General features: G+C 35.3%; 6 protein-coding genes across 7 annotated transcripts; 1 reads left to right on the top strand and 5 right to left on the bottom strand.

Moving 5' to 3' along the window:
* Nucleotides 1-227: 227 nt before the first annotated feature.
* On the bottom strand, nt 228-11,160 carry LOC129744073 (uncharacterized). The gene is made up of 5 exons (XM_055736425.1): nt 10,500-11,160; nt 10,127-10,260; nt 1,105-1,536; nt 863-1,040; nt 228-784 (listed from the first exon to the last, which is right to left on the bottom strand). The coding sequence occupies exons 1-5, from the start codon at nt 10,683-10,685 to the stop codon at nt 647-649; spliced, it is 1,068 nt and encodes a 355-aa protein (XP_055592400.1). The 5' UTR covers nt 10,686-11,160; the 3' UTR covers nt 228-646.
* A 13,022-nt stretch (nt 11,161-24,182) lies between these two features.
* On the bottom strand, nt 24,183-70,610 carry LOC129744827 (SHC-transforming protein 1-like). Its single transcript, XM_055737550.1, has 8 exons — nt 70,455-70,610; nt 49,225-49,922; nt 37,552-37,622; nt 37,255-37,486; nt 36,898-37,185; nt 36,688-36,835; nt 36,404-36,618; nt 24,183-26,848 (listed from the first exon to the last, which is right to left on the bottom strand). The coding sequence occupies exons 2-8, from the start codon at nt 49,351-49,353 to the stop codon at nt 26,603-26,605; spliced, it is 1,329 nt and encodes a 442-aa protein (XP_055593525.1). The 5' UTR covers nt 49,354-49,922; nt 70,455-70,610; the 3' UTR covers nt 24,183-26,602.
* On the top strand, nt 50,263-56,321 carry LOC129744828 (ficolin-2-like). Of its 2 annotated transcripts, none has more exons than XM_055737552.1 (4): nt 50,263-50,341; nt 55,127-55,228; nt 55,307-55,855; nt 55,959-56,318. In XM_055737552.1, the coding sequence occupies exons 2-4, from the start codon at nt 55,203-55,205 to the stop codon at nt 56,083-56,085; spliced, it is 702 nt and encodes a 233-aa protein (XP_055593527.1). In that variant the 5' UTR covers nt 50,263-50,341; nt 55,127-55,202; the 3' UTR covers nt 56,086-56,318. The 2 variants fall into 2 exon arrangements, with proteins under 2 accessions (XP_055593527.1, XP_055593526.1); XM_055737551.1 differs by lacking the exon at nt 50,263-50,341 and adding an exon at nt 54,932-55,063 and having other exon boundaries at nt 55,959-56,321.
* A 25,563-nt stretch (nt 70,611-96,173) lies between the features above and the next one.
* On the bottom strand, nt 96,174-97,973 carry LOC129743185 (uncharacterized). The gene has a single exon (XM_055735158.1). It carries the CDS (start codon nt 97,971-97,973, stop codon nt 96,174-96,176), a length of 1,800 nt encoding a protein of 599 aa, XP_055591133.1.
* Nucleotides 97,974-102,677: 4,704 nt separating this feature from the next.
* On the bottom strand, nt 102,678-103,712 carry LOC129743184 (uncharacterized). The gene has a single exon (XM_055735157.1). The coding sequence runs from the start codon at nt 103,710-103,712 to the stop codon at nt 102,678-102,680; it is 1,035 nt and encodes a 344-aa protein (XP_055591132.1).
* Nucleotides 103,713-106,899: 3,187 nt separating this feature from the next.
* On the bottom strand, nt 106,900-108,147 carry LOC129748121 (outer dynein arm-docking complex subunit 4-like). Its single transcript, XM_055742616.1, has 2 exons — nt 107,457-108,147; nt 106,900-107,136 (listed from the first exon to the last, which is right to left on the bottom strand). The coding sequence occupies exons 1-2, from the start codon at nt 108,035-108,037 to the stop codon at nt 107,094-107,096; spliced, it is 624 nt and encodes a 207-aa protein (XP_055598591.1). The 5' UTR covers nt 108,038-108,147; the 3' UTR covers nt 106,900-107,093.
* Nucleotides 108,148-121,896: the final 13,749 nt, after the last annotated feature.

The raw sequence follows: 121,896 nt of genomic DNA, 5'->3' as shown, positions 1-121,896 counted from the left end.
AAATTACACTTTTTTAGTGAGTGCTATCCACTAAGTTGTATTCCAATCCTCACTATTTTGTTATATTCACTTCACACACTCGTCAACTTACAATCTTCTATGTAAATTACTCACGTTGAGCTCCATCATCCAGACAGACGGACTGCTAGCAAGTACCGAATTCGGTAATCACTTGAATTGCGCACTCAACAATACGAGCTGGCAGAGGGCGTTCGAATGGAAAGATTAGCGCGAATCAGATTTTCGTAAATGGTTGTTTTATTTTTAATTTTTTATTCTGTTGATATTCTAAAACTCAAACCTTATCTAGATAGAGCGTTTTTCATAATCACAATCATTAGATTATTCGTGTGGTAACAAAAACAAAACGGAGGCACACACCCGTGATAGATTCGGTATTTTTGGAAGGTTGATAGATTAGGATCTACACGTCACGCACTGTTGTGGTTCGATTTCTTCTGGACTAAGTATGGTATGGTATGACTGTCTGTTGTTGCTAACTGAAATCCGTCGCGAATAATTACGCGCAGGTCAATTCGGGGTATCACAGGTCATGGAGTGGTGGTAGTTTAGGATCTTTTTTCTTCACTCTTAAACTTCATAAAGGGGTTTCACTTCAACTAAAAAACCTTTGGAAGATAGGTAACTAAAGCTTAGCTTTACGCGCTTGAACACCGGTAAGCTGCAGAGAGCTCAAGTGGGCCTGCAACAGCTCGATGTACTCATCCCTGTACTTGTAAAAGTGGCCTACGTGCGGCGAACGATCCCACACCTTCATGGTTGTCTGTAGGATTAAAGTGTTAACATTAATGTAAAAGTATTTGATCCTAAATTAGATGACCATAATAAACGGAAAAAATACCTTCATTCCTAGAGCATCCCAAGTGGCCCGCAGTCGTTGATTGGCGCTTTCCGTTCCGATTGGATCGCTCTTTGATATCAGCATGAGGGCCGGACAACGGCTCGGCTCGTTGAAGAACGTTTTAGAGCTGAAATCATAATACTGGGTCGCCTCTTCGTGGAACAACTTCAAATGATAACTGGAAGTACGAGAAAGTACATTAGTGAAGGGTTCAATGGGTTTCCACTGATAACGGATCTTACTTCATGTAACCCCTCAGGGCGCTCTGGAGCGTTGGATTCTTTGGTAGGACGGCATGCGGCACACCGACCGGAATTTCGGTGATATCGGCCACGCTGTCCCAAACTTGACCCTTGATCTTATCCAGAATGACTTTATTCGCCTCATCCTGGTGGATTTTGACTAGACATTCGCCCCACAGATATCCACCGACTGAAAATCCATGAATTACCATTCCGTGTTCCAGGTCGTTGTTGCGCAAGAAAGCCAACACATCGTTGGCTATCGCTTGAGATCCGTGAACTGGCCATATCAGCTGCCAGGGACTGAGATGGGCCACCAGAACTTCGAAGCCCTGCTCCAGGTAGAATACGGAAAACTTTTTCAGGTGCTTTTCCGATGCGAGCAGCCAGGCGAAAATTATCACCAGAGGTTTGTCCAGCTGGGTTGTTAGTCTGAGGAAGCATAAATTTATGAACAATAGATAGGGTGACAAATAAAGAGCGATAGGTTGTAGTTTAAATAATTTTAGTTAGATATTGCTCATAGTTTGACTCCGTCAGTTGATCAAAAAACATTCCCAGCATGATTTCTAAAGGTGCATTTACAGTTCTTTCGAACGTGAAAATGAAAAAACTTATATTCTTCAAAAACTCGACTATGCTGCATTTCATGGCTGCGAAACTAGGTGGAATAGATGCGGAATGGTTGAACGATTATTTTTGAACTGATTTCCTTGTTCAAAGCCCTTTAATCTTAATTTTATTTCAATTCCCTCGATTTTCACTGCGGAATATTTTTTCCGCGTTCACTGACATTCCGCTCGAAGTGTAAACGCACTGAGCGAACGTGAAAACGGAAAACTAACAAGAGTGGTGAATAGGTATAAATTCCGCGTTCATTTTCACGTCCGAATGGCAATGTGCATTCTGAAAAAAAATTTTACCGATGACGGAAAAAATTTTGCTTCATAAAAAATTCGTTTTTTTTTAATTTGTAAGCACATTTGAAGGCAATTAAAGGCTTAAAATACTACGAGTTTGAAATGAAACGCATACGATATTTTTTTTTTTAACTTTAAAACCCGCTTGGGCATCATTTAATTGCACCTGTTGGAAGATTTTCTCGACGAATAAATGTACCTGTTGGAAGAGCTTCTCAACGAATAAATGTAAATGAAGATCATCGAATGGCCAGATTCCATTGAAATAAAAAAAAAAATAGATTCCGCTTTGTTCAAATGTGTGTTTCAGAAAAGGTATGGAAATAATTATGAAAATTTATGAAATCATTCAAAAATAATGTGTTTTAAGGAGAACTGAAAAGCAGATTAATTAACAAACAAAAGAGTACTGATGCATTTTTATTAAATAAAAACCTTTTCAATTGTTTCACTAATTAAAAGTAATTTTGAAATTTTTGTTTGTCAATTTTTAATCAAGAAAAAAAAAATGGCTATCTTGTAGAAGTTATATTCATAACGTCCTTTCAATAAGTTTTTCAAAAGAAACGAATCGCTAAAGCTCGTTACTCCTTGATCGATAAAAACTTTTTAGGAGTACTTTAAATTCATAAAATTTAATTTAAATTCATTGTATTCAAAGATAAGAACTTTGGGATTATTTGATTAAATCAATCGTTTTCAAAGCTGAATATGTTTTGAAGAAGAACAATATGTTTTTTTGAGAAATTCGAATTTAAATTTGAGCATTGGTTCGACAAGTATCGATCAAAACATTGGTTGAACGATCTGTCATTTTCCGATCGAAACCAATTTCTACCCGCAGTTGAACAAACCTCTTACTAATTTTGAAGATTTGACCGATTTGACATTTCACTGCGGAATATTTTTTCACTGAGGTGAGTTCACGTTCACGTTCGAGTTCGAGTTCACAAGAACTGTAAACCGGGCTTTAAAAGTAATTTTAAAATTTTTGTTTGTCAATTTTTAATCAAGAACCAAAAATGGCTATTTTGTAGAAGTTATATTCATGACGTCCTTTCAATAAGTTTTTCAAAAGAAACGAATCGCTAAAGCTCGTTACTCCTTGATCGATAAATACTTTTTGGGAGTACTTTAAATTCATGAAATTTAATTTAAATTCATTGTATTCAAAGATAAGAACTTTGGGATTATTTGATTAAATCAATCGTTTTCAAAGCTAAATATGTTTTGAAGAAGAACAATATGTTTTTTTGAGAAATTTGAATTTAAATTTGAGCATTGGTTCGACAAGTATCGATCAAAACATTGGTTGCATGATCTGTCATTTTCCGATCGAAACCAATTTCTACCCGCAGTTGAACAAACCTCTTACTAATTTTGAAGATTTGACCGATTTGACATTTCACTGCGGAATATTTTTTCACTGTGGTGAGTTCACGTTCACGTTCGAGTTCAAGTTCACAAGAACTGTAAACCGGGCTTAAGATCGGGAAAGATTGTTTGACCAAATTTGGTGAATATACCCCAACAATTCAATGTACAATTCATGGATTTTAGTCATCTATTCCAACTTCTATATTGGCTGAATAACGGATGCTCAAGAAAACTGCAATCTCAATCTCAAACAGTTTAGACCGAAATTGGAATGTTAATGTGGTTTTCTGATTAATAAGATCAACAACATTCTGGATCCCAAGTTCCAAATCTAGGTTATGTTCGGCTTTCGGTCAAGAATTACAACACTTTTTATGTGTTCTTCATCCAACGTTTCGAATTATTATTTATGCTTTTTCAAGGAACTAAAATAAAGCATAAAACATATTTCTTGTGAAACGAAAAAAATGTTCACTTTCACTTACTCGAAACAGATGCGCTCCTATAGTGTTTATCAATCTTCGGTTCCTGTGTGGCCAATACTATTATCTGGCCTTGGCGGCGGCTCCTAATCCGTATTCCGTAAAATGACGTTCATAGCAAAACTTTATCTACTAAATTGACAGTTGGTTATTATTGTTTGGGTTTCTTCATCATGGCCAGAAACCGGCTTCGATAAGTGCTTGTGAGCAGTCCGAGAGAGTGTGTTGAACACTTCGCCGTAGAAGATCGCTCTTTCATCTGTGTCACTCTGGATGTTGACGGTGTTCGGAGTGCTTTGTATGTAGTACATCTCGAGTACTTCTAGATGCTGTCGGTGCTCGTTGAAGCTATCGAGAACAGTTGCTTTATCGAAGTCGAACATGTGCCCCTGGTCGAAGCAATGTTATTGTAGTAGTAAGCTATGACTTATGTAAAATAAAATTTTCTTCATTCTGTTACTAACTGTCAACACTAGAAGACGTGTTTCAATAGGTTGGCCTATCGTTTCCAAACTTGAAACTCCGAAGTTATGGCAAGCAATGATTTTGCGATCAAAAGGCTCTGCGGACGGGAAAATTGGGCGACGTGGAAGTTTGCCGTGCAAACTTATCTATTTAGAGCTTAAGGACCTTTGGGAAGCAGTCAAGCCCGAGAAAAAGCTGACGGAACATTCAACGATGTTGATCCTGTGAGGAACCGAAAAGCAACGGCCAAGATCATCCTTTCACTTGATCCGACAAACTATATCCACGTGCAATCGGCGTCGACAGCGATGGAAGTTTGTGAAAACTTGGAGAAGGCATTTGAAGATTCGGGTCTTACCAGGCGAGTGTTCTTCAATGTCTGAGTACGTGAACCAAGTGGTTTCCACGGCACATCAACTCAACGGGATCGGATTTTCAATTTCGGACGAATGGATTGGTGCGTTGCTGCTGTGTGGTCTCCCGGAGGATTACAGGCCAATGATTATGGCCTTAGAGAACTCGGGCACCCCAATCACATGAGATGCCATCAAAACCAAGCTACTACAGGAGCTGCAGGTACCTTCGGCGGATGCGGCACTACTGATAAAAGGGAAGCGAGGAGTATTCAACAAGCAACACAAAATTCCAAAGCAGAATCGAGAGGTCCGAAGTGTAGGAAGTGCAAAAAATTCGGCCACATTGCGAAGGAGCGCTAAAATACATCAGAAGAAGCTTTTTGCACTGTCCTTTCTACGATCGAGTCACGCAACGCCACCGATTGGTTTTTCGATTACGGGGCAACAGTTCACATGACTCACAACAAGGCGCTGTTGAAGGATCTGAAGACGTCGAATGGTTCCGTCGTAGCTGCCAATAAGGGAGAGATGAACATCGAAGCAGTTGGAAAAACCATCCTGAAGCCACGTTTTCAGAAAAGCTGTTCTGAACTTCAAGTCAACGAGGTGCGGTACATTCTACAATTGTCCGTGAATCTACTTTCCGTCAACAGGATTGTCCGGAATGGATATAGCATGGTATTCAACAACGCGGGTTGTAGAGTGCTGAACCAGAATGGCAACATAGTGGCTCAAGGTACCCATACGAATGACCTGTTCAAACTGGAGCAATACGGTGTAGACGACAGGGCACTGACGTGCTCATCAAAAGTATCCCTGGACATCTGGCATCGCCGAATGGGCCATTTGAATTCGGCAAGTTTAAAGTAGCTGGTAGATGGTCTGGTTGCCGGCGTTGAACTGAGCGAGTAGACGGTTGCTGATTGTTGCATTTGTGCTATGGGTAAACATAGTCGGCACACGTGCTACCAATCTCTTACGAATAGTTCACTCGGACATTTGCTGACCCATGGAGGTGAGGTCGCTCGGAAGAAGCCGATATTATGTCACTTGTATAGATGACAAGTCTAGAAGTATTTTTGTCTATTTTCTTGAAACAAAATCCGAAGACGAAGTACTAGAAATCTTCAAGAGATTTCATGTGATGGCTGGTCAAACTCTACGAACTGACAACGGATTGGAGTATACAAACCGGAAGTTTGAAGATTATCTTGCAAAGTTTGAGATCCGCCATCAGACAACGACTACCCACACGCCACAGTAAAATGGGCTAGCTGAGCGAACAAATCGGACAATCGTCGAGCGTGCGAAATGCATGCTACTCGAAGCGAAGCTGGAAAAGATTTTCTGGGCTGAGGCTGTATCGACTGCGGTTTATCTCTTGAATCGTTCCCCTACGAGAGGTCATCATGTCACACCTGGACAGCTCTGGAGTGGAAAGAAACCGGACTTATCGCACGTGAGGATCTTCGGAACACAATCCATGGTGCATGTACCGAAGCCCACACTACGCAAGTGGGATGCCAAATCGGAATCTGGTATTTTGTTAGCTTTCGAAGAGGACATCAAGAGCTACCGTCTGTATGACTTGAAGACCAAGAAGATCATCAAGAGCCGGGACGTGATATCCATCGATGAAGGCGCAATCGATAATCGCAAACCGCAACCTGGAAATCCTAGAGAGCAGTTTTGAAAATGACGATTTTGATGAGGCGCTTAGCAATGTTAGTAGTAGCTCGGCAGATACCTTTACCAATGTGACTGTGCTCCCTCTGCGCCAAGTTTCATATCCGCCTGATTCACTGGCGTTGAGGCGAAGCGGTCGGGAGTACCATCTACCAGGCAAGTATGATCAGTTTGTTGCCGCGCGAGGTGCGCTACCGAGTCATGCTGAGCCGAGCCAATTCAATGGAGTGGCTACTCCGCAACATGCTGATTTCTAAAATGATCCAACCACCCCACAGGAAGCGATGTCCCGTCTCGATGCAGGCAAATGGAAGGTAGCCATGCAGGACGAGTACGATGTGTTAATGAGCAATCAAACCTGGTCCTTGGCGGAACTACCAAAAGGCGATCAAGTAAATGGGTGTTTAAAACCAAACACGACTCGAACGGATATGTGGACCGATACAAAGCGCGCCTGGTAATAAAAGGGGGTGGACTATGATGAAACGTACTCCCCCGTCGTGCGTCACAGTTCACTGCGGTACCTTTTTGCGCTGGCTTCATTATACGGTTGGCAGATTCAACAGATGGATGCTGTAACTATTCCGAGTGTACGCAGGTCCTCCTTGAGCAATATCCACGTCTCGTAGAGAACAACCGATCTAATGAGGCTAAGTCTTCTCGACCGTAGTTGTTTGTGGAGTCCATAGTAGGTGACTTTCACTGATCATTCGCCGTCGGATCTCACGGCTGGCGTCATTCTGTCTGCTGTCACCAGTGAGCCGAGATAGACAAAGTCTTCGACTATCTCCAGCTCGTCGCCGTCGATCGTGACCTTGTTATTACTGGACAAGCGGGTTCGGTCGGTCTCGGATCCGCAGGCCAGCATTTACTTCGTCTTGGACGTATTAATGATTAACTCAATCCTTCCTGCTTCGCGTTTCAGTTTGCAGTAAATCTTCTCCAACGCTCAAGATGATCTGCCGACTATATCAATGTAATCGACAAAGCAGATGAGTTGACTGGATCTGTTGAAAAACGTGCCCTGCATTTCTCCCAACGCTCTTCGAAAGACACTTTCTAGCGCGACGTTGAACATCATGCAGGATAGACCATCGCCTTGTCGAAGTACCCTGCGTGATTCGAATTAACTCGACAATTCATCCAAAATCCGTACATAGTACAGCTTCCCGGAAAAGCCGTTCTCGTCCATGATTTTCCATAGCTCGTTACGGTCGATCGTGTCGTATGCGGCTTTGAAGTCGATGGATAGATGGTTGCTAGGGACTTGGTGTTCACGGCATTTTTGGAGGATTCGCCATAATGTGAAGATCTGGTTCATCGTAGACCGTCCCTCTATAAAGCCTGATCACTTCCCACGAATCTGTTAGCCTGTGGCGTTAGGCGACAGAGAAGAATTCGGGTCAGCACTTTGTAGGCGGTATTTAGGACAGTGATCGCTCGCTAGTTTTCACAGTCTACTTTGTCACCCTTCTTGTTGATGGGGCATATTACCTCCTTCCTCCCACTACTGCAGTATTTGTTCTGTGTTCCAGATTCGGACAATCAATCGGTGTAGGCAATCGGCTAACTTTTCCGGGCCCATCTTTATGAGTTCAGCTGCGATGCCATCCTTCCCAGCCGACTTGTTGCTATTCAGCTGGCGAATGGCTTCCTCAACTTCACTCATCGTTGAGAGTGGCTCCTCTACGTCGTTGGCTACGCCCCGGCGATATACCTTCCCCCACCGTCTTGATCTCCTGCATGTGCGCCGTTCAGGTGTTCATCGAAGCGCTGCTTCCACCTTTTGATCACCTCACGATTGTCCGTCAGGATGCCACATTTCGGCTTGGCCGGCACGAAGCCTTTGCGGGATGCGTTGAGTTTCTGATAGAACTTTCGTGTTTCTTGGGAACAATGCAGCTGTTCCAGCTCCTACTCCTTCAGGAGGCGCTTTTCTCCTGTTAAATTCAGACTCGCGGACTCTTCCGCTGTCGGTAATTTTGCAAGTTTCCACGGGTGCTTCCCTGCAGTACTGCCGTCCATCCCCCTCGTACACTCCCCGTCGAGACAATCGTTCCGTCGAGTTCGTTCCACATGGCCGATGACATTCTCCGCAACGTTGTTAATGGTTGTCTTGATGATATCCCAACAGTCTTCAAATGGAGCTTCGTCATGCTCGCCTTCTGCCGGCAGCGCTGCTTCGAGCGATTGCGCGTAGTCTGCCGCATCCACAGGTTGCTCCAGTCGTGCGATATTTAACCAAAGCGGGCGTCGGTTTCGTATGTTGTTCACTACGGAGAGTTTTTGACGCATCGATGATGTCCGAGAAGTGCCAGCTGTCTATCAAAACGTGGTCGATCTGTGCTTGAGTTTGGTATGGTGATCTCCAGGTATATTTGTGTGGGAGGCAAAGCTGGGAAAAGTTACTACGTGTGAGGAGTTGATTTCTAAGAATGAATTAATATCAGTGTGTAAATCGACGAACATTCAAACACCCCTCGTTATTTGTCAAAATATATCGCATATTCCTCCCACTGGGCATCCGACTCACACGGGCTCTCGGACCACCTGTCACGTCAGTAAAAACCGTTGACCGTTCGCGTCAGTCGGCGTTCACGCGGTAACCAGCAAAGATGCTCGGTAGATTCTCGAGTGCGGTCGGTCGAGCAATCAGAGATTTCCTCTGGTAGCCTGATGTTAGCTTTTCACACTACGTACGGCCATTCGTTTGGAGAGGGCGAAATCTATTAGTCTGAGGCCGTTTTCGTTGGTCAGCTGGTGCGCGCTGAACATTCCAATTGTCAGTTTGAATTCCTCCTCCTGGCCGACCTGAGCGTTGAAATCCCCGATGATGATCTTGATATCATGATTTGAGCAGCAATCGTATTCACGTTCCAGCTGCGCTTAGAATTCGTCTTTGTCGTTACCGGTACTTCCGAGATGAGGGCTGTGCACGTTGATATTGAAAACCGGCCCTTGATTCTCAACCGGCACATTCGTAGGTCGATTGGCCACCACCCGATCATGCGATTTTTCAGCTTCCCCATCACTATAAAAGCTGTTCCAAGCTCGTGTGTGTTGCTGCAGCTCTGATAGTTCGCATGACCATCTTGGTGGAGCCCTTCCAGCATACCTCCTGCAGCTCTATCGCGAATTGGCCTATGAAATTTAGAGATCGGCAGCTCCATGTTCCAAGTTCCCAATCGCTGGTCCCTTTCCGTCGCGTGTCTGGGTCTTTGCCGATTTCCATCCAAAATTTGTTGTTCATTGTTCGTTGCTTGAATTTTATTACCCAAAGCATCCACCGGGGTTGGATACCCGACCTGAGAATCGAAGTTGTAAGACAAGAGGTGATATGACCTCTACCTTTGGGTGTATGAGGTCTCGAGTTGCACATGGTCTGCCGTTTGCCAGTCTGATACTTCCAATCCATGCCATTAGGGGCGATCCTGAACACACTATATTTTATGGACAGGTAAAATGTATAAAATATGCGTGATAGAAATTCTTTACCGCATTCGTTAACACATGAAGCCAGATGGAATGTGTATTACACATATGCTTTCTAAAAAATCTGCCAATAGACCTACAATTTCACCAACTATAAAAATTTATCCTAGAAAGCTCATCTGATGTTTGCCTATTATTCACTCATAAACAATTCTTCTAGTTTCAACTAGCCGTACGTGTCAATAACATGATTAAAGTATAAAAAATTTCGGTTTCAATTTGCCTTAATTGTACGAACCCTTACCTTAACGTCTTAGAATCTTTGGCCCAGTTATCTCGACTAGAGCTGTAGAAGTGCAAATTTTTGGTCAAACTGTAGACTCCGATATTTCCGGTTGTCGCCTTTGAACTTTTTCCCCTGGTGGTCATCGTGAGGGGCTGTAAAGTATAAATTAAAAAATGATAGAAAATTTAAAAAAATCAATTGTCAGCACTTGGTAACAAAAAAAAAAAAAATAGATCTAAAATAAGACTACTTTCTTTACATAAACGCCATAAAACTCGAATTTCGGTGAAAGTAATAGCTTATTGAGCCAACGTTCGAAAAGCGGAACACGTTTAGGTGAGCTTCCAGTTCAAATGCCAGATATGCCAGGCAATAAAAACACAAACGATACCTGTTTGCAGCGAGCCACTCCAATTATGCCGAATCCCCCACGATTATCAATTGTTGTTTCACGACCACCGGCCGCGGCAACAAATTGATTGGAAAAGACGCGTATCTGCAGCTGGGGGAATTGATTCGGCCGAACGACAATATTGTTGGAACTCTTGAGCCCTCGCGTGATGAACCGGTGCAGCATGGCCACAGGATTGGTGATTGGTGAAACCCCTCAAAATTTTCGCTCCTAATTTACACTGATGCCAAAGGTCACACACAGTTCGAATTTCAAGAGGACATTAGATCGTTGTTCGTCAATCGACTCGGTGGGACCGGAGTTTGTTTGCTTCTGCGATGCGGATGGCAATCTTCAAACGATTGATGATGGGTGGGATGCGAAATGTGGAGATTACTTTTCTGTGCCACGCGTATTGCAAGAGTATTAGTGTCAGCTGAGAAGCCGGCCACAAAAGCATGCGAGGCGAGAGAGAGACCTATATCATAATGAACAGCTGTGCAGCTGCGGGCGCGTCAAATCTCTATATTATCGATGTTAGCCGGATTTAGGAACAAAAAAAATCGCAAACGCGCTTATGCAGGGGACTTTTTTACAGGTGACAAATTGATTATCGAGATAAGAAGTGGCAAACTTTTATCAAAAGGTCGCTTTTCAGAATTAACAATCAAGTATGAAAATAAAAAATAAATCAAATGATTTACCTGTAGTGATTCGCCTCCTTGCAATAGAAATGAATTTTTATGGGGGTGTTGAGAGAGAAAAACTTTAACTCTCTCTTTAGGAATAGTGAATCTTTCGATGAACTACAAACTAATTGGTCTGTTCACTGACTGAGTTTCATTAAGGCCACCATACATTACTCAAATGCATGTGCAAATTCGATGATTCCACGAAGACTGTTTGATTCTTTGCTCGCCCATACACGATTGCTGATCGTAACAGAAACTAAAAAACACCACTCCGGCTGGGGCTGAGTAAATGGCCTGAAATTTGTATAGGCAGCACCATACGCAATGTCACAGAATGTTGTCTGCACAAAAATTTTGATCCCGACCGATTTTACTCAAACTGACAGCGTGCTGAGGAAACTGACCACTACTTCAGTGTCAGGGTTCCTCGATTGACACTTACCTTAATAGGGGCTTGTTCCATCAGACAAACCGTAGGGACCGAAGTGCAAACGTTGCCTCAAGTTTGGGCACCTATCCAAGGAGTGATTTGTTAACTGGCCACAAGGGAGAAGACCACGGTGTCGAATACGGTGTAATATACCGTGGGAGAAGACGAAGGTTGGAAAAACGAATGGTTGCTTAGTAACCCTCAAACAGCGAGCGGTGTCGTCATAGCTGCCGATAAAGGTGCAATGAATCGTAGCAAGCGGAACGGTTCAAAAAGGGATTTTTACTCTTCAGAAGGCATTTCTCCTAAATTGAAACGCAAGTATCAACCAGGTCATTCAATTCAAGTTAACGACGACGTGACGTATATTTTGAAGATGTCCAGCAATTTGCTCTCTGTGAGCCAAATTTCTCTGCGTGGATACGAAGTTCGATTCCAGCAAAGAGGCTGAAAGTCCGACCGGCAGCTGCGATATTCATCTACTTTCTGAAACAAAATCCGACATCAAGGTCACAAAGGCATCATCATTGTGCATCAGACGTCCACCGATTACACACTTACACACATGGTTTGGCCGAGCGGGTACGTTGACTGCTGTTCTTACGAAGAAATTTTGGGCTGAACGGGCATTCATTGACTCCAGAGGACGCCTGGGGTGGTACCAAACCGGATCTTTCGCATGTGCAGGTGTTTGGTGTCAAGACGATGGCACAAGCCGAAGCGATGTTGAACACCGCAACGTATAAGAAACTGCAAATGGACTCAATATATGTACATAGGATTCGTCAAGGTCTTCGATACAGTTCCACACAGAATCTTCATAGAAAAACTTACTCTCTACGGCTCTCCTATATGGGTAACCAAATGATTGTCGTCGTACTTGCTTAATCGTCATGGTTTTATCAACATCCATGGTACTCACTCTTCTGTGTTCAACATGCCGTCTGCTGTACCGCACGGCAGCCACTTAGGACCGCTTATCTTCGTGCTGTTTATATACGATTTAGCAACATTCCTTCAATCACCAAAACTACTGTTTGCTGATGATTTAAAAATTTACCGAATCGTAGATTCGATAGTGGATTGCGCTGCGCTTTAAGATGACATCGACAGATTACTGGTATGGTGCATTAGACTAAGTCGATTTGGGGTCATTTTTGAATTCCTCAAACCCTGGGGTCTAAAAAGCTTCGTCTTACTCTAAAACTCCTCCATGGTTTTTTGCAGAATTTTAAAGTAACGTTTACATGAGTAAATTTGAACTTAGGTTTGTATGGGAAAATTGGATATTTCGTACTGAAAAATCAACATCATTTTTGTTTCTTCTGTGGAGCCGAGCCAGATGATGGTTTTTGTGCCATAAATTTATTTTATTAGACAAAAAAGTTATTAGCTGTTTAACAGGGGTATGTCTTTTCGCATTGATAAACAATAAATTCAATTGACATCACTGCTGGAGCCTCGCGAAGTATTGCATGCATGAAAAGTAGTCATGCAATACCTCGCTAGGCACCCAGCAGTGATGTCAATTGAGTTTATTGTTTATCAATGCGAAAAGACATACCCCTGTTAAACAGCTAATAACTTTTTTGTCTAATAAAATACAAAGTTACGGTCTTCAAGAAAATTGTTCAGTGGAAAATTTTCTTGAGGAAATTTATAAATTGGCACAAAAACCATCATCTGGCTCGGCTCCACAGAAGAAACAAAAATGATGTTGATTTTTCAGTACAAAATATCCAATTTTCCCATACAAACCTAAAAGTTCAAATTTACTCATGTAAATCTACTTAAAAATTCTGCAAAAAATCATGGATGAGTTTTGGACCAAGACGAAGCTTTTAAGACCCCAGGGTTTGAGAAATTAAAAAATGACCCCAAATCGACTCAGTCTAATGGTGCATGGTGGAGTGGAATGGCAGAAAGTGTGAGTGCATAAGCTTCTTCAGGAGTAGATCCTCAATCATTTGCGACTACGTTTTAAATGGAAAACTCACTCGGATCAGTAACCTCCATAAAATATCTTAAGGTTACTTTTGAAGAAGTTTTCTCATCGAAGCAATCAGGTTTTCTCAAACAACATTGGTTACTATGAAGAATAATTAAAATTTTCATTATGTTACTTGCCCTTACGAAAACCACACGCGTTTCATTTTACTCTGCCCATTAGGTTATGGGCCCAGAGAAGTAACGATAATCAGGAAGCGTTTCTGCAAGAAGTTTCAGCAAGTAGTTAAAACAGTATGAGCACAACGACAAGAGTTGCTGCTAGCCAAGGCGGAAGCGGAGATGGTCCGCAAGCTCGGAACCAGAACTTTGCCACCCAGGGCCACCCAGCGATAGTGCGGTTGGTCAGTCGGGAGAACTGTAGGACCTGGAAGTTCGCAGTCAAGACCTATCTGGAAGTGGAAGAACTCTGGGACGTGGTGCAGCGAATTGCCAATCCGGACGGTTCTTTGCCTGCTGTGGATCCAAGGAAGGATCGAATAGCGCGAGGAAGAATCATTCTTTTTCTCGAACCCGTAAACTGAACACCACTGCTGCACTGCCGTGATATGACGAAGTGACGTTTATCCATTTTTTTCGGTTTTGACTTTTTGACGCTATTGTGTGCGTTTTCCTATGAGCTATCAAATGCTTTCAACAAATCTAGAAAATATCAAACAGTTTTTGAGAAAATCGATAAAAACGAATCGCCAAAAGTGCGATTTATACGCCGAAGTGACGTATATCCATGCGTTTTTGAAAGTGATACAGAACAATTTCAATAACCCGTATAATTTACAGGCGACATTCCTCAGATTTGAAAAAAATCATATTTTAACATGACAATCGGTTGAGAATAAAATAAAAAAGCCCCCCCCCCCTCCCCCTTTCCTTAGTATAAAGGGTTCTCAAACAAAGTAGTTGTCGAGCCTTTTTGATAAATAAAATTTGAATGCAAACGTTGACATCTACATTAATTAAAAAAATTCGAGAAATTATTTAACATTTGTAGAACAAAACTTATTCTTCATTAATTTTGCGTTGTTTTTGTTACAAAGAAATTTGTTTGTGTGGTCATTTGTTTGTGGTAAGTTTGTTTGTCAAGCAACAATGTTGTTTTTTTTTAAAGCTGTGCACTCTAATTTTATTAACGAGAAGAATTCTGGTTTCAAAAATGAGATAATGTTTAAAAAATTCAAATATTCATTTAGTAAGAAAATCATTAAAAAAACAAAAGTTATAAATTAGAATTCTTCCAGAAACTTTTTTTCTTCGAACTTTTCCCAAAAATCTTTCTTATTATCTGGCATTAGTGGACAAAGTTTCTTTAAAATCGTTTTTTTTCTTTCAACCTCTATTCCTCTATTTTCATTTCTGAAGTGAAGAGAAGATTGAAGGTCAAAGTCACCGCGATACTTCCTTGAGCTGTTTCACCGTAAATAATGAAAATCCCTTCCAATCTCCTTTAAAGCACGATTTATAATGAAACGAAAACGATCCTCTGACGAATTTCACCTCTTTGATTTCGGCCAATTTTGGTCGCTGAGCACCTTTCTTAAAAACGGATTGCTTAAATCTTTGTTTCCAGTCATTGTAAAAACTTCAAATTTCGTAGAGCGTTAATTAGATAGTTGAACTAAATTGTGTGAAAATTTCATGAAAAAATATCAACCGAGAGAGAAATGGCAGCTTGTCAAAGTTGGAAGTGGGTACGCCGCTTCGCGCAAATTCATTCTTTTTTGAACGCAACTGTATGTCAATTTTCATCTAAATCCAATGTAAAACATTATGAGTCTTCTACAAATCTGACATTTTCCTTCATTCCTGGTAATAATTAGCACCCACTTATACCGATTTTTTATTGTCTAGGTCTTATCTTAACGCTAAAACTAGGACTGAGAGGGCAATTGAGGTCAAATAAAAAAAACTAACAAACGAACAAACGGAAATTGTTTTTTATGTACAAAGAAATACATACCTTGAGAAGTTTCTCCGACAGCATCACTAAAATTTTCTTCCTCACTCGAATACAATTCAAGAAGATCCAACGCACTGGCCATTTTAACTAAAAACGAAATTTGTTCCAACTGCACGAAAAGACTACCCAGTAAGCGCATCCTCTCAGAAATCGACAGAGCATGCAAAAAATTGAGAGTTGAGTCACCGAACTTAGAATAAAACGGTTAACTTCGGCGACACTCCAAGAACGCAAATATTTTCATTCGGTTTGTCCTGCCGAGATACCTAGAGGCAACAAATACGAATGCGTACATGCGAAATCAGTTTGAATCGTACACTCGTACGGTGGGCAGCGTTACCACATATACAGATTTTTCTGTAAGTATACAGATTTTTTGGAAATTTTGTAACACAGAATCTGTATATACAGATTACAGATAATTGGAAATTTATACAGATTTCATACAGATTTTCAGAAAATCAGAGATTTTCCAAGATATTTTGATTATACTTCGAGTAAATCAATAATAATCTACTTTGATGATTCAATCATTCATCAATTATCACGCTTGCAAATAAGAAAAAAAAACTTCCAGATTAGAGTTCGGAACCGTTACAATGCAATACAACATGCAAAGGGTTGAAGAAAGTTTTAAAACCTGTGTTTAAGAATCATATACCAAAATTGGTCATTGCCTTATTTTTCTATCGTGAAATATAGACCAAAAAGGTTGGCCGTCCACCGGTGTGATAGAATATACGATGGTATAAAATTGAAAGCAACCACCCGCATAGCGAAAAACCATACTTTGAATCTTTCGAATTATTCGGTTCTGATTATATTGATAGTTAGATTTATTTTTGGGTCATCGCTAATGCGCCTTCGCTAGAAACGAGTAAAAACTATTTCGAAAAGATACGATTAATCTTCCAAGAAACAAAATGAGTAATTTTGCAACACGCCGATAAGATAAAATATTATTCCTGAAAGATAACATTAATCATCACGAAATAAAATTAATTATTTTAGCAACGCGCCCCAAATTTTTCTGCTGTCATCACACGTGGCCCATTTTGTGCCGGAAAAAATCTTCTCCTGGCATAGTTCTCGCAAAAATTACCTTTTATTGGTCGATCTGATAGGCAATAGTACCGGTTCCGACGTGGGATCAGTAGCCGACAGCGCCGGTTCCGGTTGTGCGAGGGTGAGTACACCGACTATTGATTAATAATACCTTTTTTTTAGATAGAATTATTTTATTTCAGGCGCAGGTAGACGGGTGTCTCAGGCCTGACTTCTTAGGCAAAGGTGAAGGATACGTTGCTGGTTGTTCGAGAAAATAAAAAGGCGGAAGAGCAGCAGTGAAAGGCGTCTCTTGAATCATGAAGCGGACAACAAATGTTAGGGCGGCTCCCGAAGGAGAAAGCGAGGGAATTGCAAGTGGAGATCAAAACCTGGAGGAAGCGCTCGGCTGCTCGGAAATGAAACTTCGTATAAGTGAAAAACAAAGTGATTTAAAAATGTTTAATAAATAAACAGTTGTAATAAAATTCCTTATGTTTGAATTTGATTCTAGTATTAATAATGGAAGCTACCTTTTATTATTTTTAATAGTAAAAAGATCTTTAGAAGATCAGCTGTAGCGTCAGCAAAACGTGCAAACGAAGATAAAATAACGATAACATCTATCTTTTAGCTACGATTCGAATAAAGAAAAAAGCAAAAAAAAATGAATGGTTACTCTACTTAACGACCCGTTCGCTGTATCGTTAAGTGCGTCCAAACGATTCCATGTCATGAAAAAAAGACTAGCTTAATCGTACATTAATAATCCAAAAATATAAAGCTTATCTTTCGTGTGTCTTGGGAAGAAGATAATTGAAATCGTTAATGTATAATACTGATTTATGCGGGCAGCGATGCCAAGAGAATTTGCTTTTCAGTAATTCTACTGACTTTTTGTATTTTGAATTCACCTTTTGAAAATTGAAATCATATTCATTTTACTTGATCATTAACTGGAAATAGTAGTGCCAATATGAAAATTTTATAATTTAGATGTATGAATAAGTATTGTTTAAGTTATAATGCATCCCAATATAAAACTGTATTCTGCAGAATTAGGAGTTTTGTATTGGAGGGCATTTGATTTTTGAACTCTTTCTAAAACTTTCATTTTCAAAGTGATAATTAAGTAAGTGACAAATAAAAAGTATAGATATTTCAGACACAAGCTGAATTTTACTCCCGATACGACGCCTTACGTTTGATATGATTGACACTTGTCGAATCAACAGCGAGGGTTCCGTTTTCTAAAGATGATGGATCCATTAAAGACGGCGTTCCGAACTTGTTACCGGACATTCCGACGGAATATCTTTTTCAAATAAAAAAGCGAAACAATTTCCTACTCCCGAAAACCGCTCAAACAAAACATACAAACAGAATTTATTTATTCACCCAGCAATCTGGCATCTCTGCGCCTCAAAATGTATTCGATTGGCAAGGGCATAAAAAAAATTGGCTGTAAGTTTTAAAGAGTTGATTTATTTTTTTGTAAATCGTAACAATTTAAGTGATAAATGTATTGTTGAAACATTAAAATATAATTTTCTATTAAAATCCTAAAATTACTCAATTTCCTTTTTTCCCCTCGACTGAGGTTTTGAACATAAGGAAGATGGCAGCACCGAGTCGTTTCATGCACGAATACTGTATTGCAACGCCGACTCTATCACTTGGTTCGGTGTTGCAAAACAATGTGTTTTTCTATCACCGTCAGCCAAAAAGTGTTATACGATACAAATTTTGCAGCGCGAAACTGTTCGAATATCAGATTTTCCCAACACCGGTGGACGGCAAATTTGTTGTGATGTGATGTAAACCTTCGAAATTTCCAACTCCATCTCAACCAGTGAACTTGCTCTAATAGTAAAGAGTATTGACACAATGTTCAAATCCCAACTGATTGTTAAACCCCAGAAGCACACAGATCGTTATATTTAACGGAATATATCCACCTAAAACTTTGCGTGACCTTATTTTTCACACATGGCGGACATGTATTTTGTCCGTTACAATTAATCAGACAAAGTTAAACCAAAAACAGTTCGCGTATACAAAATATCAGGTTTAACACTGGTTTGACATGTCGCACAAATAGTAGCCCGCAGTAATCAGCAGCGTAGTCCAAATGAATGCACAACGCATTATAAAAAGGTCACCGTAGTTCAGCGTAAGTATCCGGAATGAAAATTTTTGATACAGATTTCAATACAGATTTTTGAGATTTCATACAGATTAAAAAGATTTTTTGGCTCGAAAATACAGATTTAAATGTGGCAACGCTGACGGTGGGGTCGCATTTTGTCCCCGTGTCCCGTGTGTGCTTTCAATCGTAGCTGTCGACTTCTCAGGCATGCGAACACGCGTCTCGGAGGGAAACATACAAACACGATTCGGATTGTGTTCGTGTGTTTCTCTGGAGGGCGTGTCTTAGCTTAATTCGTGGCACTCACCCAAGGCACGCGTATGGTGTGTTCCTCTCTAACGATGTGATGATGCAAAATCGCCAGAGAGATCGTTACGATCCCTCTGGCGATTTGAGTTACCTCTCTGCCGATTCAAATTTACCGGGTAATACCGTGTTTGTTTATGCCGAGTGTTGCACTAGTGTTGCACTGGTGCACCACTAGGTGCTGTCAAACTGTTTGTTTATTCGGACGGTGTTGCACTGGTTTTGACCTGTCGGAGTTCTGCTTACGGACGGTGGCCCACCGATGATTTTGCCAGTGTTGCGAGAGAGCGTGTGAGTGAGTGAGATAGCAATACACTGGCGACGATTTGTGTTTGTTTTTATCGGGTACGGTGGAACACTCCACGAGTGGAGAAAACAAATACAGTATAAGGATAAACGTCACTCCGACGGAGAATCGTCTAATCAAAACAAACGTTTATACGCCGAACTGACGCATATCCATTTGAAGTAATTATACGAATTTTACGCAAAATAAAGAGTTGTGTTTCAAAAGGCTGCATTTGTCATGTATCTATGCATAAATTCTACAGATCACATTTTATGAAAAGTCTCAGATTAACGAATAAAGAGGAAAAAGAGAAAATCACTTTTATTCGCTTAAAACGAAAATGGTTTATACGTCACTTCGGCGTAACACGGCAGTGCTGAGGTTTGGACGAAACTGGTCAACACATTTGAAGACATCGGTCTGACTCGTCAATGGGCTCTCCTACACAAGCTCATTTCGACGAATTTATCAAGTTGTGGAACCATGGAAGCGTACGTGAATCGGATGATTACAACCGCCAATCAACTGACAGGAATAGATTTTCCCTCGAACGACAGGTGGATTGGAATGATGTTGTTGGCGGGATTGCCGTTGGAATATCGTCCGATGGTCATGGGTCTCGAACATTCTGGCATTGCAATTACTGGTGACGTCATAAAAACCAAATTGCCACAGGAGATCGAGATGCCCGAGGTCAATCCCACTCAACCCTTTGTTTCAAGACGTCCTTCCAAGCTGAAGAATAACAACTGTAAGGTACCTCAAAATTCGTCAGGTGCCCGAATAAAGCGAAAGGACCCCAATGTTGTCGTTGCAAAAAATTCGGGCACATCGCTAAGGATTGTAGAACCAACCAAGAACAAAGTCGACAAGAAAGGTGAGGCATTTTGTGTTGTACTGTCAGCACTGTATACAACCGAGGACAACGAATGGTACTTCGACTCCGGAGCGGTGAAACATCGAACAAAAACGAAGCCCTTTTGGAAAATATCAAAGAATCGACGGGGAGTATCTTCGCTGCCAACAAACAGTCCATGAAAATCGTTGGCGAAGACATAGCAAAACTTAAACCAACCTGCAACAAGTATTCCATACACCTCAAGAATGTGGAATTGGTTTCAGATCTAGCCGTAAATCTTCTGTCTGTCGGAAGAATCGTAGAACAAGGTCAGACTGTCACATTCGACCAGCATGGATGTGAGGTTCACAATTCTTGAGGCAAGCTGATTGCAGATCCAACGACTTGTTCAAGCTGAATCAAAAGAAGTCGTCTGTCCTGGCGTGTCTAACTCCAGATTCTGTTGGATTGTGGCACAAACGCATGGGAGACATGTGCATCAAGAATCTGAAGCTGCTGAAGGATGGTCTCGCTACAGTGGGGTAAAATTCAACGGTCAAGAATGTGGAGATTGCAAGGTGTGTGCTGGAGGCAAACTAACTCGATTGCCGTTTAGCCATGTCGGAACGCGAGCTACTGGTACTCTGGAATTGGTCCAATGGAAGAGGAATCGTTGGTAGCTCGGCGCTACTATTTGTCCTTTATCGATGACAAAATCCGCAAGATTTTCATCTATTTTTTGTGAGCCAAGAAGAGATTTCACAAAAATTCAAGGAGTTCAAGAGTATGGCCGAGACTCAAACCGGAAGGAAAATCAAGACATCGAGAACGGACAACGGCAAAGAATATCGCAACGCGATATTAGAAACTCACCTGAAGGAATCCGGAATCAAGCAGAACGCCGAGCAGAACGGACTCGCTGAACGAGTCAACCGCACTATAGTCGAGCGCGCTGTATGCTGTTCGAGGCGCATCTTCCGAAACCGTTTTGGGCCGAAGCGGTCGCTGCTGCTGTTTATTTGGTAAACAGATCATCCACGAAAGGTATCGACGTTACGCCGGAAGAGGCGTGGTCCGGGCGCAAGCCGAACCTGCAACACGTGAGAGTGTTCGGGACTACCGTGATGGCAAATGTACCCAAGTGCAAGCGTAAGAAGTGGGACAAGACGGCGATCGAATGTATTCTCACTGGTTTTGATGAGAATTCGAAGGCGTACCTATCCTATACGACATCGCAAAGTTTCGTTTATTGCTGAGGGCGAAATCAACTGAGCTCTATCAAGCGTTGCTGAAGGCAGAGGAGCTATGACGTTAGTCAGGTTGGACTTCAATGAATAAGTGCCGATGTCGTCAACATCAGTTCAAGAAAAACACGAAATCGAAGATGAACTTCCTGAAGAAACCGAATCGGAAGCAAGTTTTTTTGAAGCAAACGATACTTTGGTCGAAAGTGAGGTTCCTGTCATTCCCACGGTGAGACGAAGCAACAGAGAACGGTTCATATCTACGAGATACCGCAATTATCAGCTCGATTGCACTGGCCTACCTGCATCAAAGTTCGCAGATGGTTCATCGCCTATGATTGAAACTGGATCGGAATCCGGACGTATCAGCACTGAGCCCCCCTCCCCTTTTCTTCGAATGAACAACCAGGTGACAATGAGGCCCCAACAAGGTTGATGCTCTGCGATCGGGGGCGCTTTCCCCAAGGCATGTTTTCATGACTTTCCTTCAGTTTAATTACTGGTTCCGATGTTTCACAGTTCCTGCCGGAAGATCCCTGTCACATCAAGAAGCGTTGGCCCGTGACGACGCCGAAAGCTGGAAAAGTGCGATGCAGGAGGAGCATGATGCTCTTATCTCGAACGGTACATGGGAGCTTAGTGACCTGCCCGCAGGACGAAATGCAATGAAATGCAAATGGGTGTACCGAACCAAGTTGAACGGTGGCGGTAAAATCGATCGACACAAAGCCAGACTCGTCGTCAAAGGATATTCGCAGCGAAAGGGGGTAGATTACCAGTAAACCTACTCTCCAGTTGTACGGTATGGTTCGCTACGTTATCTTTTCGCGCTCGCTGCAGGTCGATCAAATGGATGCCATTACTGCGTTCCTTCAAGGAGATTCGACGGAGGAAATTTATATGGACTAACCACCGTGCTTCATCGACGAGAACAATAGATCCAAGGTATGTCGTCTCAAGAAAGCTCTCTATGGACTCAAGCAGTCGAGCAGAGTCTGGAACAAGAAGCTTGATGTCGCTTTCAAGAAGTTCGGCCTTCAATGTGCCGATTACGATTCGTGCGTGTACATCAAGGTTTTTCGGAAACAAACGATTATTTGTAGCTGTTTACGTTGATGATTTGATCAAGATTTCAAAATGAAGGATTTGGGTCCCGCCAAGCATGTTCTGGGAATCAGAATCACCCGGAGCACAAATCGAATTTCTCTGGACTAGGAACAATACGACAACGGATTGCTGAATCGTTTCAAAATGCCCAATTCCAAGCCGGTCAGTACTCCGATGAACTCGACGGTGAGGTTGTCTCGTGAAAGTTGCCCAACGAGTGCTGAGGAGGATGAGAGGATGAAATCCGTTCCGTACGAGGAGGCGATGGGTTCGTTGATGTATCTGGCTCAATCAACTCGATCAGATATTTGCTACGCAGTCAACATCTTAAGTCGTTTCAATTCAAACCCTGGAGAACGACAATTACTGGATATGTCTTTACCGCGCAAAGCGGAGCTATTTCCTGGAGAAGCAAGCACATGTGAGGCCGAATACATGTCCTTGTCAGCTGCGGTGCAAGAGGCTCTATGGTGGCGACGACTGCGTGGAAGAATTGAGGAGGGAAGACTGTTGTAATCCATTGCGACAACCAAAGCGCTATTTTCGTTGCCAGAATGGTGGATATCATGCAAGGACACATTGATATCCATCATCATTTCATCAGGGATGCGTTGGAGAAAGGCGACTGTGCTGTGGACTACATCTGTACAGAAAAGCAAACTGCTGATGGACTGACCAAGCCACTGAATCGAGAGAAGATACATTTCTTTCAAAGTGCTCTCGGTCTGCAGCCTGCAGCATCCAGAAGTTTGAGGAGGAGTGAAGGATTTTTTCCATCGAAGCAATCAGGTTTTCTCAAAGATCATTGCATTGGTTGCTATGAAGAATAAATAAAATTTTCATTAAGTTACTTCCCCTAACGAAAATCATACGCGTTTCATTTTACTCTGCCCACTAACTTTTAATCAAAAACTCACTTTTGCCCAGCATGTCGCAACGACTACCTACATATACACTTTGCTCGGTTTTCTTCGTTAGAATACGTCAAGCTTTGAAGACCCGTACAAATTGAAAACTTTATTCTGTTTGTTAGTACGAAGCGTCTTTGAATATGTGATTCCAGTTTGGGCACCCTACCACTCCTTCCACAGTGGCATTATTTGAAGGAATCCAGAAACTATTGCTTGTTTTTTCACTGGATTGGATCTTATTTCTTTGGTCCAATTCTTGTACAAATTAGAACTAAGAAAGAATAGACAACGGATGCAGGTGCTCTTAACATTTTTTTGAAAAATTTATTATATGAGTTTTAAATTAAGGTCTATTGTATAGCATGCACCCTCATATTTGGCCTCAAAATTATGGCGAAAAATGCGTTAAATATAGATAGATTGTAAAATTACTACTTATTAGGTACTACTTATAGATGTTATTGAAATCGATTACGAAGAGAAATAAAAACTGTTTGGAGTTTTATGAAATGAATTAGGTAAGTGAATCACTTTTCCACCCTGCACAAAAATACTAATTTTAAAGTGAGCGCATTGCAGTGGCAAATGTATTGTAAATGGAATGTAAAATTGAAATAGAAAAAAAACGCAAGAAAAAAATCACAAGGGAAAATCGTGAAACATCGAACTCAGGGAAAGTCATCAGCCATCAAAGTTGCCTACTTTAAAATTTAACTGTATTTGAATCATTTATTTTTGTCAAGCATTGTTTCTCCAACTGTTCTCTCCATTCCTATTATTTACGCCCCCTTCCCCTTTTCTGTAGGTACGAGTAAATTGTTTACATCGCAGTTTTTGTTTTTCGTTTTTCTCTATATTGGCTCTCAAATTTTTTTTTGCTTTGTTTCGCAACAATCTACTACTGGTAAATTTTTGTTTGACTCGTCATAATTTTCTTGGCCGGTTTTTCTTTCCCCTGTCCCACAAATGTTTTTTTCGTCTCTTCTGCAATTTGTAATACCATTTCTTTGTTTTTTTTTTCTGTAATAATTACTATATAATAATTAGAATTGTTCGGTTTTTTTCTCTGTAACTTTCAAAATCTACACCCGCACCTCACCTTTTACCTACTACTCACACACAGAATTTCTTTCTAGCCATTCACAAATGCGCTTTCCCATTCACCACCATATACCTATTCGTCGCTTTGCTTGTTGGTTGACCATTTTTGTTTTTTTTTGTGTTTCGCTTTAGCTTCCTATTTTTTTCATTGATTTCTATTTCATTTTTCGTTTATACTTTGCTCGATCATATACAGTAGTTCTTCTTTCATTCGTCAACGTTCTTCAACTAAGCACGATTTGATCTCATCCAGCCAGCTGAAATCGACTTGACGAAAAAAACGCTAACAGGAATTCGAATAATTCGGTATTAAAATTAAACCAAGTAATAAGTATCTATACTGACTTTAGTTTCCAAGTTCGAGTTTATCGGTGAAAATTGAATACCTGTCGATGAAATACTGTTAAAAATTGCAAAAATAAAACTAAATCTTCCATGATTCCAAGCCGATGTAAAGAATCGATTTCTTTGAAACGTTTCAAAGATAATCAATTTTTTGCGTATTACATATTTTTTTTAAATCTCGATTTGATAAAAAATGTCCAGATAACATTTAAAATTCAGAAATCCTGCTTGTTATTTGTTTTACAGATAAAATTCATAGCTTTTATATTCAACAAAATATTTTTGACTCACAGGCTGAAAACACATTTCATCAAAAATCATTGAAAAACTGAAAATTTTAATAATAATTGTGATCGATTCGAGAAGCAACTTGAAAGCGAACTTCCGTCGTAAAACTACATCCACATTCTTCCACATGTTCGATTTGAACTTCCAAATTCACAAGTTTGTTTTGTTTGTTGGTTTGCTTTCTGTTGTATGCTTTGAGAGTAAAATATTGAATTAAGTAAATTGTTTTGTTTGTGTATTGTTTTATTCTTTTTCTGCTTTAACTTGTCATTTGTTGATGTGGTTTGTGTGTGTGTTTTTTTTGGTTTATCATTGTTCGAAATTGTTTTACTAGCGTAATACTATTAGCTTGTTTTTTGGGTGTACGCGTCTGTATTCATGTGTGTGTGTGTGTGTGTGTGTGGTTTTGTTTTTGTTTCTTAGATTCTCCATTTAACTTTGTTCCATTTGTTATTTGGGTTGCTTGTAGCTGAAAATTGTAAAGAAGAATAGGAAAATATGACATTTCAAAAATAAATTGCTCTACTCAGTGTGTTTTTCTTCTTTCGTTTGTTGTTTGACTTTGTTTAATGTAATCTTGATTTCAACCAACAGCACTGTAATTGATAACAGTATATATATAATCCTTAGTTTTGTTTGATTTTTTTTCTTTCTTTTTATTACCATTTTGGGTAGCAGTAATTGTATGTTTTGTTTTTTTTTTCTCATAGAAGAAATCTACTAACTTCTAAACTTTTGTTTCTTAAATGTTGTTCTGATGTCAGACTCCGCTTGCGGTAGAATATTTTTGTTTTTGTTTTGTTTCTATAATTTGTTATATCTTTTCATAATGTTGTTAATCTCTTTGTTTCATTCGAAGTCAAAACTTTATTCGTTTTCGCTTTGTTCAGTGCGTGTTGTGTTACAACACATGCGCGCAATGCTGATAGATCAGGTGTCTCAAGTGGAGTGGAATATAACTTTAAAAGTGCTTGCTTGCTCCTTGTTTTGTTTTGCTCTATAATTTTATCTTTTGCTGATACGTTTTGTAAATGTCACTCAACATTTTCTGAACTTTCATTGTAGCATGAAATAGTATAGTTTTTTTTTTGTTTTTTTTCATATTGTTGTTAAATATAAGTAAAAAGAAAAATATATATATGTAGGATCTATAGAGTTTCCAGTTTACAGTTCTTTGAGTTTTGTATTTTTTTTATTCTTCTCTCCCTTCCTAACCCCCTGTCAGTTCTTCTCAGTAATTTACAATAATACATAATACACCAGTGTTGCGTTTTTTTTCTGATTCTATTTTTTCCCTTGCCTGTAACCTCCCCCGCTACTGCTACTGCTGCAGCCAGTGGCCGCCCGCTCCGGCGATTGTCCGCCGCCATGCGAGCAGCACTGGCACTCGCACCCTCATTGAAGTCCCAGATGTTGTTGTTGTTGCGCCTGCGCTTGTTGCTGATGTTGCTGTTGCGTCGTGTGTTGTTGTTGTTGCTGATGCTGTTGCTGTTGTTTGGCTTTGGAGAGAAGATCCGTGGTCCGGAGAATCGGATGCCGCAGCAGCAGGGCACTTTCGGCCGAGATGATCGGCAGCGAGTTCGTCCAATGATAGTTGATCAGGTGGCTGATGCTCTCGAAAATTCGGTCTTTGGTTCGCACCTGAGGAAGGACGAATAATATGGTTTTGGTAACATTTGCGCGTTAGGCAGTTCTTGAGGGTCCTTTTCCTTTCAAACGAAAACCGGTTTCGAACGAAACCATCCTTTTGTTCGAATAGAATTATATTTGGCTCACTATGCTCCAGCTTAGTTAGCCTGAAAAAATTTTCAACACTCCGTACTTTTGAAATTCCATTACATGAGAGAGAACATATACACTCAGGTCTTTTTTTATGCGGAAGAAATGTACCGCACAAAAAGAAACCGCGTAAATTGCTATGTCCTGGACACATCCAGAATGAAAACCTAATTTATACACTACAAACAATTAGTTATTACTTTAAAATAACTTACAACTGACAATTGCATAGTATTTATAAAAAAAAATCAAAGATTGTGTAAAATTATAGAGAAACATGAGAATCAAGGAAAAGGAGGACCATAAGCCGTAAATATCAAGATTTTTTCAAAAAACAAGATAAAACTAGATAAAAATAATGAATAAAAAAAACAAAATAAAAATTGAAGTCAATCCTAGAAGGAGGCTTAAGGAGACTTCAATTGAGGCACTTAGGATCAGAGGGGTGCAAGTGAATTTTTATCAAAACTGAGATTAACTGTTTTTTGGATAGTTAAAGTATAGATTAACATTCTGTAGAAGACACAGGTCAAAAGAAAAATTATTTCGATATTTTTAAGCTATTTATAAAAAAAAACGTGTTAATGAAAATCCTGTTTCGTTTGGTGTCAGAAGGGTGCAAGTGCACTTGCACCCTTCTGACACCAAGGGATTATACTTTTAGGCTGATTTCATTTGAACGTATACATTTTTGTCAGTTGAAAACAACATCATCTAGCTCCGACTCCGACTAGGATTTTCTACTGGTTCAGACCAGGATAATCCAAAGTCCCCAGATAGAGAAGTGATGAAAATAGATTCAGGTGTAACTTCGCCGGCGTGAAAATCTCATTGTTATGTAGGTATACAAAAAATTCTAAAATATTTTTTTTTTTTGGCAAATTTAGCTAATGCTAATAATGATAAAAGGCAAACACGAAACGCACTTAACAATAATTTTTTGGCAAATATATCTAAGAAAAATCTCTCGGATGAAAGCACAGAGGATTCAGATTTTTCGACAGGCTCTGATCATAATGTCACATCCTATCCCACGGAACAAAATGAAACTTCGAAAAGTTCAGATGAGTCGTTGCGACAGGTAGTTTATAAAAAATTACATTAAGTCTTTTAAGGAATATTTACATAACTATTTAGGAAAGAGGCCTGGTATAATTAGACAAAAAAAAAAGAAAAATTAAACATCCATGGTTCTTCTGGAGAATCAGAAGTTGCTGCTGCTGCAGTTGCTAGCAAGAATGAGTCCATTCCTGGAGAGTCAACTGGCCATTCATCAAGACCCCAAAAACGCCAACGAAATCAGGCAGTCTGGAAACTCATCTTGCGAAAAAGCTACGAAACCAAGGGGAAGCGTACGTCGGTTCTACCGGAAAAAGCGACCAGCTAAACAGTTGATTCCAATGAATGAACATATATGCAGGTATTCTTCTGTATCCATTAAGGAAAAAGAGAGATTGAAAGTTTTCAACAAATTCTGGGGATTAGGATAGTGGAACTTGCAAACCTCGTTCATTATGAGTTGCATAGAAATTTGAAGCCCGAAAACGCAGAAAATTAAATGTGTGAACAAAAACAAAACATCTAGTATCATACTGAAAATACTCGTTACATACAGGTTTCAAAAGGATGCTATCATATTGTTTGGAGTCAGAGGGGTGCAAGTGTCATTCTTGGGATCAGAAGGGTGCAAGTGAAAAATATCAATAAAAGTAGTTCGCCGTTTTAAAATAAATATCGTAAAAACTTTGGTTTTTCTTTCAGAATCGTTCATTTTAGACCTCTTGAGACACACTCCATCGAAAATTTAGTAAAAAAATTGGTTTCATAATTTTGATTTAGAAAAAAAACTTTGAGGCCCGTTTTCTCGAAATCATCATTACGGCACTTGCACCCCTCTGATCCTAAGCGCCTCAATTATATTTTTCAACAAAGGGTTTTTTATTGTTTAGGGGACGTCCATTAATTACGTAACGCTCCTAGGAGGGAGAGGGAGTAAGGTCGAGCGTTACGAATTGTGACATAGGGGAGGGGGGGAGGTATGCTCATCGTTACGTAACGATTTTTCCTTAAAAAGTTTTGCTTAATCAGCGCAGCTATTTTGATGTCATGCAATTTTTGCAGAATAATAAGCGAACCAAAATCAGCTTAAAATTTGTAAGCTTCAACATGATTGAACCTAGTTTTTAACCTTTCCTCTTTAAAGATTCTGAGATACACTCTTTAAAATGTGTATTGGATATCCGTGAAATATCCGTTGGAAAACCGAATATTAGGTACATTTCCCCCAAGAACTTAATTCAACCTTGAGACGGGAAATTTACTATTTTTCTCAATTGATTCGAAAAATGCAATTTTGGTTATTCCGACGAATATTACTAAGTGGAGTATATTTTGCATTTCAAGTTATTCTCCTTGAACAAAATAAATTAAATAAGGTAGATTCTTAGTTAACAAGCACAGAGCAACTCGGAATAAGACAATAATTTAAGTTTATCAGAGAGTTATCATCAATGATTATTAAGAAGCGATTTGGATAGATATTAATTCCGTTTTGAAGAACGTGAAAAAATTTTATGTTAAAATCTTTTCTGACCTTTGAAAATCAGTATATAAAAACATGAGAATTAGGGGGGGTGGGGGTGGGTAATTATCAGCGTTACGTAATTTTCATAGGGGGGTACTTCGAAGTGTTACGATTTGTGACATACGGGGGGGAGGGGGTTGAAAAAGTGCACTTTTTGCGTTACGTAATTTATGGATGCCGCCTTATTACAAATGTCTTGTCGTAAATTTTACCTTTAAAATTTAAATCTGTTCCCCTAATTTACGTTAATTTTACAACGTGTGCGACAAAATAAGCATTTATTGAAATTACGAAAGTTAGACTGGATAAAATAAAGATTTTGTACAGTAAAGTAAAAAAAAAGCTTTCAATATTTTAAAAAGCTAAGTTTAGCTTTTCCAGATCCATTCCAGATCCAAACACAACATAGCATCAACTTTGTAGGATCTATGGAAGTGTTATTCATGGAAAAAGGTCGCATTTGGAGGCAACCTTCTTTATAAATTTAGCCATTTATTGTGTCAATAGTTATGTATTTTTATTTATTTACATAGTATTCCGTCTAACGACATAACTTGACGAACATAATTCCTAAAATTCACTCGGTCCATGGCAACCGTTCTCCAATTTCTCGGGCATCCAACATTCGCCAGATCACGCTCCTCTTGGTCTAACCACATCGCTCGTTGCGCCCCCGCTCGTCTTGTTCCTACCGGACAATAGTTATGTAATATAGACTGATTTGCAGCTTTCACAGTTCGTCAGCCACCTCAAATGCTAGACATCAAATTTTTATTTTTTTTCTATTTGTTCATCTCCAGAACATCCAAGCGAGACTTGCCAACGAAAAGTTTCTGACTGGAAAACTACCAGGTGCCTGCTAAAGAGTTTGTTTTGCTGTCCTTTACGTAATTCTTCAAAGTATCTCCCCGGCTCCAATATTTTGTGCACGATTTGACCACCGCATTTTGTTTATTTCTACGGCAGCTTTTTTATTGCGTCAAGTCAGGCGTGTTTGTTAGTCAGCTAGATGAACGAGTATTAATATTTTTTTTTCGCTTCTAAAATCTAAATTTTTTTATTTGATAAAACCTCTAATATTCCCTACCTTCATGGAATCAATCATTTTCACTTCATGAATAGTGAAAATTAGAATGAATTAGCACACTTTTAGATCCTCTAGGACTCGCTAAAAGTGCTTGAGATTAGCAGTTCATTCACACTGCACAAAACTGATGCTCTCTCTTTGAACGTCAATAACGGCGCTGGCCACGTCCTATTAATCAATAGATAGATTGAAAAAAAAAGAGAAAATGATAAAAGATCTATTTTGTGCTTTGGGACCCCAAAATGACCCGACATTTGAAAAAGTTATTCGCTGCAGGCTTAAATTGATCCTAGGCCTAGTATAAGGTCTCATGCCAAATTTGGGCCAGATCGGATCACGGGAAGGGGTCGCTCAACGAGCCTGAAGTTTGTATGGGATTTCGAAACATTTTGTTCGATAGAAACATGAAAATCCGGTTTTTCATTAATAACTTTGGTCTTATTCGGCAGATTTCTTTTGAAAACGGGTTTTCTTAAAGCTTAAACTATGACAAATATTTCATCCGAAGACTGTATTTCAATTTGACTTATGATAAAAAAGTTATTAGACTTCAAAAATGGGGTAACTTTTTTCAGGGTGATATTCATCACTATTAATGAGAGACACTGCTTCGAACATTTTGAAGCAGCATTGACAGTGATGAATATCACCCTGAAAAAAGTTACCCCGTTTTCAAAGTCTAATAACTTTTTTATCATAAGTCAAATTGAAATGCAGTCTTCGGATGAAATGTTTGTCATTTTTTGTGTTTTAAGAAAAACCATTTTCAAAAGAAATCGGCCGACGGGGACCAAAGTTAATCATGAAAAACTGGATTTTCATGTTTCTTTCGAACAAAATGTCTCAAAATCCCATACAAACTTTAGGCTCGTTGAGCGACCCCTTCCCGTGATTCGATCTGGCCCAAATTTGGCATGAGACCTTTTACAAGGCCTAGGATCAATCTAAGCCTGCAGCGCATAACATTTCACAAGCTTGAAATTTCCCATACAAATTTGAGGCAGTCTACTCTGCATCATAGCAAAATAATTTTGGTTGAGAGTGGTGTAAAAGGAATTGATTGGAAAACATGTCTGAGATGCAATTCAAAAGTTTTCCTTTGCATTTGATTTCAAGTAAATTAATCTGTCCTTAGAAATTCAGAATTCATTTCCAGAAAAAAATAGAAATAAAAGATATGATTGAAATTATAGTATCTTGTCTGAAGATCATGAAATAAATATGTATGTACCTCAGAACCTTAGTGAAGTGCTTACAAAAAAAGGAAAAAATGTAAAATCTAAATAATGGAACAGGCTCACCAGGAATTCCAAATAAAATGCCATTCCTATAGATGTTGGAGGAGTCCGCCAAAGAACTTGGTTCTTGAATCTTCGAAGGACGGGATCGTTTACTTTCCGAAAGTACCATTGGATGCCACCAAATTTGTTCCATCATAAAAGATTATCCAGTCTTCCTTCGTCCGGTTTCCATTTTTCCTGATTTTGAAGTTTGATTAAATCTTTCTTCGGCCATAGCCTACCCTTTCCTCGTTTTTTAGCCCTACTCAATAGGCGATGAATTCGAAAAGGTTATAGCCAGCACTAAATTTTACTTCGGAAGTCCGGACTTCCGACTTCCGACAAAGAAAAGTGAAGTACTAGATTGTCGGAAGTCTGTATTTTGTCGCCAGTTCACCAGCGACGCACACAGGAGTATTTTACCCCAAATCCTGGCCAAAACCTCGAAATTAAAATTCAAAAAAATATAATTTTGTTTCGGGTTTTCGGTTTTTAGATAGTTGTTGCATATTAGTATTATCGATTTTAAACCATCAGTATAGTAGTCGTAATGGCATAACTCGTAACATTGATGTATCAAAATTATAAATTTTGTTTTCCAAAATTTGGTATAATCATGTACAATCACAGGCTGCGTAACACGCACAATAATGAGACTATGAACAAAGTTTCTTCTACAAATCTTCAGTTTTAATATAACCAATGAATTGTGGCTGAAATTGCGATTAATTCTTGATAAACACATGTAGTAGAGAAACTAAACAAAGTAGTGCAATATTTTCGAAAAAACTTGTATTAGTTTTTCACAAATTATTGTTTAAGTATATCTTCCGGGCTCCGCCGGGAAAAATTTCACGTATCACACGAATGCTTCTAACTTCCTTAAACATGTCCAAAAGAAAAATCGTGCGCATATTTGCGAACTCGATCTATTTTCAATTTTGAAATTTCAAAATTTAAGCGTATTTTGTCCCTAATTTTGATTCAGATAGCGAGCATGTCGTGCATTTACTTTGTGTTATACACACGTTTTTTAATGGGTTTGATTTGTTTGTTTCAAAAATTGTATTTTTCATCATTTCTGATAGTTGATCGGCTGGTTTGCTTCGAATTTGCTTAAAAACAAACTTTTTATAAGGGTGCAGCGAATGACCCGAAAAGACCAAAATTATGAAATTTGAAATTTTGGTTAAAAATGAGTTGTGTATACTTGAAAACAACGAAAAAAAGATTTTTAATCATTTTAGCGGGTTTTGGCCAACTTTTTCCATGGAGTACTCCTATGTGCGACGTTTCTAAAAATTTTATTTAAATTCACAATATTCTTTCTCTCCTTAAGAAAAACTAGTAAGAGCAAGTTCACTGGTGTAGGGAAAAAATGGTAGAAATTTGGACAATTTGAGAACATTTTGAAAATTTTACCATGTAAAGATGATTTCAAGATCTTTGGGCGTTGTATTTCTCTTACAGCACTGTTTCTATTTCAGCCGTATGTGATTGAAATATTGCTATTGTGAATTTAAATAAAAAATTTAGAAACGTCGCTGGTGAACTGGCAACAAAACACAGACAATCTAATACTTCACTATTCTTTGTCGGAAGTCTTTCGGAAATCGGAAGTCCGGACTTCCGAAGTAAAATTTAGTGCTGGCGCTATTATATTTTTGCATCACAGCATGCGAAAATAGAACAAGTGTTGTAAAAAAAACTTGAAAGCCGCAGATCTCGTAAATGTTTTAGCATGGTAAAATTTTAAAAATGTGCTAAAAGTGTCAACATTTCTACTTCTTTTTCCCAACACGATTGAATTTGTTTTAAGATATGTCAAAAGTTGGGTGAAATATTAGCTGCATACCACGTGTACTAATGCAAAACCATCACCTAAATTCGGCAGCGTTTCTATCGCCCATTCTTATGATAAACTTACGTTATCTTTATCTAGATGCGTCATAAACATCATTTCAAACTTATTTTCATCAATCACCAATAAAAGTTGTTCAACGGAAAAAATCCTTTAAAGAATTTTTAAATTGGCAAAAACATCTCAAGCAGGTTCGGTTCCACAGAAGAAACAAAAATGATGTTGATTTTTCAGTACAAAATATTCAATTTTCCCATACAATTTACTCATGTAAACGTAACTTAAAAATTCTGCAAAAAATAATGGATGACTTTTGAATCAAAACGAAGCCCTGGGGGGGGTTCGAGAAATTTAAAAATGACCCCAAATCGACTCAGTCTACTCTCCCATCGTTATTCTCTCCTCTGCATCAGCAACACAGTGGACGATATTTTACAACAATTATCTTAATATCTTCGAAAAAAAAACATAGAAAATGTAAAGTTTCAATCGAGAAATATACGAAATCGATCCGTTGTTTTTACATATGTTGCCCTTAGTATACGACAAACAAGTTTCATTGAGTAAAATTATAAACATTTGAAAAAAATAGTTTAACTGCAGGGACTAAAGAATTTAATTTTGAATATTTTTTCCTTATTTTGAAAAATTAGGACTGATTCATAGCTATATTTCTACATTATTATTTTTTATTATTTTTTTGTTCCACAAAAAAATTATATACTTCATACTTCATATATACGAAAAGTAAATATTACATATATTTATTGATTTGTTGTGGATCCCGTCGTTTTTTTCCGTTCATTTTCACGAGAACTGTAAATGGGCTTTAACTTATGATTATTTTTTCTCAAAAAAAAAAAATTTCAAAATGGTTGTAGCTGTAATTCGAGGTAATAAAACCCGACTTACAAAAAAAAAACGGACTTGAATGAATCTCCTGTGATTCTCCGGAATGAATTATGCCCAAAATTACAGGAAAATGAGGTTTCGCTGAAAATGAATCTCTCAATGAAATTTTAGCAAACTGAAAATAATCTGAAACATTCCTAAACTGACCCTGAAACTGAGCAACAATATTTGTCTTTGAAAATTGGAATGCAGGTTGAGGTAGATTTATATATTTTGGCACATTTTGAAAGAAAGGTGAAACACGCAGAATGTTTGACATGGACGTGTTTTTTTTTTTTTCAATTTAAAATATATAGCGTCGGGGTAGCTGCTTTGAAACGGAATGAAGATTGTGTTGAATTATTAACATCCTCTCAGTGAGTTATAGTTTTTATGTAAGTTGGCTTTTCACCTCACAATAGAGGTTTCCAAACTCAGAAAGGCGCAAGTGCCAAAACAATCTACAGGGTGTTCAATAAGTTCGAATACAAATTAAGATCACAATAATTTAAAATCAACTGTCCAGAATAAAAAAAATTAAATGGTAAGCTTGATCTAATGATCAATCTCACCATTTGTTTTGATGAAATTTAACCTTAATCCCTTATAAGAAGCTTTAAAAGTTTTCATAGTCCATCGTACTTGACAATATGTATGACATACCGAATTAATCCATGAGGGTGAGATTTGGAGGGATGGGGAACTTTTACTTTATTTGAACTTTTTATTTTAACCTTTTTTGGGAAATTTGGCCTCGTGGCAAATATAAATCGATGTTGATGTTATTAAAATCATTGTATAGATAATTTATTCTAGTTTCTCAATACATTTTAAAATCAAGTTGATATGTTTGAGCTCCGGAAGAAAAAATTTCATAAAAACAATTTTATTTTCAAAGTGCTTTAACTTCTGCCAGCTTTGCTGTATTTAAGTGTTTCATTGATTTTTGGAATCGCCAAGAACACATTTATCTGACAATTATAAATATATGAGGGTCTAACGAATGTTTTGACGGCTATCCCGGATCTTCCGGTAAATTTCCAAAAACAAGTGTTTTAAAAAATGAACACTTCATGCAAAAAAAACCCAAAGAATTATGAATGGCCAATGTAAACTTAATACGTAGTTACACGAGCACTTATTTAAAGTTTTTCTTCTTGTTAGGATGTGGAACAATTCTACTCTCAACCATTTTGATGATCTTTTCTATGGAAATCAGCTGGCGCGCACATACTTTTTAGAAATTTCATACCAAATGAGACAAGTTTAGGTATTCTGTACTCGTTTATTCTCGACAATATCAACGATTATGAGAATTAAGCCAAAAGAGTTATTTTTATTGCACTTGGAGCCATTCATTGTGGTCCAAAATATCGTTTTTTTCGCCTGTACCAGTACTTGTGAAGTAAAAAGGAAGATTAAGTTGAACACTTAATGAAAATGAACTCTTCAACGCCAGGAATAGTTTGTCTGATAATAGTATAAAATTACTGTAGTAAATATTTGATATATGTGCTACGGGTTTTCCACAACAATAAGACCAAAAGTTTATTCGAACTTATTTAACACCCTGTGTTTTGCGATAAGTAATTGAATATTTTTGAACCAGTTTTCAAGCAATTGCAACGTCTGATTTTTTTCCCCAAAATTATTATTATGGACGAAAAACTCGAAATTATGAACGAAAAATTCAGCTACGATTTTCAATACTTACAATACCCTCCGGATCGATCAGCAGCAGGTGCTTGGGCTGTTGGTTCTGCATCCCGGTCAGCACGTACTGCCCGGGCGTCCCGGCCGATTCTCGCACCAGAAAGTCACCGTCGTTCTTCAGTAGATGCTCACTCTGGGCCCGGCTGATATTGCCGTGGTACCAGGACTCGGTCAGCAGCTGCGACTTCTGAATCTCCGACGAAAGCGTAAATGGTTCTGCGTTGTAGATAAGAGGTTGATTTGATTATGTATTCTTGTATGGTGTTAAGATGAGGTCGAACTTACGCATATCAAAAACATCCTTCACAATAGAACTGGAAGATATTGACTTATTGCTGTGCGAATTGGTATTAGAATGTTTGTCGTTCACGTAGTCGTGATTGGGGAGTGGTGTGTTCAGATCTATCAAATTGCTAGATATCCTTTCTCGTGTCTGAAAAAGTAAAGGATTCGATTGAAACACTTTTGAAAAGGTTAAGATCTTCATTTGTGTACCCTAACACTGGAGGAGCTGTGAGACTGCGAGGAGTGATCGTTTTCCGTCAACAGGTCCGGAGGCATCTTGTCCGGCAGATCGTTGTAATACTCTTTATCGGTTTTAACAAATTCCCGGAATTTGTTCTGTGTTTCGGGCTTATTGAAAAACTCTTTGTACCGCAACTCGAAGGCCTGCCCAACGGTTGCGATAAGGTCCTGAGCCACTCCGCCGCCACACTCGAGCACATAACAGGCACGCCACTCTTCCATATCCTTTGCTACGTAGGCTACAAAGTCCAATGTATCCTACGGAAACGGAAACAGTTATTCGTTACAAAATGTTCATCTACGAATAATTCATAATACAACTCTTACCGTATCCCCGCCCGAGGCGAAAGATATTCGTGGCATGTCGTGCTGTGCGATCACATCACCGGTATCCACACTGACTAGGGAGAGGTACTTGCTGGACACGGTCAGCGTGACGTTGGTGCCGGCGTGCTCCATGTCCGGGGTGTCCGAGATGCACTGCAGCACCCGTTTGTCGACCCGCCGTTTCTTGGATGATTTGAGACTAGCGGCTTCGCATACCCGATTGATGCATTCCCTGGGGTTAGAAAGAGGATTTAGTAACGAAAGGGAAGTCTCTCTCAGTTTTGGCAAAACACTTACTTTGCAACCTGCGATCGTGTAGCGAAATCCAGGGTTTTCATCGATGCTTTGATCTCCAAACAACCGATGTACTGGAAAAAATTGTAATTTAAAATATTTGTGTGAGAATTAAAACAAATTTGAGTTCAAGCTGAATTTTCAAGGAGCGTTCTCTGAAAACTCAGGGGCCTATTTCATGACCCTTTTAGCACAGACAAACAGACAGGACACTCGGTCTTTGTTTTTCGCAAACTCTGTCAAAGCTATATGCAATGTCGACACAAGAGTGCACTAAAATCACTGAAACGAAAATCAGAAGTTTTAATCATGGTAGCAGTGCAATAGACGATGGAAGCGAAATGTTTTTCTCTCTCTCTTCTTAAGAAAAACCCGTAAGATCTGTCAAAAGTTGAATGAAATTTTAGCTACATCCCACTTGCACTAGTGGAAAACCATCACTCAAATTCGGTACCTTTTCCATCGTTATTGACTTGGTGATAGTAATTTTTTCCAGAAATTTGGCTTTTGGATTCAACGATGAAAAATGAACCGATCTGTGCAGTAAAATTTCAAGTAATTTGTCAAGGTATGTCTGCAATCTCCCGATAGTCGTGGAAGATCAAAAATCAAATAATCTTTAAAAAAAATATTCTAAGAGATACCATCTGCGAGTTGTGTCAAAGGGTTGTAAGATCTAATCATCGTGAAAGACAAGGAACGAGGAAGTGTTTTCTGTCTTAGTTGCTACCAGAGAGTGAATTGATTTCATTCGTACGATACAGGAAGCATTATTAGGAAAAGCGTGCGGAAAAGTTGAAAATATGTCCTCAATTCTGGAACAATTCCCAAAAAAAAAATGCTGATATAAAATAAAATAAAGATAAATATGCTGACTCTTAAGAAGGACGGTTATTCAGCAGAATTGAAAATATGAATAAGAATATTGAAATAAAGTTTTATCCAAAATTAAAATGACTAGTCGAGCATTACGTTATTGAGCATACATATAAAAACATGAGCCTCAGCTTATACAGTCAGTTTTAATCATAAAAGTTTTGAACTTTGTAAGTACCGATGCAAAATTTTTGGCCTGCGTAATCTAATTTTTAAAGATGAGTTGGATTATCTATGTTTATTTGTCAGTTTGTTTGTTTGTATGCGCCTCATACAAATCCACACCGCATAACCGATAAGCCTGATTGTTTTTATTCCCACGCACCAAGCAAAAGTCATGGTACCCATTTTGTCAACCGATTTTTGTATCCGCTGGCGGGGTTGTTTTCACCATCACCAGGCATTAGACACGTCTTAAGGGACTATAGTAAACAAAGAGCCGCCATCTGATCGATTTCAAAATAATACAATCAACAACCATGCTGAAGTGTTACCCCAGAATTAATAAAACTTCTTGTGACTGTTTTTTGGATGAACGGACAAAGTTGATCAAAATTCTATTACTTCATTACTGCTCTTCATCTACTTTGTTTGAAATTGATAAAAAAATAATTAAGCAATCTGCTTATCTACTTTGTTAGGATTAGCCTGTATCAGCACCTGTATCCGTGGTCTAATTTATACACGAATTGGAACAATGAAATCAGATCCAATTTAGTGAAAAAACTCACAATCCCACTCGTGTTCTATTAACTGTCAAACGATTTAGAAATCCATCAAATTGGATCCAAATCTCATCAGTTTTGGATCAATCCTTATACCTGTTCTAAATAAAGTTGAGTTGAAACTGGAATAAAGGACCACCAGTGCGGTTGCTTTGGTCGGAATTTGGGTCTAAGCCGGCTGTTTGGACCACGGATACAGGTGCTTGTGGTATCTCCATGTATATGAGTTCGTAATTGATACTAACTTTACGTTAGTATACTTCTTGTACAATCATAGTTATCGGTTAAAATGTACACCCCCGATCTCTATTGATGTTACTTAGTAACACACCCGGCGACGTGAAAAAAGTATTATTGTTTATTCGACCTCTGACTAAAGTCTGCTTCATTTAATATTGGAACAAATTCTTTTGCTCATTGTGGCGCTCTTAGTGGACGGATTTGGAAACTTTTTTCACCCACGTGTCGGGAAATTCATAACCTTTCACCATGTATTTATGTCATAACACCAAACGATAGTATTTTGTAAACAACCGCCATGGAAGCCGAACGGAGAGATCAAATTGTGCACAGTTTTCTTACGAGTACGAGTACGAGAATTTCTTCGAAACAGCAATGAATATTTTTTTTAATTTTTTTTTATGAAAGAGTAAAGAAAATGCTACATTTGTATGAAAAACAAATTATGAATTCGTTAATAAATGACTGAACTACACCTAATTGTTTGTGTTCCAATATTAAATGAAGCAGACTTTAGGATCAATGTGGTACAAAGAAGGTGATGAACAAACACGCACACTATTACAGAACTCGTTAATCAAAAAGTAAAAATGTAAACAAAGCCTACGCCACTTACCAGGATGTTTATGTATCCTAGCGCTAATCGTAAACAGCAGTTGGCAATGATTTTTTTCTCTAGTTTTCGCTGGTACAGCGATGATGGTTGTTTGTTTGAAAATGCAACTGACGTCACGAATTGTCTTGGTTACAATGTATACAAAAAAAACTTTTACCAACACTTAGCACGGGATTTCCAACGCCACCTGAGATATGTATACAGGCTGAACTATCATATCAAGCTGATGTGTCATTCAAATGATAACCTTATTTTTGCTTTGGCAATTCCAAAATATTAAGTTTGACAAGTCTTTTGCTCTATTGGAATGACACTGGCAGAAAATCGAAAATTCCAATCGAGACATTTCGTCTCTCTGTAGACCATCTTGCAAAGTTCACGTGTACTGGGCAGCGAATCAAAGCCTGCTTATGATTGAAAAATTGATAGCGAAATTTTTGTATCTTTTAAAGTTCAAAGCACGTGGTACCGGTACGCGGTATTTGATTGCAATAATGAGCCGTCATTTAGGATTGAAAAATACTACTAGCCTGTTAGGAATATATTGAGTAGAACAGTGGTTTTCAAAGCGGTTTCTACTGCTGCTAGGGGACGTTGAGAGTCTAAAGCATGGATCACGATGAATCTGGACGCACTTTTCATTATACCATAGAGCTCCTAGTTGTCGGATCTGGAATGTTTTGACAGTACTTTGTTCGGAAATGTTTCTTCTATCAATGCTGAAAATTTCATTACGATTCGTTTTGTTCCAAAAAAGTTACACGTGATGGAAACTGCGAGACGAAAATTAATTTTGGACACCCACGTCAAAAACCCGACATGGTCGGGTTCAAAAATCGCGAAATCTGTAAAGATGGTCAAATCGACCGTGTGCAGCGTCCTCAAACGTTATGGATCGGCAGGTTAATACCAAGCGTTATAGTGGACCTAAGGATTGGAAACTGCATTTGAAGGTGTTGAGAAGATCAATGTAAACCCAGGGCAGTCGGACAATGACATCGCCAAGAAATTCAATGCCGTCCGGTGCACCATCAGAAGGATTCGTCTGCGCGAAGGAATACGATCTTACCGGGCCAATAAGCAACCAAACCGGACATTTAAGAAGAATGTAGAAGCCAAAGGACGTGTCCGGAAGTTATACAACAATAGACTGAGTCGATTTGGGGTCATTTTTGAATTTCCCAAACCCTGGGGTCTTAAAAGCTTCGTCTTGGTCCAAAACTCATCCACGATTTTTTGCAGAATTTTTAAGTAACGTTTACATGAGTAAATTTGAACTTTTAGGTTTGCATGGGAAAATTGAATATTTTGTACTGAAAATTCAACATCGTTTCTGTTTCTTTTGTGGAGCCGAGCCAGCTGATAGTTTTTGTGCCAATTTATAAAATTCCTAAAGGAAATTTTCCGCTGAACAACTTTGTCGAAGACCTTAACTTTGTATCTCATTAGGCAAAAAAGTTATAAGCTGTTTAACAGCGTAATGTCTTTTGGCGTTGATGAACCATTAATTCAATTGACATCACTGCTGGAGCCTCGCGAAGTATAGCATGGAAAGTAATCATGCAATATCTCGATAGGCACCCTGCAGTGATGTCAATTGAATTTCATGTTTATCAATGCGAAAAGACATACCCCTATTAAACTGCTAATAACTTTTTTGCCTAATGAGATACAAAGTTCCGGTCTTCGACAAAGTTGTTCAGCGGAAAATTTCCCTTAGGAATTTTATAAATTGGCACAAAAACCATCAGCTGGCTCGGCTCCAAAAAATAAACAGAAACGATGTTGATTTTTCAGTACAAAATATTCAATTTTCCCATACAAACCTAAAAGTTCAAATTTACTCATGTAAACGTTACTTAAAAATTCTGCAAAAAATCGTGGATGAGTTTTGGACCAAGACGAAGCTTTTAAGACCCCAGGGTTTGAGAAATTCAAAAATGACCCCAAATCGACTCAGTCTAATACAACAAGGTTCTAACGAAGTACGACGAATGCATCCTCATGGCTGACGAAACGTACGTGTAGATGGATTTTGGGTGGCTTCCTGGCCAAAAATTTCACAAAGTCACTGGTCGGGGTGATGTCCCTGCCAAGTTCAAATTAGTTTTTACTGATAAGTTTTCAAAAAAGTGTTTGATCTGGCAAGATATTTGCAGCTGCGCACGAAAAATCCCGGTTTTTGTGAAAAACAAGACCATGGACTCGTTTTTCAAAATTTTCTCAATTTTTACTAGAAATTCAGGTCTGAATATTAAATTTTAAACTAAACCCATTTCAGAGGTTCTGGTTCCATATTCCCATAACCAAAATTGTAATTCTATTTTCGTATTTCTGATTCTGTATCTAGTTTGGGATTCTTGATTTTCAGTACAAAATCATAAGGAATTAGAAATGAAAAGCAGCTTTGAAATCCTAGTTAAAATTTGGTTTTGCATTTTGTATTAAATTTGAATCGTGTTTTTCGAAAATCATATGCATTTTCAATATTTTGATAATAGTTTTCGAATATGAAAAAAGAAGAATCTTGTTTATATTCAAATTCAAAATTCCTAAACTTAATTCTTATACAAAGTTTAAACATTTAAAGCTTCTAAATGGCGATCCGAAATTGAAAACTCAGATTAGGATTCATCATTTGAAATGCAGTTTTTAGTCAGATTCACAATACAGATTGAAAATAAATAATTGAAATAATTAATGAAGATTGAACAAGAACTATAGAAATTAAATAATAGATTCATGAATGAGGAATCTAGAACATGAATAAGTGAAAAAGAATTTATTTTATGCTCAAATCAAATAAGTTTGATCTATCAGACTCTTAAACAAGTTCAAACATTTTAACCATCGATAAAAGCAAATTCCATATTTTGTTTCTTAAGGGAGCATTATACGAACTTAGCTCACCTTTTAGGTTTAGGACCACTTTTTTAATATTTAATGCGATTTAATACGAAAACTATTAACCCTCATCCGCATTAGATTTCATTACCCTAATCAGCACTTGGAGTGTCAATTTGACACTACAAGCTTATATCGTTATAACTTTTGGCGTGTTCAACCGATTTAAACAAATAGAAAACGATGCGTGTCGTGCATTTCTTCGTCTGTCGGCTTCGCTCTCTGCCCAAATCATCACCCACCGCCACCGTACCTACTAGGAGAGCAAACAAACACGTTTTGCTGGACGGACTGCTTGTAGTTCTAGAAATTCAGGAATGATTTTACGTTTATAATTTTCATATTTTTGTGAAATCTCACAGCGTGATTTGTTGCACCTCACTAGAATTCACAAAGAACTTCTGATTGGTCCAAACAAAGTGAAAGCACTGAAAATCCGGGTACAACCTGACGGTGGACCACAAAAAGAGATGAAATTTCAATTTGTAAAAAAATTGCGCAAAGTAGTGAACTTTGAAAAGTTCCAGTAAATTCAATTTTTGTTGCATCGAAAATCTAAAGACAGCAAAATGTTAAGCCTAGTCCACACTAGGCAACATGAACTGCGATTTTTGTAATGAGACGAACTTTGTTGTCTGTTGTTGTTGTTGGAAACCTGAGACGGTCTCAGTGTCTCCCGAAGAAAATGGGAGACGCTGAGACCGTCTCGAGACGAGCCGCCTCCTAGTGTGGACTAGGCTTTAGAATTTTAATAAAGTTTGTTGTCATATTTTTTTCTAAAACTCTACCATCGCTCAAACAGTATTCACTAGCAATCGAATGAAAATTAGGTTTTTGAGACCACTTTTTTGAGCTTTTTGTGACCATTTCATTAAAAAAAATTTAAAAAAATATTTCTTGTCTTCATGATGTAGGCATTAACTTCAGCTTTCAGACGTGTAATATATGAACTACAGCAGTTTTCGTGAGGCATATTTTTTCGGATTTTTTTCATTCATGCTGAATAACGAGAAAGCTTTAGCTATATATAATGTTCTTAACATATTTTACTGACATTACAAGGTTTCTATTGATATAAGTTTTATATGAAGTTCATAATAATGCGGAACTCTAATGCGGATGAGGGTTAATGAGTTCTTAAAAATGAATAAGCCATTGTTGCTTAAAATCCCTTGAGAAAAAAGAAAAAAAAACTGGACCTCCTGGCCAAGAGAAAGGCAGCGTTTTGGTCACTTTTCTCTCGGTCTCCCACTTGAGCATCCTTTTAAGCTTTCTGTCGCTCAGGGTAGTCAGTCGTCCGGAACCGGCCTTTTTTTCGATGCTTTGATTGTTATCCTAGCTAGAGTGTCAACATGTTGTATTTAGTTAGATGCCAAAGCTGAAGTAGGCTATCAAGTGCTGTAAGGTGCCCGTTTTCGACGCCGCGGACTATCGTTCTTTGAACGCGCACGTTTAAAACGTAGAAGCTTCATTGTTTTCAACATTACAGAAAGAGTGTGAATGACAGAGGAGCAAATTTTTTTCAGTTTACTTTTGCGTTATTATGATAGATGCTGCACGAAATATTTTGTCAGTAGGGGAGATAAGGGCATAATGGCCACCCTAAGGAAAAGGCTTATTCAACCATAGAGAACAGCTATAGTATGTGAATTACATCATTGTTTCGAGTTTAGACACTCAAATAGTCTATTGCCTAATTGGATGAAACTTGAAAAAGTAGATAAAAACGTTTAAAAATGCATTTTAAATTTTTTTTTGCCGAAAGCTGAAAACCAGTCACTGTAGGGGCATAATGAGAACTTCCCTGGGGCAGTATAAGCACCATTTTTCGGGGCAAGATGAGCGTTTTCTGCCGGGGAATCTAGCAGCGAATTCGACTCGATGAAGGCAACTGAATAAAAGAGCTACAGCTTGACTTGTTTCATCTGACGATTTGGCCTATTGGTAAGATGATTTTTTTTCCATGTATCATTCATGATCGATGCATTTTGCACTAAACGGTGAGGTGTAGATTCATCAAACAAAGCGATAACAAAATAATCTAGGTCTTTTTGTAGAATTCAAAGAATTTACACATGCTCATACATTATGTTTCTGGTGTTTTGTTAGACGGATGATGCTACTAGCCGTATAATGTAACAATAAAAAAAAAAATTAATGGTATGTGAAAAAAAATCCTCGAACAGGAAACGAACACGAGTCTACTGATTTCCTCTCCGACAACTTACCAATAGGCCAAATCGGTAGATGGAACAAGTCAAGCTGTAGCTCTATTATTCAGTTGACTTCATCGAGTTGAATTCGCTGCTAGTCTTGCCCCGATTAAAAGTGCTCTGTTCGCCCCAGGTGTTGACTGTTGAGGTGTTGAATTTAAGTGAAAACGCGTTTTAAAATTGATTTAAGTGAAAAATCAAAAATTTTATGATGGTGAAAATTCAGAAACAATGTGTAAATCATGTTACGGTGCTTACACTTCAGATCAAGATGATTTAAAGGTCATAAAAGCTTATTTGGTGGCGTTCAAAAATTATAGTATTTTCGTCACTTGAAAACCTTGCTAGGTATTATTCAATATTTCTGTAAAGATGACTTCTTTTTTGGTGAAAAATTAATACTATAGGTAGTACGAAACAAATTCTCATGAAAATTTGTTTAAAAAAATACGTACTTTTGTAGAAAAAATGCTCGTTATGACCTTATCTACCCTACGTGAAAAGATAAACCCTGGAAAATCGCCAAATTTTGTCCATTTTTTTAATACATGCGTTAATTTGGCACCATCTGATATAAAGGGCGAAATATCATGTTAGTATACATTAAACTGAGTCGATTTGGGGTCATTTTTGAATTTCTCAAACCCTGGGGTCTAAAAAGCTTCGTTTTGGTTCGAAACTCATCCATGATTTTTTGCAGAAATTTTAAGTAACGTTTACATGAGTAAATTTGAACTTTTAGGTTTGTATGGGAAAACTGAATATTTTGTACTGAAAAATCAACATCATTTTTGTTTCTTCTGTAGAACCGAGCCTGCTGATAGTTTTTATGCCTATTTATAAATTTTCTTAAGGAAATTAGTCTTTGTCGAAGATTGTAACTTCGTATCTTATTAAACAAAAAAGTTATAAGCTGTTTAACAGGGGTATGTCATTTGGCATTGATAAACAGTAAATTCTATTGACACCACTGCTAAGTTCCTTGCGAGGCATTGCATGACTACTTTTGATGCAATACTTCACGGGGCACAAGCAGTGGTGTCAATTGAATTTATTGTTCATCAATGCAAAAAGACATACCCCTGTTAAACAGCTAATAATTTTTTTGCGTAATAAGATACGAAATTATGGTCTGGGACAACAACAGCCCGCCAACATGTTCTTTTTGCGGCGTCATAAGAACAGTTGAACACATCCTCATCGACTGTAAAGGCTACGAAGAACCCCGAAAAAAGTACAACATAACAGGAACGATTTATGAAGTTTTGGTGAATGATCCAGACAAGGAAAAAATCTCATAAAGTTTCTGAAAGAGGGTAAACTATTCGAACTTATTTAAGTAGGTTAAAATTAATTTTAATTAGCGGTAGTTTAGTAGTTATATTTTTTTAGTATTATAAAATTAATGTATTTTTTTTTAAAGACACGAATACCCAGGAGTGGTAAAATGTCTAAAATAAACCATAATAATGGTCTGGGACAAAGTTGTTCAGCGAAAAATTTCCTATAGAAATTTGATAAATTGGCTCAAAAACCATAAGCTGTCTCGGTTCCACAGAAGAAACAAAAATTATGTTGATTTTTCAGTACAAAATATTCAATTTTCTCATACAAACCTAAAAGTTCAAATTTACTCATGGAAACCAAGACGAAGCTTTTTAGACCCCAGGGTTTGAGAAATTCAAAAATGATCCCAAATCGACTCAGTCTGGTATACATAGTCGCGTATTCAACCATCGACGCGGCTTAAAAATGAAGCATTTTAAACATCCTGTATCCAAAATTCAGTGAAAAAACCTGTTTGGAAAAGATTCACTGCTTTGATCTCAAAACTAGTGCACTACAAGTTATAACATTTACAAGTCCCAACCCAAGTGGAGCGATTTCATCTAGAATTGAACCTACGCATGCGAGTAATCATAAATAAACAGTAAATGCAGGGTTGCTAGCGATTTTTCGTTTTGAAATTCCAAAGTTTTTCCCGGTTTTTCCCAGGTTTTTTCCCGGTTATAAATGAGGATTTCCCCATTTATTATACTCGATTTTCAATATAAAATCATGGTGAATAACAAAATTCAATGTCAAGGGCCTCAGATTTCTAACATATGTATCCTAAAGCTTGTTAACCGGTTAGAAATCATGACAAATGCATCGGAGTCTTTTAACACGTAGTCTTTTCGTATCAAATTGACAGGTTTTCATGATTTTTTAAAAAGAATCTAACGAAAATGGCATCTTTTAGTTGTTTTGCTCCACAATTTCAATATTTTTTTTAAATAAATGCGGTTAAATTGATCTTGAAACTATAATGTAGTATGTACTTTTCAGCCACTGTGAGATTTTCTAGAATTTTTATAACATAATATCAAATCAGCTTGTCAACTTGAATGGGTATTTGTCTTACAAAACTTAAATCATCGTTATTTTTACCACTATCATTATTTTCGGAATGCAGTTATATTTTTTTGTACAAATCCAAAAACATGTTTTGGAAAAAATGTTTATTTTTCCAATACAAAACAATGAATAACTTTCAGTGCTCGTGTACAAGACAGAACTGAACTTTAATAATTTGAATGTAAGATATTATTTTGTATCAGTGTAAAGACCTTATATTTCGTGAGGCGCTTTTTTGATACAATTTTTACATAAGACATATATTCCACCGTAGAAAACTTTAAGCCAAAGTTAACGTAGGAAGAGTTAAAAACAAAACACTTGCGATATCATGCTTCGTTCCTCAGGCCAATTCAAACGAAATACACAATAACAACAACATTAAAAATCAATATTTTTTTAGTAAGAGGTGTAACTCTGCTTGAAACCGTCTCGCGCTGCCGAATTGTTTGCTTTTTGCATAAAATAATTTAAAAAAATATGTATATCGAACACTGAATCATTTGGCGTCGCAATTTAAAACTGGTATAGTCGAACCAGATAAGAGAGAAACCTCTATAAGTGAGAAAAACAACAAAATCCCAAGCTTTTTAAAGCACAAAACCTCTTCAAGTGAAAGTGCAAAACCTCTGAAAGCTGGAGTTGTTTTCTTGGATATACCAAGGAAATTAGAGATAATACAAGTCTTGTATTGAAGTTTTAGTAGCAAAAGGATATTGGTTTACCAAAGAACAAACAACCATCCTTGTTTCTTAAAAATCAGTGAATTTTTATCAAATACACATTGAATAGTTGCATTTCAAGATCTAGTAAATGCATTTTTAGTTTGCTGATCCTCTATAAAAGAGAACCTGTTTAAGTAAGAAACCTCTTTAAGCGAGAAAAAAAAAGTTTAGTCCTTTGGACTCTCACTTACTGACGTTCGACTGTAGTTAGTTTTGTTGATAATAGTTTCATTATTAAATTTATAACATTTGAATTATCCTTATAAATGTAGCACACTTGCAGAGAGCGAAAAAATTAATTAAAAAGCGATTCAAACTGTTTACGAATGAACGAAAACAAGCGTTTATGAGATAAATCTATATCGAAACGGTCAAAAACTACTCTTAAATTAGAATAAATTTAGATATAGAATATTTTAGAAATTCTGTGAAAAAAATTCAAACATGACCATTTTCCCGGTGAGGTGCAGAAATTCCCGGTTTTTTCCCGGTTTCCCGGTGACTCGATGAAATTCCAAAGTTTTTCCCGGTATTCCCGGTTTTCCCGGTTCGCTAGCAACCCTGTAAATGTCTCCTAGATAAAGAAATTGTCCTAAACTATCGTCGAAAACGCCTGTCTCAGATGAAGGTCCTAGTCAAATTGGCAGCTTAACGCCACTTTAAACTGTCCTCGTTCTTCAATAATCCCAACCCTAGGTGCTTAACGAATCAGTCTAAGTAGGTAGGTACCTAAACGGAATAGAATGGCGGCATAGAAACTAAAAGTGCATAAGCATAATAGCGGCGGACCCGTCTTTCCTCCTTTCTTTTTATTTCGTTTGCGTAATCATAAATGCAAATGCGCCCCGGCTAACTAGGTAGTGCCCAAATTGTGTATCCAACACTAAACATACATAGGGAAAAAGGAGAAAGAGAACACAACGAACGAAAGAGCCGGCTCGACTCGGCTTGGCCAGCAGGCCTAATTAAAAAACGCTTACCCGCACATCGAACGTGACACCTTCGTTCATGATGACATGGTCCGGATGTAGCCAGTCCGGTGTCGGTTTGCAGCTGAAGCCCTTATCCAGGCCGCCGCCACCGCCGGAAGCTTCACCGTTGCGTGGCATTATTCCGGTTCCCGTGCCCTTCCGCAGCTCTTCGTCGATGGTTTCTACAGCGCGTATGATTTGATGAAGGTTGAATATTGCACAGTCGTCCAGTCTTCCGGCAAGTTATGGTCCGGGGGACGAACCACCACCGTAGATCATCCGCGCCTTCCCACCAAGTAATGGGGCGGTTCTGTGGTGGCGCCTGTTGCTTGCTTGCTGCTACTAACTCTAGCTGGTGGTAGGACTAGTAACGTTCTGTCGTCGTTGTCTTAATAGATTCTATTGACTATGGTCGGGGTGCTTTCCCGGAGGAGCCCTAGGAGGAGGCTTCTGATCAGGGAGGGGAGGAAAGATTCTTCACGTTTCCCCACTTCTGTTGATGCTGCTGAACTTTTTCTATCACTCTACTACTTTGCACACTAAAAAAAGAGCACTCCACAATCGTCCAAGAACGGCGCTGCTGCATTTGACACACATCTCACATTTCTTTTTCTACTGCTATCATACATATGGATGATACCGTGCGCGATTCTCGATGTCTGGCTGGATACTTTTGTGTATTGGGTGTGTTTCCACTCACATTGCTCCTGCAAAAGAAAAATATGAAAAGAAAAGTTTAAAAAAAATTGTTGCATTTGACCGGGGCACTAAACAACCAAGCTGTAGGCTGAGTCATTCGTCGTCGTCGTCGTTGTTTATCGGGAATTGACAAATCATGGAATCGCGCGTCCTCCGTCTCGAGGAGATACAATTGAAAGAGTTTTTTTCTGTACTCCACGCTTTGCGATCGGTCCTCTGCGCTTAACTGCTTTAGACTTCGCTTAATCGAGAAGCAATTTTCGCCGACAGTATAGACACTCAATGTCTTACGAGTTCCAGGCTTTGTGGATATTCGAAGTGGTCTGGATGGCAAAAAATCGAATCAATCTTCTATCAAAACAAACAGCTCAGTAGTTATGCGTGTGATAAGATAAGGTTAACATTGGATAAAATTTGTACATATCCAGTAAGTATGTCACAGCACCAGGCCTATGCGGAGCATGGGGGCTGGGGGAGTTTTCTTAATTCAAATTCGACCAAAAATAATACAATACCAATAATACACAATAAGTAAGGAAACGGATTTCTAACCCCGTTTTCTTAATTGTGATTACCACAAAAATTAAAAAAAAATTTAACGGATAAAGTAACTCAAAACAAATCCCAATGAAAGTTTCAAATCAATGCTATTTTCGATGAGTCGTTGATATTTTTTTTTTTCAAAATCATGTTTCAAGTTCTGAACTAGAAATTTGCTTAAAATCATTTTTTGCAGTCTAGTTTTCAAAATTCAAATTTGTATTCCCTAAACACAAATTCAATAGAAAATCTGAGTTATAAAATAAATGTCAGATTAGGTCAAAATTTAACAATGATTAACTTTTTGGAAAATGATTTCCATTTTTCTTTCATTTTCAACTGAAAGATTGATTGAAAAATTCCGCTATAGTATTTTGAATTTGAAAAAAACTCGCGATTTAAAATGTGAATTTCTGATTAGAAAAAAATCCATTTCGAACTAAGGAGAGTTTATTCATTAGTTGATAATTTAATTTAACTTGTTAAAAAAGAAGAGTATATTAAATTTTATTTCAAGAGTGCCAGTGATCAGTCATTGATAAAACATTTTAATAGAATAAAATTCTTCCAGTTGTCAAAATAAAAGGCTTAAAGGTTCATTTAGAATTTCAGAATATAGTTCGTTATACTGACAAAGTACATGTTGGGAAATGGGTGAGTTTGTGAATGATCAATAAGAAACTGATAAAAAACGGAATACATACCAAGTTTTGTTGTTAATATTGAAAGCACAAAGCAAAAAGAAATTATGTTATCATTGCGCATTAGCTTAGCTTGATTGAAACTAGTTGAAAACGTGTTTAACCAATCACAAATGTTACTAAACCTTACTCTTTTGATTGAAAAATTACAAACGCTCAAATCCACCTTTATTCATTGAATCCGAAATGCTTCATCACCATTTTCATTCGTATAAATTAACCAACGCAAGTTTTAGTTATTTTAAAATATTTTCAATTTGGAAAATATCATTATAAAAAAATAAAAACATTTCGATATTCCACGATCTCAGGCGTGGCTCAGTAGAACGAGTTTCACATCACCAATGGTTGCTACTTCGTGATTGACCGAGGCCATCAGTTTTGTTCAGCGGTCAAATGAATGGAACCTGGGATTGGCAACACATTCATGATGCTCAAACCTGATGATCTCTCTTTTAACATCAATAACGGCGCCGGCCACGTCCTAGTAGTCAATGGATAGATTGGAAAAGGTAGGAAAGGATGTGGTCAAAACTATTGTCACTACACTACTGAAACCTAAAAATATCTGCCTTTATTTTGAAGCATTTAAAAAGAAATTTATTTCTCAGCTAAAATCAGTACATTTATGGATTAGCTAAACTAGTTGAAAACGTGTTTAACCAATCAAAAATGTTACTAAACCTTACTCTTTTGATTGAAAAATTACAAACGCTTAAAAAATTGTATTAAATTGATTGATTTGGTTATTTTTGAATTGGTCGACTAATTAATAATAAAAAGATCAAGTCGGTATCGATTTTTGATTACGGCGAATGCGCCAAGACCTTGTTTTGAGAAAAACGCATTTCAAGTTTCAGAAAATAAAATCAATGTCCTATTTAGCTGCGTACAATCATTTTCCTAAATAAGTCGCTAAAATGCTTTCAAATTGATTTAATTTCATCACCCGATCGAGCTTTAACGTACTAATTACTTCAAAAAATTAATAAATATAACTGTGGGCCCTTTTACCACAGACTAGTGCTCTCATTTTGTTGATTCGCCAAATTGGAGCGCCCTTTTGAATTGCAGAATGACTGTTCGCCTTTTGGATCACTCATTAAAGAAGCAATATTCAAGCAAATTTCGGCTTGAAAGCGGGTCCAAATGATCACATTAAAACATTAGCACATTCAACGATCTTATAAATACTGATTTTTACATCTCCTCGTCCTGGAAAACAAATTTAAAAAACTTCAATGCCTTTTTGCTATCTCGAAATAACTATTGGCCCTTTTGTTCGCGACGAAATTTTGAGGGGAAATGTACGAATGAACTGTGGGATTACACACTCATAAAAAAAGCTATTCGCCTTATTTAAAAAAAATTAATTTAACTTCACTAAAATAAGAAAAATTAAAAGAAGATCATATTTTCGGATGTAAAATAAAGAGTTTAACGCATTTATGTGATAATCTTGATTTGTTTACAGTTGGCGCATTCGCCGTATTCAAAAAACGATACCGAAGTAATTTCAACAATTTTAGCAACAAAAAAAGTTGATAAATAGAGTTTATTTGTAAAATTGTTTGCATAGACGGTTGCTTAGATCGTAAAATAATAATATAATAAAATGCAGACTATAAATATAAAGAATTATATAATTTCTCAAATGATGTTTAATGATTCTAGACTAAATTTCTTATGTATCTTAATACGTTTTTTTTATTTGTTCAGTCTTATGAAAAAAGTCTCATCCATTGATGGAAAAAATCATCAATAAACTTGTTGAAAACACATTACTTGAACGTGGGACTGGAGGGATACATAAAGTTTATTTTAAAAATTAGTTCCTATAGAACTTTCATCTCGACTAGCATAAAAGTTTCTAAAACTTGGATTTTGAAATGTTTCCGAAATTCCGAACGAAATATTTCCTGCCTGCAAATATTTACGGTGCCAAAACCTTTAAAACATCATTTGAGAATTATTAATCATAACAAATAATGCATAAATTTGCAAAGTACTTAGCTTTTGAACGTCCTTGGAATAACGGAGAAGCTGGACTTCAGTCTTTTTGAGTTGGTCCGGGAGGCGTAGCACCAGACCCCTGTACCGCAGCTTCTAAAAAACTTATTACTCCGATTCGAATGTCGAAAATCCACTTTCTTTCTATTAAACACTACGAACATTGGACCACTATTAAGCTTTGTAAACGTTAAAACCGGATTTTGGCTTAAATATCCTGTTTTTTATAAATTTTTTGAAACAAGGAATCAAAGAAAAAAAACGCGACCGCTCCCGGGCACGGCTTACTGAGACCTCTTTCGCTTGAAAAAAGCATACAGGAAGAATAGTAAAAAAACTGATAACAAAAGTAACCCATTCGGGCTAAAGTTCATTTATGTTAATAGTTATGTTAAATGTTTTGTTTGAAATCATTTCATTTGGAAATAGGTCCTAAAAGTGTTCAGTTCTTTTAAGCTATTAAAAATAAATGCGGGAAGGCTTCATTTGGAGTTCAAATCAGATTTATTTTGAACTCTTGTAAACTCTGTACATTCAGATTTTAGTTTAAATATTTGTTTTTGAAGTATCTACAATTAAAATAATTTTAAACAACAAACCAATAAAATATATTTCAATTCTATTTTCTTGAAATATTTCAATTTTTAAACTATGCGGCAATATTTATTAAATGATTCATACTGTGAAAACTCTGTACCTACACAGTAGCGTTCTACTGAACAGATTGTTCTCAAAAACAATTTAAAAACTTGTCAATTTCTTGGACGGTAGTCATTGAGATTTTTTTTGACGGCTTGCAGGTTTAAAAAATATGGAGCCATTTATTTCTGAAGTACTGTCTATACCTACATATGAATTGTGTTTAGATCTTCTCGTTTTGTTGAAATTTGTAGACAGAAACTACTTTTTACGTCCTTGTTTAATGTTTCAGTTTTGATGAACATCAGTTGAAATTTCCTACTTTTTCCTGTTTTAAGTTGAACCCTTTCTCTTACAATTGAAGAGCAGTAGGGGCTTCAGGTCAGTAAATTAACATTTTATATAAAAACTTTCTTGAAATTAGATGAACATTTATCTGAAATTGCTGTGGTTTTGCAGAGTTTTTCATATGAAGAAATTATCAAATCCGATAAATCGTTTTTCCAAAACTTTGCTCTCTTTGAACATCAATAACGGCGCCGGCCACTTCCTAGTAGTCAAAAGATAGGTAGTAAAAAGAGAACGGAATGAATTTGTTCTTAAGGACTGAGGTTACTTCTGCATCCTTGAACAGATAAAATTGTTAATATTAGTTTGGGAACGCAGACCTCCACCAACAATGTTCAGGAAATTGCTGCTTTTCGATCGAATAACTAAAACGTCTAAACATAATATTTCTATCCTTTCAAAACCTATCTGAACCGGAGAAATCATCATCAGCTAACGATTTGCTGTTTCGGAATAACCAAATTTGATAAGATCTTCTTAGAGCGGTGGACAAAAATCATCAACAATAGCAACTTAACGATCCAAACTGCTTGCGGTTGAATGAAGTCGAATATGATGTAAACATATAATTGCCTTTTTTCGACCTAATAAGGGGCTGAGGACGTTTTCGTGTGAACTTTGAACCGCATGAAAAAATAGTGCCAGCTAAAATGGGAACCACGTGGCCGGATACGGACATACTTGAGTGGACTGATAAGAGTTTTTGCACAAACTGCAACACGAACTTCTAGATATAAAAAGCATGATGACACCCCAAAAATTTACAGTCATCAGTTCAAAATGTTGATCAAACAACTCAATCTGAGGTTTTGTCTCGTTGCACTTGTTTTGTGTGGCCTTGTGCCCAAATCATCGAGCGTCTTCGGATACGAGCTTTTTGAGTCCTCGTCGCTGGATACCATAAAATTGTAGTAAGATCCGTGTCATTTTCTCTATGTTTTATTTATATTTTGATTGATTTCCAAACGTTTTAGCTTACAGAATATATCTCAAAGCTTGTCAGAACACCATCAGACGTATCGGACAGATATTGAGGAACTTCGGCGAAATATGAAATCTACGGAAGACTTGGGAAAGTATGTTGTGCAGTGATTTTATAAAGAGGAAAAAATAGGTTCTTATGAGTTATGTCTTTTTTCTTCTTCAACCGATAGTGATATCAAACAATTGCTGCAAAACACCGCATTTCCACAAACGTGCTCGGATATCCCTAAGATGCAAACCGGTGTATACCGGCTGAAGCCACAAGCCGAATACCAATCATTCGAAGCCTTATGCGATTTTGATTATCCACGTGGTGGATGGACAGTGATCCAAAACCGATTCAACGGTTCCGTGGACTTCTACCGAGGCTGGAAGGACTACGAAGAAGGTTTCGGAGATCTGCGAGGTGAATTTTGGCTAGGATTGGAGAAGATCCACCAGCTCACCTATTCCAAGCCGCATGAGTTGCACGTGCTATTGAATGACTTTGAGGGTAAATTCGTGGTGGCCAAATACGACTATTTCCGCGTGGCCGATAAGGCAGAACATTACACACTGAAGAATCTCGGACTGTACAGTGGCAAAGCAGGGGATGGGCTCTCTGAGCATCTCCATAAAAAGTTCAGCACCTTCGATGTGGACAACGATTCGTGGGAGCGAAATTGTGCAATCGAAAAAACTGGCGCTTGGTGGTACGGAGATTTTGGGTGTCATACAAGGTGCGCAGTGATTTTAATCCGAGATACCAAAAACCGTTCATGTCATTTTGAATTAACATTGGAATGTTCCACTCAATTTTACAATCTGATCACTTTTTTTCAGCAACCTCAATGGGAGATATCTTGGACAGGGTGTGAAGGCCAACGATACAGGAATGAGCTGGGACAAATTTCGTGGCCCTAATGTTTCGTTGAAAAGCTCAAGAATGATGATTCGCGTGAGAGTTTAAACCACAACTAATGAAAAAATCAGGAAAAATATTTAAAAATTCTAATCCATTCATACCATTTTTTTTTAAAATTAGGAAATCTATTTAAACAAACGCAAATAAATAAAAGAATCTTATTGATTTAAAGAGTTAAGTTATTATTGCGCATTAACACTAGAAAGACCGCACCAGTCAAAATGATCTTTAAAATGGTCTCTTTTAATAAGCGAAATAAATTTCACCATGGACTGGTAAAATTCACAACCCTATAACAGAACTCAAACAAGATATATTTCGTCGCTTTCTTTTAGTTTTATTCGCAATCTTCATTCAAAACAATGCTCCCAGTAGATTTGATATTGATACATGCCCTTCGAGTAATTTGAGTAATTTTAGATTATAAATATCTTATATACTAAACCAGTATGAGTAAAATAGTTATGAATTTTGTATTCATTATTCATATTTCAAGACATAAGTTATGAAACTGAATAATTTAATGGATATTTAAACATAGGTGCACGGAATGGCTGCAAATTTGCCGTAGTAAATTATATAGAGTGAAATAGTTCTCAACTTGCTTTAGAATACAAAATATTTTTGTGTGAGATGTTGGGATACGAGAATATTTAAATCAGTTTAAATGTCATTCGATATACACGGAAATTAACAGTACCAAAAAAAAACTTATAAGAATGGTTTTTGAAATGCTGAAGGAAAGTTTTGTTTGTATACTTTGTGGTAAAAGATTGTGACCAGGGGTTCTCGTTCAGTCCTAAATCTTATTTGCTTACAAATTCATATCTTTCTCATCTAAAATCGTATTGCAGATCTGTAGAGTTCATTTGAAAGCTTAGGAATTGTTGTGTTTTTCATAAATTCATTCAAAAATTATATTTTAAATCGAAAACCATAAAAAATTCAGAATCATAAGTGTGAATTAAAAAAAAAAAACAATTATCTTAAGGTAAATTTTTTATGGTTATCACTTTAAAATATAATTTTTGTATGAATTTATGAAAAAACAACAATTCCTAATCTTCCAAATGAACCCTTCAGATCTGCAATACGGTGTTAGATAAGAAAGATATGAATGAGATAAATTTGCATGTTTTTAAAAGAATGATCCGAAACTTTTGGACGATAACTTAAGACTCTATGGTTATTTAAACCTCTCCTTGATCCCAATCAAAAAATAGGAATAAGTAGGGGCCACCGCAGTTTTTTTTAAATGCCGTGAGTTAATCAGTCGAAAGGCACCGAATTTGGTATGGGATTGTATTTTGATACGAGTAATTTTTCTATAATTATTTATGACCCTTCTCTACATCCTTGAGTGAGATAGGAAGAGGAGACGGGAGTCTCATACATCAGGGTGGCCACAACTTTTTCATTTTTTTCCCGAACAAAAATTCATGTTTTTCCAGACTTTTATTGACCATTTTTGTCGGCATAAAGCAAAACTTTCAACTTATTTCATTGATTTGGTTGTTTCATAACACTAAAATAATTGATCGCTTAGACCAGTGATCGGCAACCTTTTGAGTCGGAAGAGCCAAAAACTTAAAATTAGCAAAATGTGAGAATTTGAAAGAGCCACGTTAAAGATTTATTGTTTTTTTTAACAAAAAAAATATGTTCCCTTTTTATTTTTTTTTTCTTTAATCGTCCCTGTATGTTTGAACTTATTTCGAATTTTTGTACGACTTTTCATGATCGAACTTTTTAAGCAATATAATTTTGAAAAAATGCTGAGAATAAAATAGTGGACAATAAGCTTCACATAAGCACAGAAATTTCACGCAGAACGATAGATTAATTCCCTAAGGAAAATGCCAATCAGCATTGAATCGTAGGATCAATTAAAACATCGTTTCAAGAAAATAAAGACTGATATGCCGAAAAACAATAACATTAAATCATCTAATAACTTTACTATTAGAGTTTTCTTCTAACTCTTGTATATTTCTTTTAAGTTTGTTTCTGATATGGATTCTCTTCTGGATCGTCAGTTCTTCTAACATGGCTTGATTTTATTTCAATTTTAATGCGTTGGCAAATATTGAGTCAAGAAAGCTTAAATGAATTTGCATGATTATAAATAAAGTGAAAAATTTGCACATGTTTACATAAACAGAACATTTATAAATTCTTCGACAAAGGAAAGTTTTTTAAATAACAAAGTAAAAGGAAATAAATGTTCTTGAAATTATCAAGCTTTTTTATGACATTCCCCAGACTTAGCTAATCCTTTCCAAAATCCAAAAGTATGAGGTTAAATTCAACTAAAACTTATGTAGCCGTAAATTTTAATCTTCAAAAATTATGCTCCTGACAACTGGTAGAATTTTTAAAATTCATGACATCAAGCGAGAGTGTCTTCAGAATTTTATGCATTTTCAAAATTTCTCCTTTTATGTCTCATGTGATTCTTCAGTATTGTGCGTCTGATTGAATGAAAAATTAAATTTAATACATTCAATATTCATCAATGTTTGCTTAAGCTTAATTACTGGAGAAAAGTCAGTGGTTTGGCCAGTTTAAATCTGTAATAATGTGATTTTGTAGCCTTCATAGAAAAATTCGTTTAAAATTATAATGAAACATTACATTTTAACTGGCAAAATCAATTCAAGAATATTTTTAAAAACTTCGAAACAAAAATTTATAAAAATAAATCAACGATGAATAACTCTTAATCAAAAATGGAAAAAATATGTCTGTTAGGTAATTAAACTTCGTTCAAAATTTGTATGATTTTGGTTGATATTGGCTGCAGGAATCACACTTGAAATTGTAAATGTGTTCAAAGATTCAAAGGTTATTTAGTCATTGATTACAAGTATTTAGCCTGTGATTATGTTTTCAAAAATATTTTTAAAATTAAAAATTTCATTAATTCTCAATACGATTCGAGTTTGAAAACTTTAAATTGTTATTCTCAATTCATAGTTTTGGATTTTTGTATGCGAAATTCATGGATCTATTCACTTTTCAACCCGTTATTTATTGAGCAAGCTTTTCAGATTTTTTTTGTACGTATCCAGGTCTGGCCAATCCGGGCATTGGGTTTCTAAATTACCATAAAAAAGGCAAGAACAAAGCTGAAAATTAAACACATGAAAAATTATTTTTACCAAGGCACATCAGCGGCGTTACAATTAAAAAAAAAATGAATGCAAATTTATTTCACTAAAACAAGTTGAAAATTTGGAATGTCGTAGAAATTGTGAATAATCCTGGAAAAACAGACCTTTATCCTCTATATCACGGAGGGGACCGAGCAATTCCCAATTTTTTCTTTGAAAATCTGAGCAAGCCCGGTTAAAACCGGGCAATCTGGAATGCTAATGAGGTATCTATATTCAGATACATTTAAATTATCGTTTTCAATCCAACCAATGTGCTTGTTTGATAACAAAACAGAGGCTGTCTAACCTACTTTTTTGTAAATGATTAACTTGTTCGATTAATTCAAAAATATACACAGGTGTGGGAAATAAATATTTTGATATTAATTTTTGTTGTTTTTAAACAATAATTATTTTTGCATTTAAGGATAAAGATAAATACAATCTTGATTTCTATGCTGATGCTTCAAAAACAGTGAAAAGCGAAAAATTAAGCTTAGCTTAGCTTAGCTTAGCTTAGCTTAGTTGACTACTCATATCCACCTTAAATCATTGAACTTGAAGTGCTTAGATATGATCATTCCTTAAAACTTCAGATAACATATTACATTTTGTTCAACTTACGCACTTCAAATTCCATGATCGCTGGCGTGGCTAAACAGAACAAGTTCTGCCTCGCCAATGGTTGCTACTCCGTGATTGATCGAGGCCATCAGCTTTGTGCAAGGGCCAAAAGAATGATGCTTGGGACTAGCAGTTCATTCACAATGCACAAAACTCATGCTCTCCCTTTGAAAATGATCAATAACGGCGCCGGCCACGTCCTAGTAGTCAATGAGGGAAACAGGAAGGAATGTTAGTATGATACTTTTTAGGTTTAATCAACAACCTCTTATCTCTATATAATCCAAAAACTAGTTTTGAAAAATTCAGAAACAAAGGTAAATCAATATCGCCTACTATAGAAACCGTCTATACGTCTGCGAATCTATATTCAAATATCAAAGGAAAGGGTTGTGTTAGTAGGGGAAAGGTTATAGATCAGGATCCATTTTGGTGAATGGTGCGATCGAGTTTTCCTACACCTCCTATGCTCCTAGATTTTTCTTAAGGAAACTCCTATTTCTAACTTTGAGGCAGTTATAAAAAGCTTAAAAGTGAAGTAAAAAATGGTTTTAAATTTTCTCTAAACTAACTTTTTTCCCTTATTCTTGTTCCTGGTACACTAATGTACTTTCAAAAACGACCCTTTAGAATGAATCAAACTATCAAACTGCGAAGAGTATTTAAAAGGAGATATTTATAATATTGAAGTTTTATTCATGGATGAAGTGATTTTCCTTTTTAGTTATAATTTGTTCTGGAGGTTATGATATCTCAACAAGATCGTTTTTGAAAGCTCATCAGAGCAATTCAACTCTTTGCCTCAGTTTGATTCCGCGATTGCATAAAATTTATAAAAGGTTTCTATATCTTAAAAATTCTTCAAAAACTTTTGTTCATAGGAGGCCATGTTCAATGAAAACTTCCAAGCATGGAATCACATTTCCCAGCTTTTAAATTTCAGCGACGGAGCGAAAAAAACGCGTTCGTTGACAGCTAGTAATGGCCTCCTCCCCCATTAAATATTGATCTCAAATACAATGGATTAACATTAACTTTGAGAGCACTGAACTTCAATTAATTTTTTGAAAAGTAGAGAAGCGTGCTTAAATTACGTAATGCTCTCAGGGAGAGAAGTTAGGTGGTGTATTAATGAATATTTTGATTATTTTAAATAAAATTCACCAAAGAGTAGATATTTAAAATTGATCTTTGTACTAATTTTAAAAAGTTCATTAGCAATACTGTTTGCTCAAAACATTTAATTATTGATTGTAACGAACTGTTTTTTTTTCAACTGCATTACCCGAAAAATCAATTTATGAACGCATCGTAACATGCTATTTTGGTTGAACTTGAATGGCACCTATGCTATCCACTACATCAAGTTTTCAAAGCATAATTAAATGTTTATTTCATCAATAGAATTTCGTGATGTAATCGATAGTTTAATATAGTCGATTTAGATTGAGAAAATAACATGACAACATGAATATACAACCGAATGCTCATAAACAATTGGTTTTGAGAGTAGGATTTGAGTATCGTTATTCGAAGCTGGCATGGCCCTTACTCTATCTTTTCGGCAATAATGAATTGATTATTCGCTTATTTGTTGAAAAGTCTTTGCATTAATCAAAAGATATTTTCATGTAAGGCGCTTAGGATAAAAAAGGTGATTGTTTCGAAAAAACGTACTTCAATGTCTTCGAGGTGCTAGACCTTTCATTTTTCAACCGGAAAAGTGTAAAAAAAATCATAACAAAAAATGTACAATATGTAAAGACATGAGAAATGTTAGATATTAAAAATCTAACTCATCGATTACTCAAACTTCAATCAAAATTTACGATTCTTGCACCCTCATTCCTCTTATACTGAGGGTATCAATGTTTCATATTGTTTGTGAAATTAGTTGCAAATAAATACAATTGAATTAAAAATTGTCATTCTTTAACCTCTTTCGAACATTTGAAAGAGGATAGAAACATTCACATAACGTAACATATTCACCCCCTCCTGTTCGACTTCCTGCGACAGGAAAACGCCTACAGGTATGCTAGAAATACCGTTACGAGAAAAAAAAGCCTTTCGAGCAGTATAACGTTCACCCGTAGAACTTTTTCATGCACCATCACTTATGTGCAACACCATTAAATTGAAACATTTCATGACATTAAATAAAAAAGGCGAGACAACGGTTTTAGCCCTAACTGCCAATAATCTTTAAAATTAATTAATTTTTTTTCAAAGTTATTTGAAAAAATCAAAAGAGTGAGAATAATGAGAACAGAATACTTATCTGAAATTTTAACTGGACATTCTCGTCTACAATTCACCGCTCGTCTGGTTGAAAAAAAATCTGGATTGGTCCGTAGGGCGTAGTGCTACCCCCAGCAATTCTCTCGCTCCGAACACTTTTTTTTAATGCTAAAACACTTTATTTCACTTACACTTGACTTTCAGTAACTAATACCTTAACAACATTTAACTTCTTTAAGAAAAAAACAGTTAAAAAACCTATTTTTCGAATAATTTTTTATCAATTTCACAAATCGGGACAAATTTTCACGAGACAAAAGAAAAAACGCGTCCGTCACCGGCAAGTCAACGCCTGCTCCCCTGAAAAGCGAAAAATTAAGCTTCATAAAATACTGCTTTGCTATTTAGACCTTTCCGCTTGTACGTACAGTGGATGTAATTTTAAAATTTTCATCTGGACCTAAGAAATTCCGTGAGCCCGGTTACAAAACGCAATTATCACTTTTTGCACGATTTGATAAATAGTTTGTTCAAAAATATATATAACTAGCTGACCCGGTGTGCTTTGCTACACCTTTTAAAAACAAATGAAATTATTCAAAATTTTATTGTTTTATTGGTGTTATTTTGAATCAAATAATAACATAATTCAAAAGCAACCGCTATGAAATGAGAGCTGCAGCTGGAGTTTCGAATTGCAATACAAAGATGACTTAAACTAATTTTCTATTAGTTCTGATAATTTAAATCTGTTTCTCTTAGCATTGCCCTGAAAAAGGAGGGTCTCAAATTAATCTTACGCTAAAATATGGTTGTTTTTGCTTGATATGTTCTGGATTTATGCTAAAAACTGATAAGAGAGCCCCTCCCCCCTGTCCTTCTCATCATCCTCTGCTGAATGAAGGTCGTGGTCTTTAATAATCATACCCATTTTTCAAAACACCTCCCCTTCTCTCTCCACTTTAAAGCGTAAGGGTCTATAACAATCGTAGAAACATATCTCATAACCAAGTACCTTTCCATGCCATATTTGTTTCCATTTATTGGCTTTGTGAGCATAAATTGAGAACTTATGCTAACAAAATTGTGTTGGGCTAACCTCCCTCATCCTATGTACCTACTCACTTTAAGGAGGATGGTGTGTCAGATAATCATTGAATCATACCAAAATGATTTTTCATGTTAAGTTTTGTTCATTTCTTGGATTTTGTAAAAAAAAGTTAAATGCAAGCTTTCCTCTTCCCTTTCCTTGTTTCACATAGAAAAATTTCTCGTATTAAAATATCATCCCATGCCAAATTTGGATTAATTTGCCTAGTAAATTCTTGAGTTATGCATAAACTTGAAATGAAGTACCATCCCCCTTCCGTTCTCCCCATTGACTGGAGGGAGGAGAACTTTATATTCATAGTAGTATTTTTCGTACTCAAATACTTAATGAAACCAAATTTGGTTTCATTTGCTCGATTAATTCTAGAGTTATGCTAAAAAATTGTATGGAATCCCCCCTTTCCTCTTTTATATCTTTCCGCTGAAAAAAGGTGGGGCTTTCATTTATAATAGAAACATTTCTCGTATCCAAATAACCTCACATGCCAAATATACTGAAAATTGTAAGGGAGACCTCTACTCCCCCTTTTCATCCACCTCTTTGAAGGAGTGAGGGATACCAAATATTCATAGAAGAATTTCTCGTACCCAAATATCGTTCCATGCCAAATTTGGCTCCATTTGCTGTTGTAGCTGGAAAAAGGAAGGGGTCTTAAATAATCATAAGAATATGTCACGTTCCCAAATACCCGCCTATGCCAAATTTCGTTCCATTTGCTTAATTAGTTATTGAGCTATGTAAAAACTATAAAAGAGGCCCCCTCCCCCCTTTATATCTCCCTACTGGAAAGAGGGAGGGGTCCCAGATAATCATAGTAATATTTGTCGCATCCAAATACCCTCCCATGCCAAATTTGGTTCCATTTGCTTTATTAGTTTTTGAGTTATGTATAAAAATATGAAAGAGGGCCCCTCCCCCTTACTACTGGAAAGAGGGAGGGGTCTCAAATAATTATTGAAATATTTTTCGTATCAAAATACCTATCCATGCCAAATTTGGTTCCAATATCTTGATTAGTTTTCGAGTTATATGAAAAATTCTATGGTAGCCCCCCTCCCCCCTTCCTATCACCCCTCTGAGAGGAGGGAGGGGTACCTTATATTCATAGAAATATTCCCCGTCCCAAATACCACCCCATGCCAAATTTGATACCATTTGCTTGATTGGTTCTCGAGTTATGCAAAAAATTGACTATTGTTTGAGAGGCCCCTCCCCCCCTTCCTGTTAGGGGGAGGGGTCTCAAACCATAATAGGAACCTTCCCCTGCCTCCAATACCCCCATCTGCCAAGTTTCACGCAAATCGGTTCAGTAGTTTCTGAGTCTATAGGGAACAGACAGACAGACAGACAGACAGACAGACAGACAGACAGAAATTCATTTTTATATATATAGATACTAACAAAGTGAGCTAAAGGGCCGCAGCTTTGCATCCAAAGAGTCGCATGAGGCTCGCGAGCCACAGATTGCCGACCTATGACTTAGACGAATTCGATTCTATCTTAAGGTTTTCATCGCATTTATATAAACGATAGAAAAAACATCCTACATAAAATCGTTAAGGGGTTTTAAATCATGTTTACAAATTTTGTTGATATGTTACATATATCAATTGTGTTACTACAGCTCACAAAATCCACGTCTCCAGAATTTAAAATTGCTCTTAGGGCGTTCAATCATGTTACTCCTTTGTAAATTCAGTAAAAATGTTATTACCCCATATTAATCTGGGTAATAATTAACAAATATAAAAACAAAAAAGGATGATCTTTGATCATGATACCTCTAGTTGACCCTACCATTTTCCGAAGAGCTTGTCTTCTGTTTAAGCTTAGTTTTAAAAATATATTCTTAGAATTCAGTACAGATTTTTGCCAAAAAATCCTATTACATTTTTGAATAGTTATTATAATTGTATTTCATGCAATTCAATGCTAAAAATTTTAACTTTTATACACTGAAAACATTATCTATAATTATCTACTTCATCACAAATTTTCAGTCATTTGGCATAGTCATTGACATGTGGTTATTTGTAAGATGCACTTATTGTAGGTCAATTAATGGATTTCCAAAGGATATTCCAAATTTTCATAGAATTGTGTATGCCACTAGTTACAAAACACATAATTTTTAACTGAGGAATTTGAGTTTCGAAATGAATATAGAAGAAATTGCAAAAGGAATTTCAAATTTTGATTTCTAAATTTATTATAATAAAATCAAAAGTATAGTAAAATCTATAAAAATAAGAAACATTAATTTTCGATTTTCCAAACGTAGTATAATTAAATTTAGCAGTTTAAATTGATTGATATTTGAAATAAACTACCTATAATATTTAAAATATCTGGACATCAGGACTTATGGATTTTGAGTTCAAGGCAAGATTTTGAAGTTGCAAATTTTGAAGAAATTTTAAAAGGAAACAATGTAATTTTTTGTAGTAGTCATAAAAAGTTAAAAAAAAACATTTCTAAGTCTGCTACTACATACGACTTCATATTTGATTTCGAACTTTTTTTAAAAATATTTTTAGCATGATTAAGTACTGTCAAACATTGCAAACTATATTTATAATTTAAAAAAACTAATTTCATAGATTATTTTAAGTTTTAAACAATTTAAACTATTGAAAAATAAATCTATGTTTTGGCAATAAAAATATTTCCATCGAAAGAAAATTCTCAACGTTTACAAAAAACTGGAAAATTATACACTTTGGATATCCCTTCTGACCATTTTAATATAATGCTGAACCATTTTGGTGATGAATTTTCTGAAATGGCTGATGTTACATGGCTTAAAGATGCGTTTGCACTTACCCCGGTAGTGTCGTTTGCACTTGCCCCACAGTGTGGGTTAACAAGAGCGAATATTATTTTCACAACTTTCGGGGTGTACTGAAAATTTATCATAAATTTTCTGCTTTCACTTGAATATCGGTCTCAAACACTCACCTTTTAACGAAAATTCGGATTTGAATGCCCTTTTTTGTAGCCAAAATATGCAAAACAAAAACACACTGTTCGTGTCTAGTACGTACTTGAATTCGTGTGTGATCAAATAGTGCCGTGTTTTTAGTGAAAAATTTAAAGAAAGTTTAGTTTATCTATGTCAGATTGTTTGTTTGGGTCTAAACAACAATTTCTAGAAGAAGAAATATTTTTTACTTTTTTGGTAACAGAGAAAAGTTGAACGTTTGCACTTGCCCCGAGTTTGCACTTGCCCCGGTGTACCTTACCCCGGAAAAAGCATTGATTTGAAGATTTGGTTCTGATTAATTTTAAGTCGGGTCAATATTTGCGTGATGGTCATAGGGAAATGGTTTTAGAAATCTTATTTATTGTAGATTTTTGGTATTGTTACAATTTCTAGCGAAATTCGAAAACAATGTTTTCAATATGATAATAATAATTATTATTTTTTCGCATTTATGTGCTGATCATAAGTAGGAAGATGGTTTGGGTAATCCATTTAGACTTCAATCAAATTGAGAATCAAAATACCGCTAATTCAATCTCAAAAGTTAGGATACCGAGTATGAAATGGATAAGATATTCAGAACTTTAATTTTTAATTGACAGATCTTTGAGCTTTAATCTTGTGTTGAATTTCGCACTGCCAAGTCAAAACGCAACAGTCAAATTATAAAAATATGTGTTATATAAATGTTATTAATTTTTTGCTAAATTCTCTATAGTTTTTTTTTTAAATTCATTAATCATTTTTTAAAAGTGTTAAATTTATGTTTCTACATTTCAAAATTTCAAGCATGCAAAAATGCAGAAATTATGTAGTTATAGCTTAGCTTAGCTTAGCTTGGTTGTCTACTCACATCCACCTTAAACTATGAAATTCGAAATGCTTCATATTAAGTTTTTATTTTGTTAATCAAAACAAATCATATTTTTGTACGGCATTCAACAACTTTACTATTAAAATCACATTTATGCATTTTTTTTTTTGTAGCGGCCCACCACACTCCCCCACACCAAGAGGCTCAATTGAGCCCCCTGGTAATGGACGCTACTGTTCTCAGCACGTCTGGCAGCAAAACAAAGAAATTTCAACGCGAACAAAATTTTAATCATGCTGAGAACACAAAAGTTTATTATTTACTGCGAGGAAATGTATGCTATAATTAAACAATATTACGATAAGGATCTCAATGGAAGAAAATTTCCTTTAAAGAGATCCATTTCTTTTTTTTTAATAATGTTAATGCATTTCGAACTCCATAGTCGCAGGCGTGGCTCAGTAGAACAAGTTGCCAACATTGCCAATGGTTGCTACTCCGTGATTGACCGAGGCCATCAATTTTGTACAAAGGTCAAAAGAATGGTACTTGGGATTAGTAGCTAATTCTCATTGAACAAAACTGATGCTCTCTCTTTGATCGTCAATAAAGGCGCCGGCCACGTCCTAGTAGTCAATAGATAGTTGGGAAAAATAGAGAAAGGAATGAAAGGTATAACTTTGCGCTTTAGGACCGAGGTCACCTCTGCATCCTAGCAAATAATTTTGTTAAGAAGAGTGGGCAAAAGGATATGATCTGGAGACACTTTTGACTGTGTTGTGATCTTAAAAAATAAACCAAATATTCTCCTGTACTCCTATTGTTTGTGTAAAACGCCAACTATAAACTAATTTAGCTATAAACCACTTCTAACATATTAACTAAGAAAAGATTGGATTTAAACGCATCGTTTGAATATTAGAATTCATCCCTATTATTTGCAACATTTTGAAGCACTTTAAAGAAAAATGAAATTTTCGACATTTTTTGTACAAAAATCGTATAATTTTCATGTAACTTTAAAACAAGAGAAAATGGTTGTATTCAATAACAACCCAGTTTATTTACTTGAACTATCTACCAGTTGAATTAAAATTTAGATACTCCAAGATAAGAGAGATAAATAGGATACCATCATACCTCTCCTTTTACAGTTTTAAGATGCGATTTAAACAATTCGAAGCTTTCCTGAAACACCATTCGAAGATTATCTATGAAAAAAATCCTAGCGAAACCTGATTACAAACAACACCAAAATTGTGATTATCGTTCATTTGAGAATAATAAAACAAACATTCGAGGTTGCTACCGTATGACACATTTGAAGTAATCCACAAAAATTACAAAAGATTTCTAGTGTTTGAACCTACATTGAACCTAGAAAATAAACTATCATTTGTTATAGGCAAAACCTTACATTGAAAGCGAAGCGATAATTAAAATAAATAACAGCTATCGTGTTTTAAAGCGGCCTCATGTTTATGACATGTACTCAAACGTTTACAAATCTTACGTTAAATATTTTCCAATAAAAAAAACTCATATCAGCAGGTATTTAAATTTTTGATCACGAACGGAAATCTAAATTTTTAAAAAAGATATTTTACTAAAATGGATTTACACTGCAAAACTAACTAAAGTATAAATAGAAAGTATAAATAGAGTAAAATAGAGGAACGGGCTCACCAAAATGCCAATCCTATAGGATCTATAGATGTAAAGGAGTCCGCGGTTCGGCAAAACAGCTACTTCAATTTGGAGGGGGGAGATTGTTTGCTCTCCGGGAGATCCGTTTACGTTACTTGATTTGTTAGTTCAGTCAATTTTCCGGGATTTGAATTTTCTTTAATTTTTCGATGACAGAAAAAACCTGTCCCCCTCACTCAATGCAGAAATTATGTAGTTATATAGTAAAAAGTAAATTAAAACGGCAAATCTTTAAAGAGTGGAGTTCTTCTGAATTTGAAGAATCTGAACCAAGTAAAATGCTACTTGCTCGGAATCAGGATTTAAACATCTAATTCAGAAAAATGCATGAATGAAAATTTCGAATCAATCATCAGGATTCGAATTGCGATCAGAATCCAAAATTTGAGTCTATAGTCAGAGTTTGAAAATATAAGTGAAAATAAGATTTCTACTTACCTAAAACTACAGGATCAAAGGTTGGAATCAGAGCCATGCAGAAATGGTTTGGATCAGAGTTTAGGATCGATATTCAGAATACAAATTCATAATGGGGTTCACATTGATATTAGAATCAAGATTCATAAGTCAAGAATATTTAATCCTAAGTCGATATTAGTTATTAAAATTTAACAGAAGACAAATTTTGGGTTTAAGTGCCCTTAACGTATGAATAGTTTTTAGGATGGAATTTGAATGAGATTTAGCAATGCTTGTAGTGTAAAACTATTTATCGATATGTGCCTATCATGAATTTTTGAAAAAACTCTGAAGATAAGCAGGCATTTAAGAGGATGACAAAAAGAGACTAATAATATGGGTTTGTTCCTACAACTGTTTCCAGCAATTATTTTACTCCATGAGGACTATCTTGATCCTGAATAGATAATTCAGCTGTAGATATCCAATTGTATCCTCGATGATATCTTGTTCAACTAAGTATACGAAATATTTATTTCTTCTCCAAATAAGCAGGTAATCCACATTTTGGCACATCCAAATTCTGCAACTAATCCATGTAACCAGCAAGCTAGCAAGCAGTACTTAGCCAGTAGGGTACCACACCAAAATCGATTCGGCAAAGCAAAGCACAACACAACACAACACTTGACATGAATTCACTGGTGCTGCTGAGACGGGTGTGGACAACAGGGCAAACTGGCCAGAGAGGAAGTGATACGATGACCCGCGGGGGAGCGACGATCCCCGAAAAAACATTCATGCATGCAGGGGGTTTCCCCGAGGTCGATATTCTCTTCGCATCGCACACTTCCCGGAAATCGGAAATGACACATGTTGAAAATATTTTTCAACGCTTAACACCACCCATCATTATATGAGCATCGCAGGCATCATTTTGCAAATTCCTCAATCGCTGCTGAACATACTGCTGTTAAGCCATCATCAGCATTCGAAAACATGCCTTAGCTGGTGTGTTGCAAAAAGATATTGGAACAAAAAAAAACACACCAGAGCCATAAAGAATATAGGTGTGACGATTTAGGGTATCACATATCTGGGGGCGAAAATTGCTCGATTAAAGACTGCTGGATGTTTCTTAAGCAGCGATTTGCAGATTTTTCGGTAAAAGGCTTGGCAGTCTGAGCTATTGCGCTTCGCTATGTATTATTCTTCGATCCTTCACTGGATCCATATCTGGTCACTATCCGCACCAAGTGGAAGTAAGAAAAAATCACCATCCGCAATCCTTAGCGAACCTCAACGAAACGGGACTGTCGCGAAATTCTCGGTCAAACCCGAACGACTTTTATCACTATCGAACCTTTGCACAACACTTACAGTAATTTAGAATTTGATGTTTCGCTTAAAACAGGAAAAATAAATCCAGTTCATGTATTCGATTAAAACTCTAATGAACTTTCGCGGTGGCGCTGTGTGGAAGAATGTCGAAAACAAACTTTTTTTTGAAAAGTTTTCTCCTTCCTTTTCGTTCTATATCGCTCAAACACCAACAACAAGCACCATAATATGAATACAAACAACGAACATCAGTGTTTGGTGAAGGTTGGTGCACCTCCTATCGACACAAGACCCGCATCAAAACATGTTATGGTTGTGGCAAGGATTATTTTATTCGTACTCAACACCAGCGAAAACTTTCCCCAAAGTAACAAGTAAATTAAAAAATATAATAAGTTCAAACGTATGCACCCTACTTTAGGAGGGTGTTTAAAAATTAAAATAACAAAAATATAATTAAGCGGGTACATAAAATGTGCAGTCACCCTCTTCGCGGATATTCTTATGTGGCAGCGTGTGTGTGAGTGTTGTTTTGACACTTGCTCGTTCGTTGGATTGGATGCATGAATGGTGCGTCAGTGTTCGTGTGATCTGCCGATTTGGTAAAATGACATTTTGATGCGGGCTCGATTATAGCATGCTAGGCTAAAAGGAGCATAAATTATAGCATGCTAAACTTTAAGTGCACGAAGGAAAAATAATGTTTTTTTGGAAACAAATTTAAATTTTTTCTATGATGTACTTAAGAATGGGGCGTTAAATATTGAACAAATAAAAAAAAATTGACATAAAAAATGAAATTATTTCAGAATAATCTAAAAATACTGGAAAATTAAAGGTTTTATAATTAAAAAAAAATCGAAATATTCATGAGAAACGCATCAGACTGAAGTTATCCAACTTAAGGCGTTGCCTACGCATGGGCGTTTAAATTATCAACTTTTAATAAAATTTTAACCCACATTTTTGAGTCTACATTCAGGATTTTTCAATGCTGTTGATGACGGGATAGATATCCAGTGGTAGGGATTGATCGGAACTGTCCCGTGGATAAAATTTTGCGATGAAAATAATCGAAATTGTCATCAATTACCGAACATCCAATTTCGAACACAGAAAGACCTAAGCTCTAGAACAGGAATGCAGGCGAAGAATAAACTTCCAGGTGCTGCTTTTACATTACATAAGTTAGCACGCCTACCCTATTCTTTAAATATATTTGATGAAGATACGAACGCGACTTATGCTGTGCGCAATAATTTTGCTCGCAACAGCATAAAATTGCCACCCAGTCGGACGTTAAACAAAACAACGACCGAACGCGCATTTTGTTTCGTCTGCCTTGGATCACTTCGCCCGTGGGAATCGTTATGCTAAATCATTCGCATAACATTCCGATGCCGAGTAATAAAAGGGCAGCCAGTAAACTGAAGTTCAATTTAGATAAAGGTTATAAATATGTGTGTTGTTTCAAATAAATCATCCGAAATTCTGAAAAGTTCAAATCATTCTAACTGGCACGCTCATATTTGGCCTGGCTTCGACCAGACCGAACTGAACGCCATGAGAAAAATTAAAATAACAGATTTTGAAACTCATGTGATTCGTTTGCCACCCCCCAACCGCCTCCATCCCCCCCATCGCCCCCCCGAACCAAAACAAGTAAATTCATTCACTGGGATGTGTTCCTTGGATTATAAACTATTAGTTTTGGTTGATAAGTTTTACAAATTTTGTCCAAAGTTGAAAATATTAGTGTGGTATACAGGAGTTGTAGGGTATAAGAATTTGATTCTCTAAAATAACTTAGAACAAATAAATCTATATTCATAATAACGTACGCATTAGATACAGATATGATTAGTCGCATTTTAGTATGTAAAGAAGAATTATGATGTTTGAGTTTAAATTTATGATACATGAATAACAGTGTAATTCTGAACGAAAAATAGGCAAAACGTTGCTTCGTTAATTTCTCTCTGGAATAAGCTCTCCTGCAGTTTTGCATACGTATACGTATTGAATATGAATACATGTTTCGCTTAGGTTTCAGCATGAGAGAGAAAGAGAGCTCTCTTTGAATTCACATATCGGTTGCGTAACGATGTAACGTTTCGAGATCAGTTCGTTAGACAATTTTGGCAAGGTTGCACGCGCTCATTCGCGTGCTGTTTATTGAAGCGGTCCAATTAAGGTTTCGCAAATCAATATGGACGCCAAACTTCCAGGACCGGTTACGACAGTTGGCGCAGTCGGTAGCAGTTGGGATGTTTATATCCGTAAGTTGAGAGCTTAAAAAAGGTTCCCAAAAGCACAAAACACATGAATCACGCATGGTAAGAAAGTGAGTGGTGAAAAATATTGACACAGAAAAGCATGGAAAAATTTAAAAAAAAACATGGAAAAGGTGTGCACGGTAAAAAAAATAATAATGCGAATGAAAAAGAATAGAAAAATTACGCAAAAAAATTAATTGAGCAAAGAATGAAAAAGTTTAGCATGGTGATAAAAATTAAATGTTTTAGGGCCAGAAAGAAAAGAAGGATGGTAAAAAAAAGCACGGAAAAAATAAATGAAACGTGCGAGAAGGCAAAAGAAAGCATGGTGAAAAAAAATAAATGTATCCATGGCAAGAAAAAAAAAAAAAAAGGATGGTAAAGAAAGCACGGAAAAAATAGATGAAACGTGCTAGAAGGCAAAAGAAAGCATGGTGAAAAAAATACATGTATCCATGGTAAGAGATGAATGAAAGGTAAAATGAAATTTGAGCACGGAAAAAAATATATGTACCGTGTAAGATGGAAAAAGTAAGCATGGTAGAAAAAATAAATGTATCCATGGTAAGAAATTAAGGAAAGATGACTGAAAAATTAAGCAAGATAAAGAAAAGTTAAATACTATAAGACAAAGTATGCATGATGAAAAACAATCATTATTTGAGAAAATGTGTTTAGCTCAACATAAGTGAAAAGGAAAAGAATGAGGTATAAAAAAAAAATTAAAATCAAATAAAACAGAAACATTGAAAAACAAAATAACAAAACATGATAAAGCATAAAAAAAAACTAAACCAAAAAAACCATTGTTCAAGTAGAATAAAAAAAATGGAAATTGGTATAAATTGAGATGAAAGAAAAACGAAAAATGAAACTGAATAAATGAAAATTGAAAAAAAAATATCAAAAAAAAGTAAATAATAAATTTGTTCATAATTTTAGAAGAAGTGAAGTGGACGATGGTTTAAAGAAATGCTACTTGAATGGAGCAAAAATAAAAAAAAAATTAACAGAGATGAAAAAAAAAAATAAAATGAAACAGAAACGTTGGAAAAAAAAACAAAATAACAAAACATGATGCAGTATCAAAAAAAAAAAAAAAAACCGAAAAAACCCATTAAATGTACAAGTAGAATAAAAAAAAAATGAAAATTTGTTTAAATTGAGATGAAAAAAAAAAAAGAAAAATGAAACTGAATAAATGAAAATTTAACAAAAAAAAAAAAAATAGCCATAAAAAAACTAAGAAAAAAAATTGTTCATACTTTTAGAAGTAAAGTGGAGGAGAGTTTAAAGAAATGCTACTTAATAAGAGCAAAACAAAAAACTAATAGAGATGAAAAAAAAAGGTTGGCCTTTAAATAAAACGTGAAAAAAAATCAAGAAGAAAAATATGATGGTTTAATGAAATGCTACTTAATAGAGCAAAAAAAAAATATATGAGAAATGCAAAAAAAAAAAAAACAATACAAAATTGGGAAAATAGGCAAACTTCAAAAAACATGAACGACATCAAGAAGAAGAAAAATAAAATTAAGTTGAAAATTATTTTTAAAAAATAATCAGAGATAACAAAGAAAAGTACAAGCACTCACTGTAAAATAGAGCAACTTAAAAAAAAGAGGAATGGAATGCGAGCATTGTCGGAGATAAGACAACACTAAAAAAAGAAACAAAATGAAAAGATGAGAAAATAATCGAACAAGATAAAGGAAAGAAAAATGGAAGAAAATAAAAAAAACAAAAAGATTCAAAAATACATGTAAAATTTTTAATAACGTGTTCGAAAGCAAGGCTTAAAATTTCTTTGAAAGTTATTAAAATACACCAGGTAACAATGAAAAACAGAATGCCAGCATTTTAAGAGATAATGCAACACATTAAACAAAATAAAAGGAAGGGATAAAAAGTAGGAAAAGAATTAATAATCGAACAAGATAAAACGGATAGAAGAAAGAAGAAGAAAATAGAAAAATATTTTTTGTAAACAGTTATTTGAAAAGAGCAAAAAAAATGAAATTTTTTTTTTTTTTAAATTAAAACTAGTTTATTAAAGGCCTTTTACTTTTACAAAGTTTCAATGTGCCGAGTGTATTCGTTTCACTAGGTTAGTAGGGAAGGGGGCCGTAATAGTCGCGGCGACTCAACAGTTAAAAGAAAAAAAAAATTAAATAAGGGAAAAGGAAGGGGTTCATAGGGTTTATTTTTCGATATCAGTTTTCCATTAGGGTCCGGTGGTGGCCTCCTGTAGCTGTGGTTTTGATAGCTACGGTTTGGTATCGGTTTCAGATCTTCTGGCCAGCCTTCATCAGGAATGTGTCGAACCCGTTGGATGAGAGGTGGTACTAATAAATAAATAAACAAAACAGACATTAAATGAAGAACACACAAGGGGAGAGTTTACGTGGGTAAGCGGACTAAACGACCAAGTCAGACAGCTTGAGATATTTGTAAATTGGGAACAAATATCCAAAATCTAAGTTTGCCAAAATGTCTCGAATTGGGACACCAGGTAGTCTACCTCGGGCCCTAAGGGTATCCAGTAGCCAAGCCCTCGTTTGACCATACCTTTCACACGTCCATACAACATGATCGATGTCGTGGTAGCCATCCCCACAAACGCAAACATTGGTTGCAGCGAGATTAATACGAAACAAGTGCGCGTCAAGCCAGCAGTGATTTGACATGAGCCGAGAAATCACGCGAATGAAGTCGCGACTCAAGTTAAAATGCTTAAACCATGCCTTCGTCGGAACCTTAGGGATAATCGTATGGAGCCAACGTCCCTTTGCTAAAGTGCGAGGTATTGAAAAGTATTCATTGTAAGTTATTATCCTCTCAAAGATTTCACCTTGTAACGCGCCCACCTTAGCCAATGAGTCCGCCTTCTCATTGCCTAGTATAAGACAATGAGACGGGATCCAAGCTAAGGTAATTCTATACGAATTTTCGACCAGAGCGCCCAATATCCCAGAAATTTCCAGCAAGAAATGGGAAGAGCGCTTCATCAGTTTCATCGATCGAATCGCCTCAACGGAGCTGAGACTATCCGAGTAGATGAAATAGTGGTCTACGGGCAGTGTGCGAATGTGTTCCAAGGTGCAGTAAATAGCGGCTAGCTCAGCAGTGTAAACGGAGCATGGCTCTCGAAGCTTGAACGAAGCTTCAAAGCCCTCATTATACACTGCGAAGCCAGTCGCGTTGTCGATTCTAGAACCATCAGTAAAGAACATTTTTATAGGATCAATTTCACGTACTTTTGAAGCAAAGATTGAAGGAATGATATTGGGTCGGACGTGATCTGGAATTCCACGGATGTCAGCGGTCATGGACAGATCGAATTTTATCAAGGAACTGCTAATCGGGTAAAAGTGACTCGTGTCCGAATTTAGTAAAGAAGGATTTATTTCTAATTGACTAAAAGTTTTATAATTATCTACATATTTTACTTGCGGATTAATATTCATAAGCCTTTCCAAATTTTCTATCACCAAAGGATTCATAGTTACACTTCGAATTAGGAAACGTAGCGATAAATCGAAGAAGCGATTTTTTAACGGCATGACTCCCGCCAGTACTTCGAGACCCATCGTATGTGTCGACTGCATACAACCCATGGCAATACGCAAACAACGATACTGTATTCGTTCTAGTTTAATCAAGTGGGTATCCGCGGCTGACCCAAAGCAAAAGCTTCCGTATTCTATGACCGACAGTATCGTTGTTTGGTATAACCTGATGAGGTCCTGTGGATGAGCACCCCACCAGGTTCCAGTAATCGTTCGAAGAAAATTGATTCTCTTTTGGCATTTTTGAGTCAAGTACCTAATATGTTTTCCCCAGAGGCATTTAGAGTCGAACCAGACACCCAAATATTTAAAACTAATAGATTGAGTTAGAGTTCTACCCATCATAAGGAGCTCTATTTGAGGAGGGGAATGCTTCCTTGAAAAAACTACTAACTCGGTTTTACTAGGCGAAAACTCGATGCCTAGATTCCTGGCCCAATGTGATAAATTATTTAGAGTTTCTTGTAGCGGAGGTTTTATTTGAGTGTCTGTTTTACCTGTGAAATGAACAACACAGTCATCCGCAAGCTGTCTTAGCGTGCAATTTTGTGCCATACAAGCATCGATTTCTCGGACATAAAAGTTGTATAGCAGGGGGCTTAAACATGAGCCTTGGGGTAGACCCATGTAACTAATTCGTTCAACTTTGGTTTCTCCATGGCTAAAATGCATGATTTTTTCAGACAACAGGTTATATAGAAAATTGTTCAAAATTGGTGAAAGTCCGCAAGAGTTAAGATTACTAGATAGCACTTCTATGGACACCGAATCGAATGCCCCTTTGATGTCCAGAAATACTGCCCCCATCTGCTCTTTTTGAGCAAACGCCAATTGAATGTCTGATGAAAGTAATGCTAGACAGTCGTTCGTACCCTTGCCTCTACGGAATCCAAATTGTGTACTTGACAACAGATTGTTTGATTCAACCCATTTATCCAGCCGAAAGAGAATCATTTTTTCGAGCAATTTCCGGAGACACGAGAGCATTGCAATCGGCCTATACGAGTTGTAATCAGAAACTGGTTTTCCCGGTTTTTGGATGGCGATGACTTTCACTTGTCTCCAGTCATGCGGAACAATGTTCAGCTCCAAACACTTATTGAATAAATTCAACAAGCGTTTCTTAGCGGTATCTGGCAGATTCTTCAACAAGTTGAATTTGATTCTGTCCAGTCCGGGAGCTGAATTGTTGCAAGACCAGAGCGCAAGTGAAAGTTCGACCATCGAGAATTGATCCTCCGTTTCGGAACTATTCTCTGTATCCCGATAGTGTTTCTGAGCTGGTGCTGCGTCCGGGCAGACCTTTTTCGCGAACTGTATCAGCCATCGACTTGAACTTTCTTCAGTTTCGTTCGAAGGAGTGTGATTTCGCATGTTTCGTGCCGTTCTCCAAAGCGTGTGCAAAGACGTTTCTCGAGATAACCCATCCACGAATCGCCGCCAGTATCCCCGTTTCTTGCCCCTGATCAAGTTCTTGAACTTGCGTTCCAAGACCAAGTAACGTTGGAACTTCTCTGGCAATCCGGTTCTGCGAAACTCAACAAACGCCTGGCACTTTTCACCTCGCGCGCGTGAGCAATCTCCATCCCACCACGGAGTGGGAGGCCGTTTCTGTATCGTCGAGCTTTCATTCCGTCTGACCTGTGCTCCGATTGCACAGTCCACAATTGTTCCAGAAATAAAACTGTACTCTGCCTCCGGAGACAGTTCGTCTGTTGAGTCGATGGCTTCAATGACATCCGATGCATACTTTTTCCAATCTATATTCCTTGTGAGGTCATAAGGAATATTGATTTCTTCGGGTGGACTACGACCACTGGCGATAGAAATATGGATAGGCAAATGATCGCTTCCCTGAGGGTCTTGGATTACCTTCCACATACAATCCAAGCTCAGAGAGGAAGAAGCTAGAGAAAGGTCTAAAATACTATGCTGTGATTGGGATCCATTAATTCGAGTCACTTCCCCATTGTTTAAGACAGTCATGTTGAAGTCGTCGCACAGCTCATAAATAATGTTAGCACGTTCATCATCACGTGAGCTACCCCAGCCCACGCCATGGGAGTTAAAATCTCCCAGAACTAGCCGGGGTTCTGGGAGAAGTGAAATAATATTCGCCAATTGGTTCCGGCTAACGCTTGAAGATGGCGGAATATAAACCGAGGCTAGACAAAGGTCTTGACCTTTTATTCTAGCTTGGCAACTAACGACTTCAATACCCGGAGATGGTTGTAGTGGAATACGATAGAACGAGTGGCATTTCTTGATCCCCAAAAGAACGCCACCCCCTCTTTGACCATCACGATCCAGGCGAATTATGTTGTGGCTGTGGAAGGTGAAATCTATGTTTGGAGAGAGCCAAGTTTCGCATAAGGCGAACACATCACAATTCAAATTGTGTACCAATATTTTGAATGGGTCTAATTTTGGTAAAATACTTCTGCAGTTCCATTGCAATACAGAAACAATTTCTCTCCCCTCATTGGATGAATTATACATCGAAAGAAATTGCTTCTGCGATGAGGGTCATAGTGAGAGCTTTCTTTTTCAAGAATTCTCTCAAAAGGGGTACAAACATATTAATCATAGTCCTCCATCCTGCTGGTACACTGAAAAAGTCCAGGATGAACGCAACAATTTCCGAGAATTTCATCTTACCATCAGCCGAAAAGCTGGGAAAACCATTCGACGATGGATCAGTAGCAGTTTCTCTGGGAATTGTTGCATTCCTGTTAGCTACTGATGGGCCGGAATTCTGAAGGAAAGCCTGGGGTTTTGACTTCCCAGAAAGTGGAGGAAAGTCCTTCGGGGACGGATTAAAACCCGGAGGACTCTGAATAGGAGGGGCAGAATTACTATTTCCACTTTGAGGATTTCTTTTTATTTTAATTTTGCTGGCAGCTAATCCGGTTTGTGTTTTAATGATGCGTTTCCTTTTTGGAGCCTGTGAAACATTATTTTTTAAAAATGGTCCAGTTGATGTTCCTTCACATGGATCCTCCCCTTCGGACTCATAGTCACTTAGAAGGTCAAACTGGTTCTCAGAGACGATTGGCAAAGACTTCAGAACCATGTCTCTATAGGACATTTTTACACGATTTTTCAGAGAAGTCTTGATTTTTTCCCGGCGCGATATGTACTTCGGACACGCCGAGAGAGCATGAGATGCTTCCCCAGTGCAATACAAACACCTGTTTGCTGCTGGTGTTGTACACGAAGCTTCCTCATGCTTCTCCCCGCACTTAGAGCAGCGTGCCTGATTGCAGCAGTAGGCGGCCGTATGATCCAACTGCTTGCACTTCTGGCAGAACATGACCGAAGGCACATAAAGTCTCACAGGTAGACGAACCTTCCCGATCGCAACGTAATCAGGAAGTGCAGTGCCGGAAAAGGTAACCCGAAAAGAGTTCGACAGGGAAAACTTTCGTTTGTCCCCCTCGCCTGATGCTGATTTTAGTTGACGCGCGTCCAACACCTTGACCGTTGGAAGAGCAGGATCCTTGAATCGGCCAACCCCTGATTCCATTAGGTCATCGACGGTCAAACCCTCTTCGGTTACCACTCCGTCGATTTCCACGTCACGAGCGGGAACGTAAACGCGGTACTCGATCGTAAACCTCTCGTCACAAGCAATGGCATTTGCTTCCTTCAAGCTACCAACAACAACGCGCATTTTGTTCCGACTCATCGGCTGGTAGCTGACTACGGAAGAGTACGATCGGTCGAGGGTTCGGGAAATTGAAATTGTGTTTAGAGGTTTCGATTTGGACCGGAAATAGACTACCCAAGGTCCCGTCGATTCAGGTTGGTAAACCCGACGACGAGGGGGCGGTTTAGGCAACTCTAAAAGGGGAGCGTTTGTTTGAGGTGAGTTTAATATTGGAGGCGAAACACTTGAGGTTGAGGAATGGTTGCCGAATGTAAAGGCAATCGGTGAAATCGATAAGCCACATGGTTGAGGGGAAGGGGAAGGAGAAGGGTTAGTTTCAGTATCCGAAATGTACATGGGAACATTCGGTTGGATATGGAGGTCTATCTCATCAGAAGAGTTTTCCTCGGATGCAGTTTCCTCTTGGATGGGAGGTTCTTTTCCTCCCTCGCCGTCGTCATCCATTAGACGGAGACTTCCGAGCTAATGGGCAAGAGGAGAACAAAACCTTATGAAAATAATTTTGATAAAATGTAAAATACAAAAAAAAGTATTAAAAAAAATATATATAAAATTATAAAATTAATAATAATTATAATAATTATATAACTATATACAACGAAGTGGTAAAGAAAGGAAACCGAAAAACCAAGAAAAAGTAAAAGAAAAGAAAATAAAAAACCAAAAAAAAAAAACTTTTTTTTTGGAAAAAAAATACTTGTTTAGGCACACCGTGTGTGTACCAGTCTGCTGTTGATCCAAAAAACGTGGTCCTTTTGTTTCAACTTTGTTTTGTTGAAGACGACACACAACAGCAAGGCCGAATGACTTCAACCGAACAACCGGTGATTCACTATTCACACCTGTTCTGGGGTTTCGCTACCGATTACGGCACTTAAGTCCGGATTGATAGCATCCCCAACGGATGCAAGAGGCACTGGTAAAACACTTTTTTGCACTATTGCACTTTTATCACACCGCGAGAGATAGGGATAAGAAACACGTCTGGCTGTGGTAAGTGATGCGAGACCAAAAAAAAAATGAAATGAAGACGCTCAAGAAAAAAAAAAAAAAAAAGTAAAATTAAACTAGGACAAAAACGATGAAATAGTTGCAGCAGAAAAGTCGTTAAACATTGCAAAAAAAAATAGAGATGTTAAAAAAAAAACAAAGAAAAACACACTTCAAACTTTGAAGAACATGAAAAAAAGCAAGAAGAAGAAAGATGTAAAAAAAGAGCAAAAAAAGGGTGAATGGAATGCCAGCATTGGAGGAGATAATCCAACCCAAGTAAACAATAAAAAAAAAAACAAAATATATAAAAAAAATCAAAAATCAAACATCAAATAAGGCGAATAATAAGAAAAAAAAGGATAGTTGAGAAAAGTGAAAAAAAAATGTTAACCTTAAATTATTAAAAAAGAAATTAAATCAAGTCGAAACAAAAGGTTTTTTTTTTTTTAAATAATACCAAATTAATAACTAGGGGCTTATATTTTTAGATTTATTTAAAAAAACAACGAAATGAAGAAATCCAATTAAAAATGGTTCAAAATAATTTTTACTTGTTTATCGGTTCGTATACACTATTCAATTTGCGATTTAACTTAGACAAATACTTCATTTGTTTTTTTCAAGGTTTTCAAGGTTCAAGGCTCAAAATAGACGGATTTTTTTTAAACTAAATTCCAGATTTGTTATAAGGAGACAATAGAAAGGATTGAATAAAAAAAAAAAACTATTATTAAAAGAAAAAGATTTGAAACTGAAAAAAATCTTAGTCGCGGAATCATGTGACGAACCGAAATAAAAAAAATAAAAATAAAGGCAAATAGTAGTGAGGATAAGTTTTATTTAATTGAAAAAAAAAATAAAAAAAAAATCAATGCTGTCCAAATGAAATACATGAATAACGTTCAGGAAAATGCGGTTGGAAGAAATCAAACCGAAATGAAACACAGAAGAAAACTAGGACGAAAACGATGAAATAGTTACTGCAGAAAAGTCGTTAAACTCTCAAAGATAGTCCTACGACTAATTTGATAAAAAAATTAAAAAAATAAATTTAATGAATATAAATAAAAATAGACAAGTACTTAGAAAAATATATTCAAGACCTTGCACGGAACATTAAAAAAAATAATTGAAAAAAGATAAAACGAAAAAAAAGTTTATATTGAGCATTACACCATTCCAACTGCCGAAAAAAACCAATGAGATGAACATGAAAAGTAAAATGAGGTAAAAATGATTAAAAAAAAAGGTAACAAATTAGCTGTTAAATTGAATACAAACTTTCAAGAAAGATGATGCAATGAGTCCAGGATTTATACTTATTTGAGAAAAAAAGGAATAAAATAAATTTGCATTTGTATATAAGAAAAAAGTTCCAAGATTCAGACCGAAGATTAAAATTAAAAAAACTTTATGTTTTAGACTAAGGATTTACATTTCATACTAAGATTATTATTTCATACAATTTTTTGGTGAAAGGATCAAGTTAAAAATGCAATTTGTCAAATTAAATTTCTAAATAGCATCTCAACCTTATTTTTCTGAATCAATATGCAATTTGAATCATAATGAGATTTTTCTAAGTGTTGATATTTAGAATTAACACACTGATTGAATTTTTTCATTTGCAAACAATTAACAAGTCAAATTCGAGATGCAAGAAGATGACAACTTAAATACCAGATTGAAAATTCTGGTTTGTGATTCAGGCAAAAAAAAATCGAGATTCAGAGTAGATCTTACATTCGAATGTTAACCCAGACGCAAGAAAAAAAAAATCAATGTCTTAAATACGATTTGGACATCTACACAGAAAAAAAATCTGAATCCTTAACAACACTGAAATTGAAAAGCCTTTAATATTACATGACATGGAACACGATTTATTGATGTAAATTTATGGATTGAAAAAAGTTGAATCCATAATAGCACTGAATTCTAATGACATGAATATTACCTGACACGGAACGCGATTATTTTATGTAAATTTCCATCACATATGATGTAAATAAAAAGAAGCATCACATATGACGGAATTTTCAGTGCGAATTAAATATTACACGTCTTAAATATTTACATGTCTTTCAAATTTACACGTCTGTTGAAATTCATAGACGTGTAATATTCAACTCGCTCTGAAAATTTCTTCATATGTGATGCTTTTTTTTCGTTACATCATATATGCTGTAATTTTACAAATGGAGCCATGGAGTTTATTTAATATTACATTACACTGAACGCGATAATTTCATGTAAAAATAAAACTGTCAAAAACAGGAACACAAATGTAAACAGAGTGTTTAGTCAAGTCTTGATGAGTATTTTGTTAAAGCAGTTAGCTTCTCAGTCCATCGATATCGTTGGTTCCGGATATCTCCGAAAAGAAGCGGCAGCGGAAGTGGTTCTGGAAGCGGCCCAACACTACTCTGCATGCTTAGATCCGGTACTTCGAAAGAAATTGAAAGGTGGTGAAAATGCCTTTTAAAATTAATGAATCATTAAAATTTGTTTGTAGATAAATAAAGTAAATGAAATTTATTATTAAAAGATTGTTTCTTATCAAAAGATGAAAAAACTCCATTGAATCTGGTCAATAAAAAAGTAAACAAAACGAATTCCCATAGGATTTTTCCTGAATTCAGTAGCTTTAAAATTTACATCACTTTCATATTACACGCTGCATAATATTACAGGCGTGTAATATATAACTGGCACTGAAAGTTCCGTCATATATGATGCTTCTTTTTATTTACATCATATGTGATGTAATTTTCCAGATTTTTTTGGTAGTGTGTAGATTCGATACCAGCAATATAAAAGGATTGAAGATTCGTATTTGCAGTCAGGATAAAAGATTTCAATTCAATATTTCCCTGTGATTGTTGCAATTGACTCAAGTTTCAAGGTCCAATTGTCAGATTCAATTTTTGCGTCACGATTGAATATTCAGAATAAAGTACCAAATTGAGGGTTCAAGCTTCGTGAAACAAGATTAAGATTGAAAGTGAAATTCCAATTAACATGTTACAGATTTGACAATATTTATATTCTGAAAAATGCCTCAACATTAATAAAAAATAAATCAGACTTCAAATTGATGATTCAAATACAATTTCAGAAAAAAAAGAAAATTCAAGGTTGTAATTTTAAATTTAGATTCAATACAAGGATGAATACTCTCACTTCAATTAGAAATTTAGACAGGGCAAGATTCATTTACTTAAAAAGAACATTTACATTCGTGCTTATTGTCAATAATAATATTGGTTAATGACAAATTTAAGTAGAGATTTAAAAAAAAAATCCGGATTAAACAGTCAGATTCAACATATACATTCTATAGAATAATAATTTTACGCTGCACATAGACAAATATGAGCTTTACATGATGCGTAAAGAGCATTGGGATAAAGTGACCTAATGTACATCAATTACGAGAAGCAACATAAATTTTGCAAGCCGTGTCGTTTAAGAAATGTTATTTGAGATTCAGATTCAAGATTCTAATTGATAATTAAGAATGCAGATTAAGATTCAGATTGGACTTCAATTTTGAAAGTAGGATCCAAAATTTAAATTTAAGATCAAGATCCGTGGTCAAAAAAAATAGAGTTGTGATTGACATCAAAGAAGAGAGTTGAATGAATCAGATTAAAAATAAAAGCTTTAATTATATAAAAAAAAACAACCAGATACAGATTGGAAATAAATTAAAAAAAAAAAATCAAGCTTCAGATTTAGATTTATTTATCAGAATTAAATTAAATAAGATATAATCTTTATGATAAAGATTGAAAATTAAAATTGGATATCGAAGTTTGTGATTCCTTTTTGTTATTTCGAATTTGCAATGCAATTTAAGTGTTTAATTCAGAAGAAGGTTATTATTCATACCAAATATAAAGATTTAAGTACCAGATTTAAATTACAGTTTCGAAATCTAAGGTGTTGTTCAGTTTAAATAAGTAGAATTATGAAAAAGTAAAAGATTAAAAAATGTATACTCAACCGGACCTGAATTATAAAACCGGTTGTGAAGAGTAGAAAAGGGGGATAATGTGGTATACAGGAGTTGTAGGGTATAAGAATTTGATTCTCTAAAATAACTTAGAACAAATAAATCTATATTCATAATAACGTACGCATTAGATACAGATATGATTAGTCGCATTTTAGTATGTAAAGAAGAATTATGATGTTTGAGTTTAAATTTATGATACATGAATAACAGTGTAATTCTGAACGAAAAATAGGCAAAACGTTGCTTCGTTAATTTCTCTCTGGAATAAGCTCTCCTGCAGTTTTGCATACGTATACGTATTGAATATGAATACATGTTTCGCTTAGGTTTCAGCATGAGAGAGAAAGAGAGCTCTCTTTGAATTCACATATCGGTTGCGTAACGATGTAACGTTTCGAGATCAGTTCGTTAGACAATTTTGGCAAGGTTGCACGCGCTCATTCGCGTGCTGTTTATTGAAGCGGTCCAATTAAGGTTTCGCAAATCAATATGGACGCCAAACTTCCAGGACCGGTTACGACAATTAGTACATTAAACTCAAGTGTATCGAAAAACTGCTGATGGCGTTCAGTTCAATCTGGTCGAATCCCGACCATTTTATTAACCATTTATGGTTACAAAATAACCATAACCGACCTTTTCCCGCGTTATGTTTTTTTATGACTTTTCCACGATAACCAATAAAATGACTTCTCCGGGAGAAGTTGAAATATGCTTATTTTTTAACCGAAGTAGATAACCCAAGAGAAGTCGAAAATTGGTTATTTTTTAACCGGAATTCAAAGAATAGTTTGGCACGATTTGTTCTATTTTTAAATTGGCGACGAAATTAAAAAAAATGAAGGTTTTTTTTTAAATATTGTCATTTATTTCGTATTTTTCATTCTAGATTCGTATTTCGGAGCGATAGGATTGTGTTTGTCTGATGCGTGGAAGTGATACGAAATCTGTAGTTTTTAACGGAAAAGGAAAGTGAAATTTACGAAGAAACGTGTTATGAAAATAAATTCACCACATATGAGTTCTCTTTTTTATGTCTTGGTAAGAAAAAAAATCAGTATTTAGCAGTGGAGTTTCGTCGATATCCCCATTTCCCGTGAGCTTATCGAACCGTGTTCAGGGGCTTCTTTTTACCGGAATTCCACACCGACAGAGAGTAACCGATTCCACAGTAAAGAAAGTGCTTATCGTCTGTTCGGAAGGGAATAAGCGGATCCTTGTAGCAGCGGTTTTATGTGCAGCTCAAAGCTAAAATTTTAATTTAATGATAATAACAAATTCGTGGCATACTGTAAATAAACTTACACAGAAAAAAATCTGAATCCTTAACAACACTGAAATCGAAAACCTTTATCATTACATGACGTGTAACGCGATTTATTAATGTAATTTTACAAATTCAAAAAAGTTGAATCCTTAACAGCACTGAATACGTATGACACAAATATTACTTGACACGGAACGCGATTATTTGATGTAAATTTTCATCACATATGATGTAAATAAAAAGAAGCATCACATACGACGGAATTTTCAGTGCGAATGAAATATTACACGTCTTCAATATTTTACATGTCTTTCAAATTTTACACGTCTGTTGAAGATTACAGACGTGTAATATTCAACTCGCACTGAAAATTCCATCATATGTGATGCTTCTTTTTCGTTACATCATATGTGAAGTAATTTTACAATTTTTTTTTTGGTCACACGAAATTCTCAACAACATTGAATTGGAAATTTCTCAAAATTACACGACATGAAATATTACAATACACTGAACGTGATAATGTCATGTAAAATTATAAACTGTGAAGAACAGGACCAGACAAATGTGACAAAAACTGTTAAGTCAAGTCGTGCGCCAAAGTATTTTCCCCGCGCGCGAGTAAGTTAATCGGTGTTGATGGTTCCCGGAGATATCCGAGAAGCAGGGATGCGGTTCTGAAAGCGGATCCACGGTATTCAACTTTGGATCCGGTACTTCGCGGAAAAAAATAAAATAAATAAAAAATAATGTGTGTTAAAAAAATTTTTGCCGCTTAATAAAATGAATCATATTAATTATAGATGAGTTTTATTTTTATTAAGAGACGTGAAAATTCCAGTATTGAATCATATTAACAATAAATAAAACAAAACAAATTCCAACTGGAAAGTTTTTCTTCCAACATTCAATGATTTTATAATTTACATTATTTTTATTTTACACGTTGCTAAATTTTACATCATTTTTTATTTTACACGTTGCAAAATTTTACTGGCGTGTAATTTCCAACTAGCACTGAATATTCCGTCATATCTGATGCTTCTTTTTATTTACATCATATGTGATGTAATTTTACAGATTTTTTTGGTAGTGTGTGGAAGCGGATCCACGGTGTTCAACATTGGATCCGGTACTTCGCGGAAAAAATAAAAGAAATAAAATATAATGTGTGTTAAAAAAAATTTTGCCGCTTAATAAAATGAATCATATTAATTATAGATGAGTTTTATTTTTATTAAGAGACGTGAAAATTCCAGTATTGAATCATATTAACAATAAATAAAACAAAACAAATTCCAATTGGAAAGTTTTTCTTCCAACATTCAGTGATTTTATAATTTACATCATTTTTTTTTTACACGTTGCTAAATTTTACATCATTTTTTATTTTACACGTTGTAAAATTTTACTGGCGTGTAATTTCCAACTAGCACTGAATATTCCGTCATATATGATGCTTCTTTTTATTTACATCATATGTGATGTAATTTTACAGATTTTTTTGGTAGTGTGTAATTCAAAAAGGAATTTAAATTTTGTTGCAATCTACTGCGTACCACCCGTAAATTTCGACCTTTGGCTGAAAGCAAAGTATCGTCAGCAAATAATCTTCTACCTTTTCCTTCTGGGACATCAGGAAGATCAGAAGTAAAAATATTGTATAAAATAGGCCCAAGTATACTGCCCTGAGGGACCCCAGCTCTAATGGGAGTCCTTTCAGAGCATGAATTTTGATAGCTTACTTGTAAGGCTAGTCAAATAATTTTGAATAATTTTAGTGAGATATACAGGAAAATCAAATCGAGCTAATTTAGCTACTAAACCTTCAGTGTTTCCATCGCTCGTGCCATTTTTCCCCTGAAGCACTCAACTAACACAATTTGAGCGCTCGCCCTGTGCTACCGGAGGCGATACCTACACGTTCATGCTAACCGCCCCTCTCAAGCAGGATTCGTTCTGAGTGACGGGATTCATTTGCTGCGGGGAATGTACATCCCTCAAGCATTCCTTGCTTCCTGATGGCTCAAGAGGCCGAACGACCGATACTCGCTTACATTATTGAAGATGAATACCTCGGCCTCAAGCCGGTATTTTTTGTTGAGGCGAGCATCTTCAAGCTCGGCGCAAAGGATGAGGCAACAACAAATTTTTAATGCTTCATGCCTTGAACTTAGCACGAGGCGCTGAAAGAAAAGCCATTTGGAAGGGACTATTTCAATGCGTGTTGAATAGTGGAATCCAAGGTGCTGTGTGTGGCACAGATGGACAATGACATGACAATGACATGACAATATGACATGACAATATGACATGACATGACAATATGACATGACAATATAACATCACAATACGACATGACAATATGACATGACAATATGACATGGCAATATGACATGACATGACATGACATGAGACATGACAATATGATATGACAATATGACATGACAATATGACACGACATGACAGTATGACATGACATGACATGACAATATGACATGACAAAATGACATGATAATATGACATGACAATATGACATGGCAATATGACATGACATGACATGACATGAGACATGACAATATGATATGACAATATGACATGACAATATGACACGACATGACAGTATGACATGACATGACATGACAATATGACATGACAAAATGACATGATAATATGACATGACAATATGACATGACAATATGACGTGAGCCATGACAATATGACATGACATGACAATATGACATGACATGACAATATGACATGACATGACAATATGACATGACATGACAATATGACATGACATGACAATATGACATGACATGACATGACAATATGACATGACAATATGATATGACAATATGACATGACAATATGACATGACAATATGACGTGAGACATGACAATATGACATGACATGACAATATGACATGACATGACAATATGACATGACATGACAGTATGACATGACATGACATGACAATATGACATGACAAAATGACATGATAATATGACATGACAATATGACATGACAATATGACATGACATGACAATATGACATGACATGACAATATGACATGACATGACAATATGACATGACATGACAATATGACATGACATGACAATATGACATGACATGACAATATGACATGACATGACAATATGACATGACATGACAATATGACATGACATGACAATATGACATGACATGACAATATGACATGACATGACAATATGACATGACATGACAATATGACGTGACAATATGACATGACAATATGACATGACATGACAATATGACATGACAATATGACATGACAATATGACATGACAATATGACATGACAATATGACATGACAATATGACATGACAATATGACATGACAATATGACATGACAGTATGACATGACAATATGACATGACAATATGACGTGAGACATGACAAGATGACATGACAATATGACATGACAAAATGACATGACAATAAAACATGACATGACAATATGACATGACAATATGACATGACAATATAACATGACATGACAATATAACATGACAAGACAATATGACATGACATGACAATATGACATGACATGACAATACGACATGACATGACAATATGACATGACATCACATGACAATATGACATTTCAAACAAATTTCTATAATTTATAAATTTGTTACTTATACTTACAAGTAACAAAAAAAAATTATATTTATCGTTTAGATTTGAACCTTTTTTTCCATAAAACATTTTCACCCGAATTTTGCTATCAACAAAAACATGTTTTGAATATTTTGGCTATACTTATCAAATAACATTAAATCAAATTACATATTAAAATTTACATACATTTCTAAAATGAAAAAAACGACAAAACAATTTATCAGTGTAGTGATTTCTTTTCAATTTTTTTATGTTCATTTTATAAATTTTTGAACCGACAAAAAATGTCAATTATATTCAATAGAAAAAAAATGACCGAATTGACTAAAAATTTAAAAAAAATGATAAAGTTTATGAAATTGACGATATTGGCAAAATTGAAAAAAATTAAATGCAATAACTTCACAAGCGAGGTGGTTAGACCAAGTGGAGCGTGATCTGGCGAACGTGGGGTGCCCGAGAAATTGGAGAACGGTTGCTATGAACCGAGTGAATTTTAGGAATTATGTTCGTCAAGTTATGTCGTGAGACGGAATACTATGTAAAAAAATAAATAACTTCACAAAAATTATGTGGTTGATCCAAGTTTTCACGCACAGGTTATAACTATATTTTGCCTTTCAATTAGAGAAAGTTTGAAGTTAATCGTGAACAAACTGCCTCGAACATCCAGAAAATAGTTCATAATGTGTTTAAATGGTTAAATGCTGTATTTAACCCATTTGTTTGTCTATGAAATTTAAATTAAAAATAAAAAGTTGATAGATCGCTGAAAGGAACACCTGTGTTTGAATTTCGTCTTGTTCGGATGCAAAATAACGAAATAATTAAAAAAAAAAGATTTAGAAGTCAACTATCCCATTTCCTGTAGCAACACAATTATTGAAAACATCGAAAAGTTTTTGATGAATGTCTAGAACTTTATTATTGTTTTGATAAATTTGTTATCTGAATCCTAAACTTTAAATAAAAATTCAACAAAAATAATGATGATCAATCATGGATAGAAATTCTCATTAAAATACTTTGGTTCTTTAAACTCATCAGAATGTAACAACTTTTAATTAGAAGAAAGGAGAAATAGAAATTAAGAACTGAAATACAACAAAAGAGTACCAAATTTCAGGATAAAATTTAGAAATTAATTAAAAAATCATAGCTCTGAACCAAAAAAAAAAAAATAATTAAAATTGAATATTGTAATAAATTATAGCTTTTAAATAACGATTTATGTTTTTGAATATCAATAAAAAAAATTGAAGCTATCAACTTTTTGGATACAAATACATACATAGAATACACATTTAAAATAGAAAAAGAATTATAATTTGCCAATATGCCATAAACTTAAAATAAGAAAAAAATAAAAAGGAAAAACAAAGATTTGAAGAATTGATTTGGTTAGAATCATAAATTTAGAACATAATTTATGATGGCTTATGTCGGGTCAGTTTAAACTCAAAATCTTTTCGAGAGTCTTTAATAATTGGCAGAACCTAATAACATAAGAACGTAAAATTTTAAACCACAACAAATTCGTGGAAAAGAAAATCAAAAAGTATAATCAATCAGATAAGAAGTTAAACATGTTTGTGTAAGATTGAAATACCAGCTGATAATTATTAGATCAAAGTCTGTTTTTGTGATTATTTTTTTGAATAATTCTAATTGATGATCAAAGACAATTCCGTTTCTATTCCTATTTTTTAATGATTTCAATTTTTGCCAGATTTGAATGATAACGAAACTTTTGTTTTTGTTTAATTGGTTAAAATTATTATCAGTAAAGTATATTTATCAAACATCATTCTCATGGACAGAAGTGAAAAAGTAATCATAATCATGTGCTTCAGTAGTATTCCGATTAATTTACAAGAATTTAAATTTCTAAAAATAAGTTCAGCCAAATGATTGTGAGATAAATGCAAAATAAAACACATGAAGTGCATATTTGAACAAACCATAAACATATCATTCATCCCCGATTTAGTATTAACTTGTATATTTTGAAAACTAAGATTCTATTGTAGAGAAAATTCGCGAAATAAATATAATTTGAGAATATTTTCATGGGCCGCAACCGGCCCGCGGGACGCATTTTGTTAATTTCTGGTTGATATATTATTAATGCAATCTGTTGAAAATATTTAAGGAACGCTCGACAGGCTGCGATTTGTTCTAAAAATTCCGGAAAAAAACTGCGATTTGCTCATCCCTGGTTTGAATAATTCCAATTGAAGAATGAATTTCAAATTTCGTTTGAAAATATGGAAATATGTTAAAATTCAAATAGTTTATCCAGTAATTTGAATGCCTCATGCCAACAGCTTGTGTTGAGGCGAGCATCTTCAAGCTCGGCGATAAGGTTGAAGCAACAACAACGACAACCAAACAAATCGCACAAGTCGTTTGAAGCAAAAGGAAGGCGCCCAACATACGGTGCAAAGAGGGAAAGAAAAAAGAACGAAAAAACGAGCTGCCTGCCTGTGGTAGCAGAGCAATAGCAGAATAATCCTTAAACATTCGATCCACGCGCTAACAAGGCAATTCGACATTATGTGTGTCTTTGAATTCGCTTGCCTCAAGCTTGGAGGTCGTGATGAGTGAGTGCCATTCGTTTCCTTTTTCGATTTTGATTGCTCGAATGCATATTACTTCATGAACACCCGCCAAGTTGAGTGAGTGTCCTTCGTGTTTTTGTTTATTTTCCCCTCTTCAAAGCATCCTTCGCTCGCGAGTGTAGCGTTGAACGAGGCATGGATCTTCAATTCATACTCGTTTTGTTTGAAACACTGTAAACCTTTGTGCCAAACACTGTCAAATGCTTTTTCAATATCTAGAAGAGCAACACCAGTTGAATAACCTTCAGATTTGCTAGCGTTAATCATATTAGTTACACTCAAAAGTTGATGTGTAGTAGAATGTCCATGACGAAAACCAAATTGTTCATCAGGGAAAATAGAGTTCTGATTAATGTGAATCATCATTCTATTCAAAATAACTCTCTCAAATAGTTTACTTAAAGAAGGAAGCAAACTAATTGGTCGATAACTTGAAGGCTCTGAAGCACTTTTTCCAGGTTTTGAAATTGGAGTTACTTTGGCATTTTTCCATTTATTGGGAAAATAAGCCAAGTGAAAATATTTATTGAAGATTTAAACTAAAAAATTTAAAGTGCTTTCAGGCAATTTTTAATAAGAATATAGAAAATACCATCTTCCCCCGGGGCTTTCATATTTTTAAATTTTTTGAAAATCAATTTAAGTTCATCAATATTTGTCTCACAAGAACTTTCAAACACAATTTGCTTAGAAAGAATATCATCAAATTCTAGGGAAATTTGAGCATCAATTGGACTAACAACGTTTAAATTAAAATCATGAGCAGACTCAAATTGTTGGGCTAATTTGTGAGCTTTTTCTGAATCAGTTAAAAGAAGTTTATCCCCATCTTTCAAAGTAGGAATTGGCTTCTGGGGCTTTTTTAGAATTTTAGTTAATTTCCAAAATGGCTTTGAGTAGGGTTTTATGTTCTCTACTGCTTTAGCAAAATTTTCATTCCGAATGAAATTTAAACGACGTTTGATCTCTTTTTGAAGGTCGCAATAAATTAATTTCAAATAAGGATCCCTAGTTCGTTGAAATTGGCGTCGACGAATGTTTTTCAGTCGTATCAAAAACTGAAGATCATCATCAATTAAAAGTTGATTAAATTTATGTTTAACTTTGGGTATTGAAGCGGCTCTAGCATTGACTATTGAAGTTGTCAAATTTTCTACAGCCAAATCAATATCTTCTATTGAATTCACTGGAATGTTTACATCTAAATTACGTTCAATAAAATTCATATATCGCTCCCAGTTAGCCTTTTGAAAATTAAAAGTTGATTTTAAAGGTTTTCAATGGGACTTTGGGATAAAGAAAATGTTACTGGAAGGTGGTCTGAATCGAGGTCCGCATGAGTAACTAATTGACTACAATGCTCGCCTAAATCCGTTAGAACCAAATCAATTGTGGAGGGATTTCTAATTGAAGAAAAACAAGTATGCCCATTAGGATATTCAACAGTATAATAACCTGCAGAGCAGTCATTAAACAAAATATTCCCATTAGAATTTGATGAAATATTATTCCAAGATCGGTGTTTTGCATTAAAGTCACCAATAATAAAAAATTTAGATTTATTTCTGGTGAGTTTTTGTAAATCTCCCTTCAAAAAATTTTTCTGTTCACCGCTACATTGAAAAGGCAAATATGCGGCAACAATTATAATTTTCCCCATAGAAGTTTCTAATTCAATTCCAATTGTTTCTAAGACTTTTGTATTGAAAGAAGGAAGAAGTCTAAATTTGAGACGACTATTGATGACAATAGCTACACCCCCACCTTGTCGATCAAGTCGATCATTTCGTAAAATTTTAAAGAAAGCATTGCTTTTCAAGTTATTGTCTGGCTTTAAAAAAGTTTCAGTGATGGCAGCAATATGTATGTTTTGAGTTTTCAAAAAATAAAAAGAATTCATCTTGGTTAGCCAGCAAAGATCTAGCATTCCAATTCATAATATTTAAACATCTATTTGGATTCATCAGGGAATCGTAAAGTCATAATAATTTTGTTAGCATAATTAAAAGAAGTTTGGAAAGCTTCAAACATTGAATTTGCTTTCAACATAAGTTGCATCATTTCCATTAAATTTTGATGCAAAAATTTTAATTTTTCCTCAGTAATCTCACCCAAATCAACAAAATTGTTAGAATCAGAAGAGGAAGGAGAAGAAAAAGTATTTGAATTTCGGGGATTTTCCCAAGCCTTCGCATGAACGTTGAGACTTGGTTTTTTTCCCATTTTTATTAGTTAAACCTGAAGAGGGCAACCCATTTTCAACCACCTCTGAGAACGATAAACAACGAGTCTGTGGCGCAGAATCAGCCCAGGTAACATTAAAATCACTTCGGGTATCACCCAGCCGTGATTCCAATGTAGGCCGAGGCTGACTGCGAACAGGCAGGTTATTTGCCGGTCTGACGTGTGTAGACGAAAAAGAGGAAGGAGGAGAAGAAACTTTTCTGGAAACTTTGGGGTTTTTCCTAGAAGCAACAATTTTTGCCCTAACGGGACAATCTAGAGAATTCGAGGAATGATTACCTGCGCAATTCGCACACTTAAAAAATTCTGTTTTTGGCTTATCACCACCAAAAAGGCATTTAGATTTTTCATGATCGAATGAGCCGCAAAACATGCATCTGGCATTCATTCTACAATTTTTAGTGCCATGACAAAAAGCTTGACAACGACGACATTGCGTAATATTTTGTAAAAAATTGGTATGGGATTTACGAAAAGGTTCAAATTTTACTCGACAATGAAACATAAGACGAGCCTTTTCCAAAATTTTCAAATTATTAACCTGATCCTTTTTAAAATGGATCAAATAAAGTTCAGGAGCAAAACCAACACTACTGGTATTATTCGTGTTGGTTCTTTTCCTCATTTGAATTACTTGAATTGGAGAAAAACCTAACAAAGAATTTAATTCATTTGTGATCTCATCCGGTGTCTGATCGCCGGTGAGACCACGAAGTACAACTTTAAAAGGACGATCACCTCTAGTGTCGTACGTAAAAAATTGGTGTTTTTTATTATTCAAATAATTTAAATTTTTTTGAAAATCATTAAAAGATTCCGCCAATATACGAGCAGTTCCCCTTCGACCGATCTGAAAAGAAATCTTCACATCCTTGACGGAAGTGACGATTTCTTTCCGAAAGGCATTGAAGTCAGGAATCGTGACCGTTATTGGTGGAATCTTTTCGTTTTTAAGAGTATAAGAAGAAGAAGAAGGTTTCTTAGTACTCTTATCAGAATTAAATATGAATATTTCCTCATCACCGATGTTATGAAGGACATCGAATGAATTGGAAATTCCAACTTTTTTGGCAGATGGCCCTGGATTAGGTTCAGCAATCCGTTTTCTTCCGGCCCTTGAGCCGGCCGAAGACTTCCCCATGCTGGAAAGAAAAGAGAAAATATGAATAAAAGAAAATGAAAATAATTTTAGCACTGAAAAGTGCTGATTGAAATACAGGTAAGGAAAAAATAAATAATGTAAAATGTTCCTGCAGGTACACAGCAACGATACGATGCTCCGGCGTACGTGTTGACGTTGTTGTTGTTGTTTTCTTTTTTTCCGGGATTTTCATCCTCGCGGATGATTCATCCCTTTTCCTTCTGTGGCTTGTGAAGTTTTGTTTTGTTTTGTTCTTGTATATTTTGTTGTTGTTTTTCCTTCTCTTGACAATTCAAATTTCAGCAATAAGTTTGGTTGTTCGAAGAAACGAGAAAACTTTTTCCTCTTCGTCCGGATCGTTCGACAAGGCTTCTCTGAGGCTAGTTGCCAATCCGCTGTCCGTTCGCGCTTCCTGGTATACTGGGCATTGGATGATTATGTGTTTTACGGAATTCGGTACGTTGCATGCTTGACAGTAGGGAGGGTCACCTTTGTCCATTAAGAATCCATGGGTCAGTCTAGTGTGCCCGATGCGCAACCGAGTAAGGATTCTCCGTTCGAGGAAGGATTTCCGGTCTGTCCAAACTGAAGTGCAGTTTTTAACTTCTCTTAACTTGGCATCCGTACAGGCGTTCCATTGATGGCTCCAGGATATAGAAAGGTGTTTCTTCAGCCAGCCAGTGGCGTCTGTGCATGGAATGGGAATGTTCAACTGTTCCGTTTGATTGCCTTCGTTGGCCAGGCGGTCTGCTGCTTCGTTGCCTGGGATGTTGGTGTGACCAGGTATCCAGCATAGGATGATGCTTTTTTGAATAGCGAGGTCGGATAACGTGTTGATCCAAGAGTGTTTGGTGTTTCCAGAGAGGACAGCTCTAAGAACGCTTGCGGAGTCGGAAAAGATAACAGATCCTGATGGCGGGCAAAGCTCTTCGGCAGCTCTCAGGATAGCGTAAGCTTCAGAGCTGAATACGGAACATATGGATGGTAGGGCAAGTGCAGCGGTTTCGTTATCGCTGAATATACCACATCCGACTCGACCATCAATCGATTTAGATCCGTCGGTGTAGAGTTTTGCTAGGTTCTTGTATTTAGACTCAACATGCTGGTAAAATAGTGGTAGCGCAACTGCTGGGTTTGTTCCGGCACGCATTTTGTTAAGCAAACTCATATCCACTTGCGGGATTGCTTTATTAAATTTGCGAAGTCTAGGTTCGGGACGAGGTGCAATGTCAGGGAGAGATGCTCCATATTTATTTAGGTAACTTTCGGCACGTCTTACCATTGGGACGTTGGGATCACGCTCGTACGACAGCCATCGAATAGCTTTTGATATCAGATTTTTGGATAGGACATATTCAAAAGGTTCTTGGCCGCATTCCGCCATGAGGGAAACTATTGGGCTGCTTCGAAAAGCTCCACTTATGATGCGAACAGCTTGGTTGTAGATTGGTTCCAAGCGTGTGTGGGTGTGGTCGCCTCCGCGGCTGTATAATCCGAAGCCGTGGAGCATGGTGGGCAAAAGCCATCCATTTAGAAATCTGAACAAAGACTCACGGGAACCTGCTCCCCAGGCACTGCATATTTTCTTGAGGATATTTAGTTTTGGTGTTGAAGATTTGCGAACCTGATTGGCGTGGGCTATAAATTTAAGTTTATCGTCAAGCCAGACACCCAAGATACGGGCGGTGTGGGCAGCAGGGATGACTTTGTTGTCCAGTATAAGTGGAGGGAGTCGGTTAAGTCTTTTTTTTCTGTTGCTCAAATGGATCAGATGAGATTTCTCCGGAGCAAATGTGAGGCCCATGTTTGGAGCCCATTCAGCTATTTTGTCGAGTGCCAGTTGTAATTTCTTTCGAGATAGTTTAGAGAAAGGGGACCTCGACATAAGAGTGATGTCATCCGCATATGCCAGGACTTTGACATTCTCTGGGACCTTTTCGAATAAAGATTGCATCGCTACTAGGAAAAGGGTTGGGGCCAAAACAGATCCTTGAGGAACACCATTCGCTATCTGACGAGAGGAGGACAGTTTTCCGTCGATGAATGTTTTCGCTTCACGGTCTGTTAGGAAGCTTTGAACGAAATGTCCCATTCTTCCTAGAATACCCCAGTTCTTTAGCGTAGACAGTATTTGGTGTCGGTGTACTCTGTCGAAGGCTTTGGAGAGATCCAAGCACAAGCATTCGATGTGGTGTCCGCTTTCAAGAGCATCGGAGAGGATGTTTTCAAGAGTGGTAAGGTGGTCATCCGTGGAACATCCAGGGCGAAAACCAAATTGTCGGGAGTCTAAACGGTTGTTTACTTCAAGAACGGATACCAGGCATTTCTTGACCATGCGCTCAAGTATTTTCCCCGAACAGTCCAAAAGTGTTATTGGGCGGTAACTGTTAATGAGATGCAGGTCTTGCCTGGGCTTGGGGATGGGGATTATTAATCCCTCTTTCCACTGCGCTGGGATAGCTCCGTTCTGCCAGATTTCATTGATTATTTTAAGAAAAAAGATTTTTCCAATGGGTGGGAGGTTTTTCAAAAGGGGGTACCCGATTTCATCTTGTCCAGCCGAGCGCCCTTTTACTTTACGGAGAGCGTTTTCTAGGTCTTGAAGAGTAAAATCGGAATTGTAATCGAATATTAAATCTGTTCTGAAATCGATAGGGTCATGGTAATTGGAATCAAGGTTTGAAGATGCAACAGAAGCGAAATGTTCGCAAAATGATTCGGCCAGTAAAGTGGGATCGTTAGAATATTGATGTCCAAGTAGGAGATGAAAACGGCTGGTGCGGTTCGAGCCACCTAGTCGTTTGATCTTTTCCCAGAGTTTGGCAGATGGGGTTTCAGGATTTATTTCTTCGACAAAATCTCTCCAGCTGTTACTTTTGGCAGATTTGATGGTAGTTCGGGCGGCAGAGCGTGCAGCCTTGAAATCTTTAAGAGCAAGGTCTTTTCTGGGATCATCACTAGGAAGGCGTCGTAGTGCGCGAAGTTTTCTTCTCCGAAGTTTGATGGCGGCCCTGACTTCTGGACCCCACCAAGGGACGGATTGTTTTCCAGGTAATCCACTAGTTCGGGGTATGAATTGTTTGGCTGTTTCGAAAAGTAGATTGGTAAAGGATTCGGCGGTGTGCGGAGGATCTCCATCTAGAGCATGTTCAATTCCAAGTTGGTACCCTATCCAGTCAGCGTGTTCGTATTTCCACCGTGGTCGGGTGGCAACTTGAGAAGAGGAGTGTTCTATTGACAATATTATTGGGATGTGGTCACTACCGTGTGTGTCTTCTAGAGTCCTCCAACTGAATTTTGAGGTAAGGTTCCAAGTTACTAGACTCAGGTCCAGGGCCGAAGTGTTTCCGGATATAGGGTCAATTCGTGTAGGCTGAGAATTGTTGAGTATGTTGATATTGTTAGCGGAGCAAAAATTTTCTAAAAAGTGCCCTTTTCTGTCTGTCCGAGAACTACCCCAGTTAGAAGAATGTGCATTTAAATCCCCTAAGATCAAAACTGGCTGAGGAAGTTGTTCGTACAGCTCTTCGAATTCTCGTGAATAGTCGTCAAGCGATTTAATGGGTGTTATGTAGAGTGAAACGATAGTGATTTTCATGGGGGATTCTAGGCGAATACAGACAACGTTGAGTGATGAGTTGATTTGAATAGTTTTGTAGGGGTATCCATCTTTTATTGCAAGGCCTGATCCTTGCCCATGGTTTGTGCTCAGATGGAGTGTGTATCCTTTGAGATTTTTGAGTGTGATTTTGAGAGATTTTTCTTTGGTGGGTTAGAGTTTCTTGCAGGGCGAGAACCACGGGGGAATGTTGTTTGATCAGTATTTGTATCTCGGATGTTCTAGCTCTTAAGCCTCGTAAATTCCACTGGAGAGCGAGGGTAAGTTTTCTTTTTTGGGTTGGAGTTCTTATGTTGGAAGTAGATGGATTTTGTGGACCGTTTAGGGCAGAATGGTGGATGAGATTACTGGGTTCGCTGTTTGTTGGGAAGATTGCTTGTTGGGAGAACGGGGTGATATTTGGGTCCACGTTGTGGTTGTTAAGTTTCATTTTTGTTGTTGGTTCTGTTTGGACTTACCGATCTGTTGGGGTAAAGGGGGACCATTGCTGAGTGTTTTTGATGAACCCGGTTGGGTTTTTGGTTCCAGGCATTGTTTTTTGGGTGTTGTTGCTTGTTGGGTTGATTTGTCATCTTTTGACTTTCGGGTACGTCGGTTTCTTTTTGAAGTGGTGCTGTTATGGCTTTTATCGGTAACTACAGTAGTGTCAGAATTGTCCGTTTCGGTCTCCGTGCTTGATTCAGTTCCGGGGCTTCGTTGTAGCAGTTCCAGTTGGGCGATAAGCTGAGTTATTTCTTCCTCAAGTTGGCGGATGCGTAGGTCCTTCGAGTCTTCGTTCATTGGCGGGATGGCGAGGCGCTGTTGGATTTTATTTCTGTTTTGAGCAGCGGCTTGGCGGCTTCGGAACTCTTTTGTTGCAGCTGCTTGAGAAATTCCCAAGTCCACACGAATTTTCACAATATCCTGCTCCTCCTTCTGAACAGGACAAAGGCGGTTCATGGCGGAGTGTGCTCCGTCGCAATTTAGGCAGTGTGGGTCTTTGGAACAATCTGTGTGTGCTGGGGATTCACCACAATTCAGGCAAACTGCAGTCTGATTGCATCGAAGTTTTGTATGACCATACTTTCCACATTTGAGGCACATTAATGGTCTTGGATAATATGGTCTGGTTGGTGTGCGAATGTAGCCAAAGTAGATATATTCTGGGGCTACAGTACCACTTATGGTAAGAACCATTGAGTTGGTGGGGGTTTCTTTGCCGTCGACTTTTCTGATGAACCGATAAACCCTGGTTACTCCTTGGTCAGACAGGTTTTCTTGGATTTCCTTGTCGGACAGACCGGCAACCTCTCGGCAGGAGACAACTCGTTGACAAGTATTGAGTGTAGGATGGGAAACAATAGTAATCTTAGTTCCATCTATTAGCTCAGACAATTTCTTAAGTTTATTAGCTTGTTCAGGGCTTCTTAATTTGAGAAGATAAGCTTCGCCGTCGTTGATTGGGTTGGCACCATCAATCCGTCCCACGGCGCGATCGATCGACTTCGACACAATGAATGGGTTTGTCGGAAGTTTGCTATTTTCGGCAGCTTTCAATAACAGGAATTGCATGTCACCATGCATTCCCTTGGGATCCATCCAGGGTGGAAGGGTGCGTCTGTTGTTTGATTTTGATGTGTGGGCTTGTTCCGCCCACGGTGGATTGGAATCCACCATCGTGGTGGAGAAATCACTCGCAACTCGGATTCAAAATTTCAAGTCGTCGAAAAAAGGAAACAAAAACTCTTTTAAAAAGGTCGTCCGTGATTGTGAAACTGTCCCAAACTAAAGCTTCACACGCGAATAGAGAGAAAAGAAACACGTCTATACGGTAACACGGTCGCAAAAGAACTGGTACGTGTTGACGGCTCAACGGTACAGATGGAAGTGATTACGGATCGATTAGTGGTGATGTACGAACCACTTCGCTCGTAGCCTATTGCTACCTAAATCTGTTGCAAAAAGGTCGAATTTTATAGATACAAATAATAATACTAATTTAATATGTTCATTGACACGTGCGGCGAGATGAAACGCTAGGTAGAAGAATTTGTAAAGGCATGAAGAATAGGCGGATAGGCAAGCATCAGATGAGCTTCGTAGGATAAAGTTTGGATAGGTGTTGAAACTGTAAGTCTAGGGCATTTTTTATTGGAAAGCATGAAAGTGTGGTGGTACGCCTTTGCCGTACAACAGACTACTCTGTATAGGAAGCGTGATCGACTTTTGATCAACACAACACCGAAAGCACATTTTTTTTTTGTTTCGATTATAGAGTTGTTTTTGACATTTCTTACGCACACTTGCTGAGCGTGTGCAGATGAGACGGGACAATTAACCTCAAAAACTCTCGGTACAAAAAACGGGCAGCCGGTCGACACACATGGTCGTTTTTGAGGTTAATTGTCCCAAAACTGAAAAGTGTTGGTGAAACAACCAGCAAAAAATCACGAACACTACCAGCGGCAAATAGGACTATAGTCGTTTTACCATCTTTATGGCATTCGCGACTTTATCAACGTAACAGTTGGCGGATCGTTATTGAGAAACTATCCGGTACAACTGTGTTCGATGTTTACTCTTGGGCTCGAACTCGCGGACATCGGCTCAGGAGACAACAGACTTGCCAACTGAGCTATATCACAAGCCCAAAAACCGAAACCACATGTAAGTCGGTGTGGTGCTACGTTTTTGCCTGACTGTGTATTGACAGTACACAATCCAACTGGCCTGCTGTGTTTAGGAATGTGTTGATCAAAAGTCGATCACGCTTCCTATACAGAGTAGTCTGTTGTACGGCAAAGGCGTACCACCACACTTTCATGCTTTCCAATAAAAAATGCCCTAGACTTACAGTTTCAACACCTATCCAAACTTTATCCTACGAAGCTCATCTGATGCTTGCCTATCCGCCTATTCTTCATGCCTTTACAAATTCTTCTACCTAGCGTTTCATCTCGCCGCACGTGTCAATGAACATATTAAATTAATAAATTTATCGGCGATTAAAACTTATCATCAACAAATAATAATACTTTAAGTAAGCCTGTACTTACAATTTTAGGATCAAATGATCAAATTATTAAACACGTTTTCACTAGTTAGAATAACCGTTCTTCTTTTTAGGTGCAAAACTATCTTAGTCCACTCGCCACTCTCGCAAGACCATAATCTCCCTATCTGTCATCTAATTTTGTTTCACTTCGTTTTCCTGCGTTCGGCGCCCCCAGTGGTGGCAGAACATCCTCCACCCCGTGAAGCAGGTTCGGTTCCACCAGGACTTGGACCAGGTTCACTGCTTCCTATCTCCATCCGTGCTAACGTCGCTACTGCTCGCCTTAAGGGTCCAGACGAAGTCTCGACTATCACTCGCCGAACCCTTCCATCTTTGTTGGGCAGTAGCTTCGATATCCGTCCTCTAACCCAGCTCCTTCGGTTGCCTTCCGCTATGTATACGAGCTCACCTTCCTTCACCGGGTTCATCTCCTCGATCCACTTCGGTCGTTTGTTCAGCGACGGGAAATATTCCATGATCCAGCGACTCCATACTGTCCCAGCTAGATACTGAGATCTTAGATAACTGCTCTGTAACGTTTTGTTCAGCTCGATCGGTTTCCGTATCGGATCAGTGCCAGCATCCCGAGTTGAGAACCCCAGAATAAAATGATTTGGAGTAAGGGCCTGGTTCTCCGACGTTCCTTGCGGCATATATGTAAGTGGTCGAGCGTTGATCAATGATTCGGTCTCAGCCAATACTGTCAGCAAGATTTCGTCGTTCACCTTTCTTCCGTCATCCAACGCTTCCATCGACACTTTGATACTACGCACCATCCGTTCCCGCACTCCGCCCATGTGTGGAGCTATGGGTGGATTAAACAACCAGTTGGTGCGGGCATTGGTGAAAGTATCGGCACATTCTAGATGAATATCTCTAAGTTGTTTCTGCAGCTCACGACTGGCGCCCACGAAATTGGTGCCGTTGTCGGAGAAAATTTCACTTGGGGGACCTCGCTTCTGAACGAATCTTCTTATAGCCATTATGCACGAATCTTTGGACAAACTGTGTGCCACTTCGATGTGCACCGCTCGGACTACCAGGCAAGTAAAAACAGCAACATACCTTTTCTCTCGTCGTCTACCAACGGTGACTTCTACTGGTCCCAAGTAATCCAGACCTGTGTACTGAAAGGGCCTGACGTAGGGAGTAAGACGTTGTTCTGGTAGGGGTACCATACGGGGTACTTGGGGTACACACTTCCGAATCTTACAGCGTTGCAAGTTTTTTGCTACTTTGAGTATTTCAGGACGTAATTTTGATATTTCGAATCTAAGGCGAAGCTCGTTGAAAATAGTTTCCCTGTTACCATGACCGAAAGTTCGATGATAATGGTCAATGAGAAGTTTTGTAATAGTATGATCGTTGAGCAATATTACCGGAAACCTTGCATCAAAGGTTGCAAACTGAGCGTTAGCTGTACGCCCCCGAATTTTTGAACAAAATACTCGATTTTTCTATTTTAAATTTTTCGATCAACGGTTTACTACGGTTATTCAAGAGAATCTTCACTTCATCTGGGAAACTGTCATTTTGAGCAATTCGCCACAGCGTGATTTCAGCATCACGATACTCGGACTGACGAAGGGGTTGTTGAATTGATGGTATGAATTTTACGACTAAACGCTTTGTCTTCTCCTCAGCTTGTACCGCTTCGATAGGTAACCCTTTAACTCGACGTTTGCAGTTAGATATGAATCTTTGGACAGTGGCCATCGTACGTACCAGAATTAACCACTTAGAGATTCTATCGACATCTATAAGAGGTTTAGGAAAGGAAATATGATGCAATAAGAGGTGAGCCTTAAGTTAGTCTTGTGTGGCTTCAATGCGAGTCTTTGGTTTGGGCCAATTTTCCGGTTTTTCATAAAGAAATGATGGGCCCTTAAACCACCTACTGTTTGAATCGGGAATGGTTGCTTTTCCCCACTTCGTCAGACAATCGGCGATATTCTCCTTAGTAGGAACCCAACGCCAAATACCTGGGTCCGTAAGCGATAGGATGTTGCCCACTCTGGCTGCGACGTACTGCTTGTATTTTCGCTGTAATCCGGGCCAACACGGTTGTCGAATCGGTCCATATGAATGTTTCGTTGACGGGGATGGAGTGGTTGTTGCGGATATTGACCATCAGGTTCGCGCCAAGAACCGCAGCTAGCAGTTCCTTGCGTGGGATGGACTGATATTTTAGCGGGGCACCCTCTTCGACACCTCTAACAAGAGTGGCGATGATTTGCTCGCCACAAACAAGGCGAAAATACGCTGCACATAAAACCGCTGCTACAAGGATCCGCTTATTCCCTTCCGAACATCGTCAATCAATCGAACGCACTCGGTTCTATTCGTTGTCAGGGGACAGTTGTAAACGAACTGCGATTATTTATTCAATTATTTTCCAGAAGCGGATCAAACAATTTGCTCCAGCGGCCGTTTCTCTCGAAAGGTCATCGATCCTCGTGAACGCCGTTTGATGACCATAGCTAAAAATTCAAAAACCGTGTTTCCACGTAGACCATGTCATCCATTGACCAAATCTTAACTGTTCGATTTTTGCGGCAGGAATACAACTGATGAGTATTCATCCGAAACAAAACTCCAGTGATCGATTCCGTATGGTTCATCGGTTCCAGTGTGGTTCCATTAAAAACTCCGTCAAACACAGACAAATAATCGGTAATCTCCAGATAGTCTGCCCTCAAAGCAGACCAATTCCGGCCTATCCCGAATCATTCTCAGCATCTGAACTTTTCCCCAGCGGCCGCAATCGTTTGCTCATCTTCCTCATCGCTGTCAATTTCCTCTTCCGATTCTTCCGGCTCCCGACAAAATCGAGCGTGGGCGTCTATAATTGGCCCCAGATCCCAAAACATTTTAATCATAATCTATGCACCTATTCGGAAATAACTTTTCCTATAAGGAAAAATATACCACAAATTTAATAGCTTCGTATGAGCGAAATATCGATTTGTTGAAAAAAAGTTCCTTTTCAGGAAAAGATTATCTCTTGAAAATTTGAAGTTCCAGTACAACTATTCGCTGCATAAGGATGATTTAAAAAACACCTGAACTTTTCTTCCATCTGAGACCGAAGTATGCCTACATCCAGGCGTTTTATGATACTTGTATCTAATGATATAAAATTCTCAACTTACGTTTCGAAATTTTCCATGTCATTTTTTTTTAATTTCTTGTTACGGAACTTTTTTTTCCATTAATTATTAATTTCGTTAGCTTTGACATTTTCTGTTTATATCTTCACCGTGTTACACTGGATTCTTTTTTTAAACGATCTTATTTTACACGGTTTTATTTTAAACGACTTTTTTTGAACAATTTTCTCGAAATAAGACGATTTTCGAACATGTCAAAAACAGGTTCCACAAATTCCCGCTTTTTGTCCAAACCACTCTTGGGTGGTAAATTGATTCGGACGTTGCTTCCCGACGGAAACATGTGCCGGAATGGCCACTTAGAGACTCTGCGGAAGTTCCGAAACAACCGGGCTTAAAACCCAAAACAAAGCAATCTAAAACAAATCTTTGAGCTTCCCGGTTTCACTTAAATCACTTCACAATGGTCTACCTGGTTGGAAATGATCGATTTACAGTCCAAGTTGGCCACTTTACTCAAAATGAGCGATGAATTTTGCTGTTGTTTAAAACTTTTTTTACACGATTTCTTTTTGAGCACGAACACAACAATCGTTTAAAAAAAGAATCCAATGTATTACGTTTTATTTCCGACTTGACATTACCGATTCAATGGGTGATCTATATTGAAAAGTTAAAAACCAAATATTTTACAACTGAACAATGAGTTCAAAATTGAAGTAAAGGGAAGGCAGTTGGAGAATCGTTGAAAGTTTAGATACTTAATGAAAGGATTCTCGGCTGATTGAAATTTAAGATTCAGATTTAAAATCGAGATTGTTGTTCGCGTTGGGATCGAAAAAGGTTACGAATTTGTAATTTTCCTGGATTGAGCAACTTCAAGTGTTAAGATCTGCAGTAAATATTCTGGCAGATCTACGAATTTCCAAATATCTCAGGACATAAAAAATGAATTCTTTCGTCTTTTCTTTTTCTGGGATTTTCATCCTCTGCGGATGATTCATCCCTTAAATTGAATAGCAACGATTTTAAAACACATTGAAAATCAATGTATGCCCCTCGATACCTCGATTAATTTTAAGCGAACGCCTGAATGTCTACTCCAAAATAATGACAAATTTGTTCCATGTCAATCATCTCACTAAAAGACCAAATTAATCGTCCTGAATGTAGCCAACGAGAGAATGATGGATTTAAGTATAAATGAAATGTGAGATTGGTAACGGAAAACGGAATACAATAAAACAACAAAGCATTTTCGATAATGACGTGTATTTCATTTGCAAAAAACATCCTCAAAACAAAACTCGTGAGCGTGTTCTACTCGCAAGGGGGGGGGGGGAGGCGTATCGTTCAAGCCAAAAACTTAACTATAGTACCATTGTATTGTATTGTACCATCACATGTGTGTTCTGCTTCTGCTTCGAAAGTGTATAGAAAAATCAACTCCTACAGCTTTAAACTGCTTTGCACAGCTCTAACAGCACCGCGCCTGTGTAATTATTAGTAACAATAATGTGTCTGTCAATAAATGCTTTTAATAACTTGTCGTTTTTTTTTTGGGAAAGGGCCCAGATACAAATGTTATCATATTGTTTATGTCCTGCAGACCATCGTCATAATGCTGTTTGAAGGGAGGGGGCAATAAAATAATAAAAAATGAGAGAACCAAAGATTTTTTTCTTTTAAAAGTGATGCTCTGCTTAAATGCAATTCTTTTTCCTAAAGAACGAACGACATAAATAAACAAAATATTTGTATCGGCCGGAACAACCGTTGTTGAACGATTCGAAACTGTCTCGATTCCTTTACCATTTCGGTATTCCACCTCCATCGGCGATTTTGGCCGAGTTCAGACTGGTGCAGGGTTTCTGTTGGCGCCAAAACTCCTGCCGATTGTTCAGGAAGTTGATCGCGTCCTTGGCATATTCGGAGACTCCCTCGGTGTTGGTGTCGGCCTTCTTCAGGTCTGGGTGTTTGAGCAAATTCTCCAAGTACTCTTTGTCCACGTACAGATCGCCCAGCAAACGCCGAGCAGCCCGCCGTTCAATTTCCTCCTGGGTGAGCGGCGGTTTCTTGCCACCGTTCCCATTGCCATTGCCGTTTCCGTTTCCGTGGCCGTTGTTGTTGCCACCGGTTGAGGCGGGTTTTGGTTTTTCCGCTTTCGGAGCTTTCTTGACTGGGGGCGGTTGGCTCTTGGGATTGCTGCCGATCGTATTTTCGATCGCTTCCTGGGTCTTTTGCACACCTGAAATGTAATGGTACATGTGATTAGTGATTTTACGAGTGAGAAACTCTTGAAGGTCACTTTTTTTTAAATTTTTTTTTCTGCTATCATTGCATCCAGAAACCACACAAAATCCTATAAATTTTTTGTTACGAATAATCACCATTTTACACCTTCGTTTGGGAAGGAATATAAATATTTCATACTCGGAATTTTTTGCCTACATCGAGGCGTTTTAATATTAACCCTCGAAAACGCAACATTGCCTTGTGGCAGGGTATGCTAACTTATTTTTCGAAAAACTACCTCTTTTGTGACATCAGACATCCTCGGTCCATGTATTTTTGGACATTAGAAAGCTATTTACAGTCAAGAGTTACAACTATTCTGATATGAGTTTTGATCCCTGTTGTTATGCATTTTTTCATAAAAAGGTAAAAAAAAATTCCTCGACAATGAAATTTTTTTGTTGAATTCTTTGTAGACGTTAAAACTGAGCAATTTTTTCAGGAAAAAAAAGCTTTTTAAAGGGTTAAAACGCCTTGATGTAGGCACGCAAATCGAATATTCACATTGCCTTGCAGACAAATTTAAGATTCAAAAGTTAACTTTCAAAAAATGCAAACTTATGTAAGTTCAAAAAATGTAAACATTATAATAACTATAGAATTTTGAAAAGAAATCGAAAATAAAGGTTTTAAATCAATGATCATTTTTCTCGAAAACCGGATTTTGTTAATTTTTACTCGTCTTGAAGAATAAGGGAGCTTAAGCAAACTTTGTAAGGAAAACTCAATCTCGGGTCTCGGAGGAATCTTAGATATTTTTAAAAACATAAGTCAAAATATAAAATATATTAAATTTTTTAATTTCAAACACTCATAGACGTTCTTTACCGATGTAAGAAACTAAATTTACAGAAATTTGTAGTTTTTCAGTTTTTTTTATGCAATGTATTTCTGGAACTAGAAAATTTTTCTAAATCGTTTAAATCGTGCATGTCGGTTTGTTAGTTTAGCAGTTAACAAAAATTGACAAAAACAAAAAATTCAAATTCAGAAAAATTCTGATCTATGAATTTATTGGAATTTTCTATGATAAAAAAACGCAAAAATGGAGAAAATAAAATACTTTTTACTATCATCACTTTCTTGAAGGCGGTACATAAAATTGGCAAAAACGAAAAGAAATATCAGAATGCATCAAATTTATCATTTTTGAGATTTTCGTTTTTTTTTTTGTAATTCTTTTGATTTTTGTCATTTTCTGTAATTTTTTTTTTGGAATATTTGAAGTTTTTGATATTTTTTTGGGAAATTTTTGTCATTTTTAGTAACTAAATTTTGATTTTTTTTATTCATATTTTATTTATATCTTAATCATTTATGTATTTGTTGTGATTTTGATTATATTTTTATTGATATTTTTGTTTTTGGTTTTGCAAAACTTGGGTTTTTTTAAATTTTCTAATTTTTTTTTACATTTAAAATTATTTTAAATTTTTGTGTTTGGTCAATTTACGAAATTTTTGTAACTTCTGTTTTGTAATTTTTGTAATTTTTTCTTCGATATTGTTATTTTTATCATTATATACAAATAGAGTGATTTTTGTATTTTTTTTTATATTTTTGTAATTGTTAAATTTTTGACATGTTTATAATTTTTGTAATTTTTGTAATTTTTATATTTTTGACATTTTGGACTTTTTGCAATGTTTAGTTTTTTTTATCAAATTTTTGTCTTTTTTGTATTTTATGTCTTTTTTGTCTTTTTTGTCTTTTTTGTCTTTTTTGTCTTTTTTGTCTTTTTTGTCTTTTTTGTCTTTTTTGTCTTTTTTGTCTTTTTTGTCTTTTTTGTCTTTTTTGTCTTTTTTGTCTTTTTTGTCTTTTTTGTCTTTTTTGTCTTTTTTGTCTTTTTTGTCTTTTTTGTCTTTTTTGTCTTTTTTGTCTTTTTTGTCTTTTTTGTCTTTTTTGTCTTTTTTGTCTTTTTTGTCTTTTTTGTCTTTTTTGTCTTTTTTGTCTTTTTTGTCTTTTTTGTCTTTTTTGTCTTTTTTGTCTTTTTTGTCTTTTTTGTCTTTTTTGTCTTTTTTGTCTTTTTTGTCTTTTTTGTCTTTTTTGTCTTTTTTGTCTTTTTTGTCTTTTTTGTCTTTTTTGTCTTTTTTGTCTTTTTTGTCTTTTTTGTCTTTTTTGTCTTTTTTGTCTTTTTTGTCTTTTTTGTCTTTTTTGTCTTTTTTGTCTTTTTTGTCTTTTTTGTCTTTTTTGTCTTTTTTGTCTTTTTTGTCTTTTTTGTCTTTTTTGTCTTTTTTGTCTTTTTTGTCTTTTTTGTCTTTTTTGTCTTTTTTGTCTTTTTTGTCTTTTTTGTCTTTTTTGTCTTTTTTGTCTTTTTTGTCTTTTTTGTCTTTTTTGTCTTTTTTGTCTTTTTTGTCTTTTTTGTCTTTTTTGTCTTTTTTGTCTTTTTTGTCTTTTTTGTCTTTTTTGTCTTTTTTGTCTTTTTTGTCTTTTTTGTCTTTTTTGTCTTTTTTGTCTTTTTTGTCTTTTTTGTCTTTTTTGTCTTTTTTGTCTTTTTTGTCTTTTTTGTCTTTTTTGTCTTTTTTGTCTTTTTTGTCTTTTTTGTCTTTTTTGTCTTTTTTGTCTTTTTTGTCTTTTTTGTCTTTTTTGTCTTTTTTGTCTTTTTTGTCTTTTTTGTCTTTTTTGTCTTTTTTGTCTTTTTTGTCTTTTTTGTCTTTTTTTGTCTTTTTTGTCTTTTTTGTCTTTTTTGTCTTTTTTGTCTTTTTTGTCTTTTTTGTCTTTTTTGTCTTTTTTGTCTTTTTTGTCTTTTTTGTCTTTTTTGTCTTTTTTGTCTTTTTTGTCTTTTTTGTCTTTTTTGTCTTTTTTGTCTTTTTTGTCTTTTTTGTCTTTTTTGTCTTTTTTGTCTTTTTTGTCTTTTTTGTCTTTTTTGTCTTTTTTGTCTTTTTTGTCTTTTTTGTCTTTTTTGTCTTTTTTGTCTTTTTTGTCTTTTTTGTCTTTTTTGTCTTTTTTGTCTTTTTTGTCTTTTTTGTCTTTTTTGTCTTTTTTGTCTTTTTGTCTTCTTTGTCTTCTTTGTCTTCTTTGTCTTCTTTGTCTTTTTTGTCTTTTTTGTCTTTTTTGTCTTTTTTGTCTTTTTTGTCTTTTTTGTCTTTTTTGTCTTTTTTGTCTTTTTTGTCTTTTTTGTCTTTTTTGTCTTTTTTGTCTTTTTTGTCTTTTTTGTCTTTTTTGTCTTTTTTGTCTTTTTTGTCTTTTTTGTCTTTTTTGTCTTTTTTGTCTTTTTTGTCTTTTTTGTCTTTTTTGTCTTTTTTGTCTTTTTTGTCTTTTTTGTCTTTTTTGTCTTTTTTGTCTTTTTTGTCTTTTTTGTCTTTTTTGTCTTTTTTGTCTTTTTTGTCTTTTTTGTCTTTTTTGTCTTTTTTGTCTTTTTTGTCTTTTTTGTCTTTTTTGTCTTTTTTGTCTTTTTTGTCTTTTTTGTCTTTTTTGTCTTTTTTGTCTTTTTTGTCTTTTTTGTCTTTTTTGTCTTTTTTGTCTTTTTTGTCTTTTTTGTCTTTTTTGTCTTTTTTGTCTTTTTTGTCTTTTTTGTCTTTTTTGTCTTTTTTGTCTTTTTTGTCTTTTTTGTCTTTTTTGTCTTTTTTGTCTTTTTTGTCTTTTTTGTCTTTTTTGTCTTTTTTGTCTTTTTTGTCTTTTTTGTCTTTTTTGTCTTTTTTGTCTTTTTTGTCTTTTTTGTCTTTTTTGTCTTTTTTGTCTTTTTTGTCTTTTTTGTCTTTTTTGTCTTTTTTGTCTTTTTTGTCTTTTTTGTCTTTTTTGTCTTTTTTGTCTTTTTTGTCTTTTTTGTCTTTTTTGTCTTTTTTGTCTTTTTTGTCTTTTTTGTCTTTTTTGTCTTTTTTGTCTTTTTTGTCTTTTTTGTCTTTTTTGTCTTTTTTGTCTTTTTTGTCTTTTTTGTCTTTTTTGTCTTTTTTGTCTTTTTTGTCTTTTTTGTCTTTTTTGTCTTTTTTGTCTTTTTTGTCTTTTTTGTCTTTTTTGTCTTTTTTGTCTTTTTTGTCTTTTTTGTCTTTTTTGTCTTTTTTGTCTTTTTTGTCTTTTTTGTCTTTTTTGTCTTTTTTGTCTTTTTTGTCTTTTTTGTCTTTTTTGTCTTTTTTGTCTTTTTTGTCTTTTTTGTCTTTTTTGTCTTTTTTGTCTTTTTTGTCTTTTTTGTCTTTTTTGTCTTTTTTGTCTTTTTTGTCTTTTTTGTCTTTTTTGTCTTTTTTGTCTTTTTTGTCTTTTTTGTCTTTTTTGTCTTTTTTGTCTTTTTTGTCTTTTTTGTCTTTTTTGTCTTTTTTGTCTTTTTTGTCTTTTTTGTCTTTTTTGTCTTTTTTGTCTTTTTTGTCTTTTTTGTCTTTTTTGTCTTTTTTGTCTTTTTTGTCTTTTTTGTCTTTTTTGTCTTTTTTGTCTTTTTTGTCTTTTTTGTCTTTTTTGTCTTTTTTGTCTTTTTTGTCTTTTTTGTCTTTTTTGTCTTTTTTGTCTTTTTTGTCTTTTTTGTCTTTTTTGTCTTTTTTGTCTTTTTTGTCTTTTTTGTCTTTTTTGTCTTTTTTGTCTTTTTTGTCTTTTTTGTCTTTTTTGTCTTTTTTGTCTTTTTTGTCTTTTTTGTCTTTTTTGTCTTTTTTGTCTTTTTTGTCTTTTTTGTCTTTTTTGTCTTTTTTGTCTTTTTTGTCTTTTTTGTCTTTTTTGTCTTTTTTGTCTTTTTTGTCTTTTTTGTCTTTTTTGTCTTTTTTGTCTTTTTTGTCTTTTTTGTCTTTTTTGTCTTTTTTGTCTTTTTTGTCTTTTTTGTCTTTTTTGTCTTTTTTGTCTTTTTTGTCTTTTTTGTCTTTTTTGTCTTTTTTGTCTTTTTTGTCTTTTTTGTCTTTTTTGTCTTTTTTGTCTTTTTTGTCTTTTTTGTCTTTTTTGTCTTTTTTGTCTTTTTTGTCTTTTTTGTCTTTTTTGTCTTTTTTGTCTTTTTTGTCTTTTTTGTCTTTTTTGTCTTTTTTGTCTTTTTTGTCTTTTTTGTCTTTTTTGTCTTTTTTGTCTTTTTTGTCTTTTTTGTCTTTTTTGTCTTTTTTGTCTTTTTTGTCTTTTTTGTCTTTTTTGTCTTTTTTGTCTTTTTTGTCTTTTTTGTCTTTTTTGTCTTTTTTGTCTTTTTTGTCTTTTTTGTCTTTTTTGTCTTTTTTGTCTTTTTTGTCTTTTTTGTCTTTTTTGTCTTTTTTGTCTTTTTTGTCTTTTTTGTCTTTTTTGTCTTTTTTGTCTTTTTTGTCTTTTTTGTCTTTTTTGTCTTTTTTGTCTTTTTTGTCTTTTTTGTCTTTTTTGTCTTTTTTGTCTTTTTTGTCTTTTTTGTCTTTTTTGTCTTTTTTGTCTTTTTTGTCTTTTTTGTCTTTTTTGTCTTTTTTGTCTTTTTTGTCTTTTTTGTCTTTTTTGTCTTTTTTGTCTTTTTTGTCTTTTTTGTCTTTTTTGTCTTTTTTGTCTTTTTTGTCTTTTTTGTCTTTTTTGTCTTTTTTGTCTTTTTTGTCTTTTTTGTCTTTTTTGTCTTTTTTGTCTTTTTTGTCTTTTTTGTCTTTTTTGTCTTTTTTGTCTTTTTTGTCTTTTTTGTCTTTTTTGTCTTTTTTGGCAAAAACGAAAAGAAATATCAGAATGCATCAAATTTATCATTTTTGAGATTTTCGTTTTTTTTTGTAATTCTTTTGATTTTTGTCATTTTCTGTAATTTTTTTTTTGGAATATTTGAAGTTTTTGATATTTTTTTGGGAAATTTTTGTCATTTTTAGTAACTAAATTTTGATTTTTTTTATTCATATTTTATTTATATCTTAATCATTTATGTATTTGTTGTGATTTTGATTATATTTTTATTGATATTTTTGTTTTTGGTTTTGCAAAACTTGGGTTTTTTTAAATTTTCTATTTTTTTTTACATTTAAAATTATTTTAAATTTTTGTGTTTGGTCAATTTACGAAATTTTTGTAACTTCTGTTTTGTAATTTTTGTAATTTTTTCTTCGATATTGTTATTTTTATCATTATATACAAATAGAGTGATTTTTGTATTTTTTTTTATATTTTTGTAATTGTTAAATTTTTGACATGTTTATAATTTTTGTAATTTTTGTAATTTTTATATTTTTGACATTTTGGACTTTTTGCAATGTTTAGTTTTTTTTATCAAATTTTTGTCTTTTTTGTCTTTTATGTCTTTTATGTCTTTTATGTCTTTTTTGTCTTTTTGTCTTTTTTGTCTTTTTTGTCTTTTTTGTCTTTTTTGTCTTTTTTGTCTTTTTTGTCTTTTTTGTCTTTTTTGTCTTTTTTGTCTTTTTTGTCTTTTTTGTCTTTTTTGTCTTTTTTGTCTTTTTTGTCTTTTTTGTCTTTTTTGTCTTTTTTGTCTTTTTTGTCTTTTTTGTCTTTTTTGTCTTTTTTGTCTTTTTTGTCTTTTTTGTCTTTTTTGTCTTTTTTGTCTTTTTTGTCTTTTTTGTCTTTTTTGTCTTTTTTGTCTTTTTTGTCTTTTTTGTCTTTTTTGTCTTTTTTGTCTTTTTTGTCTTTTTTGTCTTTTTTGTCTTTTTTGTCTTTTTTGTCTTTTTTGTCTTTTTTGTCTTTTTTGTCTTTTTTGTCTTTTTTGTCTTTTTTGTCTTTTTTGTCTTTTTTGTCTTTTTTGTCTTTTTTGTCTTTTTTGTCTTTTTTGTCTTTTTTGTCTTTTTTGTCTTTTTTGTCTTTTTTGTCTTTTTTGTCTTTTTTGTCTTTTTTGTCTTTTTTGTCTTTTTTGTCTTTTTTGTCTTTTTTGTCTTTTTTGTCTTTTTTGTCTTTTTTGTCTTTTTTGTCTTTTTTGTCTTTTTTGTCTTTTTTGTCTTTTTTGTCTTTTTTGTCTTTTTTGTCTTTTTTGTCTTTTTTGTCTTTTTTGTCTTTTTTGTCTTTTTTGTCTTTTTTGTCTTTTTTGTCTTTTTTGTCTTTTTTGTCTTTTTTGTCTTTTTTGTCTTTTTTGTCTTTTTTGTCTTTTTTGTCTTTTTTGTCTTTTTTGTCTTTTTTGTCTTTTTTGTCTTTTTTGTCTTTTTTGTCTTTTTTGTCTTTTTTGTCTTTTTTGTCTTTTTTGTCTTTTTTGTCTTTTTTGTCTTTTTTGTCATTTTTGTCTTTTTTGTCTTTTTTGTCTTTTTTGTCTTTTTTGTCTTTTTTGTCTTTTTTGTCTTTTTTGTCTTTTTTGTCTTTTTTGTCTTTTTTGTCTTTTTTGTCTTTTTTGTCTTTTTTGTCTTTTTTGTCTTTTTTGTCTTTTTTGTCTTTTTTGTCTTTTTTGTCTTTTTTGTCTTTTTTGTCTTTTTTGTCTTTTTTGTCTTTTTTGTCTTTTTTGTCTTTTTTGTCTTTTTTGTCTTTTTTGTCTTTTTTGTCTTTTTTGTCTTTTTTGTCTTTTTTGTCTTTTTTGTCTTTTTTGTCTTTTTTGTCTTTTTTGTCTTTTTTGTCTTTTTTGTCTTTTTTGTCTTTTTTGTCTTTTTGTCTTTTTTGTCTTTTTTGTCTTTTTTGTCTTTTTTGTCTTTTTTGTCTTTTTTGTCTTTTTTGTCTTTTTTGTCTTTTTTGTCTTTTTTGTCTTTTTTGTCTTTTTTGTCTTTTTTGTCTTTTTTGTCTTTTTTGTCTTTTTTGTCTTTTTTGTCTTTTTTGTCTTTTTTGTCTTTTTTGTCTTTTTTGTCTTTTTTGTCTTTTTTGTCTTTTTTGTCTTTTTTGTCTTTTTTGTCTTTTTTGTCTTTTTTGTCTTTTTTGTCTTTTTTGTCTTTTTTGTCTTTTTTGTCTTTTTTGTCTTTTTTGTCTTTTTTGTCTTTTTTGTCTTTTTTGTCTTTTTTGTCTTTTTTGTCTTTTTTGTCTTTTTTGTCTTTTTTGTCTTTTTTGTCTTTTTTGTCTTTTTTGTCTTTTTTGTCTTTTTTGTCTTTTTTGTCTTTTTTGTCTTTTTTGTCTTTTTTGTCTTTTTTGTCTTTTTTGTCTTTTTTGTCTTTTTTGTCTTTTTTGTCTTTTTTGTCTTTTTTGTCTTTTTTGTCTTTTTTGTCTTTTTTGTCTTTTTTGTCTTTTTTGTCTTTTTTGTCTTTTTTGTCTTTTTTGTCTTTTTTGTCTTTTTTGTCTTTTTTGTCTTTTTTGTCTTTTTTGTCTTTTTTGTCTTTTTTGTCTTTTTTGTCTTTTTTGTCTTTTTTGTCTTTTTTGTCTTTTTTGTCTTTTTTGTCTTTTTTGTCTTTTTTGTCTTTTTTGTCTTTTTTGTCTTTTTTGTCTTTTTTGTCTTTTTTGTCTTTTTTGTCTTTTTTGTCTTTTTTGTCTTTTTTGTCTTTTTTGTCTTTTTTGTCTTTTTTGTCTTTTTTGTCTTTTTTGTCTTTTTTGTCTTTTTTGTCTTTTTTGTCTTTTTTGTCTTTTTTGTCTTTTTTGTCTTTTTTGTCTTTTTTGTCTTTTTTGTCTTTTTTGTCTTTTTTGTCTTTTTTGTCTTTTTTGTCTTTTTTGTCTTTTTTGTCTTTTTTGTCTTTTTTGTCTTTTTTGTCTTTTTTGTCTTTTTTGTCTTTTTTGTCTTTTTTGTCTTTTTTGTCTTTTTTGTCTTTTTTGTCTTTTTTGTCTTTTTTGTCTTTTTTGTCTTTTTTGTCTTTTTTGTCTTTTTTGTCTTTTTTGTCTTTTTTGTCTTTTTTGTCTTTTTTGTCTTTTTTGTCTTTTTTGTCTTTTTTGTCTTTTTTGTCTTTTTTGTCTTTTTTGTCTTTTTTGTCTTTTTTGTCTTTTTTGTCTTTTTTGTCTTTTTTGTCTTTTTTGTCTTTTTTGTCTTTTTTGTCTTTTTTGTCTTTTTTGTCTTTTTTGTCTTTTTTGTCTTTTTTGTCTTTTTTGTCTTTTTTGTCTTTTTTGTCTTTTTTGTCTTTTTTGTCTTTTTTGTCTTTTTTGTCTTTTTTGTCTTTTTTGTCTTTTTTGTCTTTTTTGTCTTTTTTGTCTTTTTTGTCTTTTTTGTCTTTTTTGTCTTTTTTGTCTTTTTTGTCTTTTTTGTCTTTTTTGTCTTTTTTGTCTTTTTTGTCTTTTTTGTCTTTTTTGTCTTTTTTGTCTTTTTTGTCTTTTTTGTCTTTTTTGTCTTTTTTGTCTTTTTTGTCTTTTTTGTCTTTTTTGTCTTTTTTGTCTTTTTTGTCTTTTTTGTCTTTTTTGTCTTTTTTGTCTTTTTTGTCTTTTTTGTCTTTTTTGTCTTTTTTGTCTTTTTTGTCTTTTTTGTCTTTTTTGTCTTTTTTGTCTTTTTTGTCTTTTTTGTCTTTTTTGTCTTTTTTGTCTTTTTTGTCTTTTTTGTCTTTTTTGTCTTTTTTGTCTTTTTTGTCTTTTTTGTCTTTTTTGTCTTTTTTGTCTTTTTTGTCTTTTTTGTCTTTTTTGTCTTTTTTGTCTTTTTTGTCTTTTTTGTCTTTTTTGTCTTTTTTGTCTTTTTTGTCTTTTTTGTCTTTTTTGTCTTTTTTGTCTTTTTTGTCTTTTTTGTCTTTTTTGTCTTTTTTGTCTTTTTTGTCTTTTTTGTCTTTTTTGTCTTTTTTGTCTTTTTTGTCTTTTTTGTCTTTTTTGTCTTTTTTGTCTTTTTTGTCTTTTTTGTCTTTTTTGTCTTTTTTGTCTTTTTTGTCTTTTTTGTCTTTTTTGTCTTTTTTGTCTTTTTTGTCTTTTTTGTCTTTTTTGTCTTTTTTGTCTTTTTTGTCTTTTTTGTCTTTTTTGTCTTTTTTGTCTTTTTTGTCTTTTTTGTCTTTTTTGTCTTTTTTGTCTTTTTTGTCTTTTTTGTCTTTTTTGTCTTTTTTGTCTTTTTTGTCTTTTTTGTCTTTTTTGTCTTTTTTGTCTTTTTTGTCTTTTTGTCTTTTTTGTCTTTTTTGTCTTTTTTGTCTTTTTTGTCTTTTTTGTCTTTTTTGTCTTTTTTGTCTTTTTTGTCTTTTTTGTCTTTTTTGTCTTTTTTGTCTTTTTTGTCTTTTTTGTCTTTTTTGTCTTTTTTGTCTTTTTTGTCTTTTTTGTCTTTTTTGTCTTTTTTGTCTTTTTTGTCTTTTTTGTCTTTTTTGTCTTTTTTGTCTTTTTTGTCTTTTTTGTCTTTTTTGTCTTTTTTGTCTTTTTTGTCTTTTTTGTCTTTTTTGTCTTTTTTGTCTTTTTTGTCTTTTTTGTCTTTTTTGTCTTTTTTGTCTTTTTTGTCTTTTTTGTCTTTTTTGTCTTTTTTGTCTTTTTTGTCTTTTTTGTCTTTTTTGTCTTTTTTGTCTTTTTTGTCTTTTTTGTCTTTTTTGTCTTTTTTGTCTTTTTTGTCTTTTTTGTCTTTTTTGTCTTTTTTGTCTTTTTTGTCTTTTTTGTCTTTTTTGTCTTTTTTGTCTTTTTTGTCTTTTTTGTCTTTTTTGTCTTTTTTGTCTTTTTTGTCTTTTTTGTCTTTTTTGTCTTTTTTGTCTTTTTTGTCTTTTTTGTCTTTTTTGTCTTTTTTGTCTTTTTTGTCTTTTTTGTCTTTTTTGTCTTTTTTGTCTTTTTTGTCTTTTTTGTCTTTTTTGTCTTTTTTGTCTTTTTTGTCTTTTTTGTCTTTTTTGTCTTTTTTGTCTTTTTTGTCTTTTTTGTCTTTTTTGTCTTTTTTGTCTTTTTTGTCTTTTTTGTCTTTTTTGTCTTTTTGTCTTTTTTGTCTTTTTTGTCTTTTTTGTCTTTTTTGTCTTTTTTGTCTTTTTTGTCTTTTTTGTCTTTTTTGTCTTTTTTGTCTTTTTGTCTTTTTTGTCTTTTTTGTCTTTTTTGTCTTTTTTGTCTTTTTTGTCTTTTTTGTCTTTTTTGTCTTTTTTGTCTTTTTTGTCTTTTTTGTCTTTTTTGTCTTTTTTGTCTTTTTTGTCTTTTTTGTCTTTTTTGTCTTTTTTGTCTTTTTTGTCTTTTTTGTCTTTTTTGTCTTTTTTGTCTTTTTTGTCTTTTTTGTCTTTTTTGTCTTTTTTGTCTTTTTTGTCTTTTTTGTCTTTTTTGTCTTTTTTGTCTTTTTTGTCTTTTTTGTCTTTTTTGTCTTTTTTGTCTTTTTTGTCTTTTTTGTCTTTTTTGTCTTTTTTGTCTTTTTTGTCTTTTTTGTCTTTTTTGTCTTTTTTGTCTTTTTTGTCTTTTTTGTCTTTTTTGTCTTTTTTGTCTTTTTTGTCTTTTTTGTCTTTTTTGTCTTTTTTGTCTTTTTTGTCTTTTTTGTCTTTTTTGTCTTTTTTGTCTTTTTTGTCTTTTTTGTCTTTTTTGTCTTTTTTGTCTTTTTTGTCTTTTTTGTCTTTTTTGTCTTTTTTGTCTTTTTTGTCTTTTTTGTCTTTTTTGTCTTTTTTGTCTTTTTTGTCTTTTTTGTCTTTTTTGTCTTTTTTGTCTTTTTTGTCTTTTTTGTCTTTTTTGTCTTTTTTGTCTTTTTTGTCTTTTTTGTCTTTTTTGTCTTTTTTGTCTTTTTTGTCTTTTTTGTCTTTTTTGTCTTTTTTGTCTTTTTTGTCTTTTTGTCTTTTTTGTCTTTTTTGTCTTTTTTGTCTTTTTTGTCTTTTTTGTCTTTTTTGTCTTTTTGTCTTTTTTGTCTTTTTTGTCTTTTTTGTCTTTTTTGTCTTTTTTGTCTTTTTTGTCTTTTTTGTCTTTTTTGTCTTTTTTGTCTTTTTTGTCTTTTTTGTCTTTTTTGTCTTTTTTGTCTTTTTTGTCTTTTTTGTCTTTTTTGTCTTTTTTGTCTTTTTTGTCTTTTTTGTCTTTTTTGTCTTTTTTGTCTTTTTTGTCTTTTTTGTCTTTTTTGTCTTTTTTGTCTTTTTTGTCTTTTTTGTCTTTTTTGTCTTTTTGTCTTTTTTGTCTTTTTTGTCTTTTTTGTCTTTTTGTCTTTTTGTCTTTTTTGTCTTTTTTGTCTTTTTTGTCTTTTTTGTCTTTTTTGTCTTTTTTGTCTTTTTTGTCTTTTTTGTCTTTTTTGTCTTTTTTGTCTTTTTTGTCTTTTTTGTCTTTTTGTCTTTTTTGTCTTTTTTGTCTTTTTTGTCTTTTTTGTCTTTTTTGTCTTTTTTGTCTTTTTTGTCTTTTTTGTCTTTTTTGTCTTTTTTGTCTTTTTTGTCTTTTTTGTCTTTTTTGTCTTTTTTGTCTTTTTTGTCTTTTTTGTCTTTTTTGTCTTTTTTGTCTTTTTTGTCTTTTTTGTCTTTTTTGTCTTTTTGTCTTTTTTGTCTTTTTTGTCTTTTTTGTCTTTTTTGTCTTTTTTGTCTTTTTTGTCTTTTTTGTCTTTTTTGTCTTTTTGTCTTTTTTGTCTTTTTTGTCTTTTTTGTCTTTTTTGTCTTTTTTGTCTTTTTTGTCTTTTTTGTCTTTTTTGTCTTTTTTGTCTTTTTTGTCTTTTTTGTCTTTTTTGTCTTTTTTGTCTTTTTTGTCTTTTTTGTCTTTTTTGTCTTTTTTGTCTTTTGTTTTTGTCTTTTTTGTCTTTTGTCTTTTTTGTCTTTTTTGTCTTTTTGTCTTTTTGTCTTTTTTGTCTTTTTTGTCTTTTTTGTCTTTTTTGTCTTTTTGTCTTTTTGTCTTTTTGTCTTTTTGTCTTTTTTGTCTTTTTTGTCTTTTTGTCTTTTTTGTCTTTTTTGTCTTTTTTGTCTTTTTTGTCTTTTTTGTCTTTTTTGTCTTTTTTGTCTTTTTTGTCTTTTTTGTCTTTTTTGTCTTTTTTGTCTTTTTTGTCTTTTTTGTCTTTTTTGTCTTTTTTTGTCTTTTTTGTCTTTTTTGTCTTTTTGTCTTTTTTGTCTTTTTGTCTTTTTGTCTTTTTTGTCTTTTTTGTCTTTTTTGTCTTTTTTGTCTTTTTTGTCTTTTTTGTCTTTTTTGTCTTTTTTGTTTTTTGTCTTTTTTGTCTTTTTTGTCTTTTTTGTCTTTTTTGTCTTTTTTGTCTTTTTTGTCTTTTTTGTCTTTTTTGTCTTTTTTGTCTTTTTGTCTTTTTTGTCTTTTTGTCTTTTTTGTCTTTTTTGTCTTTTTGTCTTTTTTGTCTTTTTTGTCTTTTTGTCTTTTTTGTCTTTTTTTGTCTTTTTTGTCTTTTTTGTCTTTTTTGTCTTTTTTGTCTTTTTTGTCTTTTTTGTCTTTTTTGTCTTTTTTGTCTTTTTTGTCTTTTTTGTCTTTTTGTCTTTTTTGTCTTTTTTGTCTTTTTTGTCTTTTTTGTCTTTTTTGTCTTTTTGTCTTTTTTGTCTTTTTGTCTTTTTTGTCTTTTTTGTCTTTTTTGTCTTTTTTGTCTTTTTTGTCTTTTTTGTCTTTTTTGTCTTTTTTGTCTTTTTTGTCTTTTTTGTCTTTTTTGTCTTTTTTGTCTTTTTTGTCTTTTTTGTCTTTTTTGTCTTTTTTGTCTTTTTTGTCTTTTTTGTCTTTTTTGTCTTTTTTGTCTTTTTTGTCTTTTTTGTCTTTTTTGTCTTTTTGTCTTTTTTGTCTTTTTTGTCTTTTTGTCTTTTTGTCTTTTTGTCTTTTTTGTCTTTTTGTCTTTTTTGTCTTTTTTGTCTTTTTTGTCTTTTTTGTCTTTTTTGTCTTTTTTGTCTTTTTTGTCTTTTTTGTCTTTTTGTCTTTTTTGTCTTTTTTGTCTTTTTTTGTCTTTTTTGTCTTTTTGTCTTTTTTGTCTTTTTTGTCTTTTTTGTCTTTTTTGTCTTTTTTGTCTTTTTTGTCTTTTTGTCTTTTTGTCTTTTTTGTCTTTTTTGTCTTTTTGTCTTTTGTCTTTTTTGTCTTTTTGTCTTTTTTGTCTTTTTTGTCTTTTTTGTCTTTTTTGTCTTTTTTGTCTTTTTTGTCTTTTTTGTCTTTTTTGTCTTTTTTGTCTTTTTGTCTTTTTTGTCTTTTTTGTCTTTTTTGTCTTTTTTGTCTTTTTTGTCTTTTTGTCTTTTTTGTCTTTTTGTCTTTTTTGTCTTTTTTGTCTTTTTTGTCTTTTTTGTCTTTTTTGTCTTTTTTGTCTTTTTGTCTTTTTTGTCTTTTTTGTCTTTTTTGTCTTTTTTGTCTTTTTTGTCTTTTTTGTCTTTTTTGTCTTTTTTGTCTTTTTTGTCTTTTTGTCTTTTTTGTCTTTTTTGTCTTTTTTGTCTTTTTTGTCTTTTTTGTCTTTTTTGTCTTTTTTGTCTTTTTGTCTTTTTTGTCTTTTTTGTCTTTT

Source organism: Uranotaenia lowii, chromosome 2 (genome assembly GCF_029784155.1).
Source record: "Uranotaenia lowii strain MFRU-FL chromosome 2, ASM2978415v1, whole genome shotgun sequence".
Classification (NCBI taxonomy): Eukaryota; Metazoa; Arthropoda; class Insecta; order Diptera; family Culicidae; genus Uranotaenia; species Uranotaenia lowii.
Note: the sequence above shows the minus strand (reverse complement) of the source record. Positions and strands in the feature narration are given on the sequence as shown.

Bases quoted from the DNA above. Each gene is read 5' to 3' on its own strand.
- LOC129743184 (XM_055735157.1), bottom strand. From the start codon at position 103,712: ATGGTACCCCTACCAGAACAACGTCTTACTCCCTACGTCAGGCCCTTT.
- LOC129744827 (XM_055737550.1), bottom strand. From the start codon at position 49,353: ATGCCACGCAACGGTGAAGCTTCCGGCGGTGGCGGCGGCCTGGATAAG. The intron at 37,623-49,224 runs GTAAGCGTTTTT...AATTTTTTCCAG, and splicing joins GTGTCACGTTCGATGTGCGG to TACATCGGTTGTTTGGAGAT. The intron at 36,619-36,687 runs GTAAGTTCGACC...TCTACAACGCAG, and splicing joins GAAGGATGTTTTTGATATGC to AACCATTTACGCTTTCGTCG.
- LOC129748121 (XM_055742616.1), bottom strand. From the start codon at position 108,037: ATGGTGATTATTCGTAACAAAAAATTTATAGGATTTTGTGTGGTTTCT. The intron at 107,137-107,456 runs GTAAAGGAATCG...ATAATTACACAG, and splicing joins GGAGGTGGAATACCGAAATG to GCGCGGTGCTGTTAGAGCTG.
- LOC129744073 (XM_055736425.1), bottom strand. From the start codon at position 10,685: ATGCTGCACCGGTTCATCACGCGAGGGCTCAAGAGTTCCAACAATATT. The intron at 10,261-10,499 runs GTATCGTTTGTG...TATACTTTACAG, and splicing joins GAGTGGCTCGCTGCAAACAG to CCCCTCACGATGACCACCAG. The intron at 1,041-1,104 runs GTAAGATCCGTT...TCGTACTTCCAG, and splicing joins GCCCTGAGGGGTTACATGAA to TTATCATTTGAAGTTGTTCC.
- LOC129744828 (XM_055737551.1), top strand. From the start codon at position 54,933: ATGTTGATCAAACAACTCAATCTGAGGTTTTGTCTCGTTGCACTTGTT. The intron at 55,229-55,306 runs GTATGTTGTGCA...TTCAACCGATAG, and splicing joins TCTACGGAAGACTTGGGAAA to TGATATCAAACAATTGCTGC. The intron at 55,856-55,958 runs GTGCGCAGTGAT...ACTTTTTTTCAG, and splicing joins GATTTTGGGTGTCATACAAG to CAACCTCAATGGGAGATATC.
- LOC129743185 (XM_055735158.1), bottom strand. From the start codon at position 97,973: ATGGGACATTTCGTTCAAAGCTTCCTAACAGACCGTGAAGCGAAAACA.